The sequence below is a fragment of the Alexandromys fortis genome, unplaced genomic scaffold, assembly GCF_014885135.2.
Source record: "Alexandromys fortis isolate MF-2015 unplaced genomic scaffold, M_Fortis_MF-2015_v1.1 scaffold_45, whole genome shotgun sequence".
Taxonomy (NCBI): domain Eukaryota; kingdom Metazoa; phylum Chordata; class Mammalia; order Rodentia; family Cricetidae; genus Alexandromys; species Alexandromys fortis.
Genome location: NW_026067926.1, coordinates 160,577 through 275,891, shown reverse-complemented (window position 1 = coordinate 275,891; position 115,315 = coordinate 160,577). Strand labels below are relative to the sequence as shown.

The 115,315-nt window shown below is 47.5% G+C and overlaps 2 protein-coding genes across 7 annotated transcripts; one reads left to right on the top strand and one right to left on the bottom strand.

Moving 5' to 3' along the window:
* Positions 1-25,520: 25,520 nt before the first annotated feature.
* Kdm8 (lysine demethylase 8) lies at positions 25,521-49,787 on the top strand. 4 transcript variants are annotated; one of them, XM_050143200.1, is made up of 9 exons: positions 25,523-26,303; positions 39,064-39,570; positions 41,994-42,160; positions 44,010-44,142; positions 44,544-44,588; positions 46,733-46,882; positions 47,744-47,836; positions 47,915-47,978; positions 48,647-49,787. In XM_050143200.1, exons 2-9 carry the CDS (start codon positions 39,073-39,075, stop codon positions 48,712-48,714), a joined length of 1,218 nt encoding a protein of 405 aa, XP_049999157.1. In that variant the 5' UTR covers positions 25,523-26,303; positions 39,064-39,072; the 3' UTR covers positions 48,715-49,787. The 4 variants fall into 4 exon arrangements, with proteins under 4 accessions (XP_049999158.1, XP_049999157.1, XP_049999155.1 ...); XM_050143198.1 differs by lacking the exon at positions 48,647-49,787 and having other exon boundaries at positions 25,540-26,303; positions 47,915-48,325; XM_050143199.1 differs by lacking the exons at positions 25,523-26,303; positions 48,647-49,787 and adding an exon at positions 26,326-27,328 and having other exon boundaries at positions 47,915-48,325.
* A 1,528-nt stretch (positions 49,788-51,315) lies between these two features.
* Nsmce1 (NSE1 homolog, SMC5-SMC6 complex component) lies at positions 51,316-80,898 on the bottom strand. 3 transcript variants are annotated; one of them, XM_050143204.1, is made up of 9 exons: positions 80,651-80,808; positions 79,768-79,890; positions 74,093-74,238; positions 57,873-57,994; positions 57,628-57,705; positions 56,639-56,785; positions 52,899-53,015; positions 52,036-52,156; positions 51,316-51,539 (listed from the first exon to the last, which is right to left on the bottom strand). In XM_050143204.1, the coding sequence occupies exons 3-9, from the start codon at positions 74,226-74,228 to the stop codon at positions 51,460-51,462; spliced, it is 801 nt and encodes a 266-aa protein (XP_049999161.1). In that variant the 5' UTR covers positions 74,229-74,238; positions 79,768-79,890; positions 80,651-80,808; the 3' UTR covers positions 51,316-51,459. The 3 variants fall into 3 exon arrangements, with proteins under 3 accessions (XP_049999161.1, XP_049999160.1, XP_049999159.1); XM_050143203.1 differs by lacking the exons at positions 79,768-79,890; positions 80,651-80,808 and adding an exon at positions 80,815-80,898; XM_050143202.1 differs by lacking the exon at positions 79,768-79,890.
* Between the last annotated feature and the right edge of the window lie 34,417 nt (positions 80,899-115,315).

Below are 115,315 nucleotides of genomic sequence, written 5' to 3'. Positions count from 1 at the left end.
AGGGAGGGACGGAGGGAAGGAAGGAAGGAAGGAAGGAAGGAAGGAAGGAAGGAAGGAAGGAAGGAAGGAAGGAAGGAAGGGAAAAGACAGACAGACTAGCTGCTGCCAGAGGTGAGCTCCTGGAATCTGAGATCAGCTCATAAACACTCTTTTTTTTTTTTATTTCTCATTGTTTTTATTGAGCTATACATTTTTCTCTACTCCCCTCCCTTCCTCCTTCTCTCCTTCTACAATCTCCCATAACCCCCATGCTCCCAGTTTATTCAGGAGATCTTATCTTTTTCTCCTTCCTATGTAGATCCATATATCTTATAGACACTCTTAGAACCGAGTCCAGCCTTTGCTTCTCCCCTAAGTGAAGATGTGGCCCCAGTACTGGAAAATCCAGTTTTGAGACCAACGGAGCCCCAACTTCCAAAGTCCCTTTCACAGAAATGCCCAGGTGGTTGAGCTAAGTTTTTCACTGGTATCTTTCCAAACATCTAAAGTCGAGGTCACCTCAAGATTGTCCTCCCATCTCGGGAAGGAATGTGGTCAGGAGACTCCCATGAGGGAACCAGGGAGAAGCCACAGCTGATAAACAGAATTTTTTTTTTATTGAGAAAAGGGGGGAAAAAAAGTTTCCGCCTCCTCCCAGCCTCCCATTTCCCTCCCCCTCCTCCCACTCTTCTCTCCCTCCCCCCACTCCTCTCCCCCTCCCTCTCCAATCCAAAGAGCAGTCATGGTTCCCTGCCCTGTGGAAAGTCCAAGGTCCTCCCCCCTCCGTCCATGTCTAGGAAGGTGAACATCCAAACTGGCTAGGCTCCCACCAAGCCGGAACATGAAGTAGGATCAAAACCCCTTGCCATTGACCTTGGCTTCTCATCAGTCCTCATTGTTCGCCATGATCAGAGAGTCCGGTTTTATCCCATGCTTTTTCAGTCACAGTCCAGCTGGCCTTGGTGAGCTCCCAATAGATCAGCCCCACTGTCTCAGTGGGTGGGTGCACCCCTCGTGGTCCTGAAATCCTTGCTCATGTTCTCCCTCCATCTGCTCCTCATTGGAACCTTGGGAGCTCAGTCCAGTGCTCTAGTGTGGGTCTCTGTCTCTATCTCCATCCATCACCAGATGAAGGTTCTATGGTGATATGCAAGATATTCGTCAATATTGCTATAGGATAGGGTCATTTCAGGTTCCCTATCCTCAGCTTCCCAAGGGACTAACTGGGGACATCGCCTTGGGCTCCCCTCTACTTCTCTGGAGCCTTAACTAGACAACAGGTCAGTTATAGCAGGATAGGGCTGTGCACTCATGCATGTCTACATGTGTGTGTGTAGAGATGTATGCATTTGTGTGGTCTCCTATATGCAAATCTGTAGCCTGATTGCAACTTACAATTATTAACTCATTTCTCCTTTCTCTCCAACCTGGGCAACACTACCCAGGCTTGCCACCAGGGGGCTCCCATGGCTGCCCTTTGCCCCTTTCATCAAAATAGTCCCAATACTTGGGGATGCCTGGACCAAAAAAAAAAAAAAAAAAAAAAAACGGGTTCAGACCTTCACCTGGCATAAACACACCCATCTCCAATGCCCTATACACCCACTCCCTATTTCTCCTGAATGTCACTCATGGAAATCCTGGCTCCAAGAGTGGTGGGGGCAATAGCTTGAGGTCTCCTGGGCTTCAGCAGTTTCCACCCTGGCACCCATCAGGTCCACTTCTATGAATGCCTTCTTTTTCCTCTGGCATCCCTGGGAGCTACCTTTCTGTCCCTGAGCATAGGAACTAAAGCCAAATGGGGCAGGCGCATCCTTCTCCTCAATTCTGGCTGGAGGAAACTTCGTGTTAAATGGGTCCCACCTCCAGCTGAAGCACGGAGCAGAATGGAGGGAGATGCCACTCAGTCATCAGTGGGCACAGAGAGACTGTGGCTGAAGATGAAAGTCTAATGCACTAGGCCTGGGTCTGCAGGCACCTTGATCATGAACTGGCCAACACCTGAAGTGGGGAGAACCAAGGTTGCTGCCAAATCCATCTGGTCTGTGGCAGTGTCTCCCACAGCCTAAGCAAGACAAGAGCAGGGCCAGGGGGCATATAGAAGCCTGCTTTCTCTAGGCTGTGGATCAGGTCTTAAAGTGACAGACACCTGATCTCACAATGAGCGTAGAAAATGGAAGCACCCTGGTCACCCTAACAAACTAAGCCCAACCATCGTTCCTTAACAGACCAACCAAACAGCAGGGAACAATGAAGAGAAAGGTGGCCACACTGGGGAGAGGAACAAAGAATCAAAGATGTCCAGTGACCTCCTAAATTCATCTTCCAGGTCAAAGGAAGGGCAGGAGGTGTGCGTGGCTAAGCAGTCCCAATCAGGGTGGGCCGCCCATCACTGACTAGCCTCTTCTGCACTTTAGTCTCTGTTGCAGGGTGGGCTGACAAGCTGTCAGAACTGTGACCCTCTGATAGATAAGCTCCTCTGTCCACATTAGACCTAGCCTTTCCCTTTCCCAAGTGTGAGATCCCTAGGGAAATGCTACCTTGGATACATCATCCCCACAGACAGCCCAGGTGTCTCCTTAGAATGTGTCTCACCTCAGCCGTTCTTCACATTTTTAAATCAATGGGTTGGTTTAGAAAAAGCCGCCCCATCAGAGTCCCTCCTCTCTGGTCTCACAGACAACATCCCAGGGTTTGGCACCAGGCCATGGGGCTTCCTTTCGTTCTCCCATTTTTTGTTTGAAGCCATAAGGCAGAGCCAAAGAGAGCTTCTTGCCCAAATCCAAGTCTCTTCCTGCCACTCACTGGCTGTATGACCTTGAAGAAGTCACTAAATTTCTCTGTGCTTCAATGTCCTGACCTGTAAAACAAGGGTAATATCGAGACCTATGAGCCGGTATATTTAAACCAGGAAGAGCAGTGACTGGCACTCAGCAAGTTGCAAATCAGTGTTGCTGGGCAATGCTCGTCAGCACCTGCCCTTGGGGAGGTGGCAGGCAGTCCTAAGGGTCCTCTGTGTGTTTGCAGGCCATTTCAGGCTCCATGCACTACACCTAAGCCTCGAGGATCATGAGTCTCTTCCTGCTGCCACCTGATCTTTGCAAAGATCTGTGTCTGTCTTGTCCAGGTAAGTACCTCTCTGTAGTGCTCTGATCTGAATGTCCTTAAGCCCCAGGCTCATGTTTGGTCCCCAACTGGTAGTGCATTCTTAGGAGATGCTGTGTATTTCAGGAGGTGGAATCCAGCTGGAGGATGTAGGTTCCACGGGTGAGCACAAACCCTTCTGTCCCTGTGCTTCCAGCCTGTAGTGATGTGAAGAACAGCCTCTACCACAGGCTCCACCGCCGTGGTGCTCTGGCCAAGCTTAGGGGACTAAGTGCCCATGGACCAAACCCTCTGAAACCATGAGCCGGAGTAGACCCTCCCTCTTTCAAGTTGAGCCTGTCACATATTCTGCTCCAGCAACAAGTAACTACACCCTCCATGGAGCTCACAGTCCCAGCGTTCTCCCTCCCCACATCAAGGTCCTGGGCCACCTGGGCCTTTTGCGTCTGTGTATTTATGTGCCCATGTACATGGGTGTAGACACTAGAGGAACACTTTGTGTCTTCCTCAATTGCTCTCTGCTTTATTATTACTTCTTTAAAGATTTATTTCTTTTATGTGAATGAGTATTCTATCTGCATGTACACCTTCACGCCACAAGAGGGCATCAGATCCCATTGTCGATGGTTTTGTGAGCCACCATGTGGTTGCTGGCAATTGAACTCAGGTCCTCTGGAAGAGCAGCCAGTGCTTTTAACCGCTAAGCCATCTCTCTAGCCCCTCTACCTTATTATTTTAATAATATTATTACTATTATTAAACCATAAGCTCCCTGGGCCATAAGCTCACTGGGCCAGACTGGCTCCTAGAATTCTAGTTCCCAGAACCCTCCTATCCACGCCCCACAAAGCTGAGGCTACAGACATGTGAGTATGCACAGCCATGTTCTGTTTTTAAGTGGGTGCTGGGGATTCAAACTCGGATCCTCATGCTGACACAGAAAGTGTAAAGCTTACCTGATACACCATTGTAAGGTTCCTCCCCTCCACTCTGACAGCAGCCCCAACCACAGACGTGGAGGACCAGTACTCAAGGAGAAACTTCCTAGCCCTCAAAAGCCTTCCGATTCACCCAATCTTGTCAGGGAACCCCCAAACCGACCATCCCACATTATGCAAATTTGCATCATTGAGGCATTTATAAAATACAAATAAAGACTTACCGTATGATCAAAGTATGGAATAATGCAGATTCTACATTTGCCCCTCCCCCCTCGGAAATGGAGTCTGGAATAATGCTGCTCGAGAAATGAAAATGTTGTATAAATTCTAAAAAGGCCATCTACTTATGGGTTAGGAGTCACAGTTAACCCTGTTTTCCCTGCTCACGTGCTCTCTCTCTTTCTCTCTCTCACTGTGTGTGTGTGTGTGTTTACAATGCCTCATGTCAGAAACCGTTGAGCATGGTGTGGCCCAGGGTTGGGTAAAACAGTTATGTTTGAGAGGGTCACACAATACTGCCCAGTCTGACCTTAAACTTTCAGTTTTCAGTCCTTCCTCCTCAGGATTGGGGCTCAGAGCTTGTCTCTTACAGCCCTCTCAAATCCCCTAAACTCCCACTGAGCAAATTTCACAGAACTTGGTGAACTCCTTGGTTTCAGTGGCAGGCTTTTGTTTTGTTTTGTTTTTTTTTTTTTTGTTTTTTTTTTTTTTTTTTTTTTTACTACCATAGACCCTTGGGACTCTGATTCACACTGAATACTCACTCCTTGGAAAATGCCCAAGGGAAGGGACCCAGCAGGGCTATTTATAAGACCCAACTCCACTCCCTCCCTGCCCACACGTCAGAGTTGGCCATGGGGATGTACTGTGTTGAGTTTACCACAGCTTTTTCTTTCTGTTGTTCCCAGAGATGTATGATCTGTTTCTAGAACTGAAAAATTATGATAGTGGTGCATGCCTTTAACCCCAGCACTCAGGAGGCAGAGGCAGGCAGATCTCTGTAAGTTCGAGGCCAGCCTGGTCTACAGCATGAGTTCCAGGAAAGGCTTCAAAGCTACAGAGAAGGCTATCTCAAAAAATGAAAGAAAGGAAGAAATGAAAGAAGAAAAGAAGGAAGGAAATGGACTAGAAGGAAAGGAAAGGAAAGGAAAGGAAAGGAAAGGAAAGGAAAGGAAAGGAAAGGAAAGGAAAGGAAAGGAAAGGAAAGGAGGGGGAGCTGCTCATTGAAGTTTCAGGGTACCAGTGTACCAGCCTTAGCCCTCTCAGGAGGTGGGTGTGGTGACCCAGACCTGTAATCCCAGCACTCAGGAAGCTGAGGAGGACAATGGGGAGTCTGAGGGATCTGAACTACATAGCATGACTGTTTCCAAACCAAAGGACTAAGAGTAATGACTGCCTCTAACCTCCATGATGCACTGACCAGGGCCAAAGGGAGAGCTATCAGATTAGACTGAGAGAATATTACAGCAAAGGGCACAGCTGTCTCTAGGTCAGGACCCAGGACACCTGCCAGGCCCCTGTCAATCCACAGGCTGGAAGTCCAGTCCTACCAGCTGCAAGGCCAGTTGCTCATCAGAGGGGACTGGAAGGTCCAGGGAAGGAGACTCTCTCTGGGTGTCAGGAGTCACAAGGGAGTTCTTTTAGCCATGAAAGAACAAACCTATATCGTTTGCAGGAAACTAGACATAACTGGAGCCACCATATGAAGCAAATTAAGGCAGTCTCAGAAAGACAAATGTCATGTTTTCCCTCACTTGTGGTTGCTAGACTTTCTGTAGATACATATGACATGAGAGTAGCAGTAAAACTTCCCCGGGACACAGAGGGGACTAAAGGGAAGAAGGAGGGATGAGGAAGGGAGGGTAGGGGGCCTGGAGGGAATGGGCTCCCTCCCATTGTATACTTGCTATACAAAAACTAACCGTGCCTGGCAGTGTTCATTCCCTCTGCATGCACTCCCAGTCCGCTGCACTGCCTCTGCATGCACTCCCAATCTGCTGCATTATCTCTGCATGCACTCCCACTCTGCTGTGTTCCCTCTGCATGCACTCCCACTCCACTGCATTCCCTCTGCATGCACTCTCACTCCACTGCATTTCCTCTGCATGCACTCCCACTCCACTGCACTGTCTCTGCATACACTCCCACTCCACTGCATTTCCTCTGCATTCACTCCCACTCCACTGCATTCTCTCTGCATGCACTCCCACTCCGTTGCATTCTCTCTGCATGCACTCCCACTCCACTGCATTCTCTCTGCATGCACTCCCACTCCGTTGCATTCTCTCTGCATGCACTCCCACTCCACTGCATTCTCTCTGCAGGCACCCCCACTCCACTGCATTCTCTCTGTGCATGTGTGGGGTCGCTGCTGAGCGGATGGACCTCCTTAAGGGTGGTTTCCTGGAAGTTTTCTTTCCCTTTTCCTAGTCCTGGTCCTGCATCCTCACCAGGTTTTCTGTCAAATTTTGCTAGACTGCCCAGTGTGTTTGCCCAGCTTCCTGAGGGAATGATACTGTAACAGGAAGCACTTCCTGCTCCCTAACTGTGTGCTAAGTACATGGCCATGCAAGTATTACCATTTTACAACTTCAGAGGCAGAGAGAAATTAAGGGGCTGGCCCAAAGTCACACAGCAAGGAGGTAACAGAAAAGCATTTAAGCCTGCCTCCTCCCTGCTGCCCAGCCGTGAGAACTATGGGAAGTGGGAACCGCAATAATTAGATTAATGACTCACCGAATCCTCATCTTAGAACCTGATTGTCACTGTCTGTTTTGATAACATCATGGTTGCTAAGAGAGATCTGCTGTCACTCTGGGTAAGCACAACAGAAGTAGACAGTATTACTGTCTCTGTCTTACAGGTCGAGAAACCAAGACACACAAAGTCAAACGTGTTTCTCCCATCAGACAGGAAGGCACAGACAGGGTAGCTGAGAACACAGGGAGGGATGGAGATGTGGGAGGCGGGGAGCAGAGCCAACCACACACACACATCCAACCCGCCCACCAGGCTCTGGAAATGGGTGGGATCCAGCACCTGCTGGCCTGCTGTCTGTGGCCAGGCCCTCTCCTTCCTCTCTGAGGTCTAGTTGGGAACAGATGTTTTCAACAGAAGCCCCACCCAATCCTCAAGAGATAGCAACCTTCCAAGGGACCCCCCACAGCCTTGGCAATAAGAAGCAGATTTTGTCATCCTCAATATAGAGACAAGAGATACTTCATTAAGCTCCAAAAGCCACCTACCACACCGCAATAACATGACATTGCTCATATCTAACGACTGTCAAGTCCCAACCTCCCAAGAAGGCAATCTGTGTTCCGTTCAGGCTGGACTCTCACCCAGGAAACACTCAGCATACCTCTGAAACCTTGTAAAGTGGGGTTTTGTTTGTCAGGAAAGCCATGATCTTCTTTCACCTACAGCCTTCCCCTTCCTGCACTGTACGTGTCCGTGCTACTACATGTACTACGGTACTACGCCTGTAGTGTGGTGCCTGCACTATGAGTTCCTTTGTGAGCTGAGCAAGGGGCTGTAGATTTAAACACATAGACATAGACGGGTCATCCTTGAAAACAAGAATGCCAAGAATGCCCCCTTTGTTGTCAGCTTATATAGGGCTCTGGCCACGCCCCAGCTCTTGGGATCTTTCAGCTGCAAGCCACCAGAAATCACTTCCCTGCCATCAGGGTCTCCTGCTCAGAGCAGCTGCAGGCTGCTCAGAGCAGAGTAAACAAGTTGTTAACAGGAAATTCAGGGTCTGGTGGTCTGCAGTCCCCAACACCACACCATTCTGAAAAGGGCATTTAGATCTCTATTAACTCAAACAAGCCTCCCATAGATCAGAGCCCCCATGCTAGTTCCCGGGCTGTTCCAGTTAACCTGCCCTCTTCCCACGGCATCATAACCCCTTATAACTGGCAGGACTCATCTGTTGGTCCATGCCGGAAGCTTCTCGTGCATACAGATCCCACAAGACACTCTCTTGGGCTCTTCAGGGACATGGAACAGAAGTGCCTAATCCTGGGGACAGTGGAGGAGGAAAGTTTGAAGGTTCACAGAAAGCCATGAGGTGAAGGAAAGGGAATGAAAATTCTCCACAAAATATCAGGTTGTGCGTAAGGCTCAGGTGAAGGAAAAGTTAAAAGGAATCCAACCTGTCCTTCAGTCTATTCCAAACACCATTACCACAGTTTGTGCTTGCGTTTCAGTTCTTAAATCTGTTGTTTTGTTTGGTTGCTTGATTAGGATTGTCTGTTTGGCAGGCCTGAGAACTGAAACCAGAGCCTTGTGCATGCTAGGCAAGCCCTACTGAGCTACACCCACACCCTGATTTTTTTTCTATTTTAGGCAGTCTCATTACGTAGCCCAAGCTTGCCTAGAGTTCTTGATCCTCCTGACTTACTGATCCACAGCCCCTTACTGTGATCCAAGGTGTATGCCATCAGGTCTGGCTTACCTGTGGGATTTGGAGATTGACTTTACCTTTGGAGTTCGGAGATTGGGAAGGTAGAGCCTGGTGGGAAGTCTTGAATCAAGAGGGTGTGTCCTCTTAGGAGCTAGTGGGGTCCAACCCCTTCCTGTGGTAACTTTTTGCTCCTCTGCTGTCATGAGGGAGAGTTTCCTTCACCAAGGACTCCAACCATGATGGGTCTCACCATAGGCCTAGTCAACAAGTTACCAGCTATGAACAGACACTTCAAACCTACAGTCCAAAATGAACTTTTCCTCTCTCAAACTGGACTGTCTCGGGTATTTTGTTACAGCAACAAAAATTGGCTAGCTCACCCATTGTATACAGATGTCCTGTAAATGCCAATCACAGACTTAAGCCCTTGTTGGCTTGTGTGATGGTTGGTTAGATTTAATTGTCACGTTGCCATACAGAATCACACAGGAAGAGAGTCTCAAGACTAGAGCCAGTTGACCTGTGGGCTTATTTATGGGGATTCTTCTTAATTGGGTTAACTGAGGTGTAAAGGGCCACCCTGAATGTAGGCAGTACAATTTGATTAACTGGGCCCCAGACTGAGTGAACAAAGTGTGCTGGTGGACTATAACCTGGGACTGTAATCTAAAGAACCCCTTCTTCCCAAGCTGCTTTCCATCGGGCTGTGTTACTACAGCAACTGAACCCAAGCAGGGTACTGTGCTTACTGCATGCCAGGCATTGTTGGTTAGCGCAAGCAATATGAGCACCATGACAAGCCAGCCTGGGGAATATTGGGATTTTACCCAAAAAGGCGCATATTTCTTGCTCACAGATCCTCAGTGTGGGGATTGCTGGCATCAAGAGAGCCTGGCTGTACCCAGATGTGACCCTGTCACCTTCCAGAGCAGTTTGTCACGAAAGGCCATTTTGGTTGTGTCACGTGGTCTCTGTCATATTTGACTCTGCCATTGTGGCTCAGATGACTCAAAGACAGGATGTACAAAAATGCTATGGAATAATTCTTTTGTATGTGTTGCTCTTGTTGTTAATAAAGAGTTGACTAGCCAATAGCTAGGCAGGAAGAGGTTAGGTGGGAGAACCAAACAGAGGATGCTGGGAGGAAGAAGGACAGTCAGGAGAGTCGCCAGCCAGAGGCAGAGGAGGCAGATGAACATTCCATGCTGAAAAAAAAGGCGCTGCCGTGTGGTAGAGCACAGATAAGAAATAAGGGTTAATTTAAGTTGTAAGAGCTAGTTAGTAATAAGCCTAAACTATCAGCCAAGGGTTTATAATCTATAATACAAGCCTCCATGTGGTTATTTGGGAGCTGGCTGGTGGGACAGAGCTGATTGGCAGGACAGAGAAACCCCACCTACAGAAAACTTTATGGACACAGGCAGCAGCCAGGGGCTCCCTCAGCCATGCTATCTTCCGAGGAGTTTCAGAGCCTCCTGCTCTTCAGGGGACAGGAAGGATATCAGGTTTTTAAAGTCAGCACACACTGCATAGGAGAGAGGGATGAAATAAACCTCCAAAGACCTCAGCCTTGGGGCCGAGGAGCATATGAATAAGGTTTCGAGTTCAGACCAAACCCCAAACCTAGCAGTCATCCTTATTTCTCCCTTTCCTTTGCCCAGTGTGACTGACTGCTCCATCTACACAAGTGACCTACCCATTAGCAATCACTGCCTGGCTCCCCCAGGCACCACAGTTCAGCAAAGAACTCCAGCACAGCCAGGAGTCCACAGCCTGGGGCAGTCCTGGCTTCTGGGCGCCTAGGAAGAGATAGCTTCTGGAGTGTTGGCTTGAGTTACACCTTGGAAACACAGCATCACAGAGAAGATCTGTGAGCCTCCCACTCTTCCTTGGACGTGGGTGGGAACAGCAGACAAGGGATCACCCTTGGTGCAGGACAGTGACCCTGAAGCCAAACCATCCCCACCCAAATCCCTGTTCTACCACTAACCAGTTAAGGAATCTTGAGAGATTTCTATTCATCTATACCTCAGTTTCCCTTTCTGTGAAATAGCAATGAGAAGAGTACCAAGATCAGTGGGTTGGGGTACAAACTTAATTGAATTAAAGTCCTTAGACTACCTAGAACTGTGCCTGGCATCCGTAAATGTCAAATATGAATAGTTGGCTCCCCTGAACCCCGTGGCTGCAGGCGCCCACCTCTTAAGAAATAGAATGTGAACAACCAAGGTCACAGCATGAGGCTTTCCTTCCATCCCTGGAAGAAACTGCCCTGAAGTGGCATTACTTGACACTCCTGCAGAGAGAGGTGTCCAAATGTCAGCTGCTGCAAGTCATCTTAACTGATTGAAATTTGTTTCACCTGGTAACAGCTCAGAAATCAAGGCACTTCTGTGTTCAACATGAACCTACATGTCAGAGCTGGTTGTAAGCGTTGGCACCTGCCACTCTCGATAGAGCAGATGGGAGAGAGAGAAAGTCCAGGGCCCAGCAGGCTGACGCGGGGGTGGCCCCTCCTCTGTGGGCTTTGCCTTGAGGTTTGAGTGGAATGCACCAGATCGTCCTGCTGCAGGCTTCTGTGCACCTGGCTCAGGGTGGCACTGTGCCTTATTGTGCCCTCTCCTGTCGCACTCAGCTGGACCAGCTGGAGGTGGCCCAGGCAGGAGCCCAAGGTCAATCTTAGCTCCATCCTCCTGCACACTAGAGAGGCTGGATCCCATCCCTGATTAGGGAGGATGCTACTTCCGGTGCATTTCCATTGACAGCCACCCTCCCCCATCAGGGGAGCGGTCATAGCCCAGCTGCCCAGGACAGTGACCTGGGTGGGGGATGGTAGCATACTGAACACTTACTCCCTGACTGATAGCATTCTTTGAGGAGGCTGCAGAACCTTTAGGGCCTAGGTGGTAGAAGTAAGTGGCAACAGGAAGGGAGTGGCTTTGAATGTTACATTCCTGACCCCAGTCCTGCCTCCCTCCCTCTTTCTGCTTCCTGGCCCACTATGATGTGGTCAGCCTCTACAGTGCACACCCTCTGCCACAGACTGAACTGCTCAGCCATACCACCCCAATCCGGGGTCAAAGTAAGTCGTTTTACCCCTAAGGTGTTTCCTTCAGGAATGTTGTCAAAGCAATTCAAAAGTAATTTCCAGAACACCTATGCTGTGACCTCACCTTAGCCAGATGAGCTAGGATGAAGCCCTGACCCAGATGATGCGCAGAGTTCTTGGGAAAACTCAGATGTGAGGTTCCAAATGGGATCCCAGACGTCACTGGCGACTCAGATTATCTTCCCCAAGGTGTGGAAGGCTCGGGGTAGGCTGTGGTGGTCACCTTACCCACACACAACCTGGCAGGCTGGATCATCATCTTGGTGCTAGAATAACCGAGGCTCAGAAAGAAACCGCTTTGCCTGGGATCACACAATTGGAAGTGACAGTGTGATGGCGAAGGAGGACTCCATTGGGCTATGCTCCCAATTCTAAATTCCTACAAGATACGCTCCCAGGAACTCTGGCTCCTTGCTCCCCTCCCCACAATTGAAAAACCGCTGTGAGATAATTAGCCAATTGCCTGGCTTTTGTGAACCCACTTATCGCCATGTACCAGGGAGTGAGACAGTCCTTTATCACCGGCTACAGGGGAGAGGGAGAGAGTCCCTCACACCTGATGGGAGGGAAAGCGGATTCTCACTCAGCTGCACACTCCACACAATGAGATCACCGCAGTTGCCACCTTTAAAAACCCTTCCTTCCTCTAGCCTCTTCTGCCTGACACACCTTCGAACTGCTAGCAGTAACGGATAAATTCATACAGTTATTATTTGAATCTAGTCTTTCCCCAATGGGTTTGACCCATAGCAGCAGCAAGGGTCTGAAAAGCCCATCTTCAAACCCCAGGGCCAATCTCTGCTTATCGTCACCTCTTTGTAGCTCTATGATGGGCCTGTATGAGGCCCCTGAACAAGATCTACCTTCCAGGGGCAGGGCTTCCTGGGAAAGGGCTTAACAACCAGGAAGTCTGGGAGAAAATGAGTCTCCCCAGAACCAGTGCTGTGACCATGGGCAAATTTTCTGTTCCTCTATCCCATCCCCGACATTCCTTCTTCTCCTTCTTTTCCTCTTCCTCCTTTTTTTCTTCCTCTTCCTCTTCTTGTCTTTAGCCTTTCCCTCCTCCTCCTTTCTTGCCCTTCTCTATACAATAAGTTGAGAAAATCATTACAACAACCCTACAAATGAGTCTCAAAGTGTTGCCCCTAGAACAGCATGGATGCCTACCCTCCAAACTATAAGGAAACTTAGGGACCAGTCCACACCGGCTGATACACCCTGGGGCTGGGCCCAGTAGCCTGTGTGAAGGCTAAATGCTGACACTAACTATAGAAGGCATATATAGGGCTCCCTGGGGGATAAGCCACACCCCCTGCAGCAAATGAATTCTTTTTAGCTACAGCCTGGACCCTGAAGAATTAGTGGTGTGTGGCAGCCTTCCAGCTCATCAACAAACCAGCTAAAAAATGGGACTCTTTCTAAGCATCTCCTGTGTTCTGAGGATGCAGTCCAGTTAGGAAAAGCACTTAACTATCATGCACAAGGTCCTGGGTTCCAACAGTCAACATAATAAATAATAGAACAACTTATAAGCCACTGGTTCTTGGACTCCCACCCTCCATTCTGCCCTGACGGTCCAGCAGAATCTTCCCTGACCTTTCCACTCCTTTGTGAGGCTGGGCCTTAGAGCTGGGGGACATGCCCAATACTTCAGTTGCAGTGGGCTTGACCAGAATGTATGTACTCTGTGAATATGGTGACCATTAGGATCCCTGTCATTCCTGACCACATGACCGCTTCCTAAACCTAAGTTCTTTGTGGCTCTTGGAGCACACAGAAGATGCCAGAACCATCACTGAAGCTACCTCTGGCCCCAGTATCCAGAGCCTGAGAACTCAAGTATCCCCCCAACACACATACACACACACACACACACACACACACACACACACACACACACTAGGTAGGGCCAGGCTGAGGAGGCAGCGTTTGAGCTGGCAGGCAGAGGTGGGAACTATAAATATTAAGTTCTTGCCAGGCTCCCAGGGGACCCTCAAGACAGCCCATTGCCACATGGTCTCTTTTTCTAGGCAAAGGTCACATTTGCGGTTGAATTTCCAAGAGAAATCTAAAATATCCAATCTTGTAAATGTCAGCCACAATTTTTTAAAACTTTACATTTATTTATTGAGAGGCCAGCTTAGGAGGACTGGTTCTCCCCTTCCACCCTGTGGTCCTGGATATCCAACTCAGACCGCCACATTCGATGGCAATCACCATGACCGGCTGAGTCATCTCAGCTTCACCGTTTTTTAAAAAATCAGGATTCTGCAAGGGCCAAGACAAGCATGACCCAGCTTTCCACAAAGCTGCTCCAGGAAGGCTGAGGAGGAAACCCCATAGCGCTCAGTGCGCTGCTCCCTCCCCTCCTTCCCCAAACAAAAAGGACTCTTTGCAGTCTGCAGGAGATCTGGTCCCCCCCCCCCCAACACACACATTTCTTGAAGCCCCTGGTGGTACCTTCCCTGCCCTGCCTCCTCTGCCGAGAACTCTGGATTCTCCTGAAAGAGAAGAATCAGAAAACACAAGGGATCTTTCTTCCCTCCCCTCTGCTCTAGGCTTTCCTCCAAGGCAATAGTTATGTGCCTAATCAGAATAAAGGGGAGGTGGGCAGAGGAAGCAGGCCCAAAGATACAAATGAATAGATCAAAGCACACAGCTTTGCTGACAAGGCAGATGGGAGGCCGTGGAGAGGTCTGGTCCCACCTGGATGGGTCCCACCCATTGCCTCCCAGCCCTTACTCACCTCTTGGATTGCTGGCTTAGTGGTCAATGGAGTCAGCACTCAGGGAAGGCCTTCCTGAGGAGGTCACAGGGAAGCTGATACCTAAAGGGCATTCATCATTCACGAAACCAGCTGGGGAGAAGACTGGACTGGAAGTGGGAACTGCAAGGACCAAAGGCCTGGGGCATGGCAGAGAAAGCAAAGTCAGCATGGCCCAGCCCAGTGAGTGGAGGAAGACCACAGACGAAGAAGCAGACCAGATAGGGACTGGGACAGTGGGAAGGGCTAGGACATCACCATTGGAGGATGACCTTGATCTAACAGTTTATGAGATCAGACTGCATAGAGACCAAAGTGCAGGAGCCCAAGGGGGGGGGGCACCAAAACTTCGTAGGGGCTGAAGAAAAGTGAGGGTGTCTTCCAAAGAGGAGTTAGAGGCAGGGCTTATGTGCAGAGAAAGCAGGCCTTGGAGGTGCTGTTGTCTGCACCTGGTGGTCGTGGGCCTGAAAAAGAAGATCACAGGGTGTCTTCTGGCTTTTGCCTTAAATGCTCTTGAGTGTCAGCCTGGGTCCCAGTCATCTCCTTGTTGAGCAAGTGAAGTGGGATTCCCCTCTGTATGCTATGAATACTGTTGGTTAATAAAGAAACTGTCTTAGGCCTGTGATAGGGTAGAGTAGAGCTAGGCGGGGGGGGGGGGGGGGAGCACCTAAACTGAATGCTAGGAGAAAGGAGGCAGAGTCAGGAGAAGTCATGTAGCCCCGCAGGAGACAGACACTGGACAGAACTTTACCTGGGAAGCCATGGCCACGTGGCAATACACAGATTAATGGAGATGGGTTAGTTTAGAATATGAGTTAGCCAGAAATACGCTAAAGTAATATGTAAGAGCTAACCAATAAGAAGATAGAGCTAATAGGCCAAGCAGTGACTTAAATAATACCGTTTCTGTGTAATTATTTCAGGGCTGAGCAGTCGGGAACAAACAAGTAGCTCTCTTTACAACAAGAAAGTGTTTACTAAATACCTACTATGCCCCTGGCACCCAAAGCTTATAACAAGGAGCTGGTATTCCCAGAGAGCCAGTGACCTAGGCTTTCTGTGGCCCAAAAATTTCAGGGAAAGGGTAGGAAAAAGTGACAGCATGTTTACCAGCATGAAAGGTCTGTGCACTGCTTTTGTACACATTGAGCAACTGCTCAGTGCCAGGCGTGCTTCAGCAGTAAGAGACACACCAGGCCCAGGGCCCATTAAATTCTATGTAACTGACAGAAAATCCATGAGCAAAAAGGGGTGTACGCTACATTAGAAAGACTACAAGTATCAGAGGGGAAAACTAAAAGACAGAGAGGAGGAGAGGGGGCCAAGAAGCCTGAAATGAGAGAGTAGGGCTGTGGTCTTAAGGCTAAGCAGAAAGTCTAAGCATTAGCCTCTGAGCACAGACCTGTGAGCAATGGCCCAGGGAAGGAGTTGGGAGGAGGAGAGCATACAGTAGGCACTCCATTACTGCTTCCAGCACAGGCTTCCCTGGATGCCAGGGAGGCCAAGCAAGCCTGGGATGGGCTCTCACGGGCTCTCCCTACTCTCCAGCTCCCCAGCCTCTCCCTGGGCCTGGCAGCATGTGAGTTATGGGTCCCACTAGGGGACTGTGTGTTTGGGGGGCATCTGTTCCCTTTTTATTGCTTCTGGCCAGAGCTTTGAAACTCCACCAATCAAATCGCCACCTTCCTTCCCACTAATGCAAACAGCTGCTTCCTGCTTGCCAGCTCCCCCGCTCTAATCACCAAGGGAAGAATTATAAATAAATGTGTACAAGCAAACAGATGCTGTCATTTAAAACATTGATCCATCCAGCAGAAATGCCCCACTTAGGACTGAAGTGGCGACTGCCGAGCTGTGTCTCAGTGGCATTTTAATGAAATCAGGCAAACAATGGCAGAGCTTGCGGGTGGATTCCAGAGGGCAAGCAGAACAAGGAAGAGGGAGGGAGGGAGGAGGTAGCCATGCCTGGTGGCTGTGACATCCCAATTCCAGAGCAGAAGAGAGGTTCCTATCCTAGGCATTCTCCCCTCTCCTTCCTCTTCTCCTCACTCCCTCCTCTGTTTATGGCATCCAGTCAGATTCACTCAGCATCAGGAGCAGCTAAGATTTTTGTTGACACAATAGTTTCTAGGGACTAAGATCCTGGGAAACATGTGCAGCTCCTCCATGTTGTCCTGGGCGTGCAGCTAGACACATCTCTCAGTCACCCTATGTTCAGCAATACACAGAGAAGGAGGTGACAGTCAACAGGTCTGGCCCATAATGCCTCCCCAGGAGACCTGCCTGGCTCTGTCCCCATCTTCTAGTAGAAGAACACTGAGTTCTCTACAGAAGGTGGGACATCCTATGGGGAAGTGTAGGAGTCTGAACCCCGGTTCGTCAACATCAGAATGTGATGGCAAGGGAAAGTCAGTAGATGAACCACTGAAATCCAAAGTGAATGTGTTACTGAAGGGCTTCTAGAATGTAGTGAGCTCCAGAATTCATCACTTACTGGCTGAGCATGTGATAAAATAATGTCTAATGATCTCTAGATACTTGGCAGTCAGATGGAAGGAATAGTGATGGGCCTGTTTTTCTTTCTTTCTAAAATATCTTTTTTATGTGTATGGGGCTTTTCCCTCACCTCTGTCAGTACACCACATGTAGTGCATGGAGGCCAGGAGGTGACATCAGATCCCTGGGACTGGATCTGTCATGTGGGGGATGGGAATCAAATCAGAGTTCCCCCAGAGGAGCAGCAAGTGCTCTTATCTACTGAGGTACCTCTCCAGCCCCAGGCCTGTTTTTCAAATGGGGAGATTGGGGTTAGTGAAGGCCAAGCATCCTGCTATAAAAACTACTTACTCAGCACTTGCTGGGTCCCCAGCCCAGTGCTGTGTGCTTCCTGCTTATGAGACTCCTTACCCACTAGGTACAGTCCCCTTGGTTTGCAGATGAGGAAATAGGCTTAGAGGGATGGATCTACTTGTTCAAGAGAGGAAGGATGAGGAAAGGGGAGCAGCAGAGAGGAGAGGACCAAGAAACAGCAGGGAACTTCAAATACACACAAACACACACACACATACACACACACAAACACACAATACATACACACACAGACACACACACAGACACACACACACACTCACCAACACTCTGTAAAGGTTAAACTCATTGCACCAAAGTAAAACATATGGCCACCCAAATCCTCACTTATGACACCTAATTGGAAGGGATACAATCAGGACAATGACTATTTTAACACTTTCCAACGTGCAGACGACTGTGCCAAGGCCTAGTTACTCCTTGCGCTGAGTATAGTTTTGTGTCAACTTGACACACAAGCTAAAGTCATCTATCTGAGAGGAGGGAACAACAATTGAGAAAATGCCTCCTTAAGATCAGACTGTAGGGGGCTGGAGAGATGGCTCAGTGGTTAAGAGCATAGCCTGCTCTTCCAAAGGTCCTGAGTTCAATTCCCAGCAACCACATGGTGGCTCACAACCATCCGTAATGGGGTCTGGTGCCCTCTTCTGGCCTGCAGGCATACACACAGATAGAACACTGTATACATAATAAATAAATAAATAAATAAATAAATAAATAAATAAATAAATAAAATATTTATAAAAAAAAAAGATCAGACTGTAGTCAAGACTGTAGGGCATTTTCTGAATTCCTGGTTGATGGGGGAGGGCCCAGCTCATTGTGGGTGGTGCTGTTCATGAGCTGGTGGTCCTGGGTTCTTTAAGAAAGCAGGCTGAAGCTGGGCAGTGGTGGTGCATGCCTTTAATCCCAGCACTCAGAGGCAGAGGCAGGCGAATCTCTGTAAGTTTGAGGCAAGCCTGGTCTACAAGAGCTAGTTCCAGGACAGGCTCCAAAGCTACAGAGCAACCCTGTATCAAAAAAAAAAATTCAAGAAGTCCTTGTTTTTTACTGCTGAGTAGTACTCTAATATGTATATATTCCATACTTTCTTCATCCATTCTTCCATTGAAGGGCATCTAGGTTGTTTCCAGGTTCTGGCTATTACAAACAATGCTGCTATGAACATAGTTGAGCATATACTTTTGTTGTATGATAGGGCATCTCTTGGGTATATTCCCAAGAGTGTATTGCTGGGTCCAGGGGTAGGTTGATCCCGAATTTCCTGAGAAACCGCCACACTGCTTTCCAAAGTGGTTGCACAAGTTTGCATTCCCACCAGCAATGGATGAGGGTACCCCTTTCTCCACAAAGGCTATCACCACAGGGCAGGGAACCAGGGAACCCTGATTGCTCTTTGGACTGACGAGGGAGGGGAACTTGATTGGGGGAGGGGGAGGGAAATGGGAGGCGGTGGCAGGGGAGAGACAGAAATCTTTAATAAATAAATAAATTAAAAAAAAAAAAGGCAGGCGGAGCAAGCCATAAGAAGAAAGCCCATAGCAATACCCCTTCACAGCCTCTACTTCAGCTCCTGCCTCCAGGGTCCTTCCCTGCTTGAGTTCCTGCCCTGACTCCCTTCCACAGTGGACTACAATGTGTAAGTGTAAGCTGAATAAATCCTTTCCTCCCCAAGTTGCTTTTGGCCATAGTGTTTCACCACAACAATAGAAACCCTTAGACACTGGCTGATGGGCATGTGCCTGGCTTTGGTGCACTGGGCTGTCTGTTGCCTGCCTCTTGACAACTGTGTTCTGATGGCCACTCATCCTGTCACTTCTCTCTTACTTCACAGGAAGGAGCATCCCATGCCAAAGGAAGACTCAAGAAGCTCTGAGCTGGATCCCCAGAACTGCAAGTTGTCCTCTGACCTCATCATGTATACTATGACATGTATGTCCCCACTTCACAGACACCCCCCAACACACACACACACACACACACACACACACACACACACAGCCAAGTGCGGCAGTATACACTTATAATTCCCAGTGCTACACGTGCTCATTGACTGCTGGGTGCTGGGCAGCCGATATTCCCAGGGTGTGGCTTCTGTCCTGGAAGGGCTCAAAAGCCCCAGAGGAGCTGGACAGCAAGGGCAAGGAGCTGACAGGCCAGAGCAGGCACCCCTTACCCAAGAAGCTTGAGGCCACTGGGGTTTCCTATTGCATATTTGGGGGGGAGGCTTTGAATATTTGCATATGTATAATGAAAAATGTTGAAGCTAGACCCAGTCTAAACATGAAATGTACCTTATCTACCTAATCTGTAGGGTTTTGGGGTTTTGGGGGGGTTGTTTTGTTTTGTTTTTAACAATGCTCAGAGTTTCCAAGTTTAGAAGACTTGGGGTTTAGGGATTTGGGCTAGGTTAGGGCAGAAAGATTGGTCAGTGTTTGCAATGGCCCTTGTGTATTACTCTGTTCTGCATTCAGTGATCTGGCCAACAGACTCTGAGATGCTGTCATTTTGGGCTGTTTTAGTGATGAAGAGAAATGATGAGATTGCTCAGAGCTGGCCAAGTGGCAGAGATGGAACTTAGATGGTTTGTTCAGTTTCTCTACCTATAAAGGAAGGTATCAAAGAAGATATATGGTACACTCTTGTGTCTAGTTTTATAGATGTGTGGGTGCTCTAGTTTGCATGTGAAAATGTCCCCCCAAGGACCATGTGCTGAAGGCTTGGTCCTCATCCTCATGTAAGAAAGAAGGCTCATTGGGCTGTGCCTTCTTTTATGTGCTGCAGTGGTAATGTAGAGCCTGAAAGGGGCTGTGGAATCCCATCCTCTCCCTCCTGACCTTCTTCTTCCTGGTCTTGAGGGGAGTGGATTTTACTCCCCCACATTGCAGGCCCAAAGAATAGACCAACTAGCCATCGACTGGGGCCCTCAAGAACATGAGGCAAAATAGAACTTTCCTCTTAAAGAAATTATTACAGGGCAGGGGACTGACACCAACATGTGTGTGTGTTGTAGTCCGCCTTGGCAGGTTACTCAGTCTGTAACCCGCCTGGCAGGTCAGTAATTCCAGGGTCCTGGAGAGGCGTTATCTGAAAGATATGGGCAGGAAAGAGGAAGGAGGCCAAGCAGAGAGTTCTTGTCAAAGCCTCCGTTTATTAGAGTCATGGTTACAGCTTATATAGCCCCTGGATGAGGAATTGGGGGGGGGGCAGAGGCATGGGCAGGAAGGAATCTTGCAGCGGTGAGAGTTATGATGGGTCAGGTCACGATTCCTCGGTCAGGAAGTTGCAAGTTGACACTCCTAGTTCTCTAGATAGTTGGAGTGTGGGGCAGGTTCCGCTAACAGATAACTCTCTATTAACAGATAATTGGGTGTGGGATAGGCTCTGCCAATAAAACAATTCTAAATACTGTTAGGGTGTGGCGCTCTCTGCAAACTCCTCAGGGCAATGGTTCCTGCAATGATTTTTTGGGGGGAAATGGCTCCTGACAGTGTGTGTGTGTTCAGATATGCAAGCATGTGCATGTGGAAGATGTGGGGGTCAGAAGGCAAGCTTGATTAGATGTTTTTCCCCAGGCATTTTCTACTTTCATTTCAGACGCGGTCTTTCACTGACTTGGAACTTTGCCAAGTAGACTAGGCTAGCTGGCCAGTGAACTCTATGGAGCTGCTTGTCTCTGCTCTCTGCCTCACCATCTCTGGAGTTAAAAGGTCACACTATGCCAACAGTTTTCCTAGGGATCCAAGCTCAGGCCCTCATGCTGGCAAAGCAATCCCTTTGCTGGCTGAGCGTCTCCCTAAGCCATGACGGCTGATTCTGACTGTCAACGCGACAGGATCTAGACTCGAACTAGGAGGCAAATCTCTGGGCCTGGCTAAGAGGGAGTTTCTAGATTGGGTTAATTGAGATGGAGAGAGCCACCCAACTGTGAGCAACACTCTCCCATTGACTGGGCTCTGGCATTGAATAAGAAGGGAAAATCTGAGTAAGGGCACCCATCCCTCTCCACGTCCTGATAATGCCTGCAATGTGACCTGCTGCCTGGCGTTCCAGCCACCATGTCACCCTTTAGGCTGGACTGGAAGTCAAGCTCAATCCTTCCTTTCTTAGGTTGCGTTTGTCAGGCGTTTTCTCGCCACTGTGAGAAGCAGCTGATGCACATGGAAAAGGAAGACCAAACAAGACCTTTTTTATCTTCCAAAGGCCCAAGGTGGTGTGTTGGGCAGCTCTTTCTCATTGGGACAGAACACCGGAGAGAGATCAACTTTAAAGGAGAAAGGGTATGAGTATGAGGCATAGATTCCTCGTAGCTTTAGATGTCTAAATCCATGGTCATTTGGCCCCATCACTCTGGGTCTGTGCTAAGGCAGAATGTCACAGCAGGAGCCTGTGACAAAGCAAAGTTGTTTGCCCCCTGGAAGCTGGGAAGCAAAGACAGAGGAGAAGCACCTAGAGTCCTAAGACACCTCTAAAAAATCTAGTTTTTCCAAAAGAGAGTACCTATCACCTAAGATTTTATTTAGCTCTTAAAACAATGCTTCTCAACCTGTGGGTCACCACCCCTCTCACAAGGGTCACGTATCAGATATCCTGCATATCGTATATTTATATTACAAATCATAACAGTAGCAAAATCAGACTTATGAAGTACAACAAAAGTAATTTTGTGGTTGGGGGGTCACCACAACATGAGCATTAGAACGATTGAGAACTACTGTCTGAAAAAGACCACCAGAGGGGACCAAGCTATCCACATAGGTACTGTTGGAAGACACCTAAGATCCAAATCTAATAAGTAGCAATGATCCCTGGAGGTATCAGGGCGATGGAACCCTGCAGCTCTCTGCACCACCTGTAGACATCTGGAAAGTTTGCCAAGTCCCCACTCCTCAGCAGTCCTTACTGCTGCTTAATCTCAGGGAGGGAGGGACCTCGTGCATCTGGTAAGTCTCAGGGACTTCCTGAGTGTTAAGGGGCCTTTCTTTAGAATTCCTTGAGTCCCAAGGAACATCCTTTCAGATGAAATATTTCAATTCAGAGGAAACTGCTCCTCAGGCAAAGCAGGAAAGATGGCACAGCATTAGCAGGAGGAGCTGGAACACATGGGTTTTGAGACAGGTCAAACAAGAGAGATGACTTGGGATGCTCAGCAGTCTTTTCTTGAAGACAGATCATTATGCCCAGTCCATGGAGGAGGAGGATGACAGTAAGGCCCTCAGCCAGCCTGACTCTGTGACTGGGCTTTTATTGTTGTTCTAACATCCAAGGTCACTTTTATTTGGCATCCTAAGGTGACTATAACCTCCTTGCTAGGTTATTGCAGGTTTGCTCACCAGCTCCTTGCTGAGGCAATGATGTAGCTGGAATAAGGGCATAGCATAGTAACCAGCCCTCCATCACACACAAAGGAAGAGCCAGGCATTGGGAGGTCTCCACTCTTCTCTTTGCAGAACTGACATGCATTAAACGTCTCTCCCACAGCCGCGCTAAATGTTGTTTTTGAGTTTAGACTCTTGTTTGTATATTTTAAATAAATTTCATAATTAAGCCACAAATGTTCCCATAGCAGTTGGACATATTTAAATTATAGGCTTCTGATCTAATGGAGAAAAATCACAAATATGGGCATTAATGATTCCTTTTGTTTGTTTGGTGCCTTTCATGGCTCTCAAATGGGTCTGGCGGCTTAATGGCCAATTCCAAAGCTGCTGGGAATGGGGGCTGTGATAAGAAGATGGCAGGAAGTAAAACCCCTACAGTGGCGAAAAATTACAGTTCTTTTAAGGAGACATTTTCTTTATGCCTGTAATTCATCATGAGCTGGTTCTGAATACACAAACAAGGCCAGCCGTGTCGCTCCGTGGGAGAGCGTGTTAGTCTATGTGAGACCCTGAGTTTTATCTCCAGCGCTGAACGAAAGCCATAATCAAGCTGACAAAGGGGTGTTTGTCTCTCTGGCTGGCAGCGCTCCACGCCACAGGCTGCTGCCAGAACCCTATTCCCAAATACCGTGCGAGAGGACTTTGGGACCTGCAGGTTCCAGGTTCAAGTCTCCTTCCGTGATGGCGGTGAAATGTGTCTATACAACTGAGAATCTAACGTCTACCCGACCACAGTATCTCCATAACCTCTCACCCACTAACCACTGCCAAATTTAAGCCTAGGAAAGAGAGGTTTTGTTTTTTCATTTGAAAGGAGGAAAGAGACGCAGCTGGGGCTGGGCTTTACTTTCTTCCCTGTACAGTCCAGCCATTTTGGTTACCTGCCCCTTTTATAGCTTTGGCCTCCTGGCTGCTACACCCAGTTCCCTTTCCTCCCCTTTTCTTTCCCTCCCCACTCTCGGCACAGGGCTCAGGGACTCTCCTGATGTCCCTACCTCTGACTATGGCTCTCTTTTACCTACAACAAACTTTCTCCTCCACCATGTGCCATCTAGGAGCGGTCATCTCCTTCCCTTTTTGATTTTTTTCCCACTCATCTATTGCAGTAGAGAGTTTGTGGCCAGGAGGTCTTGCAAGAGCCCTTGAAGCACGATGAGTAAAAACTCAGCGACAGATATTGGGCTTCAACCTGAAGACCAGAAAAGCAAAGCGGCCAGCCACTGGCTTTTACCCCAACCTCGGTCCAAAAATGGTGATCCTGCCTCCAGGACACCTCGGTATGAGACTGGGACTGAGAGCTCTCTCTTCCCGTTTTTTAATCCTCTCTAGTGCTGGGATTAAAGGTGTGTATCTCTACTGCCTGGCTTCTATGGCAAGTAGTATGGCTACTGGGATTAGAGGTGTGTGTCAATGCTGCCTGGTCTCCAAGGCTGGTCAGTGTGGCTGTTTTACTTTTCTGATCCTCAGGCAAGCTTTATTTATTAAAATACAAATGAAATGCCACTATGTGCCTTGAAGATTAGACAAAAAGAGCAGAGAGAGAAGGGTTGGGAGAGGAACATAAGGGATTCAGAGGCTGGATATCTTCCCAAATTGCTCTTTACCTTATCTTTGAGACAGCATCTCTCCCTGATCCTGGACCTCACTGATTCTGTTGGACTGACAGGACAGAAAGCCCGCAATCCTCCTGTCTTTGCCTCCGCAGTTCTGGAACTGTAAGGTACCTGCTCCTACATTTGGGTACTGAGGACTTGAACTCAGAACCCCGTACTTGCAGAACAAACCCTTTACTGACGGATCATCCTCCCAGTGTGAACTTTTCTTTCACAGAGAAGAAACTCAAAACTAGAAAACTCAGGGAGTGAAATGAAGAGGGAAGGATGTTGGCCTAGCAGGTCAGAGTCGCTGCACCCTGGGGTCACCCCGTGTGTGGCTATAGGGGACCAACATCCAGGGATTGGAGGGACTGCCTGGCCCATCCCAGGGAATGAAGGAGCATTAGGAGTTCTGCCTAAGCACTATGGGAAGGCTGTTGTTCTGCAGTAAGCTGTTTGCTGCAATACAAAGAGCTGATGTGTTTCTTTCCTGTTTCCCAAGGGTACTGTGCTCAGGTAAATCTCAGCACTCACTAAATGGTGGAGGTAAGGTAAGCTGGTTCAGGGAATGACAGATTTTTGCTCTCTATTTCCTCCCTCCATACCTGGGGTAGGTGATAACAGCAACAGCTAGCTATGGCTTTGAAGTTTTCAAAGGGTGTGCATGTGCATATGTGCGTGTGCATGTGTGTGCGTGTATGTGCGTGTGCATGTGTGTAAGTGTGTGTGCATGTATGTGTGTTTGCGTGTGCATGCACTCTAGTGAGAGGCGTTAGACTTCCTGATAGGCACACAGATGTGGAGAGGAGCCATGACTACTTAATAAGGTATCACACTTTCAAGATGGCGGAGTTCTTCCTGACCCTTCTGACTTGAGACAAAAGCCTGACATCTTACCAAAGGCCTTGTAGGCGTTGTCTCCCACTAGCAGGTCTCCTGTTGATCGACTGGCTCAACAAGTTTAGGACCAGATCAGGACATACCACCCAACAGTTGCTGGACAAACATCCTTTTTTTAAACCACCAACCCGGCCTGGTGATGGTGGAGCACGCCTTTAATCTCAGGAGACGGAGGCAGGTGGCTCTCTAGTTCAATGCCAGCCTGGTCTACAGCGCGAATTCCAGGACAGGCTCCAAAGCTACACAGAAACTCTCTCTCGAAAAAAGCAAAACCAAGCCGAGCCAAAACAAAACCCCACCACCCCTAAATTAGGGAAGGAATTTATTTTTTTTTAAAAAATGTCTCGTAAAGAGACTGGAATTTTCGGCTTTCCAACCCCACTCCACCTGCTTTGCAGAGGGTCTTTTTCTACGTGTTTGCTGCTGTCTGTGGTGTTTGAGATTTCTCTGCTGCTACCTGTTGAATTCGAGATTTTTTTCCTGCCTTTTAACTTTTTAACAGAAAACAAAACTATATCACCAAACACAGCACCTAGAAAACGACTGTTCCCTAGCGCTGCCCTAGAGCAAACATCACACCTCCTTCCTCATCTCTATTTAGGATTGTTGAGAGGATGAAAACCGAGGGGGTGCCTCACCAGCTCATCCCTGCTGAGCAGTAAATAAATTCCCCATGTTTTTCTGACTACACTCCAAACCCAAGGCTAGCGGATCTTTATAGGGCATCAGCTGCTGCTGCAAACCCAGCACCTCTGGAACCCACCGGGAAAGAATGCTCAAAACACAAAACTCGCGGTGATTCCCACGCCATCTCTGCACGGAAACCCGAGGCCGCCTCACCGGAACCAGCTCTAGCTGCCATACTCGGGGGTTCAAATTATACATGTGACTTTCAAAACTTTGGGGCCAATTCTCTTTCACCTCGGTTTCCTACGATGTAAAATCGGGAGAACTAGTCATCTGAGTTGGAAGGATTAGGTAAAATCGTGGATGAGAAACTGTTTGGCAAGGCACAACCCGGAAAAAAAGAGCTCAGGCCGCCAGTCTTTGATCCCCCAAGAGGGCGGGGCTGGGCATCGATCGCTCGGCGCTCCTCTAGGCTCTCGTCGCGATCAGCAGAGTCGGGAATGATCGATGCTCCCCGGTGCCGGTGTAGTTCGTGAGGACGAGAAGGCCGGGCGTGGAATCTTCGCCCCGGCGGAACCAGTCGATGCCAGCGATGAGAAACACAGCCCGGTCCAAGAATCAGAGAGGTTAGTTGAAGCTCCGCAGAGCGCTGGCAGCAGGCGCCACGCCCAAGCTCCAGAGCGGGCGGGCGGTGGGACGGGTTCGCGCAGGCGCTTTGGGAGGACTGGGAGCCGCTGGAGAAGCTACGAGAGTTGTAGCTGGTTGCTAGCGACCAAAGGATTGGGCAAAGTGTCAGCGCATTACGTAAGCTTCTAGGAGTATCAGATGGCGCTTGCACGCGGAACTGCTTCGGCGACCGTACTGCCGTGCGTCCGCGTCCTTGTGATGTTTCCCTCCACGTCCATCTACTCTTCCCGGTGTGGCTTTGATTAGTTTCAAGTGTGGGGACAGGCCGAGTGACTGGATGGACCGCACGACCTGCCTGCGTCGTCTGTCAGGAAAGTGTGGCTTTGGCCACTGCTGGAAAAGGGCCTGTGTCCAACCTCCTCCCTGGAACCGCCCAAACCCTGCTGTCCCCCAAAAGGTAGCAGAGGCCCGCGCGGCCGACCAGAGACTTCCTGGGACAGAGCATCTTCTGCCTAGATCACTTTGCAGCCCTCCCGACTGAGCAGGGAGGAGTGAGCAGCGGGTTTTGGCCGGTGCTTGAAGAGAAGGACTGCGCGTGTTTTCCTACAAGTTTGTTCACGCTAGAGTACAGCCGGCCTGTTATCGGCTCCTTTGTTCTTGGTGTGAGCAGCAGGAGGCCTTAGCTCCTGCTAGGCTGGTTCACTTACGGAGCCCAACAGAATCACTCGGGTTTCTACACCAACAAACAAGCCTTTACTTAAAGACCTTTTAGATTAGGGTCCCAAAGAAAAGCTGTTTTCTGCAGCCAACAATGGACTGTTATCTGAAAGCAGTGCCTTGACCTGATAGGTGGCCGTGGAGCACCTGAAGGCAACTTTGCCAGCAAGGGCACATGTCTTCAGACTGTACGTTGAGAGCTGCCACCACCTTCAAGAGCAAAGCACAAAGCCTGCTATGGCCAGCAAGACATCCTTAAGGCCTATATTTGTTACATTTGGGGAAGAGAAACGTGTAATGTGAGCAGGTGAGGCCATTGAGACTAATACATGTGGCCCGTGTTTCAATAAATAAAGGGGTCATTTTACCAGGAATGATCCCAGACTATATCTGGGCACTTAAATTTATAGCATCCTAATTTAGATGGCAGATTCCATAGTTAGCTCATCTATACCTGATTATTAGGTTATTTACCCAAATCACAATAAACTCTTTTTTATGGTACTCTGGGGAGCCAATTTTTGTTTTTAAGGCTTAAAATTTAGGTACAATGTGAAAGACTGGTTTATACACCATTTAGTTAATATAGCCTCTCCTAAGAGGCAGCTCCTTGAGAGGTTATAGGAAGTTAGTGCGTACTTACAGCTACATCAGGGTTTGGGCAAGCGTGCAAGCACTGGAGCGTTGACTTGAAGCCTGGGCTTGAGACCCATAGAGAAAGGCAATTATTCCATTGGACATCGGACCACAACGTAGACAAAATTCTTGTAACATTGGACAACAGATGGGAAAAGAATGGGATACTTTTCAGACGTCTTTAACAGAGTGGTACAAAGGGGTTATGTCACTGACTGGCTCCAACTGACCCAAACAATGCCCCTCGTTGTTTATCAACCAAAATTCATGAATGTTGCTTTCAACTTTAATGGTAGAGTTTAGAAACTCGCTTTGAATTTCTGTAAATTACTGCTTTTAGCAAATAATTCAATTCTGTTGTCTGGGTCAGATACATGGAAGAGTACATGAGTTAAGATTATAGCTGTGCTTTGGTTATAAAGGTTGTTTACGTGGGAAATCCAGCACAAGGACCATTGGTTGATACAGTGCTCTCGTAAAGGCAGACTAAACAAGCAGACTGAGAACACAGGAGCATGGCGGTCTGTTGTTGTTTTTACTCTGTGGCTGGATGTCTGTTGTGTAATACAAGGACAGTGACTGTTTAAAAGGGCCAGCTAGGATCCGGGAAAGGCTGTGGAGGCAGCCATGAGCCCGCTGAGGCCAACATTCCACTCACCATGGAATTTCCCCACACTGCCAACATAAGACCCCGTGGGCAACTGGTGTCTAACATCCATCAGTAGACCTGTCAGAAGCCACTTAAAGTAGCCACTGTCAGTTATTACGGGACTGAAATTTACCTAACTGAAATGCCCACATCTGGAAGACTATTAACGTCAGCTGTATTAGACATCTCTGATGACTGCATTCCAACAAACAGCATTCCTAAGGTGGGGCTCAGCGAGGGAACACACTTGCTGCAGGCTTGACAACTTGAGCTCAACTCCCAGGCCCCACATGGTAGAAGGAGAAAACCAGTCCTGAAGTTATCCCCTGGTCTCTCCACACATACACCATGGTACAAGTTCACCATAGCACATGTGTGTGCACGCACACACACACACACACACAAATTAATAGGTGTCATTTAAATTGCTTTTAATTACTAGGGCTAGCTCATGTGGCTGAGAGAGGATGATTTACTACAGCCAATGTGAGGCCGTCTCCCAGAATGCTCTGTCACATAGTCTACAGCATGAGGTCCTTCTCTTCAAGGCCTTTGAAAGTCAAAGTATAGAAATATATAAAGAGACAAGGAAAGAGAACCCAGCATCTGATGTCAACAGACAGGAGTGTTTATTTCAGACAGTGAAGGACAGACAATCTGCCGTGAGAAAGGGGGTGCCTGTAAGAGAAAATGCTGGGGTGCTGGGCTTAGGAATGAGGAAATTGTTGCAGCTGTAGGGCCATGTGGGTTTCGGTCCCTGTTTCCTGGAATTATCTTGGGAGACAGGCTCTCTCTGGAACATTCCTGTCTGGGCTGTGATGACTGCTCTTGGTTATCAGCTCAGCCACATCTGGTATTAATTCAACCCGAAGAGCCTGGGTGTACTTCTGAGGGGTTTTCTTTTTTTCTTTTTTTTTTTTAAAAGATTTATTTATTTATTATGTATACAACACTCTGCCTCCATGTATGCCAGAGGAGGGCGCCAGATCTCATTACAGATGGTTGTGAGCCACCATGTGGTTGCTGGGAATTGAACTCAGGTCCTCTGGAAGAGCAGCTAGTGCTCTTAACCACTGAGCCATCTCTCCAGCCCGGGATTTTCTTAATTAAAGCATTTGAAGTGGAAAGACCGTCTTTAATCCGGACCACACCAGCCGGTGGCCCATATAAAGGACATGGAAAAAAGAAGCTTTTGCTCTTTGTCCGCTTGCCCTTACTTTTGATGGCAATTCCATTCTTTCACTGGCACTAGAGCCTATTTCTTCAGAATTCCAGCATTACTGAAGACCAGCTAAGACATACTAGCCTCCTGGGACTGAACAATTACTGGGTTCTCAGACTTTCCGTTGGTAGACAGTCATTGTTGGACTAGCTGGATCACAGCCTGTAAGCCACACTCTAATACATCAATAAATCACACACACACACACACACACACACGCGCGCGCGCGTCATTTTATCAGTTTATCAGTTCTGTTCCTCTAGAACAGCAATTCTCAGCCTGTGGGTTGTAACTGATTTGGGGGTTGAACACCCTTTCACAAGGGTCACAGATAGATATCCTACATATCAGATAGTAACATTGCACTTCATAACAATAGCAAAATTACAGTTACAAAGTAGCAATGAACATAATTTCATGGTTGGGGGTCACCACAGCATAAGGAACTCTATTAAAGGTTCGCAGCATTAGGAAAGTTGAGGGCAACTGCTCTAGAGATCCTGACACAAAGCTGAGTCAGGTTGTCTGCAGTCCTGTAGGAATCCTGTTTTACAACCAAGGCATTCCATCCTTCTAAGCCCTTATGTGCGGTCCAGGGGCATCATCTCTTTCTTCACTGCTTCATGCTGAGATGGGTCATTGTAAGGGGTAGGGAGAAAATGCGGGGGTTTTCAGGGTCTTTTGACTTTAGGTGTAAATTCCTCAAGCCCATATATTGGCGCTTTGGGCTCATCTGGTTCCAGGGCTCTGAGGTAGCAGCTTTGGTCAAGAAGAGTGAAGCGGTGACTGAGGTGAGGGCTTCTGCTCTTTGCTACAACAGATTAGAGAGGACAAAGGACAGAAGATTAGAGCTGAAACTGTCATGATGTGGGGCCCAATGCAGGGGGTTCTCTGTGTTCCCCAAGTACCCCAGAAACCTGCCCAGCTTGATGTGGGCATCTGACTCATGAGTCTATTCTTTCTTTTAGCTGTCTGGCATCCTCCCTTAGACATCTGATAAATTTATGTAGAAGCAACATTCTTCCCCTAGCATAGCACAGATTTCCCCTTTCTCTGCCATAATGAGATTGGATCCCACTCTGTTTTGTAGCATCATGACTGCTGGGTCCAGCTGAGTCTGGAGTTTTTTAATGCTGTCTTGTACCAGTGTAACATCAGCCTTGATTTGTTGAGCAAGTTGGCTATGTTGTACTTGTTGGAGTCCAGTGGTAATTCCCCACAGGGTCACAACCCCTGCCATGGTTACTCCCAATAGGTCTAGAAGTGATATGGAATCCCTTTTGGTTTAGATAGGGGTGGACTGGTCATTTATTTCATTCCCAGGGATGACTATAAGATCAGGAGCTAAGTATACAGTTTAGCACATGGGGTAATTGAGGGGTAGCTAGATCAGAGGTCTTCCTTGGGGCATGTAACATAGGCATCATCAGAGACTTTTGAGTTGGAGATTAGCCTACTGTAGTTAGGATGGAGGCCCACACAGTCAGCGCTACCCACAGTTTGTACAGGCAAGGCCCAAAGACAGGATTTAGACATGGAGTCATTGGTTAAATGGATTTTGGTTAAGCCTATACCCAGCCGTGTAACTTGCCTTACCCTCAGGCATATCCAATCGTGTCTTCCAAGCAGAATTTTAGAGAGCATTTTCATGGCTACGGTTTATGAGGGCAAGCATTTTAAGAAAGGGAACCTTGAGGTCCAAAGGTTTGGTTGGGGTTCACCTGGCTTGATTTTTCAAAACTCCCCATGGATCCACGGTATGAATGGGGACAAAGATGTCAACAGCCTTCACCTCCAGGTGGAGGGTAGCCTTTGAAGAGAAGTCCTTGCCATTAGCTATAATCACCTGTGATGGTTTGAATAAGATTGGTCCTCATAGACTCATGTATTTGAATCTGCAGGGAACGGCATTAGGAGGTATAGCCTTGTTGGAGTAGGTGTGACCTTGTTGGAGGAAGTGTGGCACTGGGGAATGGGATTTGGGGTCTCAAATGCCCCAAAGGCCCAGTGCTTCCTTCTGCCTGCTGATCCCAACAAGGCCACACCTCCTAATGCCACTCCTTAAGCGTTCAAATATATGAGCCTACGTGGGCTAATCTTATTCAAACCAACACAGATGGTCAGATATCTCTCCAGTACCATGTGTTCCTTCTCATCACCGTCCTTCCCACTATGACGACAGTGGTCTAAGCCTCTGAAATAGTAAGATTTTCCAGTTAAATGGTTTTTGTTTTGTTTTGTAAGAATTGCTATGGTCATAGTATCTATTCACTGCAATAGAAACCCTAACTAAGATACCATCTGAGGTAAAAATTTTGTTTTCCCCAGTGTGATGGCTGTTCTTGGTTGTCAACTTGACTACATCTGGAATTAACTAAAATCCAAAAATGGAGGACACACTTGTGAAGGATTTCTGCTTAATTTGAAGTGAGAAGACCTACTTGTAATCTGGATCTTTGAGATAGGAAAACACACCTTTAATCCAGGTCTAATCTGGGCCACACTTTCTACTGGAAGCTTTTGCCCTTTGCTTGTTCTCCTTTCTTCACTGGCATTAGAGCCTACTTCTTTGGGATTCTTGCAGATACTGAAGACCAATTGAGTCATCCAGTCCTGTGGATTGAACAACTACTGGATTTTTGGATTTTCTGTTCATAGCCCCCCATTATTGACTTACAGGACCACAGCCTGTAAGTCATCCTAATAAGTACCCTTTGTCCCCCCCACCTTTCTGTTGGTAGACAGCCATTGTTGGACTAGCCAGACCCCAGGCTGTAAGTCACTCTAATAAATCCCATATACATTCATTCTGCCCGTTCTGTTTCTTCTGAAAACCCCGACTAGCACAGATTGGAAGAGAGTAAGTGTTGGGGTCAGTTCTGGGATGGAAGGGAGCCTAGTGAGTTGTGTAGTAGCATTTCATTTGTATTTTAATAAATAAACTTGCTTGAAGCGCAGAGAATTAAACAACACCACTGGTCAGCCATACAGGCCAGGGAGTGGTAACACACACCTTTAATCCCAGTAGCCACACTAGTCGCCATAGAAACCAGGAGGTGCATGCCTTTAATCCCAGTGGTTCAAGCCTTTAATCTCAGTCCTGGAGAGGATTATAAAATGGGAGGAGACCATTCTTTCTTAGTCTCATCCTGAGATTCCTGGACTGGGGTTGAACCCCACTTTCTCTTTGTGAATTTTTGTTAATCGTGCTTCAGAGTTGTAGTGTTATGGGTCCCGCTGGGACTGTTCTGTATGATAGGCAGGTGTACAAGACAGGAGAGGTGTGTCCAGGACAAGAAGTTTTCTAGTTTAGTGACTGTTGGGTCAGCAGAATAATTCTGTGGGGTCCTGGGGCCCAGGGTGGGGTGGTACGCCTCTGCCAGGTAAAGTAGGTAAGTCGTCCAGCATCTGGAGGACTATGTCTTTCCTTAGTGGAAACAGGGGCTGGGGCCAGGAGGGGAAGGCATTTCTGATGACCAAGATGCTACCTATGGGCTGTGGAGTGAAATATTGTTAGTCCCTGGAATTAAGAGTGAAGAAGTGGGCTGCAGAGATGGCTCAGAGGTTAAGAGCACTGGCTGCTCTTTCAAAGGCCTTTTTTAAAAATTGTTTTTATTGAGCGATATATTTTTCTCCACTCCCCTCCTCTTCTACTCTCTTCCATGATCCCCATGCTCCCAATTTACTCAGGAGCTCTTATCCTTTTCTACTTATCATGTAGGTTACATCTGTGTATCTCTCTTAGGGTCCTCATTGCTGTCTAGGTTCTCTGGGATAGTGAATTGTAGGCTGGCTTTCTTTACTTTATGTCTAAAAGCCACTTATGAGTGAGTACATATGATATTTGTCTTTCTGAATCTGGGTTACTTAACTCAATATGATGTTTTCTAGATCTATCCATTTGCCCACAAATTTCAAAATATCATTACTTTTTTCTGCTGTGTAGTTCTCCATTATATAAATGTACCACATGTTCCTTATCCATTCTTTGGTCGAGGGGCATTTAGGTTGTTTTCAGGTTCTGGCTATGACAAACAATGCTGCTATGAATATAGTTGAGCACATGTCCTTGTGGTATGCCTGAGCATCCTTTGGGTATTTACCCACTAGGTCTTGAGGAAAGTTGTTTTCTAATTTTCTGAGAAATCGCCATATTGATATCCAAAGGGGCTGTACCAGCTTGCTTTCCTACCAGCAATGCAGAAGTGTTCCCTTTACCCCACAACCTCTCCAGCATAAGCTGTCATCAGTCTATTTGATCTGGGCCATTCCTACAGGCATAGGATGGAATCTTAGAGTTGTTTTGATTTGCATTTCTCTAATGGCTAAGGATGTTGAGCATTTCAACTATTTTAGATTCCTCTGTTGAGAGTTCTCTGTTTAGGTCTGTACCCCCATTTATTTTATTGGATTATTTGTTCTTTTGATGAGCAGTTTCTTGAGTTCTTTGTATATTTTGGAGATCAGACCTCTGTCTGATGTGGGGTTAGTGAAGATCTTTTTCCGTTCTGTAGGCTGTTGTTTTGTCTTGTTGACCATGTCCTTTACTTTACAGAAGCTTCTCAGTTTCAGGAGGTCCAATTTATTAATTGTTTTTCTCAGTGTCTGTGCTACTGACAGTATATTTATATTATATTTAGGAAGTGGTCTCCTGTGCCAATGCGTTCAAGTGTACTTCCTACTTTCTCTTCTTTGAGGTTCAGTGTGGCTGGCTTTATGTTGAGGTCTTTGAACCATTTGGACTTGAGTTTTATGCTGGGTGATAGATATGGATCTATTTTTATTCTTCTACATGTTGATATCCAGTTATGCCAGCACCATTTGTTGAATATGCTTTCGTTTTACATTTTTATATTTTTTTGCTTCTTTGTCAAAAGTCAGGTGTTTGTAAGTGTGTGGATTAATATCTGGATCTTTGATTCAGTTCCATTGGTCCTCCTGTCTGTTCTTATGCCAATACCAGGCTGTTTTCAGTACTGTGGCTCTATAGTAGAGATTGAAGTCAGAGATGGTGGTGCCTCCAGAAGTTTCTTTATTGTACAGGATTGTTTGGCTATCCTTGGTTTTTTGCTTTTCCATATGAAGCTGACTACTGTTCTTTCAAGGTCTGTGAAGAATTTTGCTGGGATTTTGATGGGCATTGCATTGAATCTATAGATTGCTTTTGGTAAGATTGCCATTTTTACTATATTAAGTCTGCCTACCCAAGAGCATGGGAGATCTTTCCATTTTCTGGTGTCTTCTTCAATTTCTTTCTTCAAAGATTTAAAGTTCTTGTTATACAGGTCTTCCACTTGTTTGATTAGAGTTACTCTGGATATTTTATGCTATTTGTGGCTATTGTGAAGAGTGATGTTTTTCTGATTTCTTTCTCAGCCCATTTATCATCTGTGTAAAGGAGGGCTACTCACAGATTTTTTTTTTTTTAGTTAATCTTGTATCCTCCTATATTACTGAAAGTGTTTATGAGTTGTAGAAGTTCTTTGGTAGACTTTTTGGGGTCACTTATGTAAACTGTCATACCATCAGCAAATAGTGAGAGTTTGACTTCTTTTCCAATTTGTATCTCATTGATCTCCTTTTGTTGTCTTATTCCTCTAGCCAGAACCTCAAGTATTATATCTTTCAGAGGTCTTGAGTTCAGTTCCCAGCAATCCCATGGTGCCTCACAACCATCTATGGTGAGATCTGGTACCCTTTTCTGGCCAGGCAGACATGCAGGCAGAACACTGTACTTAATGAGTAAAAAAAGAGAAGCAGCAGCCAGCAACCTGGTGGCATGGGGGCCAGCCTTTGCCACCAGGTCCAGTTATGTTGATAAATGAACAACTGAAGAATAAGTATATCTGCCTTTTGACAAAGGACTGCTAGTGCTTGTCCCTGGGTGGAGGGAAAGAAAAGAAAGAAGGGTCTGAGGGGATAGGAAACCTCAGGGTAGAACCCAGGAAAGAGTATGTTTCAGCTGATCTCTGGCACTCTGGTGAGACTGTGGAGAGAGGAGAGGTTCCTCTACGAGCCTCATAGAAGGGGTATGCTGTGCTTGAGAAATTAGGGGTCCAGATACAGAAGAAATAAAAAAAAAAAAAACAGCAAAGCCATGAGATTTCTTTTGTCTTAGGTAAGGAGTATGGGAATAGCCTTACTCCATGTGATGGAACAGATTTGTCACAATCTGTATATGAGAGGAAGAATTCCATAGAGAAGGTCTTGGTAATGAACCCGGCTCCCCAGCTTCATCACTCCAGCAAGCCACGTCACTTGAAAGTGTGACTCAGTTCCCTCATCTGTACAGTCACGGGTTCTGTGGCCAACAGCTGGGTTCGAAGCCTACAAAGCCCATGCTAGAAAGAAGGTCCTTGGAAGGTACCCTTGGACTTCTCAGCGTTCAGAACCAGGAGCTAGTTAAACTCTTATTCCTTCTAAATTACCCAGTCGGTGGAACTCAGCTTAAGCAACAGGAATTCCCTTATTGGGCACTGAAGTTAATATAGGGAGTGAGAGGTGTGACATTGCCTGGCGGATTGTAAATTCAGTGGCTTAAACAATGCACACTTAGGACTGTTGTTCTGAGTGGGTGCGTGTACATGGCATGGCCAGGCCTCTGTCAGAAACCCTTACAAGGCTATGGTCCGGTGCAAAGACTCAACTGGACAGGGACCTATGCCCCCCAGGTTCTGTTGTCCGGATTCCATATGGGGACAGGCAGCTACTGGACATGGAGTCTCTTGCTCCTCATTCTCTGTTAGCTAGAGGCTCACTTCATCTCTTTGCCCGTGGCCTTCCCAACATGGTGGCATGAGCTAACACATACTAGCCGAGTGGTCAGTAGAGTCACTAAGGGTGTGAGCTCCAGGCTCGTGTGTTTGTCACTTTTCAGCCCCACTGGTTTCTTTTTCTCGTGCTGCTGAAGTAGACTACCATAAGCACTGGCTGTAGGCAGCAGGCTTGCTGCCCTTGCAGATCTGTGGACTGAAAATCTTGCTGGACTGAAATCAAGGGCTCAGTGGGGCTGCCTTCTTTTCAAAAAAGCCTCAGGACAGAATCAATTTCTTTGATTTTTCTCAGCTTCTGAAAGTTGCTCTGAATTCCTCTCAGCTTGTGGCCCATTAACTAGTCACCAAAGCCAGCCACTTCGCCTTTCTTTGACCATTCTTCTGAAGTCACGTGTCCTTCCAACTCTGACCTTAGCCCAAAGCAATCCTTATAATAAAATACATGAGCCCATCCAGATAATCCAGGGTAATCTTCCTTCTCAGGTCCCATTCTGTCACACCTGCAGAGGCCCTTTGCTCTATTAGGTTATCACCATTTGAAGGTAGGATATGAACATCTGTAGGAACTGTTATCTGTCCGTCAGCGCAGACTAACTTGTAAGCTAAGTATGCTTATATTTTGCCCATGCCTTTTCCATGTGGACTGTCCAGGCTGGCTCAGTGGCCTTCTCACAATTCCCTTTTCCATATGGCAGCTTTCTGCTTCCTGGGACTTTTATTCCCTAGAGCCTGAGAACACTCCACTTCCACCTTCTAGGGTACCTATGGGAGGTGTCTATGACCAGACATCAGTCATTGCACATATTCCAGTAGCACTTGCTTCTGTCATAGTAGCCAGGAAGAAGATAAAGGGTATCTTTTCTACCTGTTGGTGGTGGCACAGGCAGAGACACGTGGATCTCTGAACTGGTCAGCTTGGGCTACATAGTTCCACAATACAGCTCACAGTTCCACAACAGCCAGGACTACACAGAGAGACTACACAGGGAGGGGGGGGGAGGAATCTTTTCCTTTTCATTCTTTTCTTTTATCCCATGCCAGGGATGAAACCCAGAGGTAAAACTCCAGAACACAAAGAGCAGGAGTTGGCAGACTACCATTTGGTACCCTTTGTTTTTATAAATAAAGCTTTATTGGAACATACCCACCCCTACTTGCTTATTCTGGTTCGTGAATGGCAGAGTAGTGTCAACTGTGACCATGTGGACAGCAAAGCCTGATGTTTCATATTTGACCCTCTACGTCTCTGCCAGAAACCCAGTGTTCCTCATCACTCAACATGATGGGAAGCAGAGGATGTCCTGTTCTATCTGAGGTTGCTGGAACAGATTGTCTGACACGTGTTGGGAGATGTATGAAAAGAAGTTTCCTTGGCTCACAATTCTGACAGCTGCAGAGTCCCAACAGCTGGCTACAGACATCTGACAACCGGCCACCAAGCTGTATCACACATTAGGTAGAGAAGTGGGAGGGGGCACTGACATATGCCAGGAAGCCAGATGAGGGGGACCTCACTTTATACCAACCACCCTCAACCACCCTCAGAGAAACTAGCCCACTCTTGTAAGGTCGGTATTGATACCCTCCCACAGTGGTACCCTTAATGACCTAATCACCTCTTTCTGGGCCCATCTCTTAAACGTCCCCTACTGAGGACCAAATTCCAAGCCTATGAAAGTTTAGGGATAAATCACATCTACCCCATAGCAGATGACAGAGCTATTGGGACAGTGCTAAGGACAGAGAGAAGGGCAGGTAGCCATGGTTGTCTGTGAGCTGCAGGTCCTGTTGGAACAATGCTAAGAACAGAGAGAAGGGCAGGTAGCCATTGTTGTCTGTGAGCTGCAGGTCCTGTTGGGACAGTGCCAAGAACAGAGAGAAGGGCAGGTAGCCATGGTTGTCTGTGAGCTGCAGTTCCTGTTGTTAGCAGCACCGTGACTGTCATGTACACCACATGACACTCAGGCTAAGCCACCAAGCTGCCAGTGCTGAGCATTTTCTTTCTGCTTAGGTTGTTGTGTGTTTGTTAGCTTTCTGTTTCTGTAACAGATTCCTAGGATAAATTAAAAAGATTTGTGTGAGCTCACGGTTTTAGAGGTTTCAATCCAGGGCTGCATGGCCTTGTTACTTTGGACCCTGTGGCAGCTCAGTGCATCATTGTGGGGGCATGAGGCAGAGGTTACCTCTTTACTTTATGGACCAAGAAACAAGGCTGGGGTCTAAATGTGTCCAACTTTACGGGCATGTCTCCACTACCTTCAACACACAGTTCTTCGGGAACACTTAAACAGAGTGCTTCCTTCTGCATCTGTATTGAGACTTAGCTTTAGGCTTTAGGGAAACCAACGTGGGATGTGCCACAGCCCAGAGTTGGAGAGGCAAACCACACAAAAATGTCCTTTGGGACAAGTGTGGTGGGAAGAGCCCAACTGTGGGAACTCAAACACTACTGAAGAGTGTCCTCAGAGTCCACATAGATGATGTAGGCTGGGCCTGAAGGATTGGGCAAGAGTTCGTCAAGAGAGAAGGAGTGTTGGGGTCATTCCAGATGAGGACAGCACACATCTCTTCCTGAACAGACATCCGTCGAGTGTGCACTGAGAGCCAGGCAATGTGCAAGGCCCTGAAAGTAGAGCAGAGACCCCAAAAGACGGCCCTGCAGCAGTGAGGCAGCCAGCAAGCAGCAAAGACTTTGTTTAAAAGCTCTGGTATGGGCCATAAGGGTTGCGTGTGGTCTTTGATTCCTGTCTTGATCCTCTCAGGTGCTGACCATGTCAGAGGACACTAAGGGTCCTACTGAGCCCTTGGTAGGGCTTAGCACCCTCTGGAAGGACCTCACGGTACTCCTGCCTGACACAGAGGAGGAGCTGAAGCTGGAGCTCAGTGAGAAGGTGGACAGGAGCCTGACCATGCTGCTACAGCAAGCTGTGGGGTTGTTCTATGCAGGACATTGGCAGGAGTGCCTGCAGACCAGTGAAGCCATCCTGGACTACTCCTGGGAGAAGCTCAACACTGGGCCCTGGCAAGATGTGGACAAGGAATGGCGCCGGGTGTACTCCTTCGGCTGCCTCCTGAAGGCCCTGTGCCTGTGCCGGGCTCCACAGGCCACTGCAGTGGCTGAAGCATTGCGGGTGTGTGACATGGGCCTGTTGATGGGGGCAGCCATCCTTGGAGACATCCTTCTCAAAGTTGTCACCGTCCTCCAGACACACCTGCTCCCAAGAAAGCAGCCTGCCTGTGGCCCCCACCAGGACGAGCCTGTTACTAAGGTATATATTGTCTATGTATTGTTACTAAGGTATGTATTGTCAGTCATTGTCCATGCTGAACCATTTAGCAGACCAACCCATCTTCTAGAAGAATCCAGTCCTCTCCCTGGGTACAGCCTCTCACAGGCAGCCTCTCTGCTAAAAAGGGTGTTGTGTTGATTTGGGGAATGAACAGCTGGACCCATAAGTCTCTGCAAAGGCAGTGCCTTTTAAGAGGGAAGGTGGCAGCTTCGTTAATCTGAGAGGCAGCTCACAGGAATGAGGCAGAGCTAGGCTGCTGCAGCCTCTGGGAGATTGCTTCCAGGCAGCTCGGGAGGAAACCCAGCATGCCTTCTCACCTAGTCTAGGAAAGATACTTCAGCCAGCGAACTGAGGCTTAAGGGGCCCGTGTGTTCTGCCCCTCCAGTCCTCATGGAGGTTGGCCTGCTGTTTAAGTATCCCAGAGTTCCTTCCAGACCTGGAGCACGGTTTACAGACCTCACCCGGCTTCTGCTGAGTAAGCCAGAAACCATCTCCTTTGGGCTTTGGTGTCTACTTCTATAAATTGTCAGGGCTGTGCTGGATACCAGCCATGGAATTCTGGACTGTTTCCCATGGGTTTCTCAGTGCTTTCCTGCAGTTTTAGAATTTCCTGTTGAGTGTGATTTACGTATAAGACAGATATGACGGATGTCAACACATGAGTGTGCCCACAGTGGAATGAGAGCCCCAAGCCAGGAAGAAAGCCAGGGCTGAACCTTTCACCTGAGGCCTTGGAGAGGTCGATAGGGAAAAGCTAAAGCCTGGACAGCCAACCACTCATGAGGACATAGAGCCATTAATGAAATGGGCCTGGCCTCTGTTTACCCAGTGAAGAGAAGCTAGGCATGGTGGCATACATCTGAGCACCTGGGAGGGAGAGGCACAGGATGGACAGTTTGCAGTCAGCAAGGTCTACAGTGAAGAAAAAAAACAGACAAACAAACAAAAAAAACAAAACAAACAAAAACCATGAAGTGAATCAATAATAACAATAAGTTACAAATTAAGAGAGACGCATATAGCCTCGGGGACTGCCAGCCGCCAGTGCTTATGTGATGCCCGTGCCATCTGTGGGCCGTGGGGTAGTGTGCTGCTTCAGTCTTCGGAGAGCAGGACAGTCTGCAGTTCAAGAGACAAACGTGTCCCCTCTGACCTAAGGGCACCCCCCATCTTCCCACCAAGTGTGCCCCAAGTCCTGCCCAAAGTGGTCCTCTTTGGGGTGGGGTATGGGATGCATAGCCATAGAGGAGGGAGACAGGCCTTAAGACAGCCTGTCTGAGCTCAGTTCCCATGCTCCACCCCGTCTGATCAGACAGGGTCTCTGTGCCTCAGTCCTTACCGGAAGAGAGCACCGACAGTGCTGGATGAACCTGCTGAGTGTGTACACAGAATATCCCCATCTCCACCCCCAGAGCTACAGTCCTGAGAGGCTGTAGAAGAATCTTCTGTTGCTAGAAGAGGGCAGAGGAGGCTTCTGTGAGAGGCTGTACCAAGGCCTGTGCTGAGCGTGGCGACAGTACAAAAGAAATGGCCGGTTCAGGCCAGCCAGTGGTCCTGGGTACCGCACGTGGATGTGGATATGTTTGTCACCACCAGGAATAGTAAATGACCCACTCAGCTTTCCTGAGGAAAATGGATAAGGAAGGTATGGTGCAGCCATTGGGTGGCAGTGTGGAAATTCCTAGGGTAGTGCTTAGATGCAAAGGCAGAGCTACTTACTCTTCAGGACTACTGCTGGTGAAAGCAAATGACCTTAGAAATGTTATCTACTGCTGGGTGTGGTAGGCACTCTGGAATTTGAGGCAAGAGGATTCTGGGTTCAAGGTCATGCTTGGCTTCTTAGTGAGACCCTGTCTCAAAATCACAAAACATCGCTCAGTGTAGTGGTGTCGTCTCTACCCCTCGCACTTGGGAGGTAGAGGCCGGTGATGTCCGTGGGTTTGAAGCTTGCCAGGGCTACACGTTGAGATCCCATCTCAAAAATAAAACAAAGCATGGGACTGGGGAGATAGCTCAGTCAAGCTTCCCACACATATAGGAGCACTGGAGTTTGATCCCTAGAACCACTTGGGATCAACCTGGCATAGTGGCATGTACTTGTCATCCCAGAGCTGGGGAGGTTGAGATGGGTGGACCCCAGGGGCTTGCCAGCCAGCCAGCATAGCTGAATCAGTGAGCCCCAGGCCAGGGAGAAAACCCCATCTCAATAAGGTAGATAGTGCAGGAGAAAGAGTAACACCTGAGGTTGTCCCCTGCCACACACATGTGCACACACAAACCCACACAGATCAAAACAAAAAAGAAATGTCTGCTGTTTATAACGACACCAAAGACATCCTGCCAGTGATACAGCTTCCAGAGACAGTTGCCCAATTTTGCTTTGTTTGAATTCTACTAAACAGAAGACAAGGTGTGATGCCAACTCAGCTCCCGATGTGGTGTTAGAGCGGGCAGTGCCCAGGCTTCGCTGCCCAACCCTGCAGTACTTCAGGAAGCACTTCCTAGTCCCTGGGAGGCCTGTGATCTTGGAAGGTGTGGCTGACCACTGGCCGTGCATGAAGAAGTGGAGGTGAGTAGCCACTGTAGGGAGCTGAGGTCCTTCCTCCTATCTAAGTGTCCCCAGGACTCCCCGAAGGCCTCTTCTGGCCACTCATAGTCACTACCCCAGATCCCCCTTCAAAAGCCCCTCGATTGATTGCAGAGGATTAATGAAGACTATAAAGTGGGATACTCTGGGACTGGCAAGATGGCTGTAAAAGCCTAGTGGCCTTGAATTCAAGCCCTGGGACCTACACAGATAGAAGGAGAGAACCACAACGTTGTCTTCTGACTTCCACCTGTGTCACAGTGGCATGCTTGCCTCCCACACATGGAGTAATGAATTTTTCAGAATTAACTAAAACTGTAAGTGAGGTATCCTGAGCTCCAGGGGTCTAAGCTGCTCGCTGACATGTGCTTACCCTGAGCCCATCCTTGAGAGTACCCAGTGATGTGGGATTCCCCTCTGTATGCTGTGAATACCATTGGTTAATAAAGAAACTGTTTTGGGCCTGCACAGGGCAGAATAGAGCTAGGCAGGGAAACCAAACTGAATGCTGGGAGAAAGAAGGTAGTATCAGGAGAAGCCTTATAGCCCCACCAAATACAGACACAGGAGGGAACTTTACCTCGTAAGCCACAGCCATGTGGTGATATACAGATTAATGGAGATGGGTTAGTTTAAGATGTAAGAGATAACCATAAATATGCTTAAGCTATTGGCCAAACAGTATTGTAAATAATATAGTTTCTGAGTGATTATTTTGAGTCAGGGAAGTCAAGAAATGAACAAGCAGCCTCTTGCTACAACCCAAGTTGTGGGCTCAGAAATGTTAGGTGTTAGTGTAGAGTTCCTAAGTCCCACAGGTCTTCCTTCTCAGGGCCCTGAGGTCATGACTGGAATCACCCGGGAGATGGCTCCTCCTGGGATCTGGGTACCTGAGATCTGCTGCCTGAGAGAGGTGTGTGGCTGCAGCTGAACATAGGTCTGGGAGTGAGGGGTACACTTGCCTCTTTTGTCCCTGTTCATGGGTCTTGTCCTCAGATGCAGCCCATTATAAATCAGGAACACAGCGGGGGCTGTGAGTGAGCAAGTGGGCTGCCTGGGCACCTTGTTTTCTCGTTATCCCCTAGCTACCCTAGTGAAACAGCACTTCCGTGGCATTGGCATTACAGCGGGTAGCCCAAGTAGTCATGGCTTCAACACAGGAGATGCTCAGGTCCTTCACAAACACTGATGTTTCCGATGAGGACTGGAGAGTCCTGAGATTTCAGCATCCACAGGGGTCATGTAGGCAGTACCCTGGACACTCGCTCTGCAAGACAGCTGTAGCTCAAGGGAGTGGGTTGAGTTTGTGGAAGAAGTGGCCTGGAGACTCCAGTGAGGAGTCTGTAGGAGCCACAGCATAGCAGCCATGCTCCAAATGAGGCAGGCTGGCATCACCTCCTTTAACAGTTGTGGAGCAGGGACTCAGGAAGGTCAACAAATTCACTGAAGGATCCCTGCCTCACCCCATGCTATCAGAGTTCAGAGCCAGCACTTCACACACATACCCATACTGCCTTCCGTTTGTCACAAGGTTTCTCAGCTTGGTGACAGGGTGAGAAAAGTGAAGAGATAGCAGGATCCTGGACACCAGAAGTTGTCAGCAGACAATGTATGTGGCCGAGGTTGAACCTGAGGGTTGGGCTGTGTGGGCTTGGACAAGTAGCTTCACCTCTCTATGGGGTGACCTCTGTCAAGAGAGCGAGGGCATCAGTGGTCTCCACCTCATGAGGTTTTGTGAGCATGAGAGAGCCAAAGAAATCCATTCCTAGATGTCTGTAGCAATGATGCCTGCTGACACCTGTGCTGACGGTTCCAATGCCCACTCTTGTAGTCTGCAGTACATCCAGGAGGTTGCTGGCTGCCGCACTGTCCCTGTGGAAGTGGGTTCAAGGTACACAGATGAAGATTGGTCCCAGACCCTCATGACTGTCAACGAGTTCATCCACAAATACATCCTGAGTGAGGTATATGGGAGTTACTATTTAACAGGTGGACAGTGCAACTGAACTTAAAGGCAAAATTTATATCATGTGTATCTCACTGTGATTTTTAAAACAGCTTCTAATAAAAAGCAGCAGCCCTTGGCTGTGTGTTCACCACACCTGCATTGTCTGCTTAAAGGAGAAGCTGCAGGGGCTGGTAGCTCATTCCGAAAGGGCAGAGCTGCACCCCTGGCTCTAAGTCTCCTGCCCTTTACCTCTGTCCTGCCTGGGAGATCATTGATCACATCAGGCCCTGGGTTGGTGAAGGAGGCTCCACAGGACAGTGGCCGGGGGGCTCAGCAACCAACTAAGCAATAGGGCCATCAAGAGGTACCCAGCACAAACTAACCGACAGTCATCTCTGCTCTCCTCCTCTGGCTCAGGCAAAGGATGTTGGGTACCTTGCTCAGCACCAGCTATTCGACCAGGTAAGTCCGAGATCATGTTCTTGTCCTGTACCCCTCTCACCTGCTCCTCTCCTCCCAGGGAGCTGCTGTCTGGAGCGAGGGCTCTCTCTCATTACCATAGGCAGCAGCGAGGCAAGTTGAACCCCCAGGCTTGAGAAATTGAGTGTACCAAGCCTGGAGGCCCAGTTTGGATCCCCAGAATGAAGAGACTGAAGGAGGAGCGTGGCTGAGCTGGAGTGGGATGGGGTAGGAGAATGTTCCCATTGAGAAGCACCCCAGCCCCAAAGTACAGAGACCACCAGTCAGGAGGTTATTTACAAGAGCCAGAGAGCCAGGTGGTAGAGGTCCTGAAGGCCACCCCAGGACTCTGGATTTAAAATGGACATGGTGGAGTCTGGGAGGCCCCTGATGAGCAAGAAGGCTCCCTAGAGATCCTAGGCACTGTGAGAGACAATGCATGTGACTGCACAGAGAGGTGCTGCAGCTTCCCTTCCCAGCACAGGCCCTGGAGAGCAGGTCACAAGGCCTGCCCCTCCTGGAGTAACCCACCCAGCACAGGCCTCAGCACGAGGCCTGAAACAATGGCAGGGGCTCATCCTGGGGAAATTAGACTTGGGCTTCTTTCCTGCCCTGGCCCTTCCGCTTCTCTGGGGCCTTGACTGAGGTACACAATGGGAAGTCCGTGTCAGTGGGGGAGCATGCCAGAGGCCAGGCCAGCACACTGAGCCACACTGGAAGTGACAATGGCATTATTCCCTGGCAGAAGCCATCCCTGAAACTTTGTATATCACCTCTCAGTCATATCCCTTTAGGTGGTTTCTTTGCTCAGCCCTATCCTGCCAGGAAGCAAGCGCCATGGTTGCACAAGCCTGGGCTATGAAAAGCCAGAAGCCAAGAAAAATCCGCACCACTGTTAGAGATGCCCCCTCCCAGGGAGATCAGAATGAAAACTGTTCAAAGAGGGTGGAGGATGCTGGGGAGAGGAAAGTAGGGGCAGAAGCAAAGGGCATCGTGGAGGCAGACGGTACTCACTGCTCCTTCTGAGAGGAGCTGAGACCACAGCATGTCCCCTTCCAGCTGGTCAGCCCACAGTGCTCTGGAAGTTTGTTCTGGTTACCAGGTCATTGTCTGGACCAAGGTCCAGCAGTCTGTCCTATCCCCATTACACCAGGTCGTCTTCAGCCTTGGCTGTGTTGTTAGTGGGATGTTGACTGCTGAGTCAATTCTGCTCACTTGCTTATAAGACCCAAAGCCTTCCTCACCACTGACTGGCTTCTGAGGGCCTGCCTTGGTCCCCTGGGGACTGGCAAGCGTTTGTACTTGGTCGTAAAGCTCTCTTTTCAGATCACTGTCCCAGAGTGAGTTTAGTAAGCAGCCTACTTGGCTGGTCTTTGTAGGAACTTATTTAAAATATACGAATTGTGAATCTGATTTCTTCACACATAGTAACTTTTGAAGGCCATCCCCTCCAGATATCCGATGAATATCCAGTGCATTTGACTTTTGGTATTGTTTTTTGTTTTTGAAACAAGGTCTCACTATGTTACCCAGAATGACCTCCAACTTGTCATGCTCCTGCCTCAGCCTTCCAAATGCTGGAATTATAGGTATGCACCAAGTTCAAAACCCGTGGTTGTTTTAGATTGTTGTTTTTAACTTAATGCTTTCCTGGTGTGCTGACTCAGGCCTTTAACTCCAGCAGAGGGGGTGGAGTTCTGTGAGCTCGAGATCATTCTAATCTATGTGGTGAGTTCCAGGCCAGCCAGGGCTACAAAGCGAGCTGTCTCAAAAACAAAACAAAACAAAACAAAAAGTCATTACCCTTTAATAACAGAATGATTTGGGGGGGGGGAGGGTAATAAAGCAACAATACCAGGTTTCTTTAAAAAAAAATCTATGTGATATAGAAGCAAATATGAAGATTATAATTCTTATCTACTGTTTACATCCTAAGATTTTATTCATTAGAATATGAACTTAAACTGGGCAGAATGGCACATACCTGAAATACCTGTACTTGTGAGGCTGAGGGAAGAGGATGAGAAGCAGAGAAACTGTCTCAAAAACAACAAAATGAATCAAGGAATGTATCAAGCAGTCAGGTATCAGCTGGGTCCTGGCTGGCATACCTAGCCCTGGCTTCTGCTTCCTCCCACTACCCTCAGATCCCAGAGTTGAAAGAGGACATCAGCATCCCCGATTACTGTTGCCTGGGCAATGGGGAAGAGGAAGAGATCACTATCAATGCCTGGTTTGGTCCCAAAGGAACTATCTCCCCTCTGCATCATGACCCCCAGCAGAACTTCCTGGTCCAGGTAGGAGTTGATGCCAGACAGGAGCTTGTTGTGGTAAATACCCATAATCCCAGCACTTGGGAGGTTCAAGGTCATCCTCAGCCACCTAGTCAGTTCAAGACCAGTCTGAGCTATAGGAGACCTGATCTCAAAAAGGGGGTGGGGGAGGAAAGGGAAGTGAAAGGGCTGTAGACAGAAAAAAAAAATAGCCCTGAGGCCCTGGAATAGGGCTTCTCCCAAGTCAAGGCTATACTCACGTGGGATTTATCTGGGACCAAGCAGGAAAGCTCTTGAAAGGAGGGCCTGGCACATTCTAGCAGCCCTATGCCATCACTGTCACCTGCCAGCCACCCTCATCCCCACTGCTAGCTTGCATCTGTGGATTATGGCTGACAGGACAGGTCTCTTAGCCATTGTGATGTTCCAGAGACTCAAAGGTTGTCACAAGGGAAAGAGCACACACCCATTGCTCTAAGAACTTAGCACAGGCTCAGTTGCTAAGAAGACTTAACACATGAGAGCATGCTTGCAGAGCATTGAGCCAGCCCTGCACAGCAGCTCAGGAGCAGCTAAGAGCCAGGGCCCATGGGCCCACTGCCTGGATGGCTACCAGTTGTCACCTTAGTAAATGTGAACAACACTTTGTCTCCACATGAAGAGGAAACTCCTCTGAGATTTAGCCAGGTCCACACTTGGTGCTTGGCGAAGCTTAGCCACATGCAGAACACTGATCTGTAGGGTACCTGAAGGGAGCCCTCTCAGAATGCCAGCATGTGGTGGGATGAGGCGGCAGGGCATTAGGCACCAGAAAGACCTGGGAGGACGGGACCATGGGCCTATAGCGAGCAGGACAGTGAAGCTGACAGGCCTCTTCTCTCCCAGGTATTAGGAAGGAAGTACATCCGGCTGTATTCCCCGCAAGAGTCTGAGGCAGTGTACCCTCATGAGACACACCTTCTTCATAACACCAGCCAGGTGGGCACACGGGGAATTGGTGGCATGGGGCCTGCTGTGCCTAGAGACCAGCAGGTGAATTTTTTTTTCTTTCTACAGGTTGATGTGGAGAACCCCAACCTAGACAAGTTCCCCAAGTTTGCTGAGGCCCCATTCCTGTCCTGTATCCTGTCCCCAGGAGAGACCCTCTTTATACCTGCTAAGTATTGGCATTATGTGCGTTCCCTGGACCTGAGTTTCTCAGTCAGCTTCTGGTGGTCGTAGCCAGGGCCAGAGTGCAAAGGACCCACTGGGCAGATACCTCACCAAAGGAAGTGAGCCAGGTGGGAAGCCCCGGGTGCTGCTAGAGTCTACGAGTCCCGTTTTCCCAGATACTCTCTGTAGGATGCGTTGTGTGCAGAGCTGCTGTGCGCACCCAGGTTATGGATCCCGATTGTGGATGCTCCTTTTCTTTGTAACATACATTTTTTTCAATAACGTAAATAAAAATATTTTCTAAATTCAACTAAATTCCCCTCCTGCCTGTGGCAGAGCAGGCAACCACAGAGGCATTGGGAAAGGAAGGGTGGGGAATATGGGCCCTCAAGGGAGACACCCCTGCCCATGAACTCTCTTGGTAAGTGGTGCTGAAGGAAGGGAGCCAAATGTGTCATACAGAGGCTGGCTCGGAAAAGCAGAGACCAAGGGGCCTGCACAGTAGGTGGGGACTCTGGAGCCTTGGGAGGCTGGCAGAGCAGGCTATAACTAAAGGTGTGTAGTGTGCAGGCCTAGCTCCCAATGGGCTGGCCTGGCTTGTTGGTGATAAAACTATCCTTAACTAGCTTACATAAGACCCGTGCGTTCCTACAGCACTCCTGGATGGCTCGGAACAGGTCTCCACTCCAGGCCACAGTTCCTGACCTTCCCTTCCTCCACCTCTCTGGTCTCCAGTTGGTTTCACTGTTTTCCCTTTTCTGGAACGGGGAAGAGGGCAGCTCTGACTTCATCTCCTTCTCCACATCTTGACCCCCAGTATCAACTGCTAGACCCTTCACCTCAGACCAAGAATTACCAGTAAGGATGCTGGTGGCTAGGCCTGTGGCCTCAGGGATGGCTGATGATTGACAGGCCTAGTTTCCAGCTCCACCCCATCCCAATGACAAGAAGATGACCAGGCCAAGAAATCTAAGTTTGGTCACACAGGATCTGGGAGTCTAGACCATCAGAGTATGCCTTTTTAGACAGCTAGCTTTGGCAGGGAGGGATGTACATCAGGCGGAGGCAGCCAGAAGCCCGGGGAGTAGGCAGCAGGGGCCTTTGAGGTTGGCATCCTCTTGGCGACTAGCAGTTGCTTACGTCATCTCACTTGGACAATTACTACAACAGCAGTGCTGCTCGGAGCACTAAGGCATAGAGTAGGAAAGCCAGCATTCCAGATGATGTGCCCTAATGATGAGCCACTCATCCCCAGGAGGGTAGGGGGCACTGGCCCAGCCTGTACCCCTATAACAACCAGCAAGTTCAATACTATCCTGGGCCACTGCTGAGCAGCAGAGAGATGGCAACCACCAGATGAGGGACAGGGAGGATGGAACAAGGCTGCCGCTGGAACCTGCCTGGACGGCTGCCTTCTGCTCACTGGCGAGAATGGACTCTCAAGCTGTCTTGGAAACAGCACTAGCAGCCCTATCCTGGTTGGGGTTTTGTTTGGCTGGTTGATTGGTTGGGTTTGTTATCAACTTGACACAAGCTAGTCATCTAGGAAGAGGACTTTCAAGACAAGTCTGTAGGGCATGTTCTTTTTTTTCTTTTTTCTTTTTTTGTTTGTTTGTTTTGGTTTTTCGAGACAGGGTTTCTCTGTGGCTTTGGTGCTTGTTCTGGAACTTGCTCTGCTCCACCTGCCTCTGCAGACTAAGTAAGGCACAGGCACAGGGAGAGAACACTGGGAGGAAAGGAAGGAAAGAAAGGAAGCCAGTAAGCAGCACCCGTCGACGGCCTCTGCTTGAGTTCCTGCCTCCAGGTCTCTCCTACCTTGAGTTCCTGCCCTTCGTGATGGACTGGAAAGCTGTAAGGAGAAAGTTTCTCCTCCCCAGGCTCCTTCTGGCTATGGTATTTACCAGAGCAACACAAGTGAACTAGGACAGACCCAAGAGGATCGGCCAGGCCCGGGAAAGGGGCAGTACCAGGGGTGAGCACAGGGTGAAGCCACTGCTCTTCGATGTCACAGTGTAGACCAAGACCTGGAAGTGGGAAGGCTGGGAGCTGGGAGAAGCAGGAGGGGCCTGGTCCAGTCAGTGATTCCCACCCAAGGCACCAGTGGGACCAGAGGGCACTGGCAGAGAGGGCAGAACAGATTGTAAAGGACATCAAACTAGGGTCTGGGATAGTGAGGGTTTGGGGTGGAGAGTATCAATCCCTTTGAGATGCTTATATGACTGGCTGGTACCCTGGGAAAACGCTGGAGATAGAGAGACAGGTGGCAGGAGAGCTGCTATCTCCAGAGCTCCTTGGTCACCTCAGGGATGGCCTGAACTGTTAACACCGCAACACAGGACAGGGAGGCAGCTGGATATCCCAGCACAGGAACTGGAGAGGCACCATGCCCAGGGTAGTCCTAGGGCAGAGCTACAGGGATTGCTCCTGAGCTACACCTTAAAGGCTCTGAGGGTACAGGACATCCTGGGACTGGGGACTCAAAAAAAAAAAAAAAAAAAAAAAAAACCCTGGCCTTTCTAGATGGGCTCTGCTTTTCTGCCAGAGTTCGACAGAGGCAGAAAGTGACATCACAAAGGTTCCTGTGACATCACTGGAACCACAAGCCTAGCCCCTCCAGAAGGAACCTGTGGCCACATCAGTCCTCATTTGGGCCAGTATGGGTTCTGACGTGTTGGGGCAAAATAGAAGCAGGCAGAGAACCACAGTATGGCAAGAGCTGATCAAGGAAGGGCACTGGGTACTATGGTGGTGAGTCCAGGGACCAAAGGGGAGGAGTTGAGAAAGGAAGGAAGGCTGAGGTGAGCAGGTGAGAACCACCACTGTGTGTCCTAATTCAATTCAATCATCCTAAATCAAAACAGGTCTCAGCAGGGTGTGGCATGTGACTGTCCAAGGGGAATGGAACCAGGACCAGAGCAGCTAAGCTGGTGATGGGGTAGGTTCTGGTTTGGACAGCAGTTGTGGGGCCAAACAGCAAGGGCTTTGAGGACAACCTCATATAGATTGTCAGGGACAAAGAGACTGGGCTCTCAGGCTACTTGCTGAAATAACCAGTGGACAAAAGGCCCTATGTGAACAGCACAAAAATGAGTCCAGCCCAGCCTGCAAGGGCTACTACACTGGGGTCAGAGTAAGGTGCTATTGTAGCTATGGACACTAAGGCCAAGGTCATGGACCAAAACCACCCAGAGCCAGACACAGAGACACCTGCCCAGGACTGGCAGTGGCTCTGACCCAGTGCTGCCGTTCAGTTCACTTGCCTCAGCATGGGGAACCCAGCCCCACACAAACTCGAGATTGCAGAGTACAGCAACCATCAGGAAACATTTATTAAAAATATGTTAAGCGCAAATAACAAGGGAGACAATTCATGTGCCATGTGTCAGGGCCCTGGTCTGAATGGGTCGTGAGGATCAGTCCACCAACAGCCAGAGCCATGCAGGACACAGCTAGTGCTGACGGGTCCGTAAGGACTTTCTGCTCGACCTGGAGATGCCAGCCTCCCTCTCCTTCTCAGGGTCGAAGACTTCTGTGTATAGAACAGCAGGGAGACACAGTAAGCGGTGTGATCAATGGACTGATCACACAGAGCACAGCTGATAGCTACAACTACTTCCCATGCAGAGGACCTGTCCTGTCTGTAATTCACTGCTAACCCTTCTCCCCCTCAGCACGTGAGCCAGGCAGCAAAGTTCACTGAGGGTGCTGGGAAATGGCTTTCCCATCCCTCTTCCTGGACGGGCTATGAGGCAAGCCTTTTTTGGGACTCTCATGAGCTTTGAGGTTTCCCGTGGATCTGGATCCCTTTAGAACAAGGCAGGCAAGCAGCTTTCACCTGTGCTTCAGCCGGTTACCAACACTGACCTTCATGCTCGGAGTCCTTCTCAGTCCTCTCTCCAAGGGTGCTCTTGGTGCCCAGCCTCAGAACTGAGGTCCCACAGACAGCCCATCACAAGGCTGCCCCCTCCCATGGGCACTCTGGGGTCATGTACCTGGTATGTCATGGGCACTCTGGAGTCATGTACCTGGTATGTCATGGGGCCAGTAGTCATTGCAGTGGGGGCAGCGTGGCTCAGAGGTGGACTGGAAGTACTTGGCCACACAAGGCAAATGCATCCTAATACCACACGTCTCGCAGCTCTGACCCTGAAACAAGAAAGGCCAATGACCATGAAGCAAGGACATCCCTCAACTTCACAAACCTTCAGAAAGCTACAAGAAAATGGCAAGCAGGCTGGAGATTTAAACTTCTAGAACCCAACTTAATGCTGGTAATAACCCCAAGCCCTACTGTAGGGCCTGCACTACAGAATTTTGAACAAGTGGAGACACTGAAAACCTCACTCCCTACTAGGCCCCTGTAGCTCCAGAGTCAGGCTCACTGTTCAGAGATCCCCAGGTGGGAGGTATAGGCAGAGCTGTGCAGTAGACTGAATGACATCATGTATCGCACACTTAAGGTCAACACAAGCATGAGGTAAGCCACAGACTCCACCTCCCAAAGTCTGACCATGGGAAGACCACAGACACCGTGGATACGCACTCAGAAGCTCAGCATGGAACCTGCTTGCCCACAATAAAACGAAGCAAATTAGGCAACCAGCCTGGCTGAATGGTGGGAAAGCCTGCAGTGAGAAGCAGAACGGTGGGTGGGTACAGAGAGACATTTGTCACAGAGCCACCAAGACTTACGGAACCCCCTGTACCAAAGTTATCAGCAATACCCAGCAGCACCCTGGGCTAGAGTGGAATGGCTAGGGAAAGAACCAGGGATGCACCAGCAAGGGAGTAGATCATGGCCTGTCCAGAAGGTGCCGACTGTTGGGGACACAACAGTGGAGGCCAAGTGGGCTGAGCATCAGAACCCTGCTCCCAGTGTCTTCAGTACCTGGATGAGGAGGCTGTGGCAAATGTTGCATATCTTCACGGCATCCGGGTAGGACTCTCGGATGAACTGCTCCATCTCCAAGATGGCCCGGCCATGCAAGGTGAACTCCCCCTCCTTCTGCGGGGACAAAACACACTCACATGCTGGCTCAGTGCTGACTCCCCTGATCCCACAGTCCAGAGTGCAGAGGACATGGTCTAGTCATTGCTCGATGTCACCGATCCCAGCCAACCAATGTCAGCAATGTCCCCTTACCCAACCTCAGAAATGGTAATCAAGGAAGAGATGGAAAAGACAGCGGAGGTGAGGATCCTGTCACCTTTATAGACTGATGACATCATGATCAGAAAGTGGAGGTGAGGATCCTGCCACCCCCAGACCTTCCTGTCACCTTTATAGACTGATGACATCATGATCAGAAAGTGGAGGTGAGGATCCTGTCACCCCCAGACCTCAGACCACACATGTGCTTTTACAGATGTGATGACCGCTGCCCCACAAGTGAGTCACAGTCAGTGGCTTCAGCAAAGGAAGACTGAGGCAAGTAAGAGAGGCAGTGTCCCAAAGGGTGACCCAAGACAGACCCGGTCAGGTACCCACTTCTCCTTCCCTTCCCACCACTGCTCCCACGTCACAGCCATTTTCATGTCCTGTCATTTTACAAATAAAGCTGGAAGGAGCCCCCATATTGGTGTGAGTGGCAGAGCCTCCAAAGGAAGCCAGACCTTCTGGTCTCCATATCTGGGTACAGTTCATACCTTAGGAAGGCCAGGCAACATGAACACGTAGTTATGTAACTGTGGAGCAAACACCACTGCCTAACAGGCAGAGGCAAGGCTGCTGGAGGGGCTTTATCACAGCCAACAATGAGCAATGTGGACTCACTCACATTCACTGCTATCCCTGCTTCTTTGATGGGACGCTGGAAGGGCCAGTATGGAGTTTTGGTGGTCCTGGGCATGTGACGTGGGCTGAGGGAAGCTGACAGCTCAGGCCACATAAGATGGTGCTGCAGCAATGGAGGCTGAGCATACGGCCCCCAACAGTCCTCTGCTGTCGTTGTCTTTCATAGCAAGGGCTGACTTGAGTCTGGGACAGTTACACACCTCGGTTCCCTCCCAACCCACCACTCAGTGTGCGTGTGTGTGTGTGTGTGGGTGGGTGCTTGTGGAAGCTGGGCTCCTTTCCAAGGCAGAAGCTCAGAGATCCATGTAATATGATCTATTTGGCCTGGTGACCAAAGGAGCAAGTAGAGGTGGGCTAGGAGCAAGAAGGGGTAGTGGAAAGGGAGTGCAAAATTAGGAAGGCCTTTGTACAGCAGTGGAGACTGAGCCGCCTCAGGTGTGGTGGGAGCGTGGCTCTCTGGCTATTCTCAGTCCTGTGGCTATCATCCCCCAAAGATCCAGATCCACAGTGGGGGCCCACTACTTGGCTAGCTCGCTGACCCACCTTTCCCTGCTCTTGAGGCTGGACCCCACTAGAGGGAGCCAACCTGGCACGTGGGAAGATGTGGCTAATAAGGTGCCACCTTCCAGTCCAGAACCTCCCAGTGGACCACACAGCTGATAGCACCTCAGAGCCAAGCTAGAGCCCCAGGGAGGAAAAGTGCCTGTGAGCGATACATGTGGGAAGCCTTCTTAGCAGATGCAGGCTGCATTTCTAAGGCCAAAGATGAGCCTAAATAAAGTCCCTCTGATCAAGGATCTGGCTGCCCAGGAAGGCTCATCAGGGACCAGCCAGCAACTCAGTCATCAGTCCTTCAGTGAGTTCCCCACAGAACTCACAGCTGTCCTGCCCAGGTTGTCCAATCAGAAAACACAGCCAGAGACAGTGGAAGAGCCAGAAGGTACTCTCCCAACCACAACCCCGACTGCCTGAGCCTACGCCTTCCTTCACCAGATACATGGTGAACAAGAACTCAGAGGTGCCCAATGGCAGAGCTGAGGAGAATGAGGGGCTGAAGGGTGCCAAGGCAGGGGCAGCTGGCATGCTGGTTTCTGCAGCACTCCCTCCACAGTAGCTCACAGAATTCTTCAGAACAGCTCAGCTTTCCCTGCAGAAGGCAGAGCCAGCATCTCCATTCTGAAAGGAAGGCACCAGAAGGATGGGGCCTGGAGGCCATGGATACCATGGTAGGCCTCAAGACGCTGGAGGTGGGAACCTTCCTCTCAGCAGAAAAGAGCTGGGCAAAGAGAACTGTCCACGGTGAGCAAACTTTTCTCCTACCATCTCTCTGGAGCTTCATCTCTGCTAGCCTGGTCACCCGTTCAACAAGCATTTACTGAACACTACAGGAAAGAGGCACATTCTGCAACAGGGCAATGAAGTCAGAACCCCTGCTCTCAAAAAGCCTCAAAGAGAGCACACCAAGAACATTCGGCACTGACAACCCCAGCCCAGAGAGGACAAGAAACTGAAACTGTGAGAGCCATTGATGTGTGTTACAGGCACCTAGCCAGGCTTGTTACCTGGGCTTCATGTCTACAAGGTGTCAACATAAGCAAACCACCAAGCTGTGGTCAACACACACACCACCTTCATGGGACACGCAAGATGTCCCCAACCTGGCTCTTACTCCCCATAGGCATCCTGCCTCTCTTCCCAGCAGATACCGAAGATTAGAATTCTAGCAAGGTTCCCAGAGAGGAGGTTAAGGGCCACTGAGGTTACAAATTGCAGCCTCAGACTATGGGTCTGACTTCTTAAGGAAGAAGTGGGGGACAAGGTAGCACTGCCAGCAGATGTAAGCCAGGGCTCTTGTGGGGGACAGAGTTGTGATCAACAGGGCCAACCTGAGCCCAGGCCTGGGCTTATGTGAACAGCAGTGCCTTTTATGGGGGAAAACCTGAGGCATTTGCTTCACTCCAGTCAGGAGGCCTCATCGCACAGCCTGCTTCTCTCAAAGACCCACCCCTTTGCACCTGTGGGTCAGTGTCCTCAGTGGAAGGGTGAAGAGCACTGGACCCCAGCAATGTCACGCTGACAGCGCCATCTAAAGGCCTCTTGTGGCAGGTGGCTCTGCAAGGCACTCCACACTCACACTTGTCCCGTCCATGCCAGGGTTTGTTTCTCCCTGGGTACAGGAATGAAAGGGCGGTCCTCTGCACCAGCCATCGGAGCCAGGCAGGGGTCAGGACAGGATCCTCCCAGCCTCCTGGCCTTTATCTCAGTTACTTTTTCATTGCTGTGACTGAGGGAACTTATAGAGGAAAGCATCTGATTGGGAGCTTACAGTGCTGAGGGTTAGAGACCATGACCATCATGGCAGATAGGCCAGGCACTGACAGCTTACATCCTGATCCATAAGCAGGAGACAGAGAGCACACTGGGGATGATGAGACTCTTAAAACCTCAAAGTGCCCCCCACCCAGAGACACACCTTTTCCAACAAGACCACACCTCTTCATCTTTTCCAAACAGTTCCACTAGCTGGAGCATTCAAACATATGAGCTGGTGGGGGCCTTTCTCACTCAAACCACCACACAATGCCTCTGTCTGCATCAGGGCTCAGAGGACCCCTTCAGCGACTCCAGCCTCTTTCATTTGTGGCTGCAGCACAAGCCAGACCATGTGAGTGTCAGGGAACACAGGCACTCCTCATAGGTCACAGACAACCTTCAGCAGAGAAGGGACTGCCACAGATGGGCCTCGTTCAACTGACATCAGTTGGATATAAATATGAATGCAGAAAAACTGCTGGGCACCTTCAAGTAACCCAGGTGGAAGGCCATCAGGGTACCTCAATCAGCCACTTGCTCTGCACGAACTTCTGCAACACCTGTTCCGCCTCTTTCTTCCTCATCTTTTTGCCTTTGAGTTGATCAACCAGGTTCAAAATGTTTGTAGAAGAAGCAAAGCCAGTCTCTGAGTCAACGATCAGTTCCAGCTGCAAGAGAAAGAGGTGTCTCATTCATCTACATTATGTGATAGCAAACACAGTACCTAAGCCACCAGCCAGTCCTGGCAGGGATGGGTTAAAACAGCCCAACACATGCACACCACTGACAACCCTTCAGGAAGATACTTTATAATACACATCAGTAGACATGTCCAGTCCAACTGATGAGATGCCAGAATAGGGCTGTTGCCCTGCCCCCATCTCCCTGAAGGAGAAAAATGACTGAGTACCATAAAGCAGCACCTCTCCTCACTCAGAGGCGGAGGAGCAGAGACAGTGTGGGTTAGGAGAAGAGGCTGCAAGGACTTGGGTGGGCCAGGCATGTTCCCTAAGACTTCTGTCTGTGGCAGGACAGGTATCCTGTGTCTATGTATGCACAGGTGTGCCCCAGCCTTATTCTCCACACCTTTGCTGACAGCCCAGGATCATTATGAAACCATAAAACTAGAAAGTTTACCTGTCCTGAAGGACTCAGCCAAGGTGGGGCCCAAGAGGGCACTCCTTTCTTACCTTCTCAATAACTGCTATATGCTTCCAGGACAGAACCACTGTCTTAGCCATGTGTAACAGATGGGCTGAGCAAACTGCTCCAAAGCTTGGAAGAACAGGACCCTAGCACGTCAGTGTTCAGTGAACACCTCATTAAAGTGCAGGTTTGGGTTTAACATTCCATGCATTCCAACAAGCACGATTTGGCAGGTGATTTGAGGTCTGCATCTCCCTGTGAGACCCAGGAAGCTGGGAGCATGACAGTGGCCTCCGCGACTGCAGCTCCTCTTCCCTCCCATTAGAAGCACAGCCAAGGCAGCAGAGAGAACTGCTGTACTCACAGCCTTTCTAAACAGGTCCAGCTCGTTCTCTGCAAAATCCGTGGCCATTTTGGAAATTGAAGTTGTAGCAAGATTCACCTAAAAATAAACCACACAGGAATCAAGCTGTGTCTCCATCAGAGAGTTGACCGCCACTGCCTCTTTCTCCACCCTCTCAGACAGAAGAGTGGGTCAGGAATGCTACCTGTAGAGGCCTCTGCTCCAGTTTCCCAAAGTGCCACTAGAGGGCACTTCCTCACACATACCAGAGCATAGATGGGTCTCCCGTCGTCTTCTGTGGCTCCTTTCTTTATCTCAATATACAAAGACTCCAAGACACTGTTGATATTGCTGATGAAGTCCTCCAGCTTATCCACAGTAGCATTTCCTGGAAATATGGGGAGGGGGGGTGGATTCATCAGAAAGCACACACAGCCTGTTTCAATCGCTCTGGCACCTGACCTCACTGGCAGCCCAGCCAGAAATGTTTGAGCTCTCTTGGGCTAATGCCAATGCTGTGCGGTTTCTTTCTTCCCAGAGTGCTCAAGAGATAAGCTAAGACAGAGAGGGTGTAATAAGGCAGAAAGGCCCCAGAGATTACTATCTCAGACCACTGAGACTGTGGCCTTCCTTCCTCTGTACCAGTCTTCATCCCCAGCCAGTGGTCCTCATTCAAGGAAGCCATCCAAGGCCACAACTGCAGGCCCTGGGCCAGCCCAGGCCTAAGTACAGAGCCACACAGGGTAAGAGAGGCTCACAGACAGACCCATGGCATGAGAGGTCCTATTCTGAGGCATATTCCTTGCAGCCATTGCTCAAACTTCCTCCCACTGACCCTGCTCGGGCCCTAGCACCCCTCCGAGCACAGGCAGGGCTGGTATGAGCTGTGGGAGCCTGGTTCTAGCAGAAGTTCATGCTGTGCCACCAGCAGGAGGCACAGCCTTAAGAGCCCTGAGTCTGAGTAGGGGCAAATCCAGAACCACTACAGTGACGAACTCAGGTGAACAGACACCAATTAGCTGGTGAGGAAGAACAGGAGAGGCTGCAAAGGGAGGGGACACACCTTTCACAGAAAAGGGAGATGGCCAGCTCTGTGCTGGAATTACGCTCCCACGATGTGATACTTTCAAACCAAGTATTACTGTTTTCATTTATTAAAATTTCAAGCTGGGTAGTGGTAGCACACGCCTTTAATCCCAGCACTCAGGAGGCAGAGGCAGACAGATCTCTGTGAGTTGGAGGTCAGCCCGGTCTACAGTGAATTCCAGTATAATTATAACTGTTACACAGTGAAATCTTGTCTTGAAAAACAACAACAAAGTCAGCTTGGTGTGATGGTGCACACCTTAATTCCCAGCACTCAGGAGGCAGGGGTAGACAGGTCTCTGAAGCCACCCTGGTCTACATAGTTCCAGGCCAACCAGGGCTGCACTAAGAAATCCTGTCTCTAAAAGAACAAAACAAAATTTAAAATAAAAAAAAGAAAACAGAAAACGTGCCACCATTTATGTTTAAAACAATAACAGAAACAAATGAATCACACACAAGGGAAGGGCTCAATTGCTCTCCTACTCTGTGTAGATGACTAAGGCTAGCACTAGGAAGGAGACTCAGAAAGGGGTCGTCACAGGGACATAAGCTGTGGCCATTTGGCTTCCTACAACAAGTAGGTATTTCCAACCTTGTGTAATGAAAATGAAGATAGTTTAAAAACCAAAAGGTCATATTGGTAGCAGAGGACATGCCACATTAAGGAACCAGGCTCACTGAGGTCACCAAAGGGACAGGTTGTGGGGCTAATAACAGATCACCACTGTAACAGTAACATACACGTGTTTGCGTTGGCTTTCTTTTTCTTTCTCTTTAATAAATACAAGTTAAATGAAAAATCAATAGTAGCTAATAGGTGGGAAACAGTGATGCAGATGGAAGCCAGGACTTAGAACTGAGTCTCACCTCCCACTGCTGTCTCCCACCGTGAGAGCCTCCCTGGGCATGAGATGGCTCCCCACATAGCCCAGGCCCATTGCAGGCTGAGGACGCTTTCTGACCCCCAAGCACCAACTCTGGAAGACTGACACTGACTCTGGCAAGGGAGCCAGGTGCTTGAGAGCCACTGTATTAGAAACAGCACTCCTTCCCAGGGAGGAATCACTGCACACGCTTAGACATGAATGACAAGTGTGTCTGGCTCTGGCTAATGCTGAAGGAAGAGCTGGCCTTGAACAGAAAGTTTCACTAACTTATATATACCGTGGACTTATGCATTTCACATACTCTGTCATCCTTAAGTCTCCTTCAGGTTCCAGCCCCAAGTCACACTTCAGACAATTTAAACAGAGACAGGCAACCACAAGTCTGTCTACTTGGAAAGATGGGAGATTCACACAGAGAAAAAATATTACCAGAAATAGCTCTTAGGCACACCAGTGTTATTCTTTTCCAATAGTTGCTGCTCAGATCTATCCTGCCCACCTGGCAGAATAGTGAGTGTTTTTCCTGCTAAAAGCACAGGGACTTAATGGTGACCAGAACTATTAATGGTTGTGACCCTGTGCCCTTGAGTTGCTATTAGAAGTACATCTTTGGGGGATAGGCCTAATGCCTGGTTCTATATCAGTGCTGTGTCCTTTGTTATGAGAATGGAGCCTAAAGGCTGGTTAATCCTGGTGAACAAACATTTATACCCTAGCATCCTAAATTTCCCTCATCTCCAACAGGCCTGGTTGGCAGACCCTCTGGGGTGTTTTGGAGGCAGAGCTCCTTTAGCTAAGTTCCACTATGTGACTGAAGGTCTCCTCAGCAAATCGACTAATGATCTCTTCTAAGATCAGTCCTATTACTTTGAGTTTCTTCTACATCACCACCTCTCACTGAGTAAATAACAATAACCCTTGTAAACAGGATCAGCCCTGTTCACCCAAAGTGACATAAGGAACGAGTCTTACCTCCCTCTGAAAGAGACAGTTCACATTTTCCACCAAAGAAATACCTCAAGGTGTCATTCAGAAAAATGTAGTCTGTGGGCAGATCAAAAGCACTCTAGCAAACTGTACTTTCCAAGTACCCTGGGGGCGAGATGAGATCCAACCCTCTTTTCACACAATCCTCCAGAGGGGCCAGGCTCTGTGGCTGCCTCCACTGATGACCTTGTATTCAACAGGTCCCCAAACCCTCACTGTCTCCAAACTGGCTTTGCTATTTGGTGGCAAGAGGGCCAGCAGCAGAGACCTGCTTCTCTGAGCACGTCTCCCCTTTCATCTCTGAAGGCCAATACATTTTTTTTTTACCTCCGACCCTCCCTCAACTACTCCAGCTGGCCTACACAGCTCTCAGCAGTGTAGGTGTGGCCTACACACCCTCTCTTCTCCACAACCTCCTGGGCAGGCTCATCCTCGATGAGACTAGCCAGAGTTCCCAGCTCTGCCCTCTATAGTTCTCAAGCAGTGCTTCAGCATGGTCCCCGCTTAATACATTTGGCCACCAAGGAGTCACCTGCACCTGATAATGTCTGGCTAACTCAGCCAGTCAAGACCACAGCTTCCTCTCTTCTTCAATCTGTCTTTCTCTATCCATGGCTTGGGTGGGAGTAATTCTAGGGACTTCTATTCAGAAAAGCAGATACAGAAAGTCCCTGAGAAGCCAAGAGCTTAAGTCAGCCAGAAGGGGACCCAAAAGCCAATGGATGTGTGCTAGGACAAAGGCCTGCTGGTGCTGCTGCCAGCCCAGCAGCCACTAGGACAGGGAATGTGTTTTGTGCCTGGTCCCTAGCCTGGCCCCGGATGTCAAGCAGCCCTGTGTCCTCCCAGAGGCCTCCCAGCACATTCCATTCTAATCTAGCCAGTACTGGGGTCTTTCTCGTGCTACCAAAACTGAGGATGCTGTCACCCGGTGCCAGGGCTACACAGGATGGTGCTTCCCACCCTTGCAGTCTTTGAACACTGAATGGTCACTGGTCTGCCTCTATCGCTCCAAGAAGTCTTGGTCAGAAGCTACAGGCTGCAAGCCTGCAAAGTCACAGGAGATAGCATGTGGCCCCATGTGACTCTAGGGCAACTGTTTCCAGTCATGAGATCCTAATGTGAAGGATTTAGAGGGCCGATTACCATTACTCACACCAGACCTCCTTTCAGCATCTTGAACCTCCTGAAAAATGGCACATACTTCAAACACCAAGGGCCACGCGAGCTAATCAGTGTGGAGTGCAGAGCTACAGGAGAGCAGGCTCTGGGCTAACCAGGATCTCTCTCCTTACTTGTCATGCAGGCACCTGCTTTTCTTCTAGGCTGGGATTATGTAGCTGTGATGCACCTTATGGCCTGCTGGGCACCGGCCACTGGTGGGGTGCACTTGGCATTACAACCACCCTGCCAGGTGCAATATTAATGTCCTCTTTATACATTGGCTGCCTCGAGAGTAAACAACGTGTTCAGAGTTTCCCTAACTTGGACATGGAGCTGGCCCGCCAGACTCCAGATCTTCAGCCCTGGGCACTAAGCCATACGCCCTCAGTATAGAAAATCTGAGGCCTTCCCACACCAGCCCCCAGCCTCATCATATCACTTCAGTCACAAAACAGGGCTCTGCCAGAAGAAGGGAGTGGAGCACAAAAACTATAGTACCCCAGATGAAGTCACCACAGGGGCTCCTGAAGTCAGAGATGACGCGCTGGAAAGTAAGTGGCTGTCACCAGCATGCCAAGTCCAGCCCCTCTCCTTTGGTATGGTCCTTGTCTGGTCCCACACTAGGATGGGTTGCAGAAAGACAAAGGCAAAGACCCAAGTGAAGTTGGCTCTGCTGCTTCTCTATTAGGGCATGCCTGACAGAGAAGCAATTAGAACCTAGGGCCCAGCTTTACGGGGTGGTGTCGCACCAAACAAAGCAGTCCTCTGACTCGAGAGTTTAGTCCACTGAGACCACTTTTCCCTGGCTTAGGTTTATTTTTCCTTTTTTTATAATTGAGTTTAGTCTGCCTTTCCTGATGTACTTCCTGCTAAATCAGAGCCTGCTCCTAAGGCTATGGGACTACAGTTCACTGCACACCGTACCCTGACAGCAGGCGGCCAGGAAGTCTGCTGCCCTAACCACTGGCCAACAAGTATTTTTGTTTTAAATGAGGCACCAAAGATAGAAAATGCTATTTTTGGGTAGAGAAAATAAGAGTAAAAATCAGCCCCTGGGGACCAAACCATTGTGAGCCAACTTGTCCTGTGATAACAGGACGGCCCTGCTGAGTTTACCAGTGAGCCAGGCCCTGCCACAGATCCCAGTGCTGGGCAAAGCTGTCTGAGAGTTCAGACTCTTCAGCTGGAGCAGTGGTTCTCAACCTTCCTGATGCTGAGACCCTCTACTACAGTATCTCAACCATAAAATTATTCCGCTGCTACTTCATAACTAATTTTGCTACTGTTATGAATCATAATGTAAATATCTGATAAGGATATCTGATATGTGATCCTGTAAAAAGATCGTTCAACCCCTCAAAGGGGTCTCGACCCACAGGTTGAGAACCACTGAACAAAGGAAAAGCTGGCAAGAAGGACACAAAGGGTGTATAGGGGCTCTGGGTTTTCCCCTTGCAACATGCACCGAGTGCAGCAGTGTGCCATGCTGGGAGGGCGGGGTGAGAGGTGGAGCACCTTTCATGAAGCATAGAATAATCTGACAGTTCTCAGTACCAACACATCAGCTCACCCCAGCACTGGTCTTTCTTCTGAGCCGACCCTCAGGAACCACCACCTAGGACAATATGCCGTGACGGGTCAGAGAGAATATCTTACAGAAGTCATCCTTCTGGTTCAGCATGGATGGAAGCCTCCTGCACTGGTCTCTATCTTCTGGGGCTGTTCTTCTATGCAACAACATTTAAAAGGAAAACCCCTGGGCTCATGACTGCCTAACTTGTCTCCTCCATTATCAGGAGTCAGATCAAGAAAGAGAAACATAGCCTGCAGGGCACCTGGCAGATTGACTCCAGGCTGGGATAAGGAGATGGACTTTCCTGCCTTACGCAGGTCCTATTCTTATGATAAAATACTGCGACCAAATCAACCTGGGGCAGAAAGGGTTTATTTCCGCTTCCAGTTCCACACCACAGTCGCATTGCTGAGGGGAGGCAGGGCAGAAGCTCAGGGCAGGACCCTGGAAGCAGAACTGAAGCAGAGGATGTGGAGGAGTGCTGTTGACTGACTCAGTCCTCAAGACTTCCTCAGCCTGCTTTCCTATGGCACCAAGGACCGCCAGCCCAAGGGTGGCACCCCCCCCCCCCCAATGAGCTGGGCCTGCCCACATCAATCAGTAGAGAAAAAGCACCACAGACTTGTCCATAGGTCAGTCTGGTCTGGGCATTTTCTCAATCGATGTCCCCTCTTCCCAAATGACTCCAGCTTGTGTCGAGTTGACATAAAACTAACCAGCACAATACAAAAGGATGTGGGTATTTTTGTTTGGTTTTCAGACAGGGTCTCTTTGGCTGACCTCAATAGACTCATGGTCATCCTGCACGGTCTCTGCATGGGTCAGCCAGTTCAGGTTGCAGACACTTTGTTCAGAGGCCCATTTCCAAACATGCTGTAGCCACAGTTTACCATAGGAAGACATTCTAGCAAGCAAGTCTGTTCAGCTGCACCAAAATAAGACAGGCGGCATGCTCACTACAGAGCACCTAACTGTCTAGCCTCTGGCCTGAATGCCCATGAGCACTGCCACCCGTGTACACAATATACCCATGCAAGCACGTTCCTCTGGCCAGAGCTCTGCTGTGCAGCACTGCTCCACGCTGCCACTTTTCCAGCATGGTTGAATTCTGAACATCAACACAAATCGCCACAGACTATGCAAACTACTTGGAGCAGAATTTTACTGGTGACCTTGTTAGTATAGATTCTACTGCAACTACTCTGACAACCTATCCTCTAGAGAAGCAGCAGCTGTGACAGCTCTGTGCTTCCCAATGCCCTCGAGGAGTATCTGATAGGGGGCACTTCAGGGGACAGGAGAGGCCCAGCTGAAACCAGAGCACCCCACTTTACTGTATCCCTGATGGGCAAGGTTCTTCTCAGGTTTCCACCTAAGGGGCAGGCTATGACAACTGCGCACTCAGCCAGGTTTTATTAAACAACCAAGCAGACACACACATGGTGTTTTCTTTTTTGCATGTTTACTGACTTAGACCCTTCAGGGCAGTGTACACCACAGGGCCCTACCAGTTCTCAAACTCCACTGTGGGCTGGAAGCCTCCTGTGAGGAGATTTAAAGATCCACCTTGGTCCCTGGCCATCTGATGAAGTTGTAGTTTCTGACTGAGGCAGTATGGAGATATCTTCTCCAAAAACTGGACAGACAGGCAGTGGTCAACCATACTCAAAAGTTTAACCATGAGCCGGTAACCCAGGCAGCCACACGCCTAGCTCAGGCAGCTTCTCAAGCTCCAACTAGACATGTGAAGTCAGACCACAGCCCTAACAACCAACACAGGAAACAAAGCCCCTACTCAAAGCTAAGAGGGTCATCATGGCCAGGACATATTAATTGAAAAGCTTCCCTGCTTCAACTCAGGCCAAGTGTGCATCCCCTGGATCCGCCTGCTTCCAGCTTCCCCAGGCCAGCAGTCTGCACCAACCTACCCAAGGCCTCCACACTCCTCCTCCCAGGGAGGAGCAGTCCCTGTACAGAACAGGCTCGAAGCCAACTGCTACACAACCCAATTGCTGTACAGCCCAGCTGTTGTCCTTCAATACTTTATCCTGCAGGTCTGAGGTGGAGCACAATCCCTGGGGGCTAGATGTGGGTGCGGGCATGCACTGTCACCAGGACTCTGGGGTCCCCCTCTGCACAGGCCACTCCTTCACCTTCATTTGATACCCTGTACCTTGCACTCAGGCAGTGACTGCCCTGCTCCATGTGCTGTCTGAGTGGAGTCAAATGCCGTGTCCCACCTTCAGGCCGATCTCTTTACTCTTACCCACACCATCTCTCCTTCCACAGTCCCTCTCCTGATGAAGTCCAGTGGCTCACCCACAGAACTCCACCCCATCTTAGCACTCCTTCCAGGGGAAACACACCCAGACTCAGGTGCGCCTATTAACTGTTCATCACAGCCACGGAAGATAGATGCACAATGAATTCATTAAAAATACAAGATCATTTTATTTGGAGCCAGCTTCTAATTACTCTGGGAAGAGGTGTTGACAGTATGACAGAATGGAACATAGCTAGAAGGTCAGCATGATGTGACTCACCAGAACAAGGAAAGCAGTGCAGGTGTGTCAGCAGCTTGCTAGAGTCACAGCAGGGTGAGGCAGGGAAAGGTTTGCAAACGCTGGGAAGACTCCCATGTTTGGTGGATACCAAACTCACTGAGCTGTTTATACAGCAGATGGCAGGCACTTGTTTTGTGTTAGGCTTACTGCGAAGTTTTCAAATCTTCCAATTTTTTAGAGGTATTTATTTTTTTAGTATCTGTGGGTGTTTTGCTTGCCTGGATGCTTATGCACTCCATATGCTAGAGGTCAGAAAATGGTATTGGATCCCCTGGAACTGGAGTTCCAAATGTTTGTAAGCCACGGTGTAGATGCAGGGAACTGAGTACACAGGTCCTCTGCAAGAGTAGCCACCCCAAATGACAGGCAGTGGTGGCACACATCTTTAATTCCAGATTTTGGGAGGCAGAGGCAGGTAGATCTCTGTTTGAAGCTAACATAGTGAATTCCACAACAGTTTGGAGTACACAGAGATATCCTGTCTCAAAAACAAAAAACAAAAAACAAAAAACAAAAAAAAAAAAAACAAGGAAAACAGAAAAAGAAGAGTAGCCATCCCTGAGCTCTTAACCCCTGAGCCATCTCTTTAGCCAAAAATATTTTTGTTTGTCTGTTTGTTTGTTTGTTTGAGACAGGGTCTATATAGCCCTGGCTGTCCTGAAACTCGCTTTGTAGACCAGGCTGGCCTCTATCTCAGAGATCCGCCTGCCTCTGCATCCCAAGTGCTGGGATTAAAGGCATTTGCCCAACCCTTAATTTTTTTATACCTAACATTTTAGATATTTTATCTTCAAAATGATAATTTTTAAACTTGACTAAAAATTAACATAAAACTTACAGGAAAATCAACACCAAAGTGTCAGTGGCACCAACAGTCCCTAGAAGAAGAATTTAGGGAGAAATGCTAGTGGATGATGAGCCAGTGGGTCAAAGCGGACATTACCTTGTCTCAAAATATCTCCTGGCTTCAGAGATGCTCAGTTGGCAAAGCACTTGCCATGGAGGCAGTAGAACCAGAGTTCAGGCCCCAGAACCCAGGTAAAGGTGGAAGGACAGACTGCACAGAAGCTGACTTCACAAGCACAACTTGGCAAGCAACCCCTACACCACATAAACACACACACACACAAAACAGTAAAACATATTTCTTAAAGCATCTTCCCACATAATACGTATCAGTCACTTTAGTGAGCAGAATCCTAGCACAGCATCTCCTCCATGCTGCAGCCCATCTGAGAGGGACACCCAGCACTCCATGCATGCTGGGTAAACACTAGCAGCTGAGCTCCATGACATCACTGGTTGACTTTTCAAACACCAAACTTACCCTCCACTCCCAGAACAAGCCCACTTGCTCATCTGTACCATCTTTTCATACATTGTTGGGTTCAGCTCATCAAGGTTTGGGATGCTCATGGTAAACTGCGGTCTATGACTTGTTTCTTGACGTGACAATGACACAGGATGCAGGCCCCATAAAATAAAGCAACAGGTACTGCCTTCTCTTCACCACAATTCCCTCAGAGTCAGGACAGACTTGGAATTACAGGCAGGCAGTCTGGATCTTTTTCAGACTTGACTGTACATAACAAGACATCTTGGGATGAGAACCCAGTCTAATCACGAAATTTACTCACACCTGACGACAAAGACAATTTTATATAATAGCTTAAAGAATATGCACGCAAGTCTCGGTGAGGAACCTTCTGTCTGTGCCAGGCTGGTACTCAGAAGGTTTCAAATTGTGGAGCATTTGCTTTAAGATTGCTTAATATGTATTCTTAATTTGATTTTCTTTTACAGTTGTTTATTTCTGCAAGGGCCAGAGAGTTAGTTTTCTCTTTCCACTACGTAGGTCCTGGGGAGTGAACTCAAGTCAGCAGGCTTAGTGGAAAGCACCTTTACCCACAGAGCCATCTTGCCAGCCAGTCACCAATCTATATCTCTTAAATTTACGGAGAGGGTTCTTGGGCTTAGAAGTGGCAACTCTTCCAGTCTTCCCAGAAGCTGCCTGGCTCTCTGGCCTTCAAGAGGTCATTTCTCTGGGGACAGGGACTCTCCTGACACTGAGAACCTCTGAGGTGCTCTGGATGTGCCTCCAGCTCAGCTTGGGCAGGCTGCCATGGCTGTGTCCGGCACAGCTGACAGCCGGGTCAGCTGCAGTATTACCCCACTGCTGCCTATCATACAAGAAATGCCACCCAGCCTCTGCCCTGTTTCTGACACAGAACTCCTAAAAGCCCTGGAATTTCCAGGGTGACAAAGGTGAAGGGGGTACCTTTTGTTCTAATGAGGAAACTCTAGGTGGCTTCAAGGTAGGGGTTGGTCACCAGAAAGATACTGTCAGCATCAAAATCCCCCAAACTCTAGAGAGAGGAAGGGCTAGAAACTGAGTTATAAATAGGTACAGTCTAATCAATTAGACCTATGGAATGAGACCCTCATAAAACCTTTGAGCAGTAGTGGGGCTCCAGGAGCTTCAGGTTCCAGGAGGGTGGTATACTTAGAAGGCTCAAAAGCACCATGCCATCTCACCTTCCAAGACCCACACTACACATTTCCTCTATCTGCCTATGTCTGAGCTATATAATTGACAGCAGACATGGCCAGCCTACAGCCAACACGCCACATGCATCTCAGAACAGCTATAGATGATGTCATATCACAACATCACTAGGGCAGATGTATATAGAGTACTTTCCTGAGTGCTGAGTCAGTCTGGCAAATTATCTAACAGGGGGATGGGGTCACAAAAGCCCTTGATTTACAGTCAGAAGTGCAGGTGACCCAAGACTTGCAACTAGCACCTGGAATTAGGACAGTGTGTGGGACTGTCACCCTTTAACTTGTGGAATCTGATGTTAATCTCACAGAGTGTCAAACTTAAGTGAATTGCTGGATACCAGTCACTCTCTGGAGAATGGAGAAAGCAGTCTGTGTCTAGTGTGGGGCAGGGGACCCCACAGTTTGTCTCTCAAGAGCTCACTGGCCTTCGCTGGCACCTTGTCCATCTCTGGACTGCTTGGGGTAAACCCAATATGGAAACCCTCCACTTAGGTCGTGACCTCTATTCTCTAAATGTTCTGTGTACCTATGATTACAAGGGGCGTCTGCAGACATGATATGTTTTATGACTCAGGTCACCAGTTCCTAGCACAGAGCTGAGCTGACAGCCTCAGGCCGTACTGCTGGAACAATGTACATGCACATGGATGGAAACCCTGGATAGAATTCAAGTTCTCTCAAAACACAGACAAGTCTTCAGATTCTTTCTGAGGAGCCAGAAGGCTTTACACCAGAACTTCGGGACAAATCTACACTCTGCCCTGGAAGGAGAATGAGGAATAAACATTCCCCTACAGGCAGTAAAAGGGGAGGTTAGAACAAGCAGGGCTTTTGGTGCGCATGAACGCGGCAATAGCAGGGCAATGCCCTACAGGTCAATTGCTGCTTTGTACACTTAAAATGCTTTTCTCATTGTACAAGGGACCTTCCTGGGCACTGCTTCAAAATATAAAAGAAATACTCGGTCTTGTAAGCATTTTTAATTTCACATCATTTATCTCCATTATTATTTGTTTTAAAATCTCTAGTAACAAAAATTCTTGGAAAGTGGCCCTTTTATTTCTTTAATAGTGGGCAGGAAATGACAGACTGGCTATATTCTGTTTGCTTCAGCACAGGCAGGCACAAAAACTGGTGCACATGGCCAGGTGTGGTGGCACACACCTTTAATCCCAAAACTCACAGGCAGATCTCTATGAATTCAAGGTCAACCTTGTCTACAGAGTGCCAGTACCACAGAGAGACCCTGTCTCAAACGAAACGAAACGAAACGAAACGAAACGAAAAGAAAAGAAAAGAAAAGAAAAGAAAAGAAAAAGGAAGAAAGGCTTCACACAGTGTGACAGTTTCAGAAGCCTCGCCTAGCCAAGGTGCCACATTCTGGTGTTTTACTTACCACGTGCCAGCCACAGACAAGTGAGTACAGGACAGGACAGTGGCATGAGGACAGGAGCACACATTCACTTGGTCTTTATCACTGTGGGAGTCTCCTGCTGTGCTTACGTCCATGCGTTAGTCCTAGTCCTAATTTCAGCCGTGCACTCGGGGATCTCGGAACATATCCCAGCAGATAAGGGAGTACTGCTGTAAATCCATTCCTAGACCACAGTCTACAGAACTTTCCAAAGTTAGGTCACAACTTAGAGGTCAAATAAAGGCAAGAACAGTTTGATTCCCAGCACTAAGGCATTGTACAGCTCCAGCACAGCACCACAAACCTATCCTGTCAGCAAGAAACCAAAAGGAAGAGGCAGAAACTGCCCCGTAGCTAAGAGATGGTCTTGTGCTAGAGATGTGTCTCAGCTGTGCGAGCCTGAGGACTGGGCTGCAATACCCAGCAGTTAGGGAAAGCAGACATAGTGGTGCACATCTAATCCCAGTGCTCACAGGAGGAGATGGGGCAGAGACAGAAGAATCCTGGAAGCTTGGGCAGGAGACCCTGCCTCAAACAAGGTAGAAGGTAAATGCCAACACCACGGCTGCCCTCTGACCTCCACATGCACGAGAGAGAGAGAAAGAGTGCAAGCGCATGGCCAGGCCACCTCTGGAGGATGCTGAGGGGTACATGTCAAGTCCTATGGGGCTTGAAGCAGGGAGACAGGTCTAAGACTCCCTCTCAGTAAGTCTCTCAAGTTCCCCTTTCACTGCTGTTCAGGCAACTGCAGCTCACAGACTTCTTAGAGGTCAGCTCCCAACCAGGCATTAATCACACTTCCCTGCTCCAAACCCTCCCGGGGCTCAGAGCTCTTCATCATCTGACATAACTCCGTCCTATCTAGGCCAGCAAGCTCAGCTCCAGAGCAGAGGTCACTTCAGCAAGCTGCTCCACTCAGGCCTCCAGCCTCCGCTTGCTCCTGGGCATCAGCCGGTTCCTGGAACTTCCCAGAGTGTTTCATGACCCACTGCTTTGGAGAACAGGTTTCTTCCTGCCTTCCTTCACTCTTTCCCCATGGCACATCTCGAAGGAACCCCATTTCTACGGTCTGCCTTCCTCTCTCAGTCCACTCGCCCTCGTCTCTATGGGCACCACCTCCTTCTATAGAGCTCCAACTGCATGTGCTTTCCTGGTGTCCTCTCCTCTCTGTCCTCAGCCCCACCCCTTTCCTCACTCCTCCTGCCTGGGCTCACTTTTTTTAAAACCATTTTTCCCTTGAAAATTAGAAATACAGGGAGGGAAACAAAAATGCAGAACAAAACCAAACACTTTTATTGCCATGAGCTAGAAGAGACTGTCAAGAGTTCACTAACAATACCAGGCATCTTGGTGCACTCCTTTAATCCCAGAGAGGCAGAGGTGGGTGGTGAACTCTCTGTGAGTTCAAGGCCAGCCTTGTCTAAGGAGCTAGCAAGGGAGTTCCAGGACAGCTAGGGCTATATTACAAAGAGAAACCCTGTATCGAAAAAAAAAAAAAAAAGAGTACACTAACACTCTAATGTGTTCAGTTTCAGTTTTCTTCCTTCATAAAGGAAGACAGCATAAGAGGTGTCTGGTTCCCACTGACCATCTCCTTCCGCACCTTCCCACACAAAAGCCAGCACCTCTGAGTACACAGCACAGCCTTCCAGTCCACTCTGGTACTTTCCTGAGCAAGGAAAATAATTCTGCACTTTCCCAGAAACTAACAGTAATACTGCAAAGTAATGTCAACTTTCCTTTTTGGTTACCAATCTGCCCATATAGACACGCAGCAAGGTCGGCTTTCTGTGCTTCCAGGGATCTTTCACTACTGACCTCATGTTTCTACTGTCCCCAATGACTGGGGGCCTCAGTATGTGCCAACCCCCATCCCCAAGTACCATCTCACACCTCCCATGACCTGCAGAGCAGAGGCTCCAAATGCGTAAGGGTAGCCCAGGAACAACTGGCACCTGTTCCATGGTTGGCTGTGTCTAAGGCTGTGCCCTGCCAGTTTGCTAAGCTGCCCTCTTCCTAACAACAGCTACCTAGCACTCCTCCAGTACCAGGCATTCTGCTTTAAACACTCAACTCTCAGGATCCCGTGAATTACACTCACTCTCCCCACCCTGAAGACAAGGACACTGTGGTGGTTTGGAGGAACATGGCCCCCAAAGGGAGTGGTACTATAAGAAGATGTGATCTTGTTGGAGTAAGTGTAGTCTTGTTGGAGTAAGTGTGTCCTGTGGAGGCAGGCTTTGAGGTCATATATGCTCAAGCCATGTCCCATAAGACAGACACGATGTAGGACACTTGGCTACTTCTCCAGCTCCATGTCTATCGGCACGTCACCATGTCACACCATGATGACAATGGACTAAACCTCTGAAAATGGAAGTCACCCCAATTAAATGTTTTCTTTTCTTTATAAAAACTGCCATGGTCATTGTATCTCTTCATAGCAATTGAAAGCCTAAGGCAGAAGTTGATACCAGGGACTGAGGTATTGCTGTGGTAAACCTGACTGTGGTTTTGTCCTTTTCCAAAAGTCTGTCTGAGGTTAAAGTATTTTGGATTTATTCTGCTGGCAGAAGAAATCTACAAACAGCCCAGTACAGACTCTTGTTGTTAACTCTGATGGAGATTTATAATGAAAAGGAGAAAGCTAAGCAGGGTAAATAACAAAATGTAAAATTTGAGGAGAAAAGGAGCACCAGGAAGCAGAACAGAGCTAAATCCTGTGTTCAAGGAGATAAATATATTAAGAAATAGAATAAAGAGAATAGTGACTGCAGGGCAAGATCCCACCCAGCTAAGTTTCCAATTTGTGAGAAGGAACGAAAAGGAAGCTTAGAGCCAGGAATGGTGACCCACACCTTTCATCCCATCACATGGGAGGCAGAGGCCGGCAGATCTCTGAGTTTGAAGCCAGCCTGGTCTACAGAGCAAGTTCCAGAATAGCCAAGTTTAGACAGTGAAGGAAACCATGGAAAACAGAGAGCTGGTAAAGATGTAATTGAACAAGAAGGCCATGTTCCAGCCCCAATAAGCAGCAGAACTGGCAGCTTTGGTGATGTGGTTCTGGAATTAGGGACAGAAGAAAAGGAAGGGCTATGGAATTTGCCTCTGCGACTAAGGAAAGCCACTGAGGCCAGGCATGTGTCAGGAGTGTCCCTGAATGAGGCCTAGAGAGGCCATTGCAAGAAGCTGTGAAACTGAAGTCTGGTCTGTTGGAGACTGGAAGATGTTAGAGATGCCAGAGTCGTGGGACACCTGCTGAGGAGAGCTGCTGGCAGGGAGTGGAACCAACCCAAGAAAGGATGCGTGCTGCAGTCAGCAAAATGAAAGGGATTGGAGATCTCAAGGGTGTTTTGACATCAGACATGAAGACACAGAGTTTGGAGTTTGTCCAGCTGGTTTTCAGTCTTGCTTTTGTCCAGTGTTTCCTTGCTATGCCCCCTTCCTTGCATTTGGTAATGTTGAAAGTAAGTAATCTGCTTTTGGTTTTGATTTTATAGGGAATTATAGTTAAGAGATAAGAGACTTTGATCTCTGGACTTATAAATAGGTTTGAAACAATAATAGACTATGGGGACTTTTGAAGTTGGACTGAACGCATTTTTGCATTATGATATGGCTACAAGCCTTTGGAGACCAGGAGGTGGAATGTGGTAGTTTGAAAGAAAATGTTCCCCAAAGGGAGTGGTGCTATTAGGAGGTGTAGCTTTTTGGGAGGAGGTGTAGTCTTGTTGGAGGAAGGGTTCACTATGGAGGCAGGCTTTGAGGTCTCTTATATGCTCAAGCCACACCCAGTGAGACAGACCAATTCCCTTGCCTGTAAGTCAAGATGTAGGACACTTGGATACCTCTCCAGCACCATGTCTGCCTGCACGTCACCACGTCACACCATGATGATAATGGACTAAACCTCTGAAAATAGAAGCCACCCCAACTAAATGTTTTCCTTTATAAGAGTTACTGTTTTCATGGTGTCTCTTCACAGCAAAAGAAACCCTAGCTAAAACAAACAACAAAGCTGGAGTATACACTGGAGCCCTGTTGTGAACTGTAACTCACGCCTTCAGAGTCCAGGCTTCTGCCTGTCAGACTAAGCGTCAGAGTCACTTCAGGGAGGTGGAGAAAGAGGCGATCAGAGTCTTGAATGGTCGGGTCAGGACTTCCAAATGACCTCTCATGCTGTTATCCCAACATCACTAGGTTAATACAGACCAGGGGCTGCCGGGAACAGGGACACAACACTTACGGTCGTGGACCTTGTAACAGTGGTTCTGCAGACGCCTGACCTCCCACTCCTCCAGCACACCGTGGGTCATCAGCAGCTGGAGGAAGCGCCGATGGACATCCGTCATGGCACCCACTCTTCTCGTGCTGCCCTGCATGTCGGGGGAGCTGAAAAAGAAGAGCCACCGTCACCTGCATGCGCGAGAGCAATGGTGGGGGGTCTGCCCTAGTCTGTGTTGACAAGCAAACACTGCTGCAGTTGTCAAAGCTCGGCTCCTCGTGCTGATGACTGCAGGAGTGAAGAGATCGGGTCAGGGCTCAAGCTCGTGCCACTGGTTTTGAGCAGTGTGGACTGAGAGCTGCTGGAGCCACAACTGAACCACAGCCTCCTGGACTAACTGCATATGAAGTGGTAAGCAGGCAGCTGAAGTCTCCATATGATTCAGTTTCTGGCCTGCAGAGTGGAAACAATGACAGAAATATTCTCCCAAGAACTTCTGTAACTCAGGTGACTTAACACAGGTAATAGCCTAGTGCCACAAAAAAAAAAAAAAAAAAAAAAAAAAACAAAAACCACCAAACCTGTGCCAATTACGACTGAACAGTTCTGAGTCTGGACCCTAGTTGGACCACTTACCTTGAGAAACTAAGTCAAAGCTTTGGGTTCTCCCTATAAAAGCATAACACCCACTGCTGAGAACACGCCTGAGAAGCACTTGACTCTGGTTTCCTTCCACTCTCCCCAGCTGCCAATAAAGCATCTATCACAGGAGGACTGTGGGCTATTTCTACAGTCCACTGCACTCTCTCAGAAAGCTATCTTCTGGGTCTAGCAAGATGCCTTAGCAGGTAAAGACACTTGCCACTAAGGCTCACATCCTGAGTTCAATCCCCAGGACCCACACGGTAGAAGAAAAGAACCAACTCGTGCAAGTTGTCTCTGACCACTACACAAATGCTACGGCATGTGTCAATCCACGCCCACAGAGACACACACATACAAAAATAAATGTAATAAAAACTTATCTTTCTACAAACCACAAAGATAAACACACGACACAAGGCAGATCAAAACACCTGCTCCTGCCAGGCAGGCGGGGCCCTGTAAGCACTAAGCACATGGGTGTGAAGCTGGGTGGAGGCACTGAGAGTCCTGCTTACCAGGCCTGCCTAGTCCTCACACGCATCTACACTGTACTACAACCGAGCCCCTTTGGCTGGCCGCTGCTCATGGCACAGCTCAGCACTGTGAAGCACAGTTATCACTCATCTGAGGTGATCCTGTGTTCCAACAAGCATATTGCCAAGACGTTAGGCCAACAGACTGAGAACATTTTTAGCTATTATGCTCAGTCTGTTTGTCTATAAAGCAATAAGAAAACATATCTTTAAGGCAAAAAAAACTGATTTTAAGTGAAATAAGACTACCAAAGGCTTCCCAAGAACTTAATGAAAAAAAGACATAAAAATAAAAACTGTGTCACTGTCATCAGTTTCATGGGCTGGCTCTCTAAGCTGGAAAGGTACACTCCTCATAGCCACTTCCTCTGACTGCCTGCCACCAGCATGTACACTTCTACAAGCCCTAAGTCTGCCCGCTCCGTTATCTACTCTTGTCCATGCAGGCCCTCGCTGTTTGGACAGTGCAGGCCAGCAGCCACACACCCACACATCGCACTCTGGTCCTCCTCTCCCCAAACACAAGGAAAGACTATAAAAGGGAAAACTTTGCAGAGGATACCCAGAAAAGCATCATGAGCCCTGAAGGTTAGGATGACCATCAGAGCAGAGGGCCAAGACTGCACCCTGCAGTGATGCCAGCCTGTTTCCTGCCCCCTGTCAATTAACTTTCTGAAAATGAGAGAAGGAAGGTAGACTTGTGTTTGTTTTTGAGAAAAAGTCTTTGTATGCAGTCCTGGTGGCTGAAAATGCACTGTGTAAAAAGCACTATGTTGGCTAGCCTCAAACTCACAGAAATCCTCCTGCCTCTGCCTGCCTCTGTCTCCTGAGCACGCTGAGACAAAAGACATGCACTACCATGCCTGGCTTACATTTTTCTTTTTTAATTTAATTCTGTCTTCCCAGTTTGCCAGCTCAATGAATAAGCATGGCTTAAAGATTCAATTTCTGCCTTTGCGTGACAGGCAACATGAATTCCGGTTACACAATTAGATTAATAATAACAATGAAGAAAAATAGCTCAATAACAGAGAGCTCACCTAAAATGCACCAGGCCCTAGGTTCAACCCTTGGGATACAGAAGAGAAGAAAAGGGGAGGGGAAGAAAAGAGAAGAAAGGAAAACCAATTTAAAGATTAAAAACTCTTAGACAAGATTTTAAAGTATGTTCCATTATTTCTAAATGCTAGAAACCTAACTATCCTGCAAACTGAGAGAGCTTTTATTAAATTAATGAGTCAAAATACACTTTCTAGTAAAATAAACAAAGGATTAGCAGAAATAGAGAGCATCACAAAGTGGCAAAAGGTCACACAACTGCTTAAAATGTTCGGCTTTACAATGAGGCCTCATGAGCCTCAAGGTCAACTCATCAGGATCCTGGCAGCACACACTAGTCCACACTAGGTGGGTGCTCACGGTCCTCGGTTCACAAGGCGAACACAACACAGAGCACAGGGAGAGGAGGTGTGCGTAAGAGCAGAAGATGAAGGGGATGACTGTGCCCACCATGCTGGCTGCAGAACAGGACAAGCCAAGGCAGCCGGAGAGCCAGGCTACAGACTGGACTGACCACGAGACAATGAAGTCAGAAGCCAATAGCAAAGAGGTGACTAAGAAAAGTCCATTTGTTCAGAGCTTAAGGAATGCACTTATAAATAATCCCTCCTAGCCAGGTCTGGTGATGCAGGGGCCCCAAGATCCTAGGCCTTGGTAGGGTGGAAGCAAGAGAGAAAGAAAGAAAAAAAGAGACATAAATAAATAATCCATTCCAGCAACGATATCAATCAACAAAGTGGGAGTCAGAATAAAGGTAAAAAGCAAATATGGAGTCAGTTCACACACAAAAACAAGTTGATAAAATGCATTCCCACTAAAAAGCTAACAAAGATGAAAAGCAGGGGAACTACATGTATGCATGCATGTGTGTGATGCGGGAGGTCCAACATATTGCCACACCCATGATACACAGGTTCTCTCCCACGGAGCTCTTGTGCTGCACAAATTGTCTTAATCTACAAAATGGAACATAAAAATAACTGCAGAAAACATAGAAACGAAAGAAGCCACTTCAAAATGACACTGGACCAGTGCTATCAGACTAATACGAAGTCAATCAAAATTCAAGCAGGCTCTGTGAATAATCCAAATGTGATTGACGAGCTGATTCTAAAACTACAGACAAAATGTCAAATATCTTTGAACAAAGGTGGGAAGACTAGTCCCACCAGACATCAGGACAGGAATGGTGAACGAACCATGGCAAGGGTACAGAAACAGGAGACCAGTGGAGCAGAATGGGGAACTCAGGAGGTGTGCGTGAGTGTGGAGACGCGCCACGGTGGAGCACAGGGCTCAGGCCAAAGCAAACCTTCTGTGAAAGCTGCCATGGTGGGCTCTCGGCTGAATCCGTCAGTGATGGGATGCTTGCTGCCAAGCCCAAGTCTGACATCCTGAACTTGATCCCCAGGCCCACACTGTGAAAGGAGAACCAATCCTAAAAGTAGGCCTCCGACTTACACCTGCATGCAGTGGTATATACTCACACACACACACACACACACACACACACACACACACACAGTGCTGAGGCAAATGATTAGCCATATGTGAAAAATAAAATTTAACCCCTACCTCACACCATATACAAACTCAAACCTACAGGGTCAAGGAAAAACTTTACAACTGTAAATGACACTAGGAGAACATATAATCCAAGAGTAGAAAAAGATGTCCTTAGAAGATACAAAAGCCACAAAAGACAAAGCATAAGATACATTACTGACTGATTTCATTAAAGAACCCGCACCAAAAATACCAAAGGAGGGGAAGGAAGGGGAGGAGGCTATAAGCTGGAAGGTGTTTAAAATACACATAACCACAAGAATCTTCTTTAGAATACACTAAGAACCCCGACAGAACAAGAAGGAAGAACTGAAGAGAATAGCACAGAAACAGTGTAAGAGGCTGGTGTACACAAGAGTGCATTAAAAAGCTAAGCAGTCAGCCGGTGGTGGCGCACGCCTTTAATCCCAGCACTCGGGAGGCAGAGGCAGACGGATCTTTCTGGATCTTTCTGTAAATTCGAGGCCAGCCTGGTCCACGAGAGCTAGTTCCAGGACAGGCCACAAAGCTACAGAGAAACCTTGTCTTGGAAAAAAAGAAAAAAAAAAACGGGAAGAAAGAAAGAAAAAGCTTACTGATCAGTCTTACTGTGGTCAGGCAAGTGAATACAGCGCCACACAGACACTGCTACAGCAACACCCAGGAATCTTGGAATCCAGATGGCATTAGCAGGAGGAAGAGCAGGTTTGAGATCAAGCCAGTGTGGGCTAGAGAGACAGACTGCCTATCAAAAAGGAAAGAGAAAGGAGAGGCAGCTCAGGGATTAAAAGCATGCCCTGCTCTTGCTGGGGACTGGAGTTCTGTTCCCAGCACACTCAACCACCTAAGTCCAGCTCAGGGGATCCAAGGCTCTGGCCTCTGAGGGCACCATGAACATACCCACACTCAGACACACATACACACACACACACACACACACACACACACACATATATAAAATAAAGTAAATCCAAAGGAGAGAAGAAAACAGGAAGGGAAGGGAGAGGAACAGAAAGAAAGGGAGGGAACAGGAGGGAAAGGGATCTTCAGATGAGTAAGAGTGGAATGCCTGACTACGACTTCCCTCCACTTCTGGTGGAGTAGATTCCAGCAGTCTTGCGTGGCCCCAGAGACACTATTGTTATATACATTCTGGCCCCAGGAAATGTGTCCATAGAGGCATCCCGTAACGGAACTATGGCAACACTATGAATGCCTATCAACCAAGGACTAGGCATCTAAAGAGATTCTAATCACATCGTGGACCACCAGCACAGTGAAGAAAGCAGGGCTACTCACATCAGCATGGATGCTGCTCAAAAATGCATGAAAGCTGGACATAATGGCTCATGCCTTTCTCTCCAGCAGCGAGGCAGAGACAGATGGATCTGAGTTCAAGGCCAGCCTGTTGTACAATGCCAGTGATACAGAGACTCTGTCTCAAAAGAAAAAAAAAAAAACAATACAAAACTATACCAGATGCAAAGAGCAAGTCACACATTCACACAGGATGCCAAACACTGAAAATGGTATTCATCACAGGACCCTACACGGTCAGTGAGACCTACCAACAGCAAGGAAGCCGAATCCAGAGCAGTGAGTACTCTGAGGAGGAGAGAGGACTCTGGTGGTGGTGGTGGTGGTGGGGGGATAGTATACTTAATTTGTGGTGGCGCACATGTAGGTGCTTTTTATTTTGTTCTACAGATTATAGGCATATAACATAATAAAAAAATATGTAAATACAGTCAAAGAGAGAAGTGTGGCAGAGGGAGAGGTCAAATGGGGTGATTTGGGGAGGAGGTCAGAAGTGGGAGTAGGAAAGGTACCCAGGAGCTGTGCCTGCATGCTGCTATGACAGCCATCGAAGGAGAGAGACTGAGAGAGGATTAACCACACGTACTGGCTGCTTACCCAAAGGACTTTAAAATTCAGGGGTCCGCACGATAAGCAAAGCCTGGGGCACCAACGGGCGGCCTGTGCTAGGTAGTGTTGGTGCTCCGACCGCACAGCCTGGTTTCGAACTCACCAGAACCTCTAGAGGGACATTTTCACAGAGGAGGGAACTGAAGTTACAAAGGAACACAGGTGACGGTGATGGAGAAGGGGGTGGGACAACAAAAGCGGTCTCTGTTCTTATGCCACTTCCAGCAGATTTAAAAAAAAAAAAAAAAAAAAAAACTCGACGAACAATAAAAATCATGATTGCCGGGCAGCGGTGGAGCACACCGTTAAATCCAGCACTCAGGAGGCAGAGACGGGTGGATCTCTGAGTTCGGGGTAGCCTGGTCTACAGAGTGAATTCCAGGACAGTCAAGACTACACAGAGAAACTCCGTATTGAAAAACATGATCGTACACATAATCACAAATAAGTAAAACCGCAGTCAAGGTTCCTTATCTATACTTCTCCAGTCTTCCGTTTGAGAACTTGGCCTGGGTTAGCCATGTGACCTGGGGTTATCAGTACTATGTGCAACATAATACAGGAACCCTAAACCTTTCCCAAATCGGACAAACCGATAATTCTGAACACATTTAGCTTTGGGCTTTCAAATACCGGCTCCACAAACAAAACAAAGGGGGCACTGGGGGGCAAGGCACGAGGCTGGGGTGGTTGTTTTGGTCAGCTATCACCTGACAGTGAACATAGTGACGAGGTGCACTTTCTCCGCCTGACCCACTAAGAGGCAGAGACAGGAGCTACAGGAGTTCAAGAGCAGCCTAGGCTACATGGTGAGACCACGTCTCAAAAGGTCAATTTTTAAAAAAAATTAAATTAGAAATAAACAATTAACTTGTTACGGAGCTAGGTCCCAATCCGTGCCCTTTAAGGGGCCTCAATATCCCCGTCAGCGCCGGACACCGCTCTCGTACGCCCCGCTGACCCCACTGCCGTCCTCCAGTCGCCCCAACGACGCCCGTTTTGGTACCCGCAGCGCCCCGCGGCCTTCATACGCACCGCACGCCCGGAAGCCGACCAGCAGCGGTCACGCCGGAAGTCGCTCTTAGGGCCCGCCTCCGAGGCGGGGAGAGCTGCAATAGGGAACACCTATTGGTGAGTTACGCACGTTCTCCCGCTCACTAGGGGAGTACTTCCGGCCCCCGCCCCCACCCCCGTTGCTATGGCGCCTCAACAGCTGTGGGTTGAGTCCCAAACTACGAAGTTTCCCGGGCAGCTTCTGTACTTCCCGGAACGACTTCCGCCGCCCCCGCTGCCAGCTCTGCGGAGGAGAGCCCACGTTCTGTCTTGTGGGTTAAAAATGCTGGCTTTAAACTGGAGAGGAAGAATGTGGGTTTTGTTTTCCTGTAGCCTGAGCTAGAAATTTGGCTCTGCTGTTACTAGCTGAGCGTTGGCCATTCGTGGAGCTGCTAAACGAGTAATAACAGTCGGTTACATAACTCTTGTCTGCAAAGTGCTTACTGGGCAGGCAGTGTGTTCGAGACCAACCTGGTGTACTGAGCGGGTCCCCAGGACTGGCTCCATAGCTACTGTGAAGCCTCTCGGAAGAGAGGAGAGGGGAGGGGAGGGGAGAGGAGAGGGAGAACCACATGGTTGACCTCCACATCACACACACACACACACACACACACACACGAACACACACAAGTAAAAGTCCTGAATAGGGAAGTGTTCGCGAGCTTTCAAAGAACTGATTGCTGCCGGAGCTAGGAGAGCAGCTGAGAGGTGTGGCATGGTGCTGGTTAAGCCCTAGCCATGCTCCCCTAAGAATTGTGAGACCTGATGAAATTACCAAAAGGAGTCACTTCTTTGAAGTCTCTCCAGTTGACCGCTAAAGGCATTTCCTTTGCATACATTCCAGACCCCACTCTCGAGCTGGAAATGCACCGTGGCCCAGGAAGAGTGACTAATGATGCAGTTGCACAAAGTGCGTAGTCAAATCTCTGAAAGCACATTCTTACTCTGCCTCTCACCCACCCTGGAGTCTTACAACAGCTCCTTAACCTTTGGAGAGGCCTTCAACTAAGTAGGTGGACTAATAGCACCGAGGTAGCTAAAAGCTTGATCTCTGGAGGTAGAAGGCCGGGGTCAAATCCTGGGTCTTGAACCCCAAATCTCGGCACTCTCTAACAAAGCACTGAATGAACCCCTGGCCCCATCTGTAAAGGAAGACTATTAGTGTCAGACTGTGGACAGGCAGGGTTGTGAAGATGAACTGTGGACCACCGGGGGTGGGGTAAACCCTGGGTAACTGTAAACTATCATTGAAATGGGAGGTGAACAGCCTGGCGCCACAGCATTGACTTTATATCTTCTCTATAGAGGAATATTCTTCTGCCTATAGGAGCTGAGGAAGTACTGAGGGGGGCGGGTAAGAGGATGGAGCCAAAAGATTTGGAACATACGTCAAGATGAGTTCCAAAGAGAGGCTAAGGTTGGCACCCCAACTGCAAGTGTGATGGTTAGCTGAACCACGCTCCATCTCAGAGGAAAAGCTAATACAGAGTCATCTTATAGCGGCCTTTGGTTGGGCTTGCGCAGCTGACTCTGAGATGTGAAGATGGCAGAAACCAGAAGGATGCCGGCTATTCACATTCAACCCCTGACGCGTTCCGGCAGATGAGGATGAGGCGGGTAAGTCAGCCAGAGGGCTCAGTGAGGTGAACTGGTCCAGTGGGCCTAAGAATGTGGTATTGGAATCCATTCGCAATGTCTGCAAGAGTTCCTCCCTCTCACGGAGAAAGGCAGCTTCTGAGATGTGGTCTCTGAATCTCCAACAGTCTCAGTGCTGGGGAAGTGAGCTTACATCGAACAGAGTGTTGGTCTTGGAGTCAGAACGGGAGGCTGCAGGCTTACACTGTGAAACCATCCGCATCCTCATGAACGTACTCCTCCTGTTTCTGCTTTGTGGGCCCTTGATTTCCCCCCTTCACAGCCTGCTCCATGCTGCCGTCTGTCTGTCTATGGCGTTAATAACACTTCTAATAAACGTCATACTCCCAACATTTTGTTTCAGTGTCCCTCTTGAACCCACAAACAAGGCCGTTCCCTAGGAACAGATACTGAGAAATGACTGAGATCCGCCAGGAAGAACAGACCTGTCACCCCAGTAACGAAGATTCAAAGTCTCTTTTGGCTCTGTGTTTACCATTTTGATACCAAGCACTGAACGAACTATCCACTCCACGACCGCGTTGCTGCTCACGCGCTCCCAGGAAACGTGGAGTCTAAAATGTGAGCGAGCTTTGCTCGCACAGAAGTGCTGTGCAAGACAAAGGACACTGAGGAGGGTAGTCAAGGCCTGAGCTGAGGAGGAAGTTTCCGGCCAGGTGGGTCATTCGCCTCGATGCTCTGGAAGGGATCAGAGAAATTATGAGCTTAGCCTTGTAGTGTAGAGAAGGAGCTTTGATGTGTTCTTTTCAGTTATTCCTGGAACAGGTACAGAAGCTGACTGTATGTTGGACCTCAAAGCTTCGGCAACTTCCAGAGAATCTTCAGATCACACTCAACGAACCACAGCTCAGCGAGACTAGAAGTCAACAACACGCCAGGCCAGAAGCCCGTGCGCAAACCGTGCCCGAAATCCGTTACTGCAGCTGCTTCTGAGGAAGGGGCCAGGAAGTCAGGCGATTTTTTTTTCTTTTTTCTTTTTTACTGTAAGCACCTATTTGCAAAAAAATAAAATTAGAAATTGTAAGTATACATTTGAGTTTTCTTTCTGAAGAGAAGTGATGCCCATGGCAGATGTACCCACAGGTGTTTGTTGTATTCATCTTTGTGGCCTGTCTGAACGATAAATATTTTTGTTATACATTTTTTTTTGGAAAAGAAAAATAACCTATCTGAAAAACTGAAAATTACATGCAGGTTAACAAGAAAAGCAGGCTTGAAATTGCAAAATACTCAGAAGTGAGTGCCTAAAGCTCGGACGGCAAAGTAGCCTTCCGACCCGAGGAACAGAATCCGAAGGGAGCGAGTGCAAAAGCTGGCATAGCAAGACTGTTGGACTGCGATCCAACAGACATTAGGAGGGAGCTCTTGCCAATGGCCTTCATCACAGAGATAAGCAGTAGGAAAATGTCAGCTAAATAAACACAGAGAAAGCAGAAGGAAGGGTATAATAATAAAAAAGCAGAAATGGCACAAAATGAAGTTATAGAAACCAAAAGCTGGTGTTTTGTTACAGACCTGTAAAATAAGAAATATATGGAACCAAACATGGGTCCTCTGCAAGAGCTGAACATGCTCCTAACCACCGAGCTCCTCTCCACCTCCAGCACAGCTATATCAAAACACAGATGCAAAAATTCCCTTTATTGGGTGTGATGGCTATTCTTGGTTGCAAACTTGACTGTACCTCGAATTAACTAAAACCCAAGAAGCTGAGTATGGATGCACCTGTGAGCGATTTTTCTTCTTTATTTGAAGTGAGAAGATGCACACCTTTAATCCGGATTTTTTTTTTTGAGGTGGGAAGATAACACCTTTAATCTGGACCACACCTTCCCACACCTCCCCGGACGTGGGAGAAGGAAGCGTTTGCTCTTTGCTGCTTACCCTTGCTCTCAATTTGCTGGCATTAGCGCCTCCGTCCTCAGGATTCCAATGAGACATCCAGCCTCGGGGACTGAACAACTGTTGGATTCTTGGACTTTTTGTTGGACTAGCTGGACCACAGCCTGTATGGCACTTTAATAAGTACCATATATATGAATGCATGTGTGTGTGTAAATACATATATTTACTCTATCAGTTCTGCTTTTCTAGAGAGCCCTGACCAGTACACTGGTGTAGCAAAAGGTGTGGAGCAGCCTGGAGAGATGGCTCCGTGGTTGAGAGCACTGGTTGCTCTTCCAGAGGTACTGAATTCAATTCCCAGCACTCATATGGTGGCTCACGACCATTCATAACTGTAGTCCCGTTGGACCCAATGCCCTCTTCTATTGTGCAAATATACATGCAGGCAAAAAAAATACATAAAATAAATAAATCTTTTGAAAAAGATAATTGGAAACATTCAAACTTACTCTCATTGAAAATAAAAACAAAGATAAATTTTGACCCATGAAAGTGGTGAACTGTTGCCAAGAGTAAGAAGAGAACAACATTTTGTGGTCACATGCTGAGATACAAGCATCCTAGCCCACCACAGAGGACAGTTTGGTGTCTCTGACATTGCAAGAGCTCATCCAGCAATTCGACTTGTTGGAACTCAGCTGGAGAATCCCACTTCCGTTCCAAGAAGATTGCTGCAAGAGAGGAAAGATGGGAACAGTCTACACATCCACTGGCAAGGAAATGAAAAAGCAAAATATGTCCGCGCCAATATCCTGTGACCTTAAAAGGAATGAGTTAACTCAGACTCATAAGCACCTTCGTGTGTGAGTCCTGAAAGCGTAGAAGGAGGAAGAGAGTAGGGAGACCTGATTTTGATCACTGTGACCCACAAGGTGGAAGGAGAGAACTGATTGCTCCAAACTATCCTCTGAGGCCACTCACAAGGACACACACATGCACACGTGTGCGTATGCACACACACACACACACACACACGCACACATGCAAACATAAAACCACAAGACAAAAGGATGCATGCATTAGGGTTACTATCTATGCAAGATTGGTGAGATGTAAGAAAAAACATGAGGGATGTGTGACATCTCTCCACGCTAGGGCTCTAGTTACTAAATATTTTAGTTGGTTATTTGCTGTTTATTTTGTTTTGAGACAGGATCTCTCTATTTCGTCTTGGCTGTCCTGCTTGTATGTAGACTTGCTATGTAGACTAGGCTGGCCTCAAACTCACAGAGAACCCTTGTCTGCCTCCCAAGCACTAGTATTAAAAGTATTTCCAGATCCAACTAGACCTTGAGCTTCCACTTTAAACCCCTGAGTAGCTGGGATTGCAGATATGTGTCCCCAATCCTAGTTCTAATCTTTGTCCTCTCTTTAAATATGATGCTGCCTTGTGGTTCTTTTTCTGGTACTAAATGCTCTCTGAAAACCTGATAATTAGGCTTCCTAATCTTTGCAGAATTATCATTTGCTACCATCACTCTTTTTAAGCCCTTGCTGACAAGTGGATGTTCCCCGACACCGTGAACTCTAAGATGCCTTCTGTGCACACTAACTAATGAGGACATCTCTGCATACTCAGATGCTCAGAAGTAGAATTATGGGGTTGAAGGATGCACACACATCTGGGCTCTTGGTGAACACAGCTGACTGTCCTGAAGACAGTTGAACCATTTACACAAGCCTCTATGTCTGTCACTCCAGGTCTGACTGTTTGCTGACTTTAGAACAGAATCTTTGGAAAACTTAGTCTTGGGAGCCTTCACCACACTAAAGATGTTAGCCTGAGGTATCTTGAGGATGCCTCTGTGCTGTGGCATTGTCTGTAACCGAAGCCTGGTTGGCACCTCATTTAGTAGGTCCTGGGTGGCCCGTGATGGATGGAATCTTAGTTGATCACAGAGCTGAGCTCCCTGACTCCTCCACTTCTATCCGCTGGTGCTGGCTGATAGCCTTGGATCCCTTTGAATTTGTTTAGTTACTGAATTAAGCAAACAAACAAAAAGCCTAGCCAGGCATATTAAAAGAGTCTAAAAAAGAAAATCAAGACTACAGAGTGAATTCAAGGCCAGTCTAAGCAATTTAGTGAGACCCTGCCTAAAGTAAAAAAAAAAATATCTGGCAAGAAATCTCAGCAGGTAAAGGTGCTTGCCAAGAAGCCTGCAATCAACTCTTAGGACCCATATGGTGTAAGGAGACAGCCAACTCTGCAAACTGCCCTCTGGTCTCCACATCTGGGCCATGGGCGCTTGCCCACACACATGCATACACGCACACCAAATTAATGTAATAGAAACCTCTGGAGCAGCAGGGACTATGGATGCCCAGCTAATTACATTCTTTTAACTCCATGTAGCCTGTGTGGTTAAACAGAAAGGCTAAAGTCAGTAAAAGTGTCCAGGTGTAAGAACCTGCCTCACCCGTTTGCTTTCCCCAGCCCTCGGTTTGGCCTACTTCCGCATTCTTAACTATTTTTGACTGCTTTCTGAAAAGGTAGAGACTTTAGTTCCAGATAAGATGCCAGGTGATAATGATTTCCCAGCCTCTCAGCCAACACTGATGAAAAGCTGAATTCGGAGCAAGCTAATCAAAGTCCCAGATCGCCCTCCAAGGAGGCTTTACTGCGCCTCCTCCAATCTACAGTTAACCTGCGTACAGAGAACCACCTGGGAGCCGGGAGTCTACACAGTCAGGCAGCTGGAGTCTTCTCTCTATATCTGCAAAGAGAAGAGGCACAATGAGACGGACCAGCGTGATCAATCTCTACCTGGCATTAACTCCTTCCCACCCTGCCTCATGCCCTCTCTGTTCATTCTCTCACTGGGGACAATCTCCACACTCAGTGTTCGTAGAATGAAGACAAGTGAGGAGTGGGCTCCTTGCCTTTCTCTTCAGGCTGCAGCAGCGGGGGCGGGGGGGGGGGGGGAGCTTTTGTCTGATTTGAAGGTGATTCATTCCTCTGGGAACAGCAGACAATTCTTTTCAAATTTCCAAATCATTCCTGTTCCTTTTGTCTCCAGTAAGATGTTGGAAACCACCAGCCCCGGGGTGGGATGGAGTGGGCAGGGCATGAGGGGTGAAAAGATGTTTGTCAAAGGTTAGGAGCTGGTGAACTACACTGTTTTAATATTTCAAACATCTTTACTCTTTGGGGCCGAACGAAGTTTTTTGAAGTATGATAGGACAAGACAGTGTAGAAGTTCCTGCATCTTGTGTTCTTGCTGAAGCCATTTCAGGTTTAGCTAGAATTCTATCTCCTTGATGGAGAATCCCATGGAAAATTACCCAGCTCTATTCTGATTCTGGGAACCCAAGGTCAAGATGCCCCCAGCTAAGTTATCTTAGCTGCTGTTAACTGCTTGCCTGTGCAGAACCCCCTCCAGCTAACCGCTTATCTCAGCTTCTGTCAAATTGCTTCTTATGAGAAGCCCCTACTGCAGCTGCCAAGCAAGATACCAGGACCAGGACGTGGCTTCTGCCGTCAAAAACCCTGTGTTCCAGACTTCAAAAACCCTCTGTTCTACACTTCGGACCCAAATACTTGAGCCTGGTCCCAGCCGGCTGGAATAAAGACTTTCAGTTGGCTAGGCTACAAACTGTGTCGGAGTGGCCCTGTCTGGTGGGCTCCCTGTGGCAGAGGTATAAACTGTAAGATGATTGACCTCATAGACACGCACCACGACCATCATGAAACAGGGGTTCCCTGGAGTGTGACTGGAATGACAACGACAGTGTGATACTAACGCGTATTACACATGTGGCCCTCATCTTCCCAAAGATGGAAGTCAAACCATGTTTTTAAGTCTCTCTTACTTAGAACTCACTTGAAAATAGATGAGGAAACCACAGTTGAAAAGAAAGTCTCGAGTTGACTCATTGAAGTTTTCATTTTCATTCACTTTTGGCACCCATCCTAGCATTCATCAAGAGCTTTAGAAGCATACAGCATGGTATATACATATATATGTATATAATGTTATATATGTGTGTATATACATATATATACATACACAAACACACATATGTACGTATGCTGGGAATCAAACTCTGAACTTTGTTCCTACCAGACAAGCACTCTATGGCAATGTGCCAGTCCCGCAGAGACAAACTTTAACAGTCTAAGATGGCCAACAGTAAAAGGTGCCTGTTGCCAAGTCTGATGACCCAAGTTCAAACACCCGTACCCACATCATAGAAGGAGAGAACTGGCTCCTGCTGGTGCCTCGAGCTGTGCTCTGACCTCCATGTCTGGGTCATGACACATACTCACCAATCCCCCCCCCCACATACACAAAATAAATTAATGCAATAAGAACTTTTAAAAATAGTCTTTACAGTCAAGTTGCTTGAAACTGCTGAGAGGAGATTAGCAAGGAGAATCTAGTCGGAAATTACTAAGTGCTGATAGAGTATAATTAAGTCAGTAAGTGCAAAAATATTGTCTATAATTTAGGCAAAAAGTTTATTCGTCAGGATAGGCTAGGTTATACAACTTTTGTTCTAGGCCATGTTACATATGCCGAAAGTCTATGACTCATGTTAGCTTTCTGTCACTATTATAAATGTTTGTGATAATAAAATTAAAAAATGTGTGTTTGGGGTCATATTTTAGAGGCCTCAGTCCATGATTTCTTGGCCCTGCTGCTTTGAAGCCTTTGGCAAGGCCCTCTGGGAGAAGCAGACAAGAGAGGAAGTGTATTTACCTCATGACCAGAAAGTGAGGATGAGAAGGACGGAGAAGTTAAGGGTTCATAATCCCCCTTTAAGAGTATGCCCCAACAGCCTAAAGACCCCAAGCCCTGTCTCTGAAAGGCTCCTGCACTTCCCAAAGCAGAAAGCTAGAGATCAAGCTTTAGCCCAGGGGCCTTCAGAGTGTTCCAGACCCATTCATTCAGTGGTAGCTGGCTCTGCCCCCAAGCTCATCCAGGGACTCAGAGAAATGGAAACTCCACCATCTGCAGCTGTGCCATCTAAAACACAGTCTTGTGTGATGGGGTAGACAGACCAAAGCTGGACACAGGCTTTAAATATGTAGTGTGTAAACACACACACACACCCCACAACTCTAGTTTGTAGGGCGTGTTTTGCCTGTATGTCTGTGCTCCAACCGTGTGCCCTTGGAGGCCCCGAAAGGGCTTCAGATTCCTTGGGTAATGGCCTTGTAGATACTGTGAATTGAACCCACGTCCTCTTGGAGAGCAGCCAGCACTTGTAAGTGCTAAGCCATCTCTCCAGTACTGTCCCCATCCTCCATCCTACCACCACCCCCCCCACAAAAAAAAAAAAAAAAAAAAAAAAAAAGATGGTGTGAGAACCTTTCATTGTCAACTTGGTTGGATTTAGAATGGTCCAGGGGCCAGCAAAATGTTGAGCAGGAATAGGCACCTGCCTCCTTGTCTGATGATCGTGTTCTGTGCCCACCCTGCCCACGCCCACGTGGTGAAGAAGAGAGCCCACTCCTACAGCTTGTCTTCTGGCCTCCACTTGCGTGCCTGTTGCATGCTGTGTGTCAGTAAATAATAAATATAAAAGGAACTTAGAATGACCCTGGAGACAGGCTTCTGAGTGTCTGTGAAGTGTTTCCAGAGCGGGAAGAGCTACTCTGAGTGGAGCAGGCACCACCCCACAGGGAATGAGAAAAATCAGTGGATGTGAGCGTTCCCATGCCTCCCCACCTAGCCCCACCTTGACATTCATTGTGTTGCTCTTCTCCAGCCCACAATGTCAGGAACCACCTGGAACCTGAGCCAAAATAAATCCTTCCTTCCCATCAGATAGTTTGCCACAGCAAGAAGCAAAATTCCACAATGGCTTTACAAGAAGAGATAGCAGTCAAGACCAGGCTTGACAAGTGGGGTTGAGTCATTGAAAAGGGAGGCCAGCCCAGGCTAAGTGAGCAGAGTAGTCTCTAGCAAGGAAGAGAGGCTATGCAGATGACTAGCAGAAGGGACCCCTGATTACTTTCCCACGCCAACCCACCTGGTTTGCTAACGTTCTGTGTGATGATGGCTTGGGGAGGTGGGGTGGTATGTGGCTGAATGTGGAGCCCCGTCATACACCCATTTGGGCCTTTCCTGGCGACCGTCTTAACACTTCCTCACAGACTGGCTCAGGAAATCTGGGCGTCTTGTATCAGGGGCTCACTCAAGGTTGCTGGCAGAGCAGAAACAGCATTAGCTAGGTCTCCTTAAGGCTGCTGGCTGTTGGGCGTGTTGTCCCCTTGAACACTGCCTCTGTTGTTTCCTCATTGCTCTGACAAGAGCAGCTTAAGAAAGAGGGTTTGTTTGGCTCACAGTTTGAAGGGTGAATGTAGCCCAACTGCAGGAGTGTGAGGCGGCTGGTCACGTGGCACCTACAATCAGGAAGCAGAGGGAGAGAGAAACGCTGGTGCTAAGCTTGCTTCTCTCTCATTCCAACATGATATTTTCATTGATTATTTGGGAATTTCACACAAGGCACCCTGATCCACCATTTGTCATCCCCCCAACCCCACAACAAAAGAAGAAAAAGTACACCAAGTTCAATTTGTGTTGTGCATATCCTCTCTGGAGCGTGCTCACAATCCCAGTGTTCAGTCCCTTAAAGAAAACTGAGCCTCCCCCACCCACCCTGCCAGAAGCTATCAACTGTGAGGAGCTACACTTCAGCATTCCTATCACAATTTTAAGGGCTCTCTTCACTTCAATGGTTTCCTGTCCAGACTGTTTCCTTTGGTGGGCGTGGCAGGGGTTGTCACAGAAACCTTCAATGGCTCTCATTTCTCAATTGTGAGTCTGCAGTCACAGATACCATTGTAAAAGAAGTTTCTGTGCCTGTAACAAACAGTGGTAGCACGGATCATAGACTTCCACATGGTTTCCGGTGACAACATGGATCACGGACATCAACATAGCCTCCAGTGGGAGCACAGACCATGGACAACCACACAGCCTCTGGTGGCCACACGGACCACAGATCTCAATGTGGCCACCAGCAGAAGCATAAACAACAAACATCAATAAGGTCCTCGACCAAAGCACAGACTATGGACATCCTCATGGCCTCCAGTAGCAACAGAGATCATGGATATTAACGTGGTCCTCAGTGGAAGCACAGATCACAGACATCAACATGGCCTCAATCAGGAGCACAGACCACCATGGACATCCGCATGGCTTCTGGTGGTAACACTGACCACAGGCAATTGACACGGCCTCAGGCAACAGCCCAGGACACATATAGCCATAGGTCCTCCAGTGGTAAAATAGACCAGGAACATCACGGTGGTCTCTGGTGGCAGCACAGACCATGAAGTTCTTTCAAGGATACTCAGTCCAGAAAATGAATCTGTCTCCATCTCGGACATCCTGCAATTGCCCAGAGCCAGGGTGATTATGCAGCTGAGCCGCAAGTTTGGGGGCAGAGTCTGCGCAAACACGAGCTGCTGCACACCACCCTCAGCCCTGCTCGGCATAACGCATTCCCTCAGTCACCGCAGCCATGCTACACACCTGCTGCTGCCATTGTCTCTAATTCTGTGTCTGTGCACCGGCTGCCCTGTTCCAGTATCCTTCCCCTTCTCCATCACACATTTGTTCATCAAAGTAGCTTTGCAAACTGTTGTGTGTTACACAGAATATATTATTTTTCACTCAAACAGCTTTACATGCAAATACTTATTCCAGTGAGTCATTGGTCTGGTTCAAGGTTTCTGGTTTCTGAAGCATCATAGATACTGGACCGTTGCTGAGACTCATCTCAGATATCCTGTTGTTGCCCAGAGTCAAAGAGATCTTGCAGCTCTGCAGGGCATCCCAGGGCAGGATCCAAGCAAGCACTAGGCCACTGCACACTTCCCTCAGTGCTTGGTTGCCCTTGGGCCTCCTTGGGTCTCTCAGGCCCCTCAGAGTTTCCCCGAGGTCCCACATGGAATGGCGATGTCCCTATTCAAAGTAGTTTTCTAGCCTCAGTTCACCCAATCTAGAAACTTCCTCACAGACATGTTCAGAGATTTATCTCCAGGGGTGATCCTAGGTTCCATCAAGTTGGCAATAATCATCATCATAACCCGTGCTGCAAGTTAATCTGTTCACAGGACCTGTGCAGGGTTAGGGTGGTAGTGGGGGAGAAAGATGGCGCCTGGGAGCAAGTGGCTGGGAAGCAGCTTCATCTAGGGACTTTGGAGGATGTAGGCACACTGTGTTCCTGCCATAACCCAGTGGAGAAGTTGGTGAGAGGCAGGGAATGCTGTAGGGAAGGGCATTGGAGCTGGACTGCTAGCTGAAAGAGCCCAAACTTCTAAGACCTAAAGAAAAGGTGATGCTGTGGGCAGGCCAGGCAGACAGTCTCTTCACAGACCCATTTCCAATTCATTCATTTCTTGTTTGTTTATTGTGCCCCCCCACACACAATCTTCTCCTTTAGTCGGTGAGATAGGATCTTGCTTTGTAGCTCATGTTGGTCTTGAACTCATCATGTAGCCTACATTGGTCTCCAATGCACGAAAGCGCGGTGTCCCAGTCTAAGTCCACAGAATGCTGGGATTGTAGGCACATACTACCACTCTAAGCCCGTTAGCTTTTATTAAAGAAAGAAACACAGTTAGGTTGTTAATAAGCAGGCAAAGAATCAATTACATAGCTTGACGTTTAGGATGAAGCCCTGTAAAATGAGCACGATACACAAAGCAGTGATACAGGATGCTCTTTTTGCGATGCAAGCTGCCAATCATGAAAAAGAAACACATTTCTTCATGATGGGTGATACAAGAAACAACATTATGGAACTTATATTTCAAGAGGAAGAAAGAAAAGGATTTCAACAAAATTAAGATTGAACACATATCCTGAGAAAGGCATCATAAAACACACGGGCCATGTGCTTGTATGGAAAACTTTATTCCCCACAATGGACAGAACGCGAGTCTGTAGTGGGTGCCTGTGTGGGCTACAGTCTACACTCGCTTTGTGGGTCACTAGTCTATAACAAGAGTTTCTCAGTCCATAAGTTCCGACATTCCACTGACCTAGAAATAACCCAAAATATCATATTTGCTCTTAAAAATCTCTAGGAAAACAACACCTAAAAATAACATTGACCATTTTCTCAGCTGTTCCAAAACTGGGCTTTGTAAAGGATGCAGATCAGCAAAGCCCTGCAATACATTCTCACCTCATTAGCCATGTTAGAAGTCATTGTTTCTCTCTCTCTCTCTCTCTCTCTCTCTCTCTCTCTCTCTCTCTCTCTCTCTCTCATTTTTTTTCTTGGTTTTCAGGACAGAGCTTCTGTGTAACAGCCTGGCTGTCCTGGAACTCACTCTTGTAGGCCCAGGCTGTCCTGGAACTCACAGAGATCTGCCTGCCTCAGGCTCCTGAGTGCTGGGATTAAAGCTGTGCACCACCACCTGTCTGGCAGAAGTCATTGATTTCAGAGGGAGAGGTGACCTTGAGTTCCTGACCCTGTACTGACCTGAGGAGTCCTTCCCATTTTTTTTTCTCTCTCCAGAGACAAGGCAGAGGGCATCTTCCCTGTGCCTCCATTCTTGCAAGGTTAGTGATATATATGTTCTTTTTAGTGTTTGGTAATTTCATGTATGTATGATCAAATCTGTCTCCCATCCTTTCCCTTCCAACTCCTCTGCTATTCCCCTCTACCACTACCACATTCCCCTCCAATTTCATATGTTCTCTTTTGTTTTGTTTTGTTTTTTTGAGACAGGGTTTCTCTTTAGCTTTGGAACCTGTCCTGGAACTAGCTCTTATAGACCAGGCTGGTCTCAAACTCACAGGGATCCACCTGCTTCTGCCTCCTGAGTGCTGAAATTAAAGGCACGTGCCACCACCACCCAGTTTCATATGTTCTTTTTTTAAAGTCCTCTAAGTCTACCTAACGCTGCCTCCATGTGCAAGTGTGTGTGTGGGTAGGCCAATCTACTGGAGCATGGACAGCCTCACGGAGAGAGCATCCTTGAAGAAAACAGGTTCTCCCTCTCCCAGAAGCCCACCATTGCCAAAATCTTCTCAACTCGGGGTAGGACTTTATGATGCCTTCCCCTATCCATGCTGGAATTTTGGCTGGCTTGACCGTTTGTAGGTCTTATACATGTTATCACAGGTGCTGTGAATTCATATGTGGTCCTGTGTGTCAAATGCCTGTGCTGTTCAGAAGGGCATTTCCTGTATCTATAAGAAGATTTGTACTTCTACTTCAGGGCATCAGGTCTTATGCGGAGGTCCTTGACTCATCTGGAGTTGAGCTTTTGCGAAGTGAGAGGTAAGCCTCTAATTTTATTTCTCTATGTGTGGCTATCCAGTTTGAGCAGCACCATTTGTTGAAGATGCTAGCTTTTCTCCAATGTATGTTTTGGGTCTCTTTGGCAAAAATCAGGTGGCTGCAGGAGCATGAACTTATATTTGGATCCTCGATGTTAGTCTGTTGTTCTCTGTTTCATGCTAGTACCAAGCTGTTTTTATCCCTCAGCAGTATAACTAGAAGTCAAGGGATGTTGATACCTTTGGTAGTTTTGTTGTTTCAGATTTTTTTTTAATTTTTGTGTATATGTACATATGTCCGCACACATACAAGTTTATGTGTGCCACATACATACAGGTGCCCTGAGGGGCCATAGGGTTTTCTGGAGTTAGGGGCAGTTGTGATCAGCCTGACGTAGATGCTAAGAACTGAACCTGGATCCTCTGCAAGAACAATTCATGCTTTTAACTGCTGAGTCAACACTTCAGACTCTCTAGTATTTTTATTGTGGACAATTGTTTTGGCTCCTTGGTCTTTTATGTTTCCATATGAATCTGTAGACTGTTTTCAATTTCTGTGAAGAGTTGCACTGGGATTTTGTCTGTAGATTGCTTTTGGCAACCATCCATTTTCACAATCTTAATCCTACTTACTAATCCAAGAACACGGGAGATCCTTCCATCTTCTGGTGTCCTCTTCAATGTCTTTCTTCATTGTCTTAAACCTTTTGTTGTGTGAGTTCTTTTATTTCCTTGATACCTCCTGTCTTAGGGCTTCTTTTATTTTTTAGTTTTTCTTTTCTTATTTTTTTTTTTCGAGACAGGGTTTCTCTGTGGCTTTGGAGCCTGTCCCGGAACTAGCTCTGTAGACCAGACTGGCCTCGAACTCACATAGATCCGCCTACCTCTGCCTCCCGAGCGCTGGGATTAAAGGCGTGCATCACCACTACTGGCAGATAATTTCTTTTCTAAGAGTTGTTGTGGTCTTAGGGTTTCTATTGCTGTAACAGAACACCCTGACCAAAAGCAACTTGGGAAGGAAAGGGTTTATTTGGCTTTCATTTCCATATTGCAGTTCATCATTGAAGGAAGTCAGGACAGGAACTCAAACAAGGCTGGAACCTGGAGGCAGGGGCTGATGCAGAGGCCATGGAGGAGTGCTGCTTGTTGGCTTACGCTCATGACTTTGCTCAGCCTGCTTTCTTATATACAACTGAGGACCACCAGCCCAGCAGTGGCCCTATCCAAAATGGCTCGGTCCCTCCCTTCATAAATCACTAAGTAAGAAAATGCCTTACAGCTGGATCTTAAGGAGGTATTTTCTTAGCTGCCCTTCCCTTCTCCCAGATGACTCTAGTGTGGGTCAAGTTGACATGAAACTAACAAGGACACCTCCCATTTCTTATTGGCCAGGACTGTATCACATCCACAGCTCACGATGTACATTAGCCAGGAGAGTGACAGCTGGTTTTAGGAATTCAGTCAATTAAATTAAGGAATACAGAACCCTGGGTGGGCATATTTGCGCTCCCCCCCTTTCTCTCTCTCTCTCTCTCTCTCTCTCTCTCTCTCTCTCTCTCTCTCTCTCTCTCTCTCTCTGTTGAAGAACTGTTTCTGACTCTCCATGGGCTTATGGGGAGGACTCACTCCGTGTGTGTGGGCAGCATTCAGTCTTCTGACCTTGGATGTCAGAACTCCAGGCTCACGACCTGAGAACTCACAGAAGCAGCAGAGACAGCATTTTGGGTCTTCAGGCCTTCAGAATGAAACATAACATGCTCAAAGTAAAATGTCCAGATATGGAATAAGCCAATATATCAATACCCTTACATCTCTGTGACCTAATACCTAGAAAGACAAACTGAGGAGGAGGAAAGATCTGTCTTGGCTCACAGAGTCGGACATTTCAATCCATGGTCTCTTGGCTCTGCTGTTCCTGGACTGTGGCATCACTTTGGGGAACATATACAACACAGTGCTGCTCCCCTTATGGAAGCTGACAAAGAGTCAGAGAGAATGGTCCACGAACAAGACATACCTTTCAAAGGGATGCCCCAGGGACCTTTCTGCAGGCAGGCCCTGCCTAATGACCTGCTCAGCTAGGAACTCATCAGTGGGTCACCCCGTTGATTGTGTCCAAGTTCTCAGCACCCACCTAACTTCTTTTTTTTAGATTACTCCAAAATTTTAAATGAAAATCTAATCACATCAGTTTCCCCATCTCTTTTTTCTAGCACCTGTATCTCCTACCTCTAACCCCTTACTCCTCTCAAGTTAGTGATGCCTCTCTTTCTTTTATTATTACTGATGCATGTATATGTATAAACAGATGCATACAACCTGCTTGGTCCATTTCATGTGCCTTGTGTGTACATGATTTCAGGACTGACTGACTGGCATTGGATAACCAGTTTGGGGGCTCATCCCTAGGAGAAGCTAATTCTCCCTCTCTTATACTCAGTTCCTTGCCTCTTGTTCTTTGTCTAGGGGTGGAACCCCATGAGATTGCATGGTTTTGTGTTATTGTGTCTATAAGGGACCCACGCTCAGAAGCCCATCAGCTGACAGGCAGACCCTTCATGTAAGTATCCTGAGGTCTCCATCTGCAGAGGGAATTTCTATATGAGACGCTGGGTCTTTCATCACCGTAAGTGCCAATCCATCCAGCAAATCCACGCTGATCTTTTCTAGACAGGCATAGTTACACCATTAGTGCTGCGAAAGGTACCGAGCCACGCGGCTGACACAGAAAAGAATTATGGGCTAATTTAGGATGTAAGAATTAGTTAACAGGAAGCCTGAGCTAATAGCCCAACTAGTTTTATGATTAATGTAGACCTCTGTGCACTTTTTTTTTTTTTTTTTTTTTTTTTTTTTGCGGGGGGACTGAACGGCTGCGGGACCAGGCAGGACAGAAACCTCTGTCGACAGCCTCTCTGGAGAACCTTGACAGACAGAGCAGGAACCCACTATGGAAAGGTGAACTGCCAGGTCTGATTCATTCTCAGGTATCAAATAGCAAAGGAGATGGAGGGAAAGTTATTGTTAGGATCCATTAAAAGTATGTCACAAGCAATGGAATGTGGCCGGGAGACAGGTGTGAGGGCCTGACTGGGACAGAGCAGTGGGAAGGGAAACAGGACACGTGAAAGTGAAACTGAGAGCGGAGTGGGGGGGGACGACACACACCGCCCCCCCCCCCATGTCAGGTCAGGGCGGTCGCCAGAGAGTAGGAAGTGAGGAAGGAAGGCAGGTGACAAATCTCATCAGCTGGCTACACTGGACACTGACGCCATCCCTAAGGCTGAGCACACAGAAGGAGAACTTAACCTGAGCCCAGACAATGACTTTGGTCAAAAGACTACTAAAGGTGAAGACTCTAGTCAGGACCACGACGGGTTGGTCTACCCACTGAGACAGTGTGCCTGATCTAACGGGAGCTCACCAACTCCAGCTGGACTGGGACTGAACGAACGTGGGATCAAACTGGACCATCTGAATGTGGCTGACAAAGGGGGCAGACTGAGAAGCCAATGACAATGGCATGGGGATTTGTCTCTACTGCATGTACTGGCTTTTGGGATCCTAGTCCATTTAGATGCACACCTTCCTAAGCCTGGATGGAGAGGGGAGGGCCTTGGACTTCCCACAGGGCAGGGAACCCCACTTTCTCTTAGGACTGGAGGGGGAGAGGGGAGAGTGAGTGGGGAAGCAGAAGGAAAGTGGGAGGAGGGGAGGAAGTGGAAGTTTTGAATGGTATTATTTATAAAGTAAAAATAAAAAATAAAAAAGTAAAAAAAAAAGGAAAAGAGAAAAAAAAAAAGACTACTAAAGGGACATGGCCACCAGGGTGGTTCATAAAACTCTGGACTACATGAACAGGGCCACACTAAAGCATGAGTCAAATGTCCCAGAAAGCTGTAGACAAAACACTCTTCACGTCCTCAAATCCCGCTTAGCTTGTTGTTGGCATCAGAAAACATCCGAGGCTGGTGACTGTACGAAGAAAAGTGGTTTATTTATTCTCTGGAGGCTGAAAGCCCAGGACCTCTCTCAGCACAGCATCTAAAGAAAATCCTCCCTAACACACCACAAATATGGTGGGCGGCCACCCGGGGAGCATGTGCAAGAGAGAGGAAGTCATGCGGCAAGATAGGAATCAGAGGGACTCAAGTCAGACTCTCCCCTCTATCCCCCTTCTCTCTCCCTCCCCTTCCCCCGTCCTCTTTCTTTCTTCTTATCTTTTAAGGATAGGTCTCCAACTCTTATGACCACAGACCAGCTCTACCACCTGCCTCAGGACTAATGGGCAGGCAGGAGAGCATCATTCCCTTGCCCATACCACCAGAAGACAAATGAGAAATGGGGAGAGCTCACCCCCCGCCCCCCGTATTCACAGGGTTGGCTCTATTGTGCTGCCCTGGAAAAGTACAGGGCCTGCTCTCCCGAGTGTTTTAGGGAGCAGGGGTAGCACTCCCACCCTTGTTACTTCAGGGTCCACTCTCCCATCTGCCTTAGACGTTGATGGACAGGGGTGAAGAGAGAGCATCCCTCCCCAGCCCATGCCAGTCTGTGGAAGATGAGGGGTGGTCACTTTCTCAGGATTGGCTCCCCTGTGCTCCCATGCACAGGGTGATCTCTGCTGTGCTGCCCAGACAAAGTGCAGGGCAAGCTTTCCCATGTCTTGCCACTGATCAAAGGATCAGCTCCCTTGTCATCTCAGCCCACTCCCTTCCTCTCTCATCTCTTCAGATATGCCTCTGTCCACAGGACCTGAACCGTTCTCTCTCTCTCTCTCTCTCTCTCTCTCTCTCTCTCTCTCTCTCTCTCTCCTTTTCTCTCTCTCTCCTTTTCTCTCTCTTTCTCCCGTGAACAGACATACCATACTTCTTCCCACACTAATAGTATCCATCTGGCTGGTGCTGCAAGGTACCAGGTGGGCCTATGTTTTCTTCTCAGACCCTGGAACGAATAGGCCCAGACTGTGTGTAGGACTCCTCGGCCCATCTAGGACACCCTGGTGGCCTGCTGGACCATGCTTCCTCATCACACAGAGATCATTATAGTGCCCTACCACATAGGTGCCGGGTAGGTTCCTGGTTGGTGTGTTTGGCTCCATGGTGTGGAGTGGGAGTTTCTCTGAAGTCCAGTCATGGGCCACGGGGTAGGAGGGTAGAATCCCCCAGCCCGTGGTGCTGATTGGCATGCAGGGTGGGGGATTTTTCTTTAATGATTTTTTAAATGTGTGTGTGCGTGTATATCTCTGTGTATGTTTCTGTATGTATATGTCTTTGTGTTTGTGATTCTGTATGTGTCTGCTACATCTATCTATATAGGCACCTGTGGAAGCCAGAAGGAAGCATCAGATCCCCTGAAACTGGAGTTACAGGAGGTTTGTTATGAGCCACTTAATATGGGTGCTGGGAACCAAACTGGGGTCCTCTGCGAGAACAGCAAACCATGAAGCCATCTCTCCAGTACCACCTCCCTAAAATAAATTGTTCTTGTGGTAGGTAATCAGAGCTACAAATGAACTACATTAACCCTCAATGACCTATACCCCTCACAGTAATTGCCAACTCTTTTTTTTTTTTAATTTTTTTTTTTTATTTTGGTTTTTTGAGACAGGGTTTCTCTGTGGCTTTGGAGCCTGTCCTGGAACTAGCTCTTGTAGACCAGGCTGGTCTCGAACTCACAGAGATCCNTGCTTATGTAACCATCTCTTTTATTGCCTTGGCAATCTCCGGGGTGCTTTTGGCCTCAGAAGGCCTTCCTTGATTTATCCTCCCAGACTGAGCCAAGTGCCCCTCCAGTGTGTCTCCAGACACCCTTCATGGTCAGATCTGGACAGGGTCTCTCTCCCATGGCCTCTCTGACCTAGGCTCTGTCCCACTTTGGGAGGCACAGAGCAGCCTTTCCTCTCATACTTCCCTCCTGTCCTCTCAGAGGACGACATGAAACTAGGACTGTGGACCCTTGCCCTGCTGCAGTTCTTTTTTGGGGGGAGGGGGAGTTCAAGACAGGGTTTCTCTTTAACTTTGGAGCCTCTCCTGGAACTAGCTCTTGTAGACCAGGCTGGTCTCGAACTCACAGAGATCCGCCTGCCTCTGCCTCCCGAGCGCTGGGATTAAAGGCGTGCGCCACCACTGCCCGTAATTGCCAACTCTTAAAGGTCTACCAACTTTTATTTTACCCCATTAGGAACATTTGGTGGGGACACACCATGTCAATGTCCAAACCACGGTGACCGACAGGCCAAGAAGTGTAAAACATGACACAACCTTTTAAGGAGCCATTATCTCTTCCTGCTGTGCCCCACATCATCCCAGGAACATCAGCAGCTGCCTTAAAAACCCATTGTCTGATTTCGTTTCCATACATATATTTGAGAGAAGTGCTGTGGAATAATCCTCCTGTACACTGTAAAGATTTGTCACTCAAATTGTTTTAATAAAACACGGATTGGCCAGTAGTCAGGCAGGAAGTATAGGTGGGGTGACCAAACTAAGGATGATGGGAAGGAGGAGGTCAGAGTCAGGAGTCATACACAGAGGTAGCAGGAGATGAACTTGTCATGCTAATCAAGGTAACACCGTGTGGCAGAGTGTAAATAAGGAATATGGATTAACTTAAAATGTAAGAGCTAATTAGTAATAAGCCTGAACTATTGATCAAGCATTTATAAGTAATATTAAGCCCCCGAGTCAATTATTTGGGATGCAGTCACCGGGTATTTGGGAACAGGTGGGTGGGAGAAAAACATCCAACTACAGAGGAAGGCAAAAATTAACTGGAAACAACAGAAGAGGCAGAGTCCACCCCCCTACCCCTAGTTCTCAGCAACTCAGGTCTCCAGCCTAAGAGTGAAGGTACCAGAGCAAAGCTAGGAAGAAATATTGGTAAGTGCTCATGATCCAAGCCAGTGCACCCTGTTCCTGTGAGGGGAACCAGCTGCCCAGGTGAATGAATATGGCGGAGATGAGACGAAAGGGCAAGAGCCTGAAGACATGAGCTCATTTGATGCAATTTGATTCCATATCCTTTCTCTTCCCTTGTACTGAGAATGTATTACACTCTGCTTTTTGTGTGAGTGTATGCACACACAGGTAAGGGGTCAACGAACAACCGTTAGGGTTAGGGTTAAGGGTTAGGGTTAGGGTTAAGGGTTAGGGTTAGGGTTAGAATTTACAGGACTGATGAACCAAACTCAGGTCATTAGACTTGGCAACAAATGCCTTTTACCCACCTCAACAGCTAAAAAAAAAATTGTTTTTGCAGAGCTGAGGCTGGATCCCATGGTTTCCTACATCCTCAAGCAAGCACTGAACCCTGAAACCCTGAGCCACATCTCTAGTCCTGTGACTTACTCTTTAAGAATCTGTCTGCTTTTCCCTGAGTGCCTGAGTGGTTGTGAGGTGGGACTTGGGAGCAGAGGACACTCTTTGAAGAATCTTGACTCTTGATTCTGTCCCTGCCTTTTAATAATGGCTACGTATAAATTTCCATAATACTATATTCATTGGAACCAGAATATCTGACTAAAAGTCGCCTTCGTAATGAAGGCATTTCAGAACGGATCTGACAAAGTTTTGCAGAATGGGAGTTCCCAGGTTAGGGCAGAACATGAATTGTGTTGACTTTAACCTTAGCTCTGTCCTCATGGTCACAAGATAGAGGCCATAGCTCCAAGCTTCCCTCCTCTTTCCATGACAATGTCTAAAGTCTCTCTCTCTCTCTCTCTCTCTCTCTCTCTCTCTCTCTCTCTCTCTCTCTCTCTCTCTCTCATCTTTCTCTCCCTTTATTTAGAGAAGAATCATTCCCAGACCTTCCTACACACTCCAATCCAAGTTCTGTTGCCTTGGATTGAATCATGTATGTCCATGTGCCAGCTACAAGGGAGGCTGGAGTGAGCATCTGGCATGTTTGGTTGCTATGGTAGAAGAATGGACTGGAATGACTGTTTGATAGGTGACCACCATTATAATAATCAGGACAAAAGGTACTGATACTGTCAGCCATGGGGGTGTCATTTCGTAAAAGCTCCTCTATTATGGTTAAACAATGTGTATCTCGGAACTGTATACAATGTGTTTTTTCTAGATTATTGCCTACTGCCCTCCATCCACCCAGTTGTGGCCAACAAAGACAGCCATGTATCATTTGACTGCATTTTTTTTATCGTACTAACAAGAACATTTATTCTTTACAGTAACAAAAGCAACCCTATTTATATGCATAACCTGAAGTCACTTCTGGAGAAAAATCTCAGAAGTTGGCAAAATACATTGACTGACTTTTTTACAACTCCTTGCTCACCTTATCTCCCTGGCTACCCCCAAGCACTAACCAACCACGGCCAAATAAGAAACCTTGTCAGCCCTGTCCCTTTCCTGCCTTTTAACTACTTTTAACTACTCCAGGGTGTGCACGGTCTTCAGCTCTAACTCCTACACCAGAGAGCCCGCTGTGGGGCCATCCTTTCCCAGACAAGGCCTGTCTTGTCATGAGTCATTTGTCCCTTCGTCTGTCTTCCTCTATGATCTGACAGTTACCACTTACTGGGCACAGTGCTACGCAATCAACAGGCAGTAGCTTGGTTCAGGCCAGCAATGCTGAGTCGGCACAAAATCATTGTCGTTGGGAGCTGGGGAGATGGTCCAGCAACTAAGTGAGCTTGCTGCTCTTCCCAAGGACCCTGCACTGAAGTCAAGCTGCCCACGACACCTGACTCCAGCTCCAGAGGTTTGGCTCCTCACATGAACATACTCACAACCCCCTCACACACACATGCACATATAATTAAAAATAAAATCTTTTTTAAAAGTCAGTGTTCTGCCGGGCGGTGGTGGCGCACGCCTTTACTCCTAGCACTCGGGAGGCAGAGGCAGGCGGATCTCTGTGAGTTCGAGACCAGCCTGGTCTACAAGAGCTAGTTCCAGGACAGGCTCCAAAACCACAGAGAAACCCTGTCTCGAAAAACCAAAAAAAAAAAAAAAAAAAAAGTCAGTGTTCTCTCTCCCTTGAATATATATATAACACTACAAGGTATATCTCCCTTGTACTGGCAGGAAAATGGAGGCTCAGAGAAGTACTGAAAGCTTGCTCCTCATCCTGTAGTTAGAAAGCCCAGACTCAGCCTTTCCATGCTAAGATCAGTGAGACCATCCATGACCTTAGAAACCACAGCTCAGAAGAAGGCCCCAAAGGGGAAATAAATCCTCACAGCACAGTGAGCTAAGATACTGAGCAGGGGTCAGGGTGTGGCCTCTTCTGCAAGCCAGGTCAACAGGAGAGAGGGGTTACTGGCAAGTGCTCAGGAGATCTCAGTGCAATCGGGGGGCTTTGGCTTGGGTGAGCTCCCCCAAATCGAAGAAGCATAGAAACAGAAGACTGTCTTTCCCTAGACAGTGGGAGTGTCTCCCTACCTCGATGGATCTTCCCCCACCGCAGTGGCACTCTGGAGGCACAGGCAGTGTCTGGCCAACCACTGAAAATGGTCTATTAGACCTTAGGGCTTCAAACCTTGGCACCAGGCTTTGTTTTGTTTGGAAAGACAAATCCTATGGTGTTTCACACATTTCGAGAGAAGTCCCACCCGCCAGGCAGCTGCAAGCCCAAGAGAGTGGGAATGAGAAGCGCACTGTTGCCTGTGCCTCGAAGGGAATCCAGGATCCACACGGGGGATCAGTCGCAGCCAGGTTCTCAGGGTTGGACAGGAGTTCAACAGGGGCTCCGGCAGAGGGAAAAGACAGAAGGAGGTAAGAAAGCCTGCCTTTTATCTTAACTGTCAAACCCCGAAGCAGGGAAATACAGCTCTTCTGAAAGGCCGGAATGTGTTAGGGGTGCGGCTGAGAGCTACTGTCTGCTGAGCTCTCAGGAGGCCTGCGTCCCCCCCTCCTAGGTCCGGAACTAGCCCTGCAGAGGTGACAGAGATGAATATTTTACTTAACTTGTGGACTTAAGATGGTTATAAACAAAATACACATCTCCAGCATGTAATTTGCTTTTTACTTTTACAGGGCTTTACAATTAAGACACTGCCTTGAGTATCAGAAGAGATTTTGAACTTTGGACTTAAAAATAGTTTTGAGACTGAAAGACCATGTGACTTTTGAAGTCAGACTACAATTCTGGTCAAGATATTATCTATCCCCTTCACTTGTATGCTGATTCTGATTATAATGTTGTCCCTTTTTTGTTTTTGTTTTTGTTTTGTTTTGGTTTGGTTTGGTTGAGACAGGGTACCTCTGAAGTTTTAGTGCCTGTCCTGGAACTAGCTCTTGTAGACCAGGCTGGCCTCGAACTCCCAGAGATCCGCCAGCCTCTGCCTCCTGAGTGCTGGGATTAAAGGCGTGCGCCACCACCGCCTGGCTAAAAAAATGTGTAGCCCAGGCTGACCTCGAACTCGTGATCCTCCCGCCTCTGCCTCCGTCAGCAAATCCTACTGGCATGTGCCACCATGACCAGCTTGTTGTCCCTATTGCTTGAGGGTATAAATTAACTTCAAGAGATGATTGCTTCTACTGCCTGACACATTTTTCCTGTTGAACAATTGCCCTCCATTTAGATAAGAATAACTTATGTCTGTGCTTTTAAATGTATTTTGTATACAAATGAGTGTGTATAAATAAAAACATTTTAAGAATTTTAAAGATTTTTTTTAACCACTACAGCCTCTTTAAAAACAAGCAATGGATGAAAAGTCCTTAGTTTAGCCAGACATACTTTAAAAAACAAACAAACAAAAAACTAGTATCCATCTCAGACCACAGGGCTTCTGTCCTGTCTTCTAAGGCAAACCACTGCCATCCTCACACCTTCAACTGTGCCAGGCTGAAATGTTAAATGTTCATACTCCTTCACAAAAGGAGGAGATGAACGGGCCATCCCAGCCAATTTTACATAGACAGAAGGGAGGTCTATCTATATGGCTGTAAAAAAGCCCTCAGGCATACTAAGTAGAGACATCAGAATGACTGCTTCTGGGTAGTCCACACTTCCATCAGTAGCCCCTTACCAATTCTCTCTAAGTAAACCCAGTAAACTCACTGGTTTCCCCCGGGTGAGCATTAATGAAATCAAACTTTGATTAGTCATTGGGACCCTGTGAGAAGGGGATAATCTAGTCTCCCTTTCCCTTGGGGGGAAAAGTCTCACAACAGACAGAAAATTCATTTGTTAATGCTATTAGGTCTCATGGTATTAGGAAATAAAAGAAAATATTAGAAGGCTGTAAAGATGAAAATTGTTTTAATAAAGAAAGATGTATACGGACTGTGCTGGATAGTTTTACATCAGCTTGACGGAAGCTAGAGTCATCTGAGAGGAGGGACCCTAAATGAAGAAAGTGCCTCCATAGGTCAGGTTGAAGGGGCACCTGTAAGACTATTTTTTTTCTTTAGGGATTAATAGGGGAGGGCCCAGCCCATCATGAACTGTCCTTGGGCTGGTGGTCCTGGATTATACCCATGAGAGGCCTGATCTTTTTCTTTCCTTTCTTTTTTTTTTTAAGGGAAATGGAGAAGGGGGTGGATCTGGGGGTCGGGGAGAAGAATTGTAGGGGAAGGGGCTAAAAAGGAGTGGAGTGATGGGAACCTGCAGCCAAATGTAATGTATGAGGGAAATTCTTTTAAAATTAATAAAATGGAAGAAAGGAAGGAAGGTAGAAAGGAAAGAAAAAACAGAGGAAAGAAAGAAAGAAAGAAAGAAAGAAAGAAAGAAAGAAAGAAAGAAAGAAAGCTGAACAAGCCATGAGGAGCAAGCCCATAGGTAGCTCCCCTCCACGGCCTCTGCATCAGCTCCTGCCCCCAGGTTCCTGCCCCATTTGAGTTCCTGTTCTGGCTTCCTTTAATGACTACATGTGGAAGTGTAAGCCAAACAAACCCTTCTTCCCCCACTTGCTTTCTGGTCATGGTGTTCATCACAGCCACAGCAAGCCAGAGCAAGAACCATATAAAGTTTAAGATGTCTGGATGTTTTTGGAATAGAGAAGAAAGCTAAAGTGTTTTTTTTTTTTTGCGAGTTATGAAGTTTATTTAAAAGTGTTTGACATTTAAAATATTATCCAGTAATGAAAAGTACCAGACTTGTGTAAATGATCTTCTGGGTATTCAGTAACCATATCTAGAAGCTGTCTCAGTCACTGTCAAAAGACACCACAACCAAGGCAAATATTATAAAAGAAGCATTTAATTGAGGGTTTGTTCACAGTTTTAGAGATTGATCCATTATCACCATGGAGGGAGGCAGACAGGCATGGTGCTGGACCAATAGCTGAGCTCTGTTCTGGAATATTAGTTGAAGATGTGTTACATTCGTTTCTGCTGGGGAATATTTGTTTAATGGTGCAAAGATGTGTTGCATTCTTTCATGTTGCATTTGTTTAACTCTGTAAAGCTGTGTTAGTGTACCTGCCTAAAACACCTGATTGGTCTAATAAAGTGCCGAATGGCCAATAGCTAGGCAGAAGAGAGAAATAGGTGGGGATGACAGGCAGACAGAATAAATAGAAAGAGAAAAAGAGAAGAGAGAGGAGAAGAGAAGGAGAGAGGACACCAGGGTCCAGGCACCCAGCCACACAGCCAGCCATAGAGTAAGAAGGAAAGTGATAAAGAATAGAGGAAGGTAAAAGCCCAGAGGCAAAATGTAGATGGGACAATTTAAGTTAGGAAAAGCTGACTAGAAATAAGTCAACCTAAGACCGGGCGTTCATAAATAAGAAGTCTCAGTGTATTTATTTGGGAACTGGGTGGCAGGCCCCTAAAGAGTAACAAAAAACTACTATGGAGAGTTTTGCATCCTGATCTGCAGGCAGTAGGAAGAGAGAGAGATGCATGAGCCTGGTGTGGACTTTTTAAACCTCAGAGCCCACCCCCGTGGCACACCTCCTCCAACAAGACAACACGTATGAGCCAGTGGCAGCCATACTCATACAAATCACCACAGAGGCCTGTGCTAAAGTGCAACGGGACAAAAGGGAGAATATTCTCCCTCTTGCCTCCCAAGGTCAACTAGGTCCCAGGGGACTGTGGAGCATCTCTTAAAATGTTCTGTACCCCCGAGGACTCAACCGTTCTTCTCTTTAGAGAGACCATGGGGACCCCATCTGGTGCATTTTAACTGGCGTCCAGTCTACAAAGAGGAGGGTCAACACAGAGGAGAAGTTTCACACTTGACCTCACTTCTAAATAGAACAGTGGTCAAGAAAGATGTTCGACTCACCCTCACACAGATGGGCAACTGGTAGAAGAAAGACTGGAGGAGTTCCTCCCACACCCAAGTGACCCCTTAGGACTAGATCATCAACAGTCTTTGACAAAAAAAAAAAAAGATTGAATTTGGCTACTTATATGGTTTTAAGTGCCCATCAAGAAATATAAGCAAGATTAAAATGATTGCCGTTTCTTTGACAGTTTAAGGGACTTCGGTCTTGAGACATTATACTTACTCATATGAGATGCTATTTGGACAACTATTTCTCACTAATGATTTTCTGATACACACATACATGTGTGTATATATGTATATACATGCACACATATATACATACATATATGCCCACCAGATAAAAGATAAGATCTTTGTTGACTTCAGCACTACAGTGTCTGTTCTTAGCTGGAGAAACACAGGCCTATCTTCTTAAGTACTGAGACCCAATCTAAAACCTGTGTATACCAGCTATGGGACACCAAAGAGCACGTCCCTTTGCACCCTAAGCACCCATGTTACCTGGATAAGGGTTTGGGAAATTATTCAGGATATCCAAGTGGGTGCATAGGACCTTGTGAGACAATCCTATAAAAGCATTCCAGCAGGAATCTCTTTTAAATTGCCGATTAGATGCTGACTTTAACTGACTTCTCTTATGAAAGTGCTTATTCCCTGCTGGAGTCTGATGTAACAAACAGTTGATTCCAGTTCCCTTATGCTTCTACAGGGCTCTTGTCCACTGGTCCCACCAGTCGAACAATTACATTTTATCTTACTAAACAAAACGTAGGTTAATTGTGTTACAATTTGTTGCTTAGTAACTGTGTATCTTAGTGTTCCCCACAAGGTTGTAATAGAGGAGACTCAGTGGCTGATTCTGAACTTATGCTGGTCAGCAAATAATGTGTCAAGCTCTTCCATTAAACCAATGGGTTTACATCTTGTAGTGGACAGCAGTGACCAAAATCATCCATCTCAGTAATACTTATGACCAAGCCCACCGAGGTCCTTTAAATGTTTTTCTTTCCTGTCCTTTCCTCCAATAAGGGTAAAATTACCCCCAAATATTTTCTTAACTACATTTTCAGTAAGAATTATAAGATTTATAGTAGTACTAACCATCCCATTTTTTGTACATCACAGATACCACCTCCCTCATATAACACACTCCAAGAATATATATTATCACTGAACGACTGCCTTATGTTCTGGATCCTAGCATCTATGGTCCCTTAGATGGACACTCTGAGGCACTCTTAACTGCTGCCCTTTCTGTATCACCCCTACTGACAGCTCAAAGCAGTTAAGAGCTATCTGCTCAGGTGACCTGTGGAAGGGACCAATGAGCCATCCAAAGCATCCCTTTTCTTGCCTCTCTGGGAATATTTTTCAGGACTTTCCTTGAAACTGCTGGACCGAGAACATCTTTGCATCAGTTAACCTCTCGGTCTAGACAGCTATCAGAAAATGCTAAAGAATTTTAGAACAGCTCAATATCCTTTAGGACCAACTTGATGCTTTGACAGCCGCAGCAACCCAAATTAAAGAAGACACTCATCCCGCCATCCTTTTGTCTGTCTTCAGGGTCTGGAATGAAAGGTTAATGACCTGGAAGCCTCAGGCGAACTGAACCTCAGGACAGGGTTTGATAACAAGGCTAGGAGTTGGGAAACTCTCCATGGGGTCAGCCTCCTTCTGTGTTTGCAGCTGGGGACTGAAGAGAAACAGATCTACAGGTGCAATCTTCTCTCCCCAAAGCTCCCTTTTCTGCCCTATAATCCTTCCCCACCCTCCCACCCCATCACCGACCCTCCCTTCTCCTTCACTATACCTCGGAACAGGCATGTCCTCATTTTCACTCAATATAACCTATTCATTTATATGTATTCCAGCATTAATACAAAAACTTGTATTTAGCAGTTTTATATTAAGTATATTTTGAAGAAATCATATAAATTGCATGTTACTCATCATATAAGCAAGTTAAAATTTATATAAGTATATATATTTAGAATCTGTTTTATAAGACAACCCTTATCATTAAATTTTATAGCTCAATAAAATCTTATGATTCTAATAAATGTTTTATATAAACAATTAGCATTTTAGTTTTATGGAACATTTAATATACCCAAGTATATGATTTTAATAGGTTTGAGATGTTTAGAGAACCAAAATTTATAAAGTAGTATGCATTTATCAGGCCTTGATCACAATATTTAAATTTGTGAAACTACACATGTATTTTAATTGGGTATGCCAAAATAATTTTAGTACATATTAAAAAATGACTTTTAAAAAATAGAGAACTGAAGTGGCCATGGCTTGTTAAAAAAGACACAGTTTGTCTCTTTGACACAAACAACATAAGAAAACAACCAAAAACATTCTTAACTAATTATAACAAACATGACACAGTTAGATGAGAGTCAATGCACCCAGTTTAGAGAGAAAAGTAGAAAATTTATTTCATTAACATGTGAGAAAGGCTTCATAACACAAAAGAGTAAAGGGTGAGCCATGGCCATGTCTTATAGACTTAAGACACTTGAGGACCTCCCGATAGTTGAGGGGGAAGTCATGTTTTCTTGTGTTCCAGGCTGATTTCCAGGAGGTAAGACATTAGCTTGGGATGAGTAGATGCTGTTGAACTTGGAGGTCACTGTTTGTGCCCTAACTCATGCCGGGCCACCTCTTCCTCAATAAGGCCAAACCGAACGAGCCAAATTAAAGGTAGAGAGCAGGAAAAAATGAGATTTATTTAGTGCGGTAACATGGGAAGAGAGACAAAGAGGTCCAGCAGACCCCTCAGGTTCATCTTCAGAGGTCCAAGGATACGCATATCTAAACAGTCCCTGTCACACCCACTATCGACTCATAGTTACCTGGGGTTCAGTCTCATCTTGTAAGGTGATTGGACAAGTTGTTGGAATGGTGTGATATCTCTTTTAGGGAGACAAGGTGCCCCCCAGCCTTGACTGGTGCTTTTTCCTTCTTCTAGCATAGGACTCTTGGGAAATTCACTTATTGGGGGAGGGTCCAATTATGCTGGCAAGTCTTATGTCAATTTGAAACACAAACTAGAGTTACATGAAAGGAGGGAAACTTGTTTGAGAAAATGTCTCCATAAGGTCCAACTCTAAAGCATTTTCTGAATTTGTGCTTGATATGGAAGGGCCCAGTGCACTGTGGGTGGTGCCATCCCTGCACTGTGGTCCTGGGTTAGCAAGCCATGATGAGCAAGCCAGTGAGCAGCACCCCTCCATGGCCTCTGCATCAGTTCCAGCCTCCAGGTTCCTGCCCTGTTTGAGTTCTTGTCCTGACTTCCTTCAATGATGCACTATAGTATGGAAGTGTAAGCCAAATAAACCCTTTCCTCCTCAACTGTTTTTTGGTCATGGTGTTTCATCACAACAAAAGTAACCCTAATTAAGAGACCAATATTTCAGTGGTCTGATAGTCTGAAAGACTTGAGTGTCTCTTTAGAATATTTTTAGTTCTGCCAGACCAGTTACTGGGGAATCAAGTTTTATGAAGATATTCCCCTCCAGAAAAGCCATGTGTTACTACACATGACCCATGAGCAAGGTCTGGGAAATGTCTATTTCTGGTGTTAGTGGGTTTCTACACTTTAAGCCTAAGAATTCAAAAAGCTGCTCAAGAAAAACTGTAAAATAAAGGGGACAAAGGGGTGAGGTTAGGGGAGACAAGTGGGAGCTATTCTAGAGTTTATCTTTAGTTTTAATACAAACTCTAAACAAACTTTTAAATTAATTTTTAATTTTAGCATTTAATTTAACTTATATACAGTTTTTAGAGCATTTTATTATCACCAATTACCAATTTATTGGTTTTTATAGATCATTTTACATTTTAATTAAAGCGAGCTGCCTATTTGTGATTTTTTTAAAAAAAGAAAAGAAGAAAATAAAAAAGGAAAAGAAAAAAATTATTGCCTAGAACTTTGTAAAGCCAAGACAAACCCTTTTGGAGGCAGTAAATATTTAGGTTATCTTCAGATATCCCCATTTTTCCAAATTCTGGCAAGCTAATCTGTAATTATCACACACCAAGTCAGCAAGAATAGAATACCAGATGGCAATTTATCTCCAGACATTTTCTTCTTTATGGAAACCTTGTGTGTGTGTGTGTGTGTGTGTGTGTGTGTGTGTGTGTGTGTTTCTCCTACCTGTGCTATCTAGGAAATATGTGTTTGAGGTTATTTTAGTGTGATTTCCTCAACTATCACCCTGAGGCCATCTTCTTCCCCTGGGTCTCTGGATTATCCTGCACATTTATCCAAACATGGGCGAGGGGGAGCTCAAGTGCAATCAGAGACTGCACTTTCATTTCTCAGCCACCCAGACCCAAATAATCGAACAAAAAACACATTAGTTACAACACTGTTTGGTCAATGGCTCAAGAATAATCCTAGCTAGCTCTTACATCTTAAATCAACCCATTTCTATTCTATTATATTTTACCATGAGGCTCATGGTTGTCTTGGGCACCTACATGGCATCTGCCCGATTCCCCCTTCTTTCTCCCTGCATTCAGTTTAGTTTTCCTGCCTACTCTATTCTGCCCTGCCAATAGGCCAAAGCAGTTTCCTTATTAACCAATGGTAATAAAATATATTCATGACTTACAGAGGGGAATCCCACATCACTTGAGACACTAGGTGATGAACTTCTCACATGTGTCTTCCTGAGCAAGACAATAAAGTCCCTTCTGATCCAGGAACCAGGGTTGGGTTTCATTATGTGGCTATTGGATGTTACATAGGGTGTTCCCTGTGATGCCTCCAAGCTTGGGTGGGAGAGAACAAGTACATCTTGTCTTCAGTTGTCTATTTTGAGATGCTCATTAAATCCCCAAGTGAAGGTCCTAGCAAGATCCTGAGAGAAGCATCAGGGAAAAAATGTAGAATTTACCATTTGAGAAGGAGCATCAAGAGATAAAGGCCAAATGATATTAAATCAGAGCATTCTAAAGATAACAAAAACCAAAACAAACAAAACAGAAAACAAAATGCCTTCAAAGTCCCAAAAGTGAACAAAATCCAAATGCCTTTAGAGTTTCCACAACAAGCAATCAAACAAAACTGAACAAAATGTCTAGACCAAAATGCTTTCAATGCAAATAACCTAGATACCTTAAACCAAAAACTATAAAAACAGACCAAAAATGGAATCTACCAAACCAGGATCCTTAATTAACCATCTCAGAATAAACAAATGAACTGTCAGCCAAACCAAGGGAGGTCTGAAGTCCTGGAAAGAACTCAAGCAACAGTGTGACAAAGGAAATAACACCAGATGGGCCTGGACTCAATGGGTCCATGCAGGTGATTCCACAGTGTAGCATTCTCAGGCCCCAAGTTGGGTGACATAACTGTTAGTGCAAAACAGCATAGCTCACATCTTAAAGGGAAGAAGAGATAGTTGATTCTGCAGACTTTTTGAGTAACCATGGCCCAGGAACACAGATTTAGGTACCTCTAATTCCTCCATACTTCCATATGGAAGTAGTTTTATAGTTTTTACAGAACAAAGAAAATCATAAATCAAGGTAAGATAAAATACATTGGTGGTTATATCAGAGAGACGGGTACAAGATGGATGAAGCTTTACTATAGGCCCAAGATGCTTTCATAGAGTTTCTATTGCCATGACAAAACACCATGGCCAAAAACAACTTGGAAAGGAAAGGGCTTATTTGACTTACATATCCTGAATCATAATCCACTAAGGGAAGCCTAGCCTGGAACTCAAACTGGGGAGGAACATGGAGGCAAGATCTGATGCAGAGACCATGGAGGATTGTTGCTTATTGGCTTGCTCCTCAAGGCTTACTCAGCATGATTTCTAGTAAAACCCAGAACCACATACTCAAGGGTAGTTCCACTCATAATGGGTTGGGCCCTCCCTCATCAATAACTGTGGTGGTTTGAAAGAAAATGACCCCCTAATATAGTGGCACTATTAGGAAGTGTGGTTTTGTTGTTCTGGTACGATTGTAGGTATGTTCTTGTTGGAAGAAGTGTGTCACTATGGAGGCTTTGACTGTTCATGCATACTCAAGCCATGCCCAGTGACACAGTCCGTTTTCTGTTGCATTCTGATCTAGATGTAACCAGCAATATGTCTGCCTGTACACTGTCATGCTCCCGCTGTGATAAAAATGGACTGAATCTCTGAACTGTAAGACAGCCACCCAGTTAAATATTTCTAAGAGTTTCTCTGGTCATGATGTCTCTTCACAGTAATAAGAACCCTAACCAGGAAAATCACTCATCAAGAAAATGCTCCACAGCCTTACCTACAGCCTGATCTTGTGGAGACGATTTATCAAATGACATTTTTTCCTCTAGTTGTGTTTCTAAGTTTCAATTACTGTGCTTAAGAGATCTATGAAACAAAATGCCTCTACCCACTTTCCCCAAGGACAAATAACTTCTTGGAATGCCATGGGCTGTTGTTCACATAAGATGTCAGCAAGTCTTGTGTTTTCACTTCTGTAAGCAAGCTCGGTTGTCTCACCTGCACAGGATGTGCTCCATCACACGTAGGCACAGAGTATGTATGCTTGCCCAGGATTGGATGAAGGCAGGAAGGAAATAGCCTTATGGATTTTGCCTTTATAAACACTTGACTATTATAATTTGTGACCATTCTCTGGGAACTCTCGGTATGGGCCTGGCCAGTGTCCATCATCCTGGTTAGTATTTAATAAGGCTTGCTTCAAATTTGGCTCGGTTTGTGGGATTCACAGGTTGTGTCAAATTGACATAAATACTAGCCAGCACAGATACTATGTGATGAGATTCTCAGCTTTTGGGTTTGTGGAAGCTAGTAGTCTGTTAAGTTGATAGGTTTTAAATTTTTTTTAATCTATTAATCACAGGATGTTGGTTCTGGCATAGAAGTGGGCAAGGAATAGCTTTCTAGTGCTAAGACTAGGCCTGGATATGGTAATTAACCTCTGGACTTAAAACATCCCAACGCCAGATCATTGGAATTTTCATCATTCAACCCGTCCTTGCAGTCAGGGCCTCTTTCCAGGAACTCTTGTTTACACAAGCGATGCATAGGGAGTTCAAATATGTTTTCACAGTGCATAGAATTTTTTTATGAGAGTTCCACAATATTACAAGTTGACCTCTGGGAATATTAAATCCATACTGAGGCCTAAAGAGTGACTCAATATTATTTTAATGTTCTTATTTGGAAATGTATCTACAGTCAAGAGATGGTGCCTGTATAAACTGATAATATGCTGCTCCATGGTTAAGGGGAAGGTTTTTTTATTGTAGGTAAGAGAGAACAACCAGAGGCATCTAGAAGAGTCCAGAGCAGAGGGAGAAAGAAGCAGACCGGACATGGCCAGAAGAACAGAGGGAGAGAGAGAGAGAGAGAGAGAGAGAGAGAGAGAGAGAGAGAGAGAGAGAGAGAGAGAGAGAGAGAGAGAGAGAGAGAGAGAGAGAG

Excerpts from the sequence above, each read along its gene's own strand:
- Nsmce1 (XM_050143203.1), bottom strand. The coding sequence starts at position 74,228 with ATGCAGGGCAGCACGAGAAGAGTGGGTGCCATGACGGATGTCCATCGG. Across the intron at positions 53,016-56,638 it reads AGAGCAAGTGGCTGATTGAG|AAGGAGGGGGAGTTCACCTT; the intron begins GTACCCTGATGG and ends TTGTCCCCGCAG. Across the intron at positions 51,540-52,035 it reads CTGGCCCCATGACATACCAG|AAGTCTTCGACCCTGAGAAG; the intron begins GTACATGACTCC and ends TTCTATACACAG.
- Kdm8 (XM_050143198.1), top strand. The coding sequence starts at position 39,073 with ATGTCAGAGGACACTAAGGGTCCTACTGAGCCCTTGGTAGGGCTTAGC. Across the intron at positions 42,161-44,009 it reads CCGTGCATGAAGAAGTGGAG|TCTGCAGTACATCCAGGAGG; the intron begins GTGAGTAGCCAC and ends CCACTCTTGTAG. Across the intron at positions 46,883-47,743 it reads AGCAGAACTTCCTGGTCCAG|GTATTAGGAAGGAAGTACAT; the intron begins GTAGGAGTTGAT and ends CTTCTCTCCCAG.